This window comes from Vigna umbellata, chromosome 1 (genome assembly GCF_029865625.1).
Source record: "Vigna umbellata cultivar VRB3 chromosome 1, Vumbellata_1.0, whole genome shotgun sequence".
Lineage (NCBI taxonomy): Eukaryota > Viridiplantae > Streptophyta > Magnoliopsida > Fabales > Fabaceae > Vigna > Vigna umbellata.
This window is the reverse complement of record NC_142165.1, coordinates 60,229,407-60,373,585: the sequence shown is the minus strand read 5'-3', so window position 1 is coordinate 60,373,585 and position 144,179 is coordinate 60,229,407. Positions and strand designations below refer to the sequence as shown.

At 35.9% G+C, this 144,179-nt stretch overlaps 9 protein-coding genes and 3 pseudogenes across 11 annotated transcripts in view; 4 read left to right on the top strand and 8 right to left on the bottom strand.

The window, feature by feature from the left end:
* Positions 1-9,502, top strand: part of COS1 (6,7-dimethyl-8-ribityllumazine synthase / DMRL synthase / lumazine synthase / riboflavin synthase) — a 12,997-nt gene extending 3,495 nt beyond the window's left edge. Inside the window, exons 4-8 of one of the 2 annotated variants that reach the window (XM_047322668.2) lie at positions 421-516; positions 642-720; positions 1,150-1,196; positions 1,290-1,349; positions 9,250-9,502. In XM_047322668.2, coding sequence (XP_047178624.1) covers positions 421-516; positions 642-720; positions 1,150-1,196; positions 1,290-1,349; positions 9,250-9,288 — 321 coding nt within the window. In that variant the 3' untranslated portion in view covers positions 9,289-9,502. Of the gene's footprint in view, positions 1-420; positions 517-641; positions 721-1,149; positions 1,197-1,289; positions 1,350-5,965; positions 7,245-9,249 lie in introns of those variants that run through there. The other variant, XM_088103963.1, reaches the window with a different exon arrangement.
* An 8,994-nt stretch (positions 9,503-18,496) lies between these two features.
* Positions 18,497-19,335, top strand: LOC124845556 (uncharacterized). Its single transcript, XM_047322669.1, has 2 exons — positions 18,497-18,669; positions 18,753-19,335. The coding sequence occupies exons 1-2, from the start codon at positions 18,497-18,499 to the stop codon at positions 19,333-19,335; spliced, it is 756 nt and encodes a 251-aa protein (XP_047178625.1).
* A 15,365-nt stretch (positions 19,336-34,700) lies between these two features.
* LOC124845561 (uncharacterized) lies at positions 34,701-35,502 on the bottom strand. The gene has a single exon (XM_047322677.2). It carries the CDS (start codon positions 35,468-35,470, stop codon positions 34,868-34,870), a length of 603 nt encoding a protein of 200 aa, XP_047178633.1. The 5' UTR covers positions 35,471-35,502; the 3' UTR covers positions 34,701-34,867.
* Positions 35,503-39,451: 3,949 nt separating this feature from the next.
* On the bottom strand, positions 39,452-40,537 carry LOC148205948 (uncharacterized). The gene has a single exon (XM_088105757.1). The coding sequence runs from the start codon at positions 40,535-40,537 to the stop codon at positions 39,452-39,454; it is 1,086 nt and encodes a 361-aa protein (XP_087961883.1).
* Positions 40,538-59,100: 18,563 nt separating this feature from the next.
* On the bottom strand, positions 59,101-64,317 carry LOC124842757 (copper-transporting ATPase RAN1-like). Its single transcript, XM_047319313.2, has 9 exons — positions 64,004-64,317; positions 63,271-63,888; positions 62,293-62,722; positions 61,790-62,115; positions 61,278-61,336; positions 60,842-61,184; positions 60,311-60,508; positions 59,929-60,186; positions 59,101-59,752 (listed from the first exon to the last, which is right to left on the bottom strand). Exons 1-9 carry the CDS (start codon positions 64,277-64,279, stop codon positions 59,276-59,278), a joined length of 2,985 nt encoding a protein of 994 aa, XP_047175269.1. The 5' UTR covers positions 64,280-64,317; the 3' UTR covers positions 59,101-59,275.
* Positions 64,318-82,013: 17,696 nt separating this feature from the next.
* LOC148205947 (uncharacterized) lies at positions 82,014-83,224 on the bottom strand (annotated as a pseudogene).
* An 893-nt stretch (positions 83,225-84,117) lies between these two features.
* On the top strand, positions 84,118-84,775 carry LOC124842758 (large ribosomal subunit protein eL27-like). The gene has a single exon (XM_047319314.2). The coding sequence runs from the start codon at positions 84,183-84,185 to the stop codon at positions 84,588-84,590; it is 408 nt and encodes a 135-aa protein (XP_047175270.1). The 5' UTR covers positions 84,118-84,182; the 3' UTR covers positions 84,591-84,775.
* A 6,711-nt stretch (positions 84,776-91,486) lies between these two features.
* LOC148205946 (uncharacterized) lies at positions 91,487-93,092 on the bottom strand (annotated as a pseudogene).
* Positions 93,093-93,269: 177 nt separating this feature from the next.
* Positions 93,270-98,863, bottom strand: LOC124838324 (thioredoxin O1, mitochondrial). Its single transcript, XM_047313893.2, has 6 exons — positions 98,583-98,863; positions 98,271-98,336; positions 98,041-98,091; positions 97,503-97,582; positions 96,612-96,656; positions 93,270-93,632 (listed from the first exon to the last, which is right to left on the bottom strand). Exons 1-6 carry the CDS (start codon positions 98,779-98,781, stop codon positions 93,534-93,536), a joined length of 540 nt encoding a protein of 179 aa, XP_047169849.1. The 5' UTR covers positions 98,782-98,863; the 3' UTR covers positions 93,270-93,533.
* A 6,477-nt stretch (positions 98,864-105,340) lies between these two features.
* On the top strand, positions 105,341-107,001 carry LOC148205945 (uncharacterized; annotated as a pseudogene). The gene is made up of 2 exons (XR_015783403.1): positions 105,341-105,433; positions 106,218-107,001. The product of XR_015783403.1 is annotated as an uncharacterized LOC148205945 (transcript).
* Positions 107,002-109,380: 2,379 nt separating this feature from the next.
* On the bottom strand, positions 109,381-110,466 carry LOC124845563 (uncharacterized). The gene has a single exon (XM_047322680.1). It carries the CDS (start codon positions 110,464-110,466, stop codon positions 109,381-109,383), a length of 1,086 nt encoding a protein of 361 aa, XP_047178636.1.
* Positions 110,467-128,990: 18,524 nt separating this feature from the next.
* LOC148205944 (copper-transporting ATPase RAN1-like) lies at positions 128,991-134,198 on the bottom strand. The gene is made up of 9 exons (XM_088103962.1): positions 133,890-134,198; positions 133,157-133,774; positions 132,182-132,611; positions 131,679-132,004; positions 131,167-131,225; positions 130,731-131,073; positions 130,201-130,398; positions 129,819-130,076; positions 128,991-129,642 (listed from the first exon to the last, which is right to left on the bottom strand). The coding sequence occupies exons 1-9, from the start codon at positions 134,163-134,165 to the stop codon at positions 129,166-129,168; spliced, it is 2,985 nt and encodes a 994-aa protein (XP_087960088.1). The 5' UTR covers positions 134,166-134,198; the 3' UTR covers positions 128,991-129,165.
* Between the last annotated feature and the right edge of the window lie 9,981 nt (positions 134,199-144,179).

Genomic DNA, 144,179 nt, shown 5'->3' with positions numbered 1-144,179 from the left:
ATGTAAAATAAAAATTGTAAACTGCAGCAAGTAGAATTTGAAATGTCTGACTAGAGATGTGTTTGACCCAGGTAGAACATGTCACAACTACTTTTGAAGGGCCCATGCTTCCTTGGCTAAAACTAGAGGCCGATCTTTTCTTTTTTGTCGCTCTCATATTTTTCTCTAATCATGCATTGGAGATTATAAAATATTTACTTCTGTATCTTATTGCAAACTTTTGCATTTATTTCGTTTAGTTTTAGCTTGGAGTGTTAGCTGTATAATTTTTTCACCCTTGGTCATGATTTTGGACAAAAATAGTGCAATTGCTGTATTTGAATACTGCAGGATTTGTACATGCTTTGTTCATAATTTTCGCATCGCCTTCTGCTGGATTTGAATACTGACAGAAATTTGTTACTTTCTATTCTCCCTTAGGTTGTGTGGGTACCTGGTAGTTTTGAAATTGGTGTAGTTGCTGCAAGACTAGGAAAATCAGGCAAATATCATGCAATCTTATGCATAGGAGCTGTGGTATGATAAATCTTGATGTATATTTGAAATCTTTTATAACATTTTTATGATCAATGGGTATCCATTATCTTTATTTATGTCTACTAAATTTGAGTTTCTACTGTGACCAAACTTCTTGTTAACAGATACGGGGAGACACCACCCACTATGATGCAGTTGCTAATTCAGCAGCATCTGGAGTGCTTTCAGCCAGTCTAAACTCAGGTAGTATTCTGTTAAAGTTAATTGTAATCTCTAGATTGGAACAGATCATATTTGAGTATTCAATTGCTATCTGTTTTGTTGAAAATGAAACATTCATGCAACATTTGTATCACAACTTGTTTTTGTAGAATCTAGAATCAAGGTTGAGAAGATACTTGAAATTTGAGAATTATTTTTTAAATGGTTGATTATTTTTTTCTTTTTAAGTCCGTAATACAATTCCTGTGTAAGTTAACTTTGACATTGGTCTTCACTGAATAGATTACTGAAGCTTTATGTTTCCTCTAAGCTTATCAGTTAAGCTAACGCCTATTTTTTTCTTTTGGTCTATGAATGGGACATTTATTACTATTGTCACTTTGTTAGTATTTTTTTTCTTCATTAATTAATCAACAGGGAAAATTAAAGCATTTTGAGATGCTTTTGCAGGTGTTCCGTGCATATTTGGTGTCCTAACATGTGATAACATGGATCAGGTAAGTATTTGCTGTGAAAGTTATGAAATATGTTCTTGCAGATGAGACAAATGATTACTTTGATTTCTATTTGTTCTTCTTGGCTAAGTGCAGGCTCTAAATCGTGCTGGTGGCAAATCTGGAAATAAGGGTGCCGAGGCTGCATTGACTGCAGTAAGTTGATAACTTGATATTATGAAGTAATTATGCAATATTCATTTGAAAATTTACATGAAGCTGTCTAGAGATTTATACTCATTGTCTATTGTAGTTTTCATGTATCTTGTCCTCCTGTCTTTGTATATGTCATGAACTGATTACGGGAAAAGGTCAAATTGTTAGGTGATGGTTAATAAATAATCTGAGTTTAGTACTTCGAACATAAAACTCATTTTTATAGCAGGTCATAACTCAAGCTGTTAGGATATAGGATGATAGGTTTAGGATAGAAGCTGAACGGTAGCTGGGACAACCGAACGGTATCAATAGGAGAGACCGAGAGGTAGCGATAACAGGCCGAGCGGTTGAGGGGTAGAGGTTTCTGTTGAATAGGGGAGCGTGTCAGAGCTGCTTTAAATAGAGCTCCTGTAACTCTGTATGGGATATCAAGTATATTTTGGTGTAAAGACAGGATTCTAGCCTGTAGAGGGAGGTTATGCTCCCAACCAGCGAGGTTATGCTCCCAACCCATTCTTTGTACAATGCCTATTCGTTCTGAAATAAGAGAATTTCTTTCATTCATCTTTGTATTCTGTTGGGTGAGAGTGTGTTTGGTTAGGTTTCAGACATAGAAACCTAACAATTTGGTTTGACCTGCCGGATATAGGATGATAGGATGATAGGTTTAGGATAGAAGCCGAACGGTAGCGGGGACAACCGAACGGTATCAATAGGAGAGACCGAGCGGTAGCGATAACAGGCTGAGCGGTTAAAGGGTAGAGGTTTCTGTTGAATAGGGGAGCGTGTCAGAGCTACTTTAAATAGAGCTCCTGTAACTCTGTATGGGATATCAAGTATATTTTGTTGTAAAGACAGGATTCTAGCCTGTAGAGGGAGGTTATGCTCCCAACCAAGGAGGTTATGCTTCCAATCCATTCTTTGTACAATGCCTATTCGTTCTGAAATAAGAGAATTTCTTTCATTCATCTTTGTATTCTGTTGGGTGAGAGTGTGTTTGGCTAGGTTTCAGACATAGAAACCTAACAATTTGGTTCGACCTGCAATTTCAAGAAACTGCCGTGAAAATAGGAGAAGAGTGCCGGAGGATCAAGAAGGGATCAAGACGTTATCAAGAAACTGCCGGATCAAAATTGGGTGCGAAGCGAAGATGGAGGGAAGCACAAAGGGACAATTGGAGGCTCTGGAGATTACGATGGAAGGGATGAATGCGGAATCTGCTGCAGTGCGCCGAGACTTGTAAGAACTAATGAGGATGATGGGGGCGCGGGCTCACAATAACGAAGGACAATCAGGGGGAAGACAGGCTTCCGTAAACGGGAACCAGCGAGTGCGAGGAAGATATTGGAGGGAGAGTGGGTGGCGATCATGGTGGGACCCGAACCCACGATCACGGCGGCGATCACCAGGAGGTACAGAGTAATTGGAGGAAAGGGTGGACTTACCCACGTTCAAAGGGATGAAACCACTCAATTGGATCAATCGGGCGGAACGATTTTTCGATATTCAGAAAGTGGCGGAGGAAGAAAAGGTGGAACTCGCATACACAAGCATGGAAGGCAGCACTGGGTACTGGTTCAAGTTTTGGAAAGATAAGGCCAAGAATCGTTCTTGGGAGGGCCTTAAAGTAGCCATGATTGGCCGGTTTGGAGGTGGGTTTCGGAGGACGGTGTTTGAACGACTGGCGACGCTGCGACAGGAGGACACCGTGGAAGATTATGTCCAACAGTTTGAGATATTGGTGGAGCAAGCCCGTGGCGTATCGGAGGAGCAGGTGCTGGGATATTTCCTCGCCGGACTGCTCGAGGACATTAAGGGGCAGGTTCTAATTCACGATCCGCAAGAGCTGACAAACGAAATGAGAATCACGTGCGACGTGGAGGACGCAATGCGTGGAGCGAGAGGGGGAGTTGGAATGCGACCAAGAATTCTCAATCTTGGGAACGAGCGATCGGGGCAGTAACAAGAAATGAGATCAGTCGCCCTAATCCGAGTCGACCGAGCGGGGCAAAAAGCGTAGGATCGGTGAGAAGAGAAGAAGTCGAACGAGTGCCAACACTAGACCGAACGGTAACAGGGGACCGAATGGTATGGGCGGGAGCTACAACAGAAGCCGAACGGTGAGGAACCTGCCCTATCCTGAGTTCCTGAAGAGAAAAGAAGAGGGGCGATGTTTTCGATGTGGAGGACCATTCGCGCTCGGTCACCATTGTCCAGAAAGGAGCCTGTTGGTGGTACTCTTAGCAGAGGATGAAGAAGACGATGAAGAAGAGGATTTGCCACTACCTAAGCCTCCTGAGCAAGCTTACCTGTTTCAACCTTGAGGACAAGGTTGTTTCGGCCGAGGTGTAATGTTAGGATATAGGATGATAGGTTTAGAATAGAAGCTGAACGGTAGCGGGGACAATCGAACGATACCAATAGGAGAGACCGAGCGGTTGCGATAACAGGCCGAGCAGTTAAGGGGTAGAGGTTTCTGTTGAATAGGGGAGCGTGTCAGAGCTGCTTTAAATAGAGCTCCTGTAACTCTGTATGCGATATCAAGTATATTTTGTTGTAAAGATAGGATTCTAGCCTGTAGAGGGAGGTTATGCTCCCAACCCATTCTTTGTACAGTGCCTATTCGTTCTGAAATAAGAGAATTTCTTTCATTCATCTTTGTATTCTGTTGGGTGAGAGTGTGTTTGGTTAGCTTTCAAACATAGAAACCTAACACAAGCTAACTACCCCGAAGAACATAAGATGTTAGGCAAAGGCTCATGATTGATTTTATTACATCTCTGTGTATGTATCTCTTCTTTGTTAATTGTTAGGATATTTATCCTATTTTATCATCATTATAGTGTGTCAAGGGTTACCCTATTTATCATGATTATATTGTGTCTAGGATTACCCTATTTATCATGATTATATTGTGTCTAGGGTTACCCTATTTATCATGTATTTGTGTATCAATTTATTCTTATAAATAGAAGATTGTGAGAGGGATCAATCAAGCCCTCAAGAATTATTTCTTTTCAATCTTAAGTTGGTATCAGAGCGGGTCGATCCCGCTCTGGTTTCTGTCTCGTAATATATATCTGTCCGGCGCCATAGTTCTTCGTCGCCCGCCGCTGCCCGCCGCTGCCCGCCGCCGGCCACCGTCAACCGCCGGTCACCGTCGCCGCCGGCGGCCACCGTCCGGCCACCGTCAACCGCCGGTCACCGTCGCCGCCGCCGGCCACCGTCCGGCCACCGTCGCCGCCGGCCACCGTCGTCCGTCGCCGGCCGCCGTTCACCGCCCGCCGTTGCCGGCCACCGTCGTCCATCACTGTCACAGTTTCCTTCGTCTAAACCCTTAGGGTTTTTTTGTTCCTCGCTAGTACTATTTGTCTTCTTCAGAGATGGCGTCTGGCAGTACTCTTTCCTTCTTTGGAAGTCCATCAATTACCTCCGAGAAGCTAAATGGAAAAAATTATCTATCATGGTCTGCTGCTGTTGAAATGTGGTTCCTTGGCCAAGGGCATTATGACCACCTTGAGCGAGATGGAAGCCATGTGCCTACTGAAAAAGCTGATCAGTGGAAACAAGCAGATTTCCAGTTGTGTACCCTGTTATGGCAATCAGTGGAACCCAAACTTCTTGTATCTTTGAGGGCTTTCAAAACTTGTCACTCCTTTTGGAAGAAAGCCCAAAGCATTTATGCCAACGATATTCAACGTCTCTATGACACTACGAACAAGCTTGCATCTCTTAAAATGGCAGACCATGATATGGTGTCCTTCATGGCTGAAGCCCAATCTGCTGTCGAAGAACTTAGGATGTTTTTGGAAGTAGATCCATTAGAGGATATCAAAAAGAAACTAGACAAATTTTACATGGTGTTGATCCTTCGTGCCCTACATCCCGATTTTGATCATCTCAGAGATCAACTTCTAACTAGTCATGAGGTTCCCTCTATGGAAACATTGACCACTCGCCTTCTGCGTGTCCCGGTATCTCAAACTCAAGAAACGCATGAACTAGTGGAACCATCTGTCATGGTTGCCACACGAGGAAGAGGAGGACGTGGCACTAGAGGAGGAGGACGAGGAGGTCGGGGACGTACTCAATGCACATATTGTAAAAGGATGGGTCATACTCAAGAGAATTGCTACTCCTTACATGGTTTCCCTTCCAAAACCGCCAATATTTCGAAGACTGAAACTTCCACTTCGAAAACTGAAACCTCCACTTCTATGTTTTCTGAGGATGAATATCAAGAGTATTTAAGGTTAAAGTCTAACAGCTTGGCACAACCATCTCAATCTCCCAATACATCAACAGCCTGCGTTTCTCAATCTATGGAATGTCAAAATTCATGGGTAATTGACTCAGGTGCTTCTGATCACATTTCTGGTAATACCTCTTTGTTCTCATCTATTTCCTTTCGAGAAAAACCTCATTTCATAACCCTTGCAAATGGATCTAAAACTTCTTCCAAAGGAGTCGGTCATGTTTCTTTGTCTCCCTCCCTCAATCTCAACTCAGTCCTTTTTGTCCCTAATTGTCCTTTTAATTTAATTTCCTTAAGCCAGTTGACTAAAATGTTAAATTGTTCAATAACCTTTGATCATAAATCTTTTGTTATACAGGAGCGTGGTTCGGGGAGACAGATTGGAGAAGGATATGAAGCTGGCGGATTATACCGTTTTGGATCTCGTCCAAGGGTGTCTTGTGTTGCTGCTCCTAATCCTAAAGTGCTACATGATCGACTTGGCCATCCTCATTTGTCCAAATTAAAAAAGATGTGTCCTGAACTTAGTGGTCTCCAAACTTTAGAATGTGAGTCATGTCAATTAGGAAAACATGTTAGATCTTCCTTTCCTAAAAGGTCTCAATCAATATGTAATTCTAGTTTTTCCATCATCCATTCTGATATATGGGGACCTAGTCGTATCTCCTCCTTTGGTTTTAGATATTTTGTTACCTTTATTGATGAATATTCAAGATGTACTTGGGTTTATCTTATGAAAAATCGTTCTGAATTGTTAGTTATCTTTACATCCTTTTTGAATGAAATCAAGAATCAATTTGGTCAAGTAATCAAAATATTAAGAACTGATAATGCAAAAGAGTATTTCTCATCCTCCTTTTCTGCCATCTTGAGTTCCCATGGTATCTTACATCAGTCTACTTGTCCTCATACACCACAACAAAATGGTATAGCAGAACGAAAAAATAGACACTTGGTTGAAACTGCTCGTACCCTTTTGCTTGGTGCCCATATTCCTGTCCATCACTGGGGGGATGCCATCTTAACTTCATGTTATCTTATTAATAGGATGCCCTCCTCCTCTCTTGATAATAAAGTCCCTTTCTCCATTTTGTTTCCTAATGATCCTCTCTTTCATACATCTCCCCGAGTGTTTGGCTGTGTATGTTTTGTTCATGACATGTCTCCAGGTCTAGACAAACTCTCCGCTCGCGCTCTCAAATGTGTCTTCTTAGGCTATTCTCGACTTCAAAAAGGATATCGGTGTTACTCTCCTGAAACTAAGAAGTATTACATGTCTGCCAATGTCACATTCTTTGAACAGACTCCTTACTTCTCTCCATCTGTTCAGGATGTTTCTATCCTCCAGCAAGTCCTTCCTATTCCAATGGCTGAGTCAAATAGCTCCACTGTCTCTGTCATTCCAAGTCTTGATCACAATCCTTCTACACCTGTTTCTCCACATACTGAGATCATCCCACACAGGGCCTCAATGGATAGTCCACCTCCCCAATTCTTTGTTAATGAATTTCTTTTTCTATCAAAAACTCAGCATAATTGCACTTTTGGTTCCTCTATTGTGAATAAGGCACTTTTCTTCTTATTAGTGTTTGCTCAAATTTAATTTATCATTTTTTAGAATTACTAAAATCGAGCCCCATAGTCGGTTTCCTTCTTCCTTAAGTCTTATAATATAAGCCCTTAAATGCTCATTTTCTTTTCAAATAATTTGGGTTGGGTCTTATTTTTATGGAAAAATATTTGAACGCATCCCATTCAAAGGCTTTGGTAAAAGTTTGATAACATTTGAAAGATTTCGTAGGAACCGGTTTTTTGTTTTGACGAGGGAAAAGTATTCTGATATTTCAATTGATGTGTTTTGATCATAAGAGGATTTAAAGTGTCTTAGATTAATCTGTGGAGATTTTAAATAGAAAAAGGGGATTTTGTGTGGATGAAAACTCAAAAGGACTTGATAATAGCAATTCAAAGAAATAGGGAGTTTTAGCAAAATGTTTTACATTAGTCACATTGGAGGTACTAGAGGTGTAATACAGCTAAAAGAGGTTATAGAAAGATACCTCTGAATCGTTTATTCCAAGTTTACATCTTCTATTCAATAATTAGACGTGTTCACAGTTTGGTTGGATTAGTTGAGACAAAAGAGACATTTGATTTGATCATAAAACAAACTTATGATTTGGTGGATCAGTTTGCAATTTGTATCGCATCAGTTAATTCTGTTTTTGTCTTTTTATTTAAGGGGAAACACTTAGTTCTTAATTCGGAAAAAGGGAAAGTTCATTGAGTAGAGGGTGAAAGTAGAGCCTCAAACCAATACATGAATTTTTCTAGTGGATCTTGCAAGGGAAAAACATTTATTGAATTAAAAGTAATATACATAATAGTTATTGGATGAAAACTTGTTCAAAGTATTAAAGCTCATTTCATAAATGTGAGTATGATCTAAATTACAAATCACATGTCAATATAATCTCAAGTTTATTTGAGAGTAGTGTAGGAAAACTTTCTTTATTTTTGTGGTTCGCATGTTTTAGGTTCGTTTTAGACGTGGAACAGAATAAAAAGGTGTGGATTTTGCAATTTTCACTATTTTAAGTTAATTGTTGGGCTTAGAATGGTTTGAATTGATTCTTCGACACTCTTCATTATATCGGAATAAAGTGTGCTTTGAGAAGGGCTGGGTTTAGCATAGAGCTTCATCCAAAGTGGTCAATTATTGGACATTTTAAAGGTTATTTCTACCTGCACTCCCATGGGTTCTTCCTAAACCTCCATGGGGGTGTGTAAAAGACAATAATGCCCTTAGTCTCTGTCATCTTCTACATTGTCTGTTGGTTCTTCTCCGTCCTCTTCTGCCGCTTCCCCTCTGATCTTGTCTTATTATGGTTGCACCTTTTCTACTTTCATCCTTTCTCTACTCAGAAGATGTCAAAATACTACTGCATTCTGATGGAATTCTGATCTCAACAATAATTTCCGGATTGTGTAATTTGGAAGCATTTGTTTTTGTGTAATTTTAGATTGTGCAATTCGGAAGGTTTTTTTATGCAAAAATTGACTTTCAGATTGTCCAAACTCAGTCAAATGCTTTTGGAGTACACAGTCTAGAAGTAAAAAATGACTTTTGAATTATGTAATTCAAAAGTCAATTTTGACTTTCAGATTGTACAATCTAAAGATCTTCCAAATTATCTTGAAGTCATTTTTTGAATAAAAGAAGAGTTTTTAGATTGGACAATTCTGAAGTCAGTTTTTCATAAACCAGAATGACAAAGTGGCATTGTCATATTGGTAGGGGTGCAGAGGAAAAGTAGAGGGTGCAAAAAGAAATTCTCCATTTTTTAAGAATGTGGTAAATGTCGAACGTTAATCTAAGCCCAAGTAGGCAACCATGTCTAAAACTCTTACTCTAAAATGAGATGAATTCACATTACACGACCATTTTCAATGTAATTAGTTATCAAAATTGCTTTGTAAATTGCATGTCAGCAAAAAAATTAATACACAAGGCACTGAATCCTGAATCATTCATAAAATTTCTTGAAAGATTGCAATAGGTATTAGTCGAGCTACTAGGATATTTACCTTATTCTTTGTAGTTGAATAAATATTTTATGTTCTTAAGTTATCTGTGTACAGATTGAGATGGCATCTTTGTTCGAGCACCATCTGAAGTAGTCTGTGTTATAACCAATCTCTGAGAGCGTTTGTCGGAACGGCATGTAATTCCCAATTTTCAAATTTTCATCTCCGGATTGCTTTTGTTGTAGTTTCTATATGTTCTCAAACTATTTAGATTATGTTTGGATATTCAATGGCAAGTGGAATGTAACAGGATGCAATGGAAGAAAAATGAATAAAATAAAATAAAAATATCATTATAATGTTTAAATTTTTTTTTTTGGAACAAATTAAGTTTTCATTGAATTATTTCACTGTATGATATGATAGTATAATTATTACTGTATTACTCTTACCGACAAATGTTTATATCTATAGCTGGAAAATATTAGACCAGTACCAAGGTATGGAAATATATCGGAATATATTTGTTACAAATTGATAAGCCATGTCACTGATCCTTAACATGCTTATGTCTTCCCTTTCTTCCCTACGAGTGTGTGCTTGGTTACATTTTGATGATTCTAACCATGGAGCAACATAATCATCAAGGAGCCTTTGACTCATAAAACTTGTGAAGAAGCTTTTAGTAATTTTGGGTCATATATATATATATATATATATATATATATATATATAATAAATTCTTAAATATGTTAGGTTATTATATTTTATCAGTTAATTATAAAGTGATCTAATTAAGTAAATATGGTTAAGGACATATATGTTATAAAAGATTTATTGTGTAGAGATTCATAATAATTTTAATTTGTTGAAAGAGTCAAATTGAAATTATTGAATTTGAGAAGAAGTAACTAACAAAAATTACAGAAAGGGTTATGGTCTCCATTTGTGAACATATTCATTATTCTTATTCTTTTCTTTATATCTCCATTAGGAGAGAAAAAGGTGGAATATAAGGTGTTTTACAAAGGGAAGATCACATACTAATCTACTATGTTGTTTTATTAATTGTTTTCAATGGTTAATCTTTCATGTATGTTTTCATTTTTTGTTTTAAAGAAAATTGGAAACTATTCTATTTTGTAAGAGTTTATTGCTCATTAATTCATATCAATAATTAAGAGCAATAAACTCTTTTAAAATACAGTAGTTCTCAATTCTCTATAAAACCGAAAATAGAAACAGACATAAAGGATTGTCCATTGAAAAAAATTAATAAAACAATGTATAATGTATATTGGTCTCTCATCCTTTCTCGAAAGAACATTTTACATTCCCTCTTGATTTTCTCTCTTGATGGGGATAGAGAGAAAGAAATAGGAATAATGAGCGGGCTCACACATGGGGAATAAGATCCCCTTTATGTAACCTCTATAGATTACTTTTCTAAGTTTTAATAATTTCAATTTGGTCTCTTCAACAAATTAAAATTATTATTAATCTCTATACAATAAACTTTTCATGACATATAACTCTTAGCCATAATTGACTTAATTAGATCACTTTATAATTGACTAATAAAATACAATGGTCCTAACATATTTAATGATTTCTTATATATATATATATATATATATATATATATATATATATATATATATATATATATATAAATCCTTACAAATGTGTTAGACTTTTTGAGTTCAATATTGTCATTATGTACATTGAGCATATCCAAAGTTTGTCCATTGATTATATCTGCATGTAGAACCAAAACAGTTTTCATTGCAATTAAACCTGACAATGATCATTAATGCATATGGATTCATCATGAAATGTGTAGCATGAAAAATACATGAAGGTGATATGTACACGTCTATTTTCAATTTGTCCTTACTTTATCTCAATGAGCTCAATACAATAACCTCAATATACAAAGTGTAATTTATGAATAATAAACCATAATAAATGCATACATGAAAACCAAACATAGAACACAAACACACAAAAATGACTAACTCTCACTGAACCAAAGATTCTTCAAACTGTAAAACACCCATATGAGAAATATGTTTATGAAAGATTTTGGCTGTAAAAGCCTATTAAGAGGATATACCATCAAGGAGTTTGTCCCTAAGTGTTCTATGAAAATCCATCCACTTTTGTACCTTTTCTTTAACAACCAGGAACTTGGTGTTAATGTGTTTGACTTACTCTAGCTCATTTTGTTGTTAAACTACAATACAATTAATGTGTTGTCACAGTATAACTTAAGTGATTTTTCAAAATCTTTCATAATACGCAACCCTAAATCAAAAATCAACTATATACCTTGATTTGATGTCTTAGAAGATGCTACAAATTTTGCAATCACAATGGATAAATTCATAAGGGTTTGCTTGGTATTGGGTCATGAAACCACACCACCATCTAGTATGAAAATGTAACCTGAAGTGGATATTAAACTATCTTGGCATCTAGCAAAATTGTTAGAATACTTGATGATCTCTAACTGGTCTGGCCCTATATACATAAGCTTATAAACCTTTGTTCTCTTGAAAAACTTCACAACTTTTTTGACTGCTTTCCAATTACCCATTCATGAATTGTTTAAATATATGCCTAAAGCCTCAATTATGTATGTTATATGTAGATGAGTACATACTTGGACATACATCAAATTTCCTACTATTAAATCATAAGGAATTTTTTGCATTTCATGAATTTCTAAATTTTCTTTTAGGCATTGATTGAGTCTGAACTCGTCTCCCTTAGTAACTACAGAATCTTGGTCTTAAATATTTATTTACTACTCATGGGCTTCATACATTCTAGTAACGTGACAAGTTTCCAAACCTTATTGTCTTGCATGAATTTATACTTCTCATGAATCACAAGTTTCTATAGATCTTGAGTTTGTTCTTATAGAGATTTTGAACTTGCTTATCATAAGAAACTTTATGGACCAGATCATTTTCACCGATTCTTCCTCTAACCTTATTCTCCCCCTAAACTCAATATCCTTAAAGAATATAATTATTCTCTTCTTAAAGATATTTTTAGTTTGTGATTATAAAAATTGTAGTTCTTCATTTTGTATTTGTCTCTAAAGTCAATATTATGCTTAATATCATACAATTTTGTAATTATATAACCAATATAAAAGTGCTTAGGATAACATTTAATCAAATAAAGTTTAAAAAAATAAAGGGATTTTAGATGATCTTTCTTAAAAAAGATCTTCAAAATAAAATATCGAATTAAGACACATAAAATAAAGAAGACCGATTTAAAGATTTTCCTAAATATAGGACGTGATTTAAACTAATTTCTTCTCCCATACTCATAATATCTATATCTATAACTATTACACTGGAGATTACTTTATAATTGTTTATAACCTTTATTTTTGTGTACTTAGTGTTAATTTCATTAGTGAAAACACAATTCATTATTTATATATGCATTTACTTTTATTTCATAATAATAAAAAATAAAAATTAATTTTATTATTAAATTTATAATAAAAAAAATTTAATTTCATTATTGAATTTATAATAAAATAAAAGTAAAATGTAAGTATAAAATGAATAATATTTATTTTATTATAAGTAGGTCGTTTTATTATGGTAGTTATTGAGTTTAAAAAATAGTTCCAAAATCAGAAGAATAAAATAATAAAATAGTTTATATTAATAAAGATAAAATTGATACTATTTATATTAATAAAATTTAATTAAGTTTTGAATTATGATAAATTTGAAAATTTTAATTACTTTCTAAATCTTTTTGTTTATTGAGTTCACAGTTTTAAAACTTTTCAATCAAGTCATTACATTTACAATTTTATAACTTTATATTTTTATATTTTATAATTTCGTAATTCATAATTTTTTAATCTTATACTTTTATAATTTGTAGTTGTATAGTATGATAATTTTATTATTTTGTAATTTTATATTTGTTGGAACAACCGGTATCGTAGAGTCGCGCAGCGAATAAAATTCGCGAATAGCGGAAAGCGTGTTCGATCACAACTCAAGTTAATATGGTCCGTTTTTTATAAAATTAGTTTTCTTAGAAAAAATTTATCGAACAGTTGATGTACGAAAGTATAAAGAGTGTAGGGAGTAGAAAAATCACACAAATGATTTTTATCCTGGTTCGAATAAAAAGATTCTACGTCTAGTCGTTAATCACTATGAATAGTGATTGACCTTTTTCACTAAAAACAATTTTATAGTTACAATATACTGAATGCAATAAGAATGATAAAACCTTCCTTTGACGAACGAACCAGAAGGGTGCTTCCTTCGAACAACGATCCGGAAGCGAGCAACCACACTTTCCTTCGACCAACGAATCAGAACAGTGCAGTCAGAATCTTCCTTCAACCAACGAATCAGAAGCGAGCAGCGTTGCCAACTTGAAGAGAACTGCTCCAACCTTTGACACACAAAGCCCGCTTCTCCTATTCACGAGACCAGGCAATGCAATGAACCAACTTTTTAGAACTTCCTCAGTTACACTGTATTCTTAAAAAGCTCGGAGTTATTTTCTAAAGTGTTTGGCGAAGGTATATAAAGCCTACTGGTCCGAAACTGAAAAGACGCATTACAACTGCCAATGATAATCGATTATTGTAAGTGATAATCGATTATATGCGAGATTTCGAACAATTTGGATTTTTAACTCTTCAACCAATCGGCTCGAGTTCTTCATCTTCTGCCACTCGGTTTAATTTGTCACAGCCTCCTGCCGTTCGGTCTTCAACTATGTTTGGCTTGAGCCCTTATCACCTTTACTGTCCGACTTGGTTACTTATATCTTTCCAACGTTTGGTACTAGCTGCTCGGTCTCAGTCATTTCTCGCTACCGCTCGGTCCGAACTACTTGGTCTCAGTCAAGTCTTAAACCGTTCGGTCATGCCTTGAACTGTTACAATCCGTTCGGTCTTTTACTGCTATGCTCCATTCAACCTTTTATCAGTGTTCAGCCTTTAACTATGTTCAACACCGTTCGGTCTTTTACTGCGTTCAACCTTCAATTGTTACACTTCCTTCGGCCTTCAATTATTATGACCGTTCGGTCTCCAATTCTTACGACCATTCGGTCTCAATTATGCCTTTGCTTTGAACTTCAGCGTCCACCCGCTCGGTCTCGTTCATGCCCCACTTGATCTTGGTCATGCCTTCTACCGTTCGGTCTTAAGCTGTGTTCGGTCATGAACAGTGTCCGGCCATAAACAGTATTTAGCCTTTATCTGATTGTAGTCGTTCGGTCTTCGTCTAATAGCGACCGTTCGGTCTGCAACTTACTTTTGTTCTTTTTCTTCGCTGTTCATTGTGGAGATATGCTTTTAAACTTGATGCAGCTAGAGTCTTCATATTCTTTACTTAGTAGCATGATCAAAATTACTAACTTCAAAACACCAATGCTCCTCATCTGTAACAATATTTTTTTCATTTTATAATTTTAATTAATTTAAAAAATAATTTCTTTGTTTAGAGAATTTTTTGTTTCAGCATGGTTATGTAAGAAAATATTATATAATAGCATTTAAACTTGATAGGAATTGTCACATCACAATTAATAAAAAAATATATCTTAAGATTCAATAGATAAATTTTAAAACTGAATAGAGATTCGAATTTATCTTAATTATCAGTAAAAATAAAATTGATTGTGAAAATACGAAAATAATGGGAGAGTTGCTCCCTCCACACCAGCGCTTCTCTCAAAAAAATTTTTAATTACAAAACTCTTCCATTTTACTTTAACTTTTTATTTTTTACCTTTTTATCAAAACCCTAAATCCCAATTTCATTTTCACTTACAGTGGCGCAACTCCACCCTCCTCCACAAACTCTCACTTTCAAACTTTTCTCCTTCTCGTATCCGATTCTTCTCAATTTCTTTTCTCCTCCAGTTTCGTTTTTTCCAATCCTTTTTCTCCATAGCAGTTTTTATTTCATTCGTTCTTTCTTCTTCGTTTCGATCTCCTAGTCGTGCAGTGGTGCTGCGTTGGTGGTACTTTGGTGGTGCTTCGTGTATGCGTCTACTGTGCACATTTTTTCTTTAGTCCACGATAGAGGTTGGTCATGATAGACATTTGATTTTAATTTTCATGTATTGGAATATGTTGTGTGCTAGATGTTTGGTCGCTGCCTGTGCGTTTTCTATGTTTGGTAGCTGAGGGTTTGGCCTTGAACAAATGTTGATATCCATTTACGAATGTTGATATCCGTTTAGGAATGTTGACATCCATTTAAGACTCCAGCGAATACCTACATCCTTCTCCAACGAATACCCACATTCGTTACAGAGATAGGTTTATATATTCAAAAAATATACCACCTTCAACTACAAGAACCTTCTTGCACCACTCCAAAGCTTTTTTGCTACTTCCTCTAATAACTGGAGAACCTTCTTGCATAATCAATGCTATCTCCAACCAAACACACCACAATATTCCACGCTACACCACCACATTTTCAGCAAACAAAAATTAGAGGAAGAAAAAGATCCAAACGAATTTCATTCAACGAAATCAGTGGAATGTTGTGGAGGTGCATTGATACAAAAACATTAACGGAAGTAGATGGTTGTTGGGTAAAAAAATAAAAACATAAATTAAATATTACTGATAGAGCTGTCAAAATGGGTCACAACCCGCGGACCAACCCGGCTCACCACGGGTTCGGGTCGGGTTGGGTTTGAAAAATTGTATTTTTTTATGCGGGTTAGATTTCAACCCGGCTCATTTAAACCTGGCTCATGCGGGTTGAACCTATGGTGGGCCGGGTTGGCCCACCAATCCACCTACCTAATTTTATTTTATTAAAATTTAATTTTAATTTTATAAAAAAATATTTATTATTTTTTTTTCTTGAAAAAATTATTTAAGTTCTTTATTTTCAAAATTAATTAAACACCCATGTTGGGAGTGAAATTTGGGAGTGAAATTTGTTTAGATTTAAATTATAAAAAGTTTGTAATTATTTTTTATTTTAAAAAAATTGTAATTAAGTAAGCCAGTGAGCCAACCCGTTTACCCACCAACCCGTTGTGGGTTGGGCCGAGTTCAGATTTTTCTGACTCGCTAATAAATGAGTCGGATTGGGTTGGCTCACTAAGTGACCAATCCGTGGTAGACCAGACCGGGTAACCCGTTTTGACAACTCTAATTATTGAGGAAAAAAGGGGAATGGAGAGGTGGAGAGAGTAATGCGTAGTGGTGGAGGGAACAACTCCCAAATAATGGTTATAAAAGATTATACAAAATAATTTTCTTTGATAATAATTATTGATAATGATTTTATATATTTTCCTTTTGGAACTGTTGTTTTAAATTTAATATTTACTTCCAAAAAAATCACATTTATAATTAATAAAATAAATATAAATAAGATAAATTTAAAATATATAAATAAATACAGAACACATTTTACCAATTAATTTTATAAGAGTTAAATTAAATTTAAAATTCATTTTTTAACAATAATAAAATATAAAAACTCTTCCGTTTATATATTACTATTATTTTATATTTATTATACTTTTATTATGAAGAGATAAAAGTAAACACAGGTACAACTACTCCATGTATTTTTGCTAGTAATAAGTAACCAACATGCCTTTATCTTAATACCTTTAAATCAACTTAAATTTATAGTTTACATTATGTAATTTTCAACAATTTCATATTAGAATCAAACTATCTCGGGTTCAAATTATACATTATCTAAAATTATATCTCAGATCGCATAATTGAGAATTAGGTAATCGCGTTTTGGATTAGAGAACAAGAAATAGTGTTCCGAAGTAAATTTAAAATAACATTCTAAATTGTGTAATTTTATTTGGCTTAATACCCTATTTTGTCCCCAGTTTCGCTCGACAATGTCAAATTAGTCCATCCTTTAAAACATGCGTCAATTACGTCCCTACTTAATAAAATTTATATCAATGAAATCCCTTCCGTTAAATCCGTACAAACGGTGTTAATAGAAGAGAGAGAAAAATAATTAACGCTGTTTGTACGGATTTAACGGAAGGGATTTCATTGATATAAATTTTATTAAGTAGGGACGTAATTGACGCACGTTTTAAAGGATGGACTAATTTGACATTGTCGAGCGAAACTGGGGACAAAATAGGGTATTAAGCCAATTTTATTTTGGATTACATCATCTAAAGTTATATTTTAGATATATTATATTAAAGGCAAGATGGTTATCTTTTATATTATGAGGTGAGAGAAAAAAATATATGGAGATGGAAAAAAGTAAGTCGTTTTTCCTTTTAGAAATGTGTTATATGATGGAGTTTTGAAGGTTTAGAGGCCTTGATTCCCAATTTGTTTCTTCTATTTAGGTAAATGAATATATAAATAAAATAAATTTTTTATTTTATTATTGTATCATATGCACCGGGCGGTCTGAGAGCAGTATAACGGCTGATGTTTCTTCAATCTTTTTACTCCTCTGATAGCATTACCGGACGGCTGACATCAACACTCACCACACATTGTGCGACCCGACTATTCATCCTCCTGCTCGAATGAGTAATGATGGTATACCGTACGGGCGGCGGTGTAAGGCCGACCGGTCGGTAACCTGGATTATTAAGACTAGGATTAAGGTAAATGGTGATTATAGCCATTGGGCTGAAATTGGGCCGTGATTAACTTTTCACCAATCCCAAGCCCATGGCGAAAACTATAAATACAAGTTAGAGGTGAGTGGTAGACAAGTTGCATTTACTGCACATTCATTACTATTTCATTGAATCGCCAAACGATTTCTGTACTGACTTTGGCATCGGAGAATCTTTGACAGGTTCCCCCCAGACGGAAGAGTGGACAACAGAGCTTGGAGCGAGACCTGACAACTAGAAGACAATTTGTGGAGGAGTTTGGTGACTTAGCCCTAAATAACCGAAATATTTTGGTGTCCACCGTGGGGTCGAGTTACTTGCAAAATCTAATGGTGACCACGAGAAACATGAGTATGGACGACCCAGTGGAGATGATTCGGATGCTACAGCAGAAGATGGAGGAGATGCAGTAGTGTCATGAGGCGGAACTCATAGTCGTCAGGGCCGAGTGTTCGGCACGCGTTGGCCGAGAGGGTTCAAGAGAAAAGGGGGAAGGAGAGCAGGCCAAGGAGCGTGGCAAGGATGCCATGGAGGATCGAACCGAACACAACAGTGAGCCGGACAAAACGTGGAAACCCACGGAATCGGAGGTCGAGGGAAGCAAAGCTAAATCTGTACACGCGAAAAGTGCAGTAGGGACAAGCAGTTACTAGTGAAAATCGAGTCCTCGTCAACACTATTACTCCCCTTCGTCCAGGCGATCATGGACATCCAGATATCGGAGCAGTTCGTCCCGCCTCAGTTTAAAATATACGACGGGACAACGGACCAGGAGGCCAACATCAAAACCTTTTCAAACAAAATGGCGTTCCGGACCGATAACAACGCCATTTGGTGCCGAGCTTTCTCATTATCACTGGAGGAGGAGGCGCTCCAGTGGTTTAACTTACTCCCCCCAATTCCATTGAGAATTTCGTTGGACTACAACGTTTGTTCAATCGTCAATTTACCGGTAGCAGTACTCAGGACTTGACCATCTTTGATTTGGTTACCCTGAAACAAGGGAAGGAAGAAACTTTAAGAGCGTTCATGGATCGCTACCAAAAGACCGTCCGATGGGTGAAGGGATTAAGCCCAAAACTTGCCTTGCAGTACATCCTTCCCGCCCTCAAGCTCGGGCCGTTTAAGGACATCGTCTACCGGCGGGCACCCAAGACTATGGAAGAACTGCGAGAAAGGGCGACTGATGAGATAAGGGTGGAGGAAATGAAGCTGGTCTATAAGAAGGAGAATCAGGAAAACAAAGGAGGAAAAACTAACTGGGGGAAGTCGGGCGGTCAAGTTGGGAAGCCTGGGGGATTCAAGCAAAGAGAACTGCCTCAGGGGCCACGATTCCAGCAATATACCCCCTTGAACGCCTCTCGTGCGAAGATTTTCCAGGAAGCTTTGAGCGCAGAGTTGATCCCAGAACCGAAGAGGCGACCTATGCCGCCGGGGGCGAACAGTAATAAGCACTGTTTGTATCATAAGAACATGGGCCACAGCACAGAGGAATGCGTAACCCTGAGGGATAAGATCGAAGAGTTAATTTGTGCGGGGTAGTTGAAGAAGTATGTGAGGATCGACCGCCCCTACTCGCCCATAGACCGATCGAATCCACGACAGACCAGCCCTAGAAAACCAGAAAGGTAAGGAAGGGCAAGAAAAGACCGGACCGATTGCCCGCAATCGGAGAGACGACGAAGTAGAAGCCGTAGTAGGAGGCACGATCGCCCCCTGCGAGGACACATCAATACGATATCCGGTGGTTTCACTAGAGGAGGATCTTCTTCATCCGCCCAGAAACGTCATGTGCGGGCTTTACAATCCGTTCACTCGGTAGACAAACCTAGGAGGACGATGCCCCCATTACATTTTCAGATGAAGACTTCCATGCCCCTGATCCCAATCAGGATGATCCGATGGTGATAACAGCGGAAAACGCCCGGTACGGTGTGAGCAAAGTGCTGGTGGACCAGGGGAGCTTAATAAACATCCTCTACTGAAAAACCTTCCAGTAGATGGACATATCGGAAGATCTGATCGTCCCATACAACGACCAGATCGTGAGTATCACAGGTGAGAGGGTAGACACCAGAGGATATGTAGATCTACGCACAAGACTAGGGACCGGTTGGAACAGTGAGGAAAATAGGGTTAGATACTTGCTGGTGGAAGTCAACACCTCCTACAACGTACTCTTGGGTCGGCCGTGCCTAAATGCTTTTGGGGCGATTGTGTCAACCCCCCCATCTCACGATGAAGTATCCCTTGGACAAAGGGAAAATCTGCACTGTCTGGGCGGACCAAAAGACGACTAGGGAATGTTACGCCGCAGGCCTGAAACTTCACACCCGCGTGGTCAGAAGGAGGACGGGTGGTTTTGAGGTGGCTGTGGCAGACCTTGACCCGAGGACAAACACGGAAGATCGGTTGGAGCCCCTCGGGGAGACACAACCGGTCTTGATAGGGAAAGACGCTTCCCAGACCATCGCTATGGCTCGAGGGTTAGAGCCTGAGTTGGAGAGAGAGATTCGGTTCGTCTTGTGGGAGAATCGTGACTTATTTGCATGGACAGCCGCTAATATGTTAGGGATCCACCCCTCGATCATGTAACATAATTTGGCATTATTTAAAGAAGCGCGACCGGTGACGCAAAAGAAGCGGCGGATGAGAGAAGAGAAAAGGATAGCTGTGGAGGAGGAGGTCGGGAAGCTGAAGGAGGTCGGATTCATCAAAGAAGGGACGTACACTACTTGGCTTGCTAATGTAGTTAATGTGAAAAAACCAAGTGGAAAATGACGTATGTGCACTTACTATACTGACCTGAACAAGGCTTGCCCTAAGGATTCGCATCCTTTGCCGAGCATAGATGCGTTGGTGGACAGTGCCTCCGGTCACCGGATGCTAAGCTTCCTAGATGCTTACTCAGGTTACAATCAGATACCCCATATATGGACCGGATCGGGAGAAGATGACATTTATCACTATTAAGGCAAACTTTTGTTACGAAGTTATGCCCTTTGGCTTGAAGAATGTCGGGGCCACCTATCAGCGTTTGATGGATAGGATCTTTGCGGAACAGATCGGTCGGTGCATGGACGTGTACGTCGATGATATGGTCATCCGTTCACCGGATGGACGATGCCATGTGAAAGACATGGAAGAGGTGTTCAAGCAGGTTAGAAGGTACGGGATGAGGCTCAATCCGGCCAAGTGCACATTCGGGGTGGCTGCGGGAAAATTCCTCGGTTTCATGCTCACTGCCCGGGGTATTGACGCCAATCCTGATAAATGTGCAGCCGTGTTGGAGATGCAGAGCCCAGTCACTCTTAAGGAGATCCAAAGGTTGATCGATCGACTCATGACTTTATCGCGATTTATTCCCAAGCTGCCCGAGAGGGTCAAACCGGTGTTGCGGAAGATTAGGAAGGGACCCGTCTCGAGTGGGATGTTGAGTGCGAACGAGCATTTCAGGACGTCAAGACAATTTTGATGAACCCGCCGGTGATGAACGGTTCGACACCGGGGGAAGATTTGCAGATCTTTCTGGGTGTCTCAAAGTCACCAATCAACGCGGTGCTAATGCACGAACGACCCGAGCCTAGGCTCGTATATTTCATTAGTCGCACCCTCCAGGAAGCCGAGACGCAATATCAACAGGTGGAAAAGGTTGCCTTAGCCTTGTTGAATGCGTCCAGAAGGCTCCGACCATACTTCCAGGGTCACCAAGTCGTTGTTAGGACCGACTTTCCCATCTCCAAAATTTTGAGGAAACCGGACCTAGCGGGACACATGGTGGCATGGGATGTCGAATTGTCGGAATTTGGCTTACGCTGTGAGCCACGAGGATTGGTTAAAGGCCAACATTTGGCCGGTTTTGTAGCAGAATTACCCCAGGCGATCAATGATGAGTGGAACCTATACGTCGACGGGGCGTCCGGATGATCAGTGAGTGGGGCCGATATAATTCTGGAGGGCCCGAATGGATTCTTGTTGGAGCATTCCTAAGTTCAAGGTTTCCAACAACCAGGCGGAGTACGAGGCCCTAGTGACCGACTTGGAGCTTGCAAGAGACATGGGAGCTTGGGAGGTCATGTGTCGGACGGATTCCTAGCTTGTTGTGGGTGAAATGAATGACGAGTTCCAGGTGAAGGAGGAGCAGCTCCTCCGGTATTTCCACCGAGCGACTGCCCTGGTGAATCTGTTTGATAAGATCGACATCCAGCACATCCCTCACGAGGATAACACCCGGGCGGACATGTTATTGAGGTTAAGTTCGGGGAAAGAAAAGGGGCAATTGACGATGATTATACGCCAAGTTCTACTACAACTGTCGGTCGAATGCTTGACGGTGTCAAATATTGAAGTCGGGGACTAGCGAACGGAGATCCGAGCGCTAATGACCCAGCAAGACGCAAGACAATCGATTAAGCCGGCAGACGCCAAGAAGATCGTCCGTTACCTTATGGTTAGGGACAACCTGTACCGGAGAGGATTCTCCACCCCTCTCCTCAAGTGTCTTGGGAAGGAGGAAGCACAGTATGTTATGGACGAGCTCCATAATGGAGTCTGTGGTTTCCATACCGGTCGTTGGGCCCTGAAGGCTCGGATTTTGAGGGCCGGATACTACTAGCCGACTTTGGAGGAAGACACTAAGGTATTTGCCCAGAGGTGCCTCAACTACCAGGCCCACGCCAACAACACCCACGCACCACCCCACACCTTGCACACCATGACGTCACCCTGACGTTCGCACAATGGGGGATGGATATAGTCGGTCGGTTCCCAACAGGTCGGGCGCATAAGAAGTTCCTCCTCGTGGCGATCGATTATTTCATCAAATGGGTGGAGGCTAAACCCTTGGTGACCATAACGACATCGCAGGTCCCAAAATTCTGCTGGAAATTGGTGTGTCGATTCGGTCTTCCTCGGATGATCGTCACAGACAACGGTCGACAGTTCATCGATAAGAAATTGGCTAAGTTTTATAAGGGTCTGGGATTAAGCACGTCACTAGTTCGGTGGAACACCCCCAGACAAACGGTCAAGTAGAGGCCATGAACAAGACCATAGTGGCCGAGCTAAACACGGGTGAGAAGAAAGGAGCATGGGTTGACGAGCTCCCAGAAGTGTTATGGACTTACCAGTGTACTCCGCATGGGACGACCGGTGAGACCCCTTTCAACTTGACGTATGACACTGATGCCATGTTACCAGTCGAGTTAGGAGAACCCTCTTTGCAACGCCGGATGGAGGACCTTTAGTTAAACGATGAAGAGCTAAGGGTGGAACTTGACTCCTTGGAAGAGCGGAGAGATCGGGCGGCATTAAGAGCCGAAGCATGCAAGCGAATGATGGAAAGGAAGTACAACTCTAAAGTTCGGCCTAGGAACTTCCAAGAGGGCGATCTGGTATGGAGAAAGACGGGGGAAGCCCGACGGACGACCACTCACAGTAAACTTGCGGCCAAATGGGAAGGACCTTTTCGAGTAACAGAAGCATTGGGAAACGGAGCCTACAGGCTGATGCATACAGACGGACGCCAAATCCCAAACACTTGGAACGCTACTCACCTAAAATTTTATTCCAATTGATAGCTACTTTTGATTGTACATTTTATTTTCGGTGATTAATATGATGACAGGGTGTCCCACTCTTTTGTCAAAGATTTCTACGATAAGGACATATTCCTGTAAAGCGTTTAATCAAAAAAGAAATCCAAGTTGATGAACGGAGAAGTTCCAAACGGAACCACTGTCAACTTGGTCGGGTAGTGAACGGAGAGTTCTTCCCGAAGAACCACTGCTGCCCGGAACTTATGAAAATCCAAGTTGATGAACGAGGAGTTCCAGAAGGAACCACTGTCAACTTGGCCAGACGGTGAACGGAGAGTTCTTTCTGAATAACCACTGCCGCCCGGATCCTGTATAAATCGAAGTTGATAAACACGGAGTTCCAAAAGGAACCACTGTCAACAGAGCCGGGCAATGAACGGAGAATTCTGCCTGAAGAACCATTACCGCCCGGATCCGGCGGAAGTCCAAATTGATGAACGAAGTTTCAAATGAAACTGCTGTTTACTTGAATAAACGCTATTGATAAAGCTAGCAAGATAATAAAGTCAAACGACCGGTATGAAAGTAATATTAAAACGAATTGAAGAAAGTAAAATTGTATTGATGTGTAGGGGATATACAAAAAGTCGGCTATGGGACGGCTCGGCCAATAAGTAAACAAATCAAAAATGTTGGCCAACCGGCCACATGAACAAATACATAAAAGTATTTAAAACAAAAAAGTGAAAACCCCTAACTAACTACTTGTAAAATCACTTGGCCCCAGGGCCATCATCAACACCACCGGTAGCATTAGTGTCCTCGGCATCCTCGGCCGGCTCATCGACGCCCTCGACCTCCACCCTCTGGTCACCGACACCGAGGCTTGAAGGGTCCTCCATCTCCTGTGGCTCATCCTCAGCGGCTGGGGCGTCAAGGTGAACCAGGACCCCATCAAAGACATTTTTTCAATGTCGAATCCCAAGGCATAGGGCTCCCGGATCCCTGCCAAAACGGACGCCTGATGGAGAGCTTTATTAAAACCCTCCTCGTGTTCAAACACAATGCCCGCCTCCAGCTCGGATACCTTCTCTTTGGCCTTCACCAAATCATCCGCTAGCGCTTGGTTCTTTTGAAGGGGTCCGCCCTCCGTTTTCTTCTGGCGGGTGACTACCACCTTCAGCTGCCCGCACTCCTCCCGCAGCCGGTCATGGTCAGCTCGAGCGTCACGAAGCTGATCCGTGGCTTCGACCAACTTCTTTTTGACCTCGTCCAACTCAGCTTGGAGCTCGTCGATCTTGTTATCGGAATCATCTTGGGCCAACAACATCTGATCCATGGCCGCCCGCAGATCCTCAAAGACCTTATTCTCGGCAAGTAGCTCTACTTTGACGTTCTCGACCCCCCTACGGTCAGCAAACTCCCTGAGATACCAAGCCAGGGAAGCCGCCCATTGCGTTGGTCAATTCAGCCTCCGAAAGCGGCTCTATCAACGCCCGGTGCGAAGAACTCATGTGGAAGTTGGTCCGGTCGCTCATGTTGAATGCGGGGCTGAGTAGCCCACCCGACAACGGTCGAGAGGATGACCCCTCTTTACGAGCACAATCGGAAGGCTCTAGGGGGCTTGTTTACCACGGCGACAACGACGTTTGCAGTAACGTCAACAACTGGAGCACACTGCATGTCAGCTGGAGTAACCTTCGGCATCCGGCTATCGGGGCAACCCTTTCCTAGTGCACGAAGAACTAGTGCCGGCTCCTTTCCTCGAAGCCATGAAGTTGGATTTGCGGGGGAGGGGGGGGGGAGCAGACATGGTATCTGGCAAAAGCAAAAAAATTCGGTCACGTTAACACCAATGTATTGAATGAAACGAAATGAATACAAAATACCATACCAAACGCCTTTCGTTCACAATCCTGATGACGAAGGCATTCGACTAAGTTGCGGGCAGAGAGGCGACGGGGGAGAGCGTTGATGGTCCGAACGACCTCCAAATCAGCCAGGCTCATCATACCAACTGGATATGCTTTTATTCTCCTAGGGTTCCTTGTCCAATTAAAAGGGAACAATGGATTTCCTGTCGAATCATGAAACTTATGGCGGCCAGTCTCGTCAATGATGACTTTAAAAAACTGGTCCTTGAAATTCTTATATGAATCAGAGAACAGACGGAAGAGGGTCCTATCTCTGACGGACATCAAGGAAACCCAACCACCCTTCGGGAGCGGTCGAACTTCAAAATATTGAAAGAAACTGGGATTTTCGGATTTACGCCAACTGCCAAACACACCGCTAAGAATGCCTGGACGACCGTCCAAGAGCTCGGATGTAGCTGTACAAGGGCGACGTTCATTTCCCGGAGAACGACCATTTGAAACTCAGTAAACAGCACTCGGACGCATAGTTGATCGAAAAGATTGGCATACATAAAGAAAAAGTCATCTGGACTCGATCCCTTTCTATGATAAACTTGCTCATTCCTTAGGCTGACTCCCTCCCAAATTAGTCGGGAGTCATCTACGTCTCGGACGATATATAGCCGACCGATTCTCCATGTCAGCGCCTTTTTAGTATCATACTCCGACGCAAAAAGGCTGGCATCGTGAGGTGCCCAGTCATACCTCGGAATTACAGTCCCGTCACCATCCATGTCTAATGGTGAGCCATCTACGGGAATACCACCCTTGACAAGGTGGATGGGTATCCCATAGATAATCCTTTTATCCGCACTAGTGGGGGGATTAGGCTCCAGCCTCAGAGACCGGACAAACTCTTCCAAGAAGGAAGACGACACTGAGCTTGGAGAAGAACCACGCTCGCCGTCACCGCCCACCGGCCTCCCGCCACTTCTGCCCGACAACTCCGAAGAAGACTCAACATGGACGACCGCCATTTATTACCTTAAGAAAAATGAATGCTCTGAACTTGAAAGAAGAAGGAGCAAGTGAAAATGACAGCGTCCTCATTCTCTATTTATAGGAAAATTTTTTGTAACCATCAAGGCATCCTCACCGTAAAAAATTATCATGATTGACGGTCCAGATGTGGGGCCGCTCCAACTTTCGCCTCTTGGCACATGACACGTGTATTCCCGCTTAAGTCCAGTTTCAAAAATCGGTGAGCAAAAGCCCAACAAATTCGGCCCAATGGCTAAAAGGAGCACCATCCAGCCCAACCATTGACGAAGACGGGTGGTCAACGGCCGGAGCCCGCACACCTGTAGTCAAGATTCCAACCAGTATTAAACCCAACGTTCACTACGTGCACTAGGGCTTGGGGGGCTTGTGTACCATATGCACCGGGCGGTCTGAGAGCAGTATAACGGTCGATGTTTCTTCAATCTTTTTACTCCTCTTATAGCATTAACGGACGGCTGGCATCAGCACTCACCACACATTGTGCGACCCGACCATTCATCCTCCTACTCGAATGAGTAATGACAGTATACCGTATGGGCGGCGGTGTAAGACTGGCCGGTCGGTAACCTGGATCATTAAGACTAGGATTAAGGTAAATGGTGATTAGAGCCATTAGGTTGAAATTGGACCGTGATTAACTTTTCACTAATTCAAGCCCATGGCGAAAACTATAAATACAGGTCAAAGGTGAGTGGTAGACAAGTTGCATTTAGTGCACATTCATTACTATTTCATTGAATCGCCAAACGATTTTTGTACTGACTTTGGCACCAGAGAATCTTTGACAAGTTCTCCCGGACAAAAGAGTGGGCAACAAAGCTTGCTAAAAGACAATTTGTAGAGGAGTTTGGTGACTTAGCCCCAAATAACCGAAACAATTACATTTGACTCTAAAAAATTTGTATATTTATCTTGACACCTTAAAAATATTTGATCTGACACTCGATAATAATATTATAATATTAGGATAAACATAATTTTTTTATTTTTATTTTATTTTTATTTTATAAAATATTATAGAGTTGTCATTTATTTGGTTTTTTATTTAATTTAGATGTTGGTTTTTTATTTAATTTAGATGTTGATTTGGAATTGTAGGGAAAGAATGACTTAAAAATATAAATGTTTATTTTAATTTACCTTTTTGTTTGAACGGTTGTTTTAGGTTATTTTTGGCAATTTTGTTAATATGGTGCAATTTGTATTTAATAAGTGACATGATTTTATTGTGAAGTTGTGTTGATTCTACAACTTGGTGAAATTGAATGGGCCAAACACGATTTTATTTATGTTTAAATGGGTTTTTATTGTTATTTTTTAAAAAAAGTTAATGAAGTAATATGTGGTTTGCATTGATATAAATTGAAGTTATGACATGACTTTAATATAACTTAATTTCAATTGAAGTTGTTTAAAGATGATACAAATTTAGTTGTTTTTATTTTGTAGTGGTATCGTGCATGTGTGACATGACTTTTGCATGAGTTATTTTTTTAGTTTTCGTTTATAAAGTTATATATACATTTATATATATTAATAGTTACTTGATTATTTTTTAAGATTTTGAAAAGAGTTAAAACTATAAATTTGACTACAAAACTAAAAAAAATAAAAATTCATGATGTAAATTATAATTAAGTTATAACATTATTGTCTATATGGACAATTATCTCTAATTTGACCTTCATTCCAATGTTTTTTTTTTTTTTTGCTTATTTAGGAGTGACTTATCCATTTCATTATCATATCACAACATACTAAAGTCATACCAACCATTCAAACCTTCATTAAAGTTTAAAAAAATAATAATAACAAAACGTAATACAGCTTAAATGAAGTTGTGTTTGAGTCACACAACTTGTGTGGGGCCAATATACACGGATATGACTTCTTCTTGTTTCACTTAAGCATAACTTACTCATGTTCCTATTATTTTTTTAAAATGCCTATTTACTTACAAAGTAAAATTGCATCATATCATATTCGTAAAGTTGGCTTTTTTTAATTTGAATGATAGATAATTTAGTTTGATTATGCATTACTAGAATGACTGATTTTGTGTATTTAAATTTGACGAAGAATCGACAAAGAGATTCATTTTATTTTACTATTTATGTCATATATATATATATATATATATTATCATATTTTTGTAAAGAAGAATAAAGTTTGCAATTTATGTTACCATCTCAAAATTTACAATTTTGTAAACCTTTTTGTAAACATATTTAATTAGTGGCGTGCCCATCAAGAATATCAAATACATATCTTCTGCGAAACTTCATTCTCATAAATGACATTAAAAAAATATGGAGTTCAAAGATGATGCCATGTTCTTAAAAGAATACATTTTATTTTGCACGTGCAATTAAATTAATGCAGTTGAATTAGAGTGATTTAAAGAGTGATGCATGTAGTTAGTAGAAAGACAAAGTACACAAGGTTTTTGAAAAACAGCAATATGACTTGAAATTATGTTTGGTTTTACTATGATTTTGACCAAGACTCCATTATTTGTTTACTGTTTTAAATAACTAATATTAAGAGATGTTGTTATTGCTAAGCTTTCTGGGTGTTGACCAATTCTTGATTCACTTGTGAACTTAGTTTTTTTGTTCCATAGTAATTAAGGTATTTTATATTTAAATTTTTAAAATATAAATATATAATATGTATAACATTTTATAAAAAAACATTTTTATTCAATTAAACAAATAACATAATTTTAATAAATGTTAAATTCTCAAGTTAAATTCAGAATTAGTAAAAACAACTATTTTTAGAAAATAAAAAATTAATCCAAAATTATGGAAGAATAAGAAAAGAGAGAAGAACACACACACTTACATTTCTTTCTTTGAAAACACAATAATACACAAATTAGTTCGCTCCTCCCAGTTTCTTCTCTCTCTCTCTCTCTCTCTCTCTCTCTCTCTCTCTCTCTCTCTCTCTCTCTCTCTCTCTCTCTCTCTCTCTCTTTCTATAATTCCGCATTAACTTTTTATCCTTTAAAAAGAGTTTCTTTTTTTAATTCTGAGTTCGTCGGAAAATCTTAGAGTTTCGGTTGGATTTTGGAGAATTTGCACATATATAACGAATAAATCCTTAAGAATAATAAATATATATACTTTAGAAAATCATCTAGTTCGAAGTTTACAATATGAACCTGAGTTGTAATAAACTCACCTTAATTCATTATTTTTAAGTTTTCTTATAAATCTTGACATTTGTTTAGATCAAATATTCGTTTTTGGTGGAATATATTTAATGAGTATTCCAGGAGGTTCTTGTATTTTTGATGTATAGATTCATGTGTGATGTTGATTTTTTCCAAAATGAACTTCGGTTCATTTTGTATTTATGTATCTAATAACAGATTCTTAATAGCCTCCCCTCAAGCTGGATGATGGATATTCATCATTCCAAGCTTGGGAATAATGGATTTGAACCTAGTCCGGTGAGGAAATTTAGTAAATACATCTGCAAGTTGCCCTTCTGATCGAATGGGAAGCAAATGTAAGAGCTTGGCTTGTATTTTCTCACGAACAACGTGACAATCTAACTCTATGTGCTTGGTTCGCTCATGATAGCTTTGATTGTGAGCAATATGCCTTGCTGAGTTGTTATCACAATAGAGGACAGCAGTAGCTGTTGGCTCAATGTGTAAATCTTGAAGAAGATAGTGTAACCACTGCATCTCACACACGGTGGCTGCAAGAGCCCTGTATTCAGCCTCCGTGGAAGACCTTGACACCGTACTCTGTTTCTTTGACCTCCATGAGATAAGAGAGTTGCCTAAGAAAATGCAGTATCCAGTAGTAGACCTTCTTGTATTAGGACATGTGGCCCAATCTGAATCACTGAATCCCTTTATCTGAGGATTAGAATCAGCAGCAAAGAAAAGTCCTTCAGCTGGACTTGATTTTGACATACCTAAGTACGTGTTGTAAGGCTTGATAGTGGTGCTTAGTTGGTTCCTGCATGAACTGACTTAAAAGATTGACAGTGAAGCATAAATCAGGCCTAGTGTTAGTAAGATAGAATAATTTTCCTATTAATTTCCTATAATCACTAGGGTTTTCCATATAATCCTCCTTTTTGTACATACTGCTAGTATTGCTCAAATAAGGTGTAGAACTAGGTTTACTCCCTAGCATTCCTGTTTCTTCTAGGATATCCAAGGCATATTTCCTTTGGCACAAGTGTATCCCTTTCTTCGATCTAGCCACTTCAAATCCAAGGAAATACTTGAGTTCTCCTAAATCTTTAATCTGAAATTGATTATCCAAAAGAGTTTTCATGAGATTGATTTCTTTCATTGAATTCCCTGTCAAGACAATGTCATCAACATATATAAGTAAGGCTGTGAAATCCGAAAGGTTTCTTTTAACAAATAGGGAATGGTCGGATTTAGATTGGGTATATCCTGTAGAAATAAGAAAAGATGAAAGCTTGTCAAACCACTGTCTGCTAGCTTGTTTCAGCCCATATAAGGATTTGGTTAGTTTACAGACCAGCCCTTTATTGTCAACATTTAATCCTGGAGGAAGATCCATATAAACATCTTCATTCAAATCTCCATGAAGGAAGGCATTGTCTACATCAAGTTGATGTAGGAACCAGCCTTTAGAGGCTGCAAGAGCCAACAAAAGTCTAACAGAGGTGAGTTTAGCAACTGGGGAAAAAGTATCCAAAAAATCTATTCCCTCTTGTTGAGTGTAGCCTTTGGCTACCAATCTGGCTTTATATCTCTCAATTGTGCCATCAGCCTTATGCTTCACCTTATAGACCCATCTGCATCCGATAGACCTCTTTCCTGGAGGAAGTTGGGTCAAATACCAGGTTTTATTCATCTGTAGAGCATGTATTTCTTTCCTCATAGCATCAACCCATTCAGGGCTGTTCTTAGCTTCTTCATAGGAATTGGGCTCTTTGTTCACAGTCACAGCAAGAGTGTATCTCAAATGCTTATCTGAAAGAGATTTATAGGACATAAAATTTTTAATGGGATAGGGAGTAATCAAACCATTTTTGGCACACAGTTGAGTGGATGGAGAGTGATCACTTTGCTGTATGTAATCTTTTAAGTATTCTGGAGTCCTTCTCATTCTGCTGGATTTCCTCTGTACATTCTCAAGTTCTTGGTCTATAGGATTGTCATTATCGGTGGCAGCTTCCTCTCTAGTAGATCTCTCATTCTCAGTAGAACTTTGTTCATGGCTGCAAGTAATGTCACCAAGAAAAAATAGGTCTCCTTTATCTTTATCATGATTACTGTTTCCTGCTTGTTTGTTTTTATATGGGAAAATATTTTCATAGAAGATAACATTCCTACTTATGAATATTTCTCTACTATTAATGTCAAGGACTATATATCCTTTTATCCCACTCTTGTATCCTAGAAAAATACCCTTTCTAGCTCTAGGATCAAGCTTACTTCTGTTACCTTCTAAGGTAGATGCAAAACATAGGCAACCAAAAATTTTTAAGTCAAGATAGGTGGGTGATTTACCCTGTAAAAGTTCGTAAGGGGTTTTGTCTTTAATGATAGGAGAGGGAAGTCTATTGATCAGATAAACAGCTTGGGATAGAGCATAGGACCAATATATGTGAGGGATATTAGATTGGAAGATCAAGCTGCGGGTTACATTCAATATATGTTGGTGTTTCCTCTCCACAACAGAATTTTGTTGTGGAGTCTCAACACAACTTCTTTGATGTTCAATTCCATACGAATTATAGACACTAGAGCAATTAAATTCAGGTCCATTATCGGTTCTTATCACCTTAACAGCCTTATTATGTTGTGTCTTAACCTTAGCAATAAAGCTCTGCAGCAGCTCTCTAGTTTGGCCCTTATTATGCATAAGAAAAATCCAAGTATGCCTACTGTAGTCATCAACAACAGTTAAAAAATATCTATGACCATGTACAGAGGGGGTAGATATGGGACCCCAAATGTCACAGTGAATCATGTCAAAACAGTCATCAGATAAAGAAGTGCTTTTAGGAAAGGGCAATTTGTGCTGTTTGGCAAAGTGACAGATATCACAAGCATCATTATCACTAGCAGTTTGAATATAAGGGAAAAATTTACACATCTTATCAAGAGTTTTATGTCCAGGATGACCAAGTCTAAAGTGCCAAATATTTACATTGTCATGTTCATACGAAAAAGCAAAACTAGGAGCTAAATTCCTTCCAAAAGATTGTAAATGGTAGAGTCCCTTGCACACACTAGCATACCCAATCATCTTCAATGTTGAGTTGTCCTGAATTTCACACATCTTAGAAGAGAAAGTTAGTGTACAGTTTATATCCCTAGTAAGACTTTGAACAGATATGAGATTAAAAGTGAATTCTGGTATATATAAAACATTAAAAATCACAAATTCTTTAGAGAAATGTATGGTTCCAGCATAGTGAGCAGTGACAGTAGAACTATTGGGTAGTTTTACTGATATAGGATTGATTTTATAGAAAGTTGTAAACTGGTTTTTATCATGGGTTACATGATCTGTTGCCCCTGTGTCTATGATCCAAGAAAATATACCTGGTGCATTTTCTGTGTTGTCTTTCTGGATTTGACTGATGCTGTGAGATGGGGTGTCAACTTTCTCCAGCATTTGCAGTATCTTTTGCATCTGTTCATGAGTGAAAGAATTTTGAGTGATATTTTGCTGACTTGTCTGCACTCCAGTAGATGTTGAACAGACATTAGCTGCCCCCCATTCACTCTGTCCAGTGTTGTTTTCACCACTGTTGTCATTCTTTTTGTACCAAGGTGGGTATCCATGCTTGGAATAACACTCATCAATGGTGTGGTTCATCTTATGACAGTAGGAACACTGTTTTCCGTAGTTGGGGTTTCTCCCTCTCCCTCTTCCTTGATTTCTGGGAGGATTTCCACGTCCATAATTCTTCCAACCTTGATTGTTCTTCCATTGATTTGCTTTTCAGTGGTACTAGCAAGGACCTTGCTGTCATTCTGATTAGAATCATTTTTCCCTTGTCTTTCTTGCTGTATGATGAGGGAAAACACACGATTAATGTTGGGTAGAGGCTCCATAAGCAATATCTGGGTTTTAACAGTATCATAGCATTCATTTAGGCCCTTTAGGAAACATATGACATGCTCCATGTCCCTGTATTTCTGTGATGCTTTGGACAGATCACATTTGCATGGAATTTTGCAACTGCAAATGGGAATGGGTCTTAGAAATTCAAGTTCTTCCCACAAGATTTTCAAATCTGTAAAATACTGGGTCACACTCCTTTCACCTTGCTTGATGGAGTGAATTTCTTGGAGTAAATCTGAGAATTTGAAGTGATCTCCTTTAGAAAATCTTTCCTTCAATTCTTCCCACAATTCTTGTGCATTCTCTACGTATATCACACTCTCAGCTATTTGGGGTGATAGGGTTTTAATGATCCAAGACAGCACCATCATGTTGTTTCTTTCCCAAGAATCAAACAAACTGTCACTTCTTTCGGGTCTTGTGATGCCTCCATCTATGAATTTTAGTTTGTTCTTGGATAAGAGAGCCCTTCTCATGTTTCTACTCCAAGAAGTATAGTTGGTTTCATTCAAGACCTGAGATATGAGGGAGGTGCCTGGGTTCTCCCCTGGGTGTAAGTAGTAGGGGCTGACTGGGTTATTGGTCTGGTCCAGTTTTTCCATAGTTAGCAAGAAAATTTCAAAGAACCAAAGAAAGATCAAGAAAAAGAAGAAAATGCAGCGGAATCAGTGGCAGAACAGGTCCAAGACCTGCTCTGGTACCATATTAAACTGAGGCCCAAAGTGATGTGCACTGTGATGAAGCCCAATATTGGGCGGCCCATGGAAAGATTAAAGCCATCAGATGAATGGCTAATGTAGACGTGGCCAGCGCTTCTTCACAAGTCAGGAGAGAGAACGGAGAGCTTCCAGAGGGTTCCGTCTCAGAGAGTGGCGATCTCACGGTGGTCCGGCAGCCTTAGAGGCTTCAGATGGCAGTGGTGAAAGAGGAGAAAATGATCAGGACAAAGAGACAAGTAAGCATTTCTTGGTTCCCATTTCTTTCTGTGTATTAAAGTGTTATTGCTTTTCATTGATTGTAAAACAGAACACATACAAAACATAAAACAGAAAACAGAGCTCTATATATAGTGCTCTGATGAACAGAAAACAATAAAGACCTAAAACAGAAAACATTAAAACAAAGCCCCAAAATGAACTTCGGTTCATTTTGTATTTATGTATCTAATAACAGATTCTTAATATACACCTTCTGGTTTGCTAATCATAATGTTTCTTTTATATGCATATTTTCTTAAGTTAAATTCATTAGTTTATCTTTGTTTGCATATGTTATTTTTCATTGTGACATGAGATTATTTAACTTTATTATCTTCTGAAAATCTTGATATAGAAAGTTTGTGAAAGAAAATGCAATCAAGGATCTGAAGAAGATTGAAGGATACAAAGAAAAGAATAAAGAAAGTGAACGGATAGAATAAACTAAAGCTTATTATTACAGGCTACGAAACATGAAGTATTGCTTAATTTTATGATATATAACATGTGCATAGAGGTGTTGACTGAAGATGAATTTCCTAAGATATAATAATCCTTTATTTTCATGACACAAACAAACCTTGGATGTCATTGGAGATGGCATTCACGGTTAGTTCATGCAAACTAAAATCATCATCAAAGCCAAATCCATTATCCATCCAGCTATCCCAAGATGGAACACAAAGCTCACTACTGCTTTTGACATGCTCTAACCAGTATTCACTTTGTTGCTCTCTCATGATCAAGGGCTGTTGTGGCTGAGAAACATGGGGCATTGGTGTAGTTACTTTTGTTATCTCTTGTTTGCTACCTTGTTGGAAATTTAGGGTAATGGGACCCTTATGGATTGCAAGGGACATGGTTGTTGTTGTGGAACAGCCAGTGAACTGTTGTACCAATGCCCTGAAATTGGAGGTGTTGGCTTTCAGAAGGGTAACGGGAGTGGTCTTAGAAGCCCTAGATCTCCTTCGAACTGCTTTGAACGCACAACCCTTTGGAGTTAAATTGTGGCCACCACTTGTTCTGTTGTTATTGTGTGATGAGTTGCTCTTTGATGATGACATGCATATGCTTGAATCCATGAATCCTTCTATGAATGGATCAAGATCATCCACCACAAATTGCTCGTCAAACTGCATGCCCTGATCATCATCAGTGGCACTCATGTTCGTGATTTTGTTGAGTGTTAGACTTTGTTTTCTGAGATTGAGAAAGAGTGCAAAGGTTTGGTTTGGTATATATAGCAAGTGATAGGGTGAGAGAAGAATATAAAGTCTGAATAAAACCAATTTTGTTCACACCAGTATCTCTGTTCACGATCACCTCTTCTTATTTGTCTTTCCATCTACACAACAATTAATATTTTTAAGTATTCTATTCTTTCATGTATATCTATTTCTTTTATAAAATTTAATTTTGGGAGGATAACTTAAAAACTACATTGCTTTAATAATTCTCCATATGTCTAACCAAATATATTGTTTCACTTTTTTGGGAATATATTTACTGAAAAATGATTCAATTTACATAAGTAAAATTCACATGAAATATGAAAGAAACTAAAGCTTTCTTGCAAATTCTTAAACCAAATTGAGTAGTACTAAGTAATAGTAGAATGGTTTTAGGTGATTAATGAATTATATTTAAAAAAACAAACATGTTGTATTAATTTATGTATATGCATATATTAAGCATATGTACCAAGTAATTTTGAAATAACTTAAAGAAGTTGTAATATAATGAAGAAGAAGAGAGAAAGAGTGTGTGTAGGTGTGTTTGGTGAAAGCAAAGATTTTCAATTTTGACCATTCTTTGATGGAGATAGGGGGGAAACTTATTGGCCAAGGATAGGTTGTTTCCAAGAAGTGGCATGCATTATTTAATATATAGTATCACTCATATTTACCAAAACAATACTTTATTAAAATAAAAACAATCCTACTACTAACAATGTAGTTCTCTTATTTATGTATTCCTATTATCAATGTCAGATTTCTAAGACATAATATTTTATTTAATTTGTTTGGAATGCGATCATGAAAAATAACAAATGAAAAGATTTCTTTTGTTTACAAGGAGTAACAAAGTTTGAATTTAAGAATCTCGTTCTCAATTATTTTGTCTTAATTGAATAAAAAAGTATATTTATAAAGCAATTTTCTTGAAAGAAATTTAAAAAAGAATATATTTACAAAGCAATTTTGTTAAAAGAATTTAAAACTTTTATTTCTGAATTTGGATTTTCTTTTATTTTTTTACTGTTTTTTTTGTTGGATCTTCAGAACACACTTATATATTAATTCTGATATTTTAAAATACAATAAAAATATTTTTTTAGTATATTAAAATCAGCGTGTTTTTTAAGTTATACCAAAACAAAAGTCTAAATTGATTATCACTAAATGAGCAATTGATTAACATATAATATTATCTTCTTTAAATAATTAAGAAATGACGTAATTCATTATAAACTATTCTTCCTAAGACTTCTTCTTACTCAATCAATCCTATTGAATTTAAATAAACTTTATGTATCTCTCGACAAATTATTCAAAAATCTATTATTTTCCTGGTTTCGATATTGTATCTGTGGTTTCCTTCTAATTATTACGAGTTACTAGTTATGAAGAGCAAAAAAGACACAATATATGTTCAAAAGCTAAGTTTTAAGGGTTTTTCATTTTTTTATTAATTTTTAGATAAGTTAAATAAATTAGCCAAATTTTCCAATGAAATCGAATTGGACTCATTTTTCATCTTCATCTTCATTTGTTTTGGTTTCCAACAAATTTTCACATTAATTGGTTGGTCTTCAACTGATTATTTCCATATTCAAGTATTGTTCGTCAAAACCATTCAAGTTCTGTTTGTCAAAGTCGTTTGGATGATACTTTGAAGAAAAAGTATTTTAATATTAAAGTTAATAGATAACAAAACATAAATGCTTTAGCTCTAATAGTGAATTTGTTATGCATACAAATGAAAGTCATATTTTAGACATTTTTATTTATACTAGTTGTTATGATATTTTAAGTTTTTTGTTGGTCTAATCACGACTCATTTATTCTTTAATCAATATTGATAGATTGATTTGTGATTGACATTCGTGTTAATCTTACTTTTATTTTTTATTTTGTATTGCCGTTCGGTTATGGTACATAAATTATCTATCTAAAAGTCGATCAAAGGATGATCAAACAAAAATAATCATTCAGAATAATCAATTCAAAATAATCATTCAAAAATAATTACCTAAAATAATCTATTAAAAGTTGATACGTGCATGATCGATATACATAAAGTACATTATTCTTACTAGATTTAAACTTACACTAAATTTCTTAAATGAGATTTGAGATTTCAATTTTTTAGTTGCAGTTGTTTCCCCGAAACTTTTGTCCTTGTTCATACGTGGTCAACCTTGAATTTTATAACACAGTATAGACTTAAACGTGGTTTGAGGAAGTAGAAGAAAAGTTTGACTTGTCTTTGTTTCTTCTTTTTTTTTGTTTGAGAAAATCAAGTGAGTTTCTTCCATGTTTGTCTCACTCTTTTACGATTTGAAAATGGAGTTGATGTTGTTTTTGCCTTATCTTTGGGGGCAGACACTTTCCCCTCCAATAATAATAATTGCCATTTCAAAGACCTCGTAAATTACGTAATGTCATTGAATTCTTCAACTCATTAAACAAACACTAAACTACTAAAATAACTTCTTACTCAAACATTTGGATTTCGCGTAAACTTATTCACACATTTATTGTTTCGATTTTAATCATCAATAAAATTTTAATTTTATTTTGCTCATTTCTATTTATTGATATATGTTAAGTGATACACGAGTGACATATGTATTTATTTTATTTTAGATAAATAACTTTTTTATAATAATTATTTATATGTTTTTGTTTTGTTTTTAGTATAATAAAAAGTAATCTTAGTATAATAATTTTTTTAATTATGTTTGTTTTGTTTGAACTATTTAATATTTGAGGTAATTAATTGAGTATGTGTTTGATCTTTATAAATTATCTTGTGTTTATTAAGAGAAAAATTAAGGTCGATATGGAAGAAGCTTTTTGCTCTTTATTTTTTTTCCTTTTAAAATTAAGGTTGGATGTCAGCAAATTGAATTAACACGTTATGAAAGTACAAATGCAAAAATGTGCAAAATAGGAATGTTGACATATAAGTAAGGCAATCAGGTATCTACACAACAAAAAAAAGCGTTGAAAACAATCTCACGTTACACATAATTTTGTTAAAATTGAGTTTGCTATTGATAATTGAAGACTTTAAATAGCCGTGATACTTACAATATTACAGAAATAAAAGTGGATTAAATATGTTTTTAGTTTTTAAACTATAAAGTGAATTTGTTTTTAGTCTCTTCTTCAAACTAAGCTACATTTTGATATTTCTCTTTAAGGAAACTATAATTTTTCGTCCTCCAAAACCAATAGTGTTAAAAATAAGCTGAGGTGGCTAATGGTGGTGTGTCACGTCATTTTTTTTTTTGACATTAGTTAATCTTTCCCAGCTCCTTTCCCTTGGACTCTACACAAGTTTAAAAACATATTTAACCCAATAAAAATAAACACTAAAAATAAAATAACAACTATCTTAAAAATAAAATCTGCTTAATCTATCATAAAATAATATTATATCTAGATAAACAAAAAATCATAACTGCATATCCCTATTTTATCTCTATCAAATCAAACTAAATATTACTATACCCAAAACTAATAAAATAAAATTTTAACAAAATTATTAATAAAACCCTAAAATTTAAGTTTATCCCAACAAACTCTCCTATAAACTTCAATTCTTCCTCCCTTATTCGGTTTTCCATGTCCATCATCCCATACCGGGTTTGCTTCTTTCAATCATATTTGAGTTGGTGTTATCCAAGCTCTTGCTAGTCATATCTTGTTTCAAACATTTTCTCTCCAAGATTTTTAGCTCCAGTTCATACAACAGGTTCTTTTTTTCTTTTACCTGGGTTATTAGACAACCACACTTATCCATTAAATACAATACCTGATTTTTCATAAAAACTAAATTACCTTTTTCAATTATCGACCCATGCTTAAAATATTGCTCTTCAGCTCTGGAACATAGTAAACATCCCTAATATCTCCAACTCATCCATTCTTCTGCATATGTCGGATTTTTCCACACCATTTCACGACCACCTTGGAGTCATCTACGAAAGACATAAATTTGGCCTCCACCTTGGTGAGTTTATAAAAAAAGTTCTCGTTTGCACACATATGATTGCTTGCCCTAGTATCTAGATACCATGCCGAGTTAGTAGAAATCTCATCAGCCTTCATTTGTTCTTCATCTTCTTCTTCCCTATTTTTATCTGGTTCAAGAATGTTATATGCTTTTTCTTCCTTTTGAAGAGTCGTCTTCTTCAGCTTCTCAAGCTCAACCCTCTGTTTATTCATAATTTCATTAGCTTCATCCAGAAGTCTCCCTATCCGCTGAATCTCTTCATCTTTTTGTTTGAGTTTCTTTTCCACGTTTGTCGCACCTTTTACCAAGATCACTTCATCCATTATTGAGACCGAATTTTCCATGTCCACTGTATCCGAGCTCTTTGCCAGCAACAGTTCTTCTACATCTTCAGTAAGGAGATTCGTCTCCCCCTTTGTCTCTGCCTTGCAATACTTTGCAATATGGCCTGCCTTACCAAAATTGTAGCACTTGCTTGATCTACACTCGTTTGCATAGTAGCCATACTTGCCACACTTAAAACACTCAACTCTTGACCGATCTCCTCGATCTTTTTCTTGTCCTTGGTCACGCCAATTCTGCTGATCGGTTTGCTCTTCATTCTTATTCTCAAAATTACCTCGGCCATGTCCACTTCGTCCTCGGCTTCCTCGCCCTCTACCGCCAGGACCTCGGCTTTGAGTAATCTGAGTTTTATTAGAGTCAAATTGTACCTGTAGTGCTTGATTGTCGAGTTCAACCTGATCATCCCAACTTCTTCTCTTTTGTTCGTGGGCTTCTAATGACCCAGCAAGTTCATCCACTGTGAGAACCAACAAGTCCTTCGTTTCTTCGATGACACACATGATACTTTCAAAATCTTTTGTAAGGGATCTCAAAATTTTTTCCACAACCCGGCTAGATGGCATTTGTTCTCCATTCCTGCCGAGTTGGTTGTCCACCTTCTCCACCCAAGTTATGTACTCGGTTATACGTTCTTTGGACTCCATCTTCAATTGTTCAAATCCTTTTAACGTGAATTTTTTAATGTTGTCATTTGTGCCACCGTGTGATCTTCGTCCTCATCAAGTTCAACATACCCATCTTCCACCATATCCCAAATGTCTTGGGATCTCAACAACGCCTTCATTTGTAGGCACCAATTATCATAACTGGTTTTTCTCGTGAATTGTGGCACATTCATACCATTGACAACCTTTGTCATCTCTCTCAAAAAATCAAGCACTCACTTTTTCTCTCACGGTGTTTGACTCTCTCCTCTCTCTCTTTGTACTCAAAGCATAAAGCTCTGATACCACTGTTAAGAAAATCTCATGCTACACACACTCTGATATTTTCCTAAAATTGAGTCTCCTATTCATTGATAATTGAAGGGCTTTAAATAGTCGTGATACTTACAATATAGCGGAAATAAAAATAGACACTGAAAATAAAATATCAACTATCTTAAAAATAAAATTTTCTTAATTGATCATAAAATAATATTGTGTCTAGTTAAACAGAAAATCATAACTACCTATCCCTATTTTATCTCTATGAAATCAAACTAAATATTACTACACCCCAAACTAATAAAATAAGATTTGAACAATATTATTAATAAACCTAAAATTTAAGTTTATCCCAACAAAAAGAAAATATAAATTATTAAAACAAAAATGAAGAGTTATGCTATTATTAGATTTTGAAATCCATCTATTAAAAATGTTACCGAATTAGTTAGATTTCAAATTCACGTTAACATCAAATTTACTAGTCACCTTGTGAATACCTCTTATGAAGAATATGTTAACTTGTTAACAACAGAGGAAAAACTAATGTTAAATGTAGAATAAATTTTAAAGGAACAAAAATGAGATGAAAACGAAGAAAGAATATGAATATTATCATAAGGAGCTTTGGTGCCACCATTTCACTTAAATGGATCTAGAAAAAAATTGATGCTGGAGTCCAAAATTGGTGTTATGGTACAACTTGATGCTTTCACAATTTGTCATTTAAAAAGAGATTGAGCTGCTGAAAAAAAAATGATAAAAAACACAAATATAATCACAAGTACACAATATTCTAGGATTAAGCAACAAAATACAATTTGAATGTTTTAATAACATCTGTGCTACAATCAAAAACATTAATGCTACAACTCAATAAACTAATCTTTAACAAAAACATAATTGTTAATGCGACAAAACAAACAACACCATAATTTTTTCAACTTTTATCTATTTATGTAATTTTCTCTTCAATTTCTCGTTCTTCTTTGTTAGGTCTAGAAGAACTTTGTCTCTTTCAAAAAAAACTTCATTTCCTTTCAATTTGTTTTTGTAAAATTACTTAAATTTTAGATTCTCCTTCATCAACCCATTCAAAGTAGTTACACTTGTGTAGAAAGGGCTTTAGACGTCCGTTCTTTTGGCCTTTTGACGTCCGACGTACGCCCGGCGTTTATGTGGGTGACGTTACTCAAACGCCCGCTGTGTCAGGACAGACGTCTATATAGACATTCGTTGTGCAAGACCGGACGTCTATATAGACGTCCGCTATGTTAGGACGGACGTCTATATAGACGTCCGCCTCCTCCCTCCCCGGACGTCTACCAGGCTGAATTGTTTGTGGTAGGGTCTGGGGGTGGACGTCCGTGTGTGCACTGCAAGACGTTTATAGACGTCCGACTGTACACTAACGAACGTCTACTGGGCATTTTTTTTTTTTTAAATTAATTTATTTTTTCAATAAAACCACACCTGAAAAGTAGAAAAATGTCCCAGAACAATTTTGCAATAATATAAATATGCGTTTTATATAAACAAAGTTCTACTTAATGTGGAGTTCAATCCACTACCAAAACTATCAACATAAAACTTAAACTAAACTAAACAATGTTCAACAAGAAATATAACTATTCCTAACTCCATCTTTGCAGAAGATAAGTGGTCCACTCCTGCCTTATCTGTTTAATTGTGTCCTCTGGAATAGGCGATGTACTCTTGAAGCGCTGCAAAATTCAAGAAAGATTCATTATTGTTTCATATATGTTGAAGATGAATTTGATTTGTAATGTATTGAAGGTATACATCATTACCTCATTCCAGTCATCTGTAATGACAGCTCGAATGATGGTTTTAATCCAACACATCACATAGAAGCCACGTTCCCATGAATCTAGCTGCTGGTTACACTAAAATCACAAACTAAATAGTTAAGAATTTATATCATTCAATAACATAGAAAATGAATTAGAAACTATAAATGACTTACAACCTTTGGATACAAAATTTGAACCAGTTGACCACGAGATTTACCAATAACTCTATACAGATTGAAAACACAAAGTATAATTAATATGACTATTTTATCATAAAAGTTGAAGGTGAACATCAAATTCAAAGTCATTTTTGGAGAAACACTTACCCTTGAAGCATGGTTCTCAACTCATTTTTCATCCTCCTGTGGAACGAACAAAACCATATAATTTTACATTGTTTGGGAATGATGACCATCAGCTGCCAGTGCGACCTATCACGAAGGACAAATAGTTATTCAACTAATTAAGGAAACTATAATAATGAGCTGACCACATATAACAACACCTACCCCTCAATGTATGGCACAAGGTATACGTCTCTTTTTGACTCATCCATCCATGTTTGCAAATAATGTTGTCTGTTTTGAAGTGTGTTACCATACGGTTGAATGGTCTGAGGTTCAACAAATCCATACATGGAAGACCGACCTTGGTCTACAACGATTGTGTCCATGTACCTAAAACAACAAAGTTAAGTTGTTAGAAACTATAACAATGTAAATAAAAGTAATATGAAAGACCAAATTGACTATCTTACATGCACCACAGCTGAATGATGGAAATATTCAACATCCTGTCTCCCCCAATCACCTCCAATGCATCAGAGAATGTGATATAAACTGGCACATGTGGGGGAAGACCAAATACCCTCAAATCCCAATATAGTTCTAATGATGCTTTCTTCAATCTGGGTAATTTTGTCATTAACTTTGATAGAGGATCATCCTCCGCTTCAGCCATCTCATCATCTTCATGTATGACTGTATCATGAATTGGCTGCTTCTGAGGACGTGTGAACTGAAGATAAGAATTTACGCCAAAGCTTTATCAACAATTATATGAAGAATAAACATAGAAATACTAAGGAAAAAGACATTATACCTGTGGAGTAGCGATGTGGGACATGATCAATGCTCTAGGCCAGGTAATAAATGATCCTATGGCCTCCCCCACAAAGTTAATTTCTGGAGTGGGTACAGGCACCTGAGCCTGGGGATCCCGAACCTCGTCAATGGTCACACGCACGTGCTGGGGTAATATGGCAACACCATGAATGGTCTGCCCTCCCTCAAGCACTCGTCCGACAGCGACAATGCGTGGGGGATCCCCATCAACCAACAGCTCATATTGACCGCTATACTGAGTGGGGTCTACAGCAGAGCATGATCCTCTAGTGCTGACACGAGGTGGTGTGGGAGTTTCATCGGCCCCCATGTTGCCTTGCGTCATGGAATGCAGCTTTTCTTCAAGCGCTCTTTGTATTTGTTTTTGTTCTTGTAGCTGCTCCATGAATCGTTGCTCCATTGATCTCATGCTTTGGTTGAGTCTTTCCTCCCACTGAAGATCCATCTGCCTCAATGTCTCCTGACTCATTGATTGGGGGGTTTTCTGTGTAGGGCCAAAGTAGTCACGAAGACCAATCGCCCCAAGAACTTCACGTACACGTCCTGGGTGCTCAGGCCTTCCAATGGCCGTTGTCAGAATGTCGTCCCTACCTTGGCCAGCAAATGTGCCCTGAGTCTGCTGCTCAACCAACTCATCCTGCACATAAAAAAACCAAGTTACTTAGAAGACATGCTGTGATAGATACACAATCAAATAACTGCTTATAATTTGAACTTACAATTCTCTGTGAGATCAAGGCAGCTGAGGAAGATGTCATGTTCCCATCAGATTTAGTCTAAGCAGCCTTCCACAGCTCGTACCTAGCAGGTGCAGGTGCTAGGTCCGGCGACTCAAGTCCCAAGGCATCTGCTCTAGACTTTCTCAGTTTCTTCTCCAGTTTTGCATATCCACCTCGTGATAACAAGTGGGGTGCGTCGTTTAGCCTTTGTCTTTCTTGGGCGGCTAACCTTTTACCCTGTGAAACCATGTATATAAGTAAGTGTAAAATCATAAAAACTCAATGAAAGACGATCTTAAGAAACATACCTTCCATTCCTCAGACTCTTTAAATGCACGAAACTACATCCAATCCTCCTCTGTGAAGGTATAATGCTGACATGGATTTTCATGTTGTCTATCTCCAAAGACATATAGTCGTGTCAGCCTTGTCTTGAAATCCCTCCATCTTATCGCTATATGCGATAACACTTTCTTTCTGATTTGCATTGTGTTTGGAATATCAAAATGTTGCTGTTTAAAACAAAAAACTTGTTATTCCAAAAGAAAACATAAAAGATAAATATATCACAAATTGCATGAAGTCTAAACATACCTGAACATCTTGCCATAAGAGGTTCTTGTCGACCTCTGGGACGTCATCCCAACATGCATGAAGGATAGAGACATGACTTTTTGCTAACTTACCCAGATAACTCCTAAACCTATCAGCATTTGGCCCTGATGGATGACCTGATCTGGGGTCGATGTCAACATGCCTCCTCTGACCATCCACGCGTCCGGATGTCACATCTGCTACTCGGGTGACGCCTCGTCCACGTCTGCTCTTTCTCGATCCTGAGTCTGAGGCCGACATACCTGAAAAATTGTACAACGTTAGTAATAATTCAATTATGATGAACATACATATGAAGTCAATAAAAGTGAAAATATTAACCTATTAATTAATTGTTTTTTCCCAAATGCCTTCGTTGTGATCACTACGAATTGCCTGCAATACATCGGCAACGTCATCAACTGGGTCTTCAATGGGTCTACATGCAACAGATGTTGTCTCAAGTATATCAAGAGAATCGTCATCATCATGTCCATGCATGTTTTTTCCTTCTAAAACCACTGACCATTTGTTATTCGATGGATCATTTACGTAGAATATTTGTCTTGCTTGACTAGCCATGATAAATGGTTCATCAGTGTAATTCATCTTGTTCAAGTCTACCAATGTGAAACCAAGGTCATCCATCATGACACCAGAATTTATATCAACCCATTTACACTTGAAAACTAGGACTCTAAAAGTGACGTAATCAACTTCCCATATTTCTTGTATTATTCCAAAATAACTGATGGATGCTGTGATTGGATTTTTGTCTTTAGAACTAGCAAAGTGCACAGCCTCAGCTTGTAGTGTGACACCACTATTTTGGACTCTGCTTTTGTCATCTTCTACCTTTGTCTGAAAAGAAATATTGTTTATATAGTACCCACCATATGTAATGACATCTGTGTTCGGCCCACGAGATAACCTCAATAAAGTTTCAGAAACATGTGGAGTCTCATAAATCTTTTTCTTAAACCATTGCAAGAAGGTTTTCACATGTTCATTAAGATGCCATTTTTCACTCATTTTTGGGTTTGCTGCCTTTATTTCATTAACGTGGTCAGAAATGTAAGGAATCACATCAACAGTGTTGTTTAAGACGTACAAATGAGCTTGGTCAATTTCTTTTATGCTAACACTTTGAATTCTCACACCTCGAACACCCTTACCTTCACATTTTCCTTCATTTTTGCTCTTGGGAAGACCGACGGGTTCACAAGATGGCATATAAATTGAACAAAATTCAATGGTTTCTTCTGCAACGTATCGCTCTATGATTGAAGCTTCTGGTCTATACTGATTCTTGACATATCCCTTTAAGATCTTCATGTATCTTTCAACTGGGTACATCCACCTTAAGAAGACCGGCCCACATATTCGAATTTCTCTGACTAGATGAACAATCAAATGTACCATGATGTCAAAAAAGGAAGGTGGAAAATACATCTCCAATTGACATAGTAGTCTTATTCCCTCATTTTCCAATTCATCTAAACCTCGAGGGTCAACAACTTTCTTGCAAATGGCATTAAAGAAAAAACTCAGACGTGTCAGAATACCCCTAACAAAAGGAGGTAATATGCCTCGAATAACAACAGGTAACAATTGTTGCATCAATACATGACAATCGTGAGACTTTAAACCAACTAGCTTTAAGTCTTGCATAGACACAAGGTTACTGATATTGGAAGAATAACCTTGCGGAACTTTCACACTTCTTAAACAGTTACAAAAACTTTGTTTTTCTTTTTTGGAAAGTGTGTGACAGGCTGGGGGCAGATAGGTGCGTCTTCCTATTATCTGTGGATGTAACTCAGATCAGATTCCCATGTCAGCCAAATCTTGTCTTGCTTTAATTCCGTCTTTGCTCTTCCCTTTAACGTTTAATAAAGTTCCGATGACACTGTCACAAACATTTTTTTTCAACGTGCATCACATCAATACAATGTTTAACATCAAGTTCACACCAATATGGAAGCTTAAAAAATATCGATCGTTTCTTCCAAATGTTCTTTGCAGAGGTACTTTTATGATGTTTTCCAAACACAATGTCAATGTTTTTGACTTTGTTGTACACCTCTTCACCATTATGGGGTCTACACACAATCTCATCCTCAGCACTTCCATTAAATGCTTTTTTCAATCTACGATAAGGATGATTACGAGAAAGAAATTTTCAATGTCTTGTATATACCGTCTTCTGACCATGCTTCAACTGAAGGTAACTAGTGTTTTCTTCACTTATGGGACATGCAAAATGACCTTTAGCACTATAACCGCTCAAGTTTCCATACGCTGGGAAATCATTTATAGTGCAAAACAACATTGCACGCAAACGAAATTGTTCCTGAACATGTGAATCAAACACGTCGATGCCTTCTTCCCACAACAATTTCAAATCATCAATTAAAGGTGCTAAGTAAACATCAATGTCATTTCCAGGTTGTCTAGGACCCGATATCATCATGGACAACATCACATATTTTCTCTTCATGCACAACGAAGGAGAAAGATTGTAAATCATCAACATAACTGGCCACGAACTGAGTTTGCTACTTAAGTTTCCATAAGGATTCATACCATCAGTTGCAAGTGCAAGCCTTAAGTTTCTTGGATTTGCACCAAATTCAGGGAATTTGTCATCAATCTTTTTCCATTGTGGAGAATCAGTAGGGTGTCGAAGAAAATTATTGCACTTTCTTTCGTCAGAGTGCCATTTAAGGTTCTTTGCATCTTCTTTAACAGAGAACATACGTTTGAACCTAGGTATTATAGGCAAATACCACATCACCTTAGCAGGTGCACCATCATTACCTTCATTACCATTGACTCGGTCAGATTTCTTTTTAAAACGGGATAAACCACATGTTGGACAATACTTTAATGAAGCAAACTCCTTTGTGTACAAAACACAATCATTAGGACAAACATGTATCTTTTGATATTCAAGACCCATTGGACATAAAAAAATTTTGGCCTCGTAATTACGAATAGGTAGAGTATTATTTTCTGGAAGCATCTCCTTCAACAACTCCAACAACTCGGTGAAACTTTTATCGGTCCATCCATTCCTTGCTTTTAAACTAAACAACTTTAAAGTTGAAGACAGACGTGTAAAGTTCGAGCATCCTGGGAACAACGGTTGCTCTGAATCATTAATAAGAGAATCATACAAATTAGCCCTTCCAAAATTATCTTCACCGACATCACGTATCATGTCCTCTAAATGGTCACTCATCCATTCTTCCACATAATCCGTTCCTCGTGACGTGGTAGGCTGCTCTAGTACTTCTCCATGCCAAATCCAAACGGTATAAGTCCTCATTATGCCGTACATGAATAGATGGTCACGCACATTGCCTAAGTCTTGCCGTATTTGATTAAGACAACGGACACAAGGACAAAAATATGTCCCGTTGACAGACTTAGCATTTTGTTCAACGTATTGCAAGAACTTCGAAACACCCTTATCATATTCTTCACTGATGCGATGTTCGTTCATCCAGCTTCGATCCATACTATGTTCGTAAAATCATCAGTTCAAGTTTTTTAACTCTCACAAGGTTAGGCCCTACCCATTCAAAAAAATTAATTTTCATAATTTGCTCAGACACGTGCATTGAAGTCTACATCATAAAATTGATAAGATTTCGGCAGCATTTCGCATTGGTCTCCGAAATACACGAAATGAGAGTAGTGAACGATGACCACAATCAAATATGCATCTGGAGAACAACACAAGTACTAAACCGAAATTTTATCAATCTTATCCGTAAACTCCAATTGACATCTTGTAAATTATGAAAATTAATTTTCTCAAATTGTCCAATCGGACAATTCAAAATTTAACACAAACGATTAAAAGATTAATCGTTTGTGTTAAATTTCAAACGGGAACTAAGTGTCGCTCAATGATTTCATACTTATAATAACACAACTAATACATGCATATTCAAAATCCAATAACACATGCACACTTTAGAGTAAAAAACATGCATACACAAAACCCAATTACATGCATACAAAAGTTTATCAATAACAACAAGCTAACCTGAAAAGTAGATTCGAAATGAAAGGGAGGGAAATCGAGGAGGGAACGACCTAACACCTTGTCCAAAAACAGTCAAAGAAGCCGTCAAAGAACACGCAAGAGACTGCACAAAAACGGACAGAAAACGATTTTTAATCGGTTCAAATCAAAGATATTCATCACAGAGCAATGTAATCAGATTGAAAGTCAATTTAAACGGTCCAAAAGAGAGAAAACCCATCTGGAAAATCAATGGCAGACAGCGTTCGCGGGGGGACGACGATGAACAGTGAGCGTACTACTCGCGGGTTCGCGTTTCGCATATTAATACTGTGAGACGTCCGACACTCTGGGGCCCGGACGTCTATAATAGTATAGATGTCCGGCCCATCACTAATATTACGTCTACGGTAATTTAAAATTGATATTAACGGGGGGTTTTAGACGTCCGTGGTAGGGGGCACGGACGTCTATAATATTATACACGTCCGTGGGAGGAGGGCGGACGTTTAAGGGGCTGAACAACTGAACGTTTCAACTCCCCATGTCAGCCCCTTAAACGTCCGTCCTGGGAGGGGGCGGACGTCTATAATATTATAGACGTCCGCCCCTTCCCAAGACGGACGTTTAACGGACTGACAGGGTGGTTGGAGCATTAATTCTCCACCACCTGTCAGCACCCTAAACGTCTGTTTGGGAGGGGCGGACGTCTATAATATTATAGAGGTCCGCCCCCTCCCAAGACGGACGTTTAAGGGGCTGAAGACAATTAATGCTCCAACCACCCTGTCAGCACCCTAAACGTCCGTTTGGGGGGGGGGGGGGACGGACGTCTATAATATTATAGACGTCCGCTCCCTCCTAGGACGGACGTTTTAGGGCAGACATGGGGAGTTGAAGCGTTGATTTTGTTCAGCCCCTTAAACGTCCGCCCCCCTCCCACGGACGTCTATAATATTATAGACGTCCGTCCCCCCTCACAACGGACGTCTAGAGTTTCACTTATTTACGAATATGCCACCGGTCAATTATTTACATTGGGCCTTTTGTGAACGGACGTCTATGGGGGGACGGTAAAAGCCAATTTTGCACTAGTGTTACAATGTGAATTACTCTCCAATAAAAATTACAAACCATTAATAAAAACTTTATCAGTATAAGTAAAGTATTTTCTCACTTACTGTCCAATTTCTACATATAAAAAATAATCTTCCTTTGTTCTTCAAAGTAGTTGCCTTCAACAACAACAATCTTTCCCCATAACCACATAATTTTGATGCTAACTATGAAGAGGATCCACATGTTTGCGACATTCTCGAATCAATGCTCCTATGAGTGCAACCAAATCCTTTATTGTCATATTTCATTTCACTACAACAATGATTTCAAAAGTAAATTACGTACATGGTCAAACCCTCTATCCCCAATCCCTCAATTCCCATGAAAACAAAAAAATCATCTTCCTTATGTATCATCCAAAAGAAGATCAATTCCAACTTGAACCTTTTCCTCTTCGGGTTTCTTCCAAGGTAAAATGCGGATCTTTTGTTTCACGAACTGCACACCAAGCACACCTCTAATCACACAGCTTAGGTGATATGTTTCGGTTAAAGTAAAGAACCTAAAGAACCCTAAGAGCTTAAGTTAAAACAAGCTAACTTTCAATCTTAGAAAAAACATCCAAAAATTGTACACATGTCATCACATGTGGCACACTATTAGCCAGGTCATACAAAAATTAACGTCGTTGGTGTTCGGGGACTAAATCCGATAGTTTCATTAAGGAGAGAGATGAAAATGAAGCAAAGTTTGGAATAAGAACTAAACAAAAAATGCATGATAATTCAGAGACCAAAAACATATTTAACCCAATAAAAAATAATAATTTAATAAATAAAAATCATATGAATTTATGATAATAATATTTATTTGTTTATTTTAAAATTAATAATCCTAAGAAAATAATTTTCGAACTTTTCACTTAATTATATATAAAATTTATTTAAGGGTTAAATATGTTTTTAGTCCCTCAACTATTAAGCGATTCTAGTTTTAGTCTCTCTTTCAGACTTTGGTAAACTTTGATCATTGTCCTTAAGGAAACTATAATTTTTCGTCCTTCAAAACTAATGGTGTTAAAAATAGGCTGAACTGGCTAACGTTTGGCCACATGTGATGAAATCTTTCCTTGGTAACATTTTCCACGTTGGTATTTTTCAATGCAAAGTCATAACATTGCTTTATTAGCTTGATTGGTAAAGTTTGCTTAAAAGTGTGGTATGAAGGGTGAAGATCTAAGACGAGATCATCATTTAAGTTGGAAAGAAGGATGAAGAACAAAAGGTTGAATTTTGTCTTCTTGAGCATTGGTCTACTTGGTCATGTAAGTTCATTTTTGTCTTTCGTGTGAATAGAGGGATGAATTTGGGATATAGGGTTTTGTTGGGACTAAAGGGAACCAACTTCCTTTACTTTTGAAATCACTGTTGAAGGCAATGAAATCTAATAGTGGAAGGTTGCACGCGAAGGAGCATTAGTTCAGGAATGTCCCAAACATGTGGATCCTCCTCTCACTTAGCTTCAAAAATTTGTGGTTTTGGGGAAAGATTGTTGTTGAAGGAAACTACATTGAAGAACAAAGGGATATTGTTTTATAGATGTAGAAATGGGGCAGTAAGTGAGAAAATGCTTTACTTATTGTGATGATGTTTTTATTAATGATTTGTAATTTGTTTGCAGAGTAATTCAAACTGTAACTACTTTGAATGGGTTGATGAAGGAGATTCTGAAATTCAAGGAAGCTTAAAAAGGAAGAGTGAAGAAGTTGAAGTCTGTATTGAAAAGGATAAGGTTGTATTGGATCTAAGGAAGAAGAACGAGAACTTGAAGAGGAAATTAGAGCAAGAGAGAAAAAAATTGAAAACGATGTTTGTCTTCTTTGTATTGTCATGGGCATTAACAATGATGTTTTGTATTATGTTTTTGTTGAAGATAAACTGTAATTAAATTGGTAATGTTGTATTGTAGCAGAACTTTGAAGTGTTTAATTCAATAAAATATTGCAAGTTGAGTTCAATTATGCCCTTAGAAGGAAGTATGTGCATTTGTAGTGGTTGTAAGTTTATCTGATACCAAATACGATACCAGAAAGCACCACCTGGACTTGGTTGATCAACCTGGAATTTTAACAAACAATAGGGGTTCTTACAAGTCATATTCACAATTTATGAGATATGAACTCCCCTAAGACGTTCAAAATAACAACTCCAACAACCAATTTAAGGCACAATGACTGAAATAGACTGTGAACAATTAAAATAACTCCACGATAAAAAGTCATTGAACAATAAAAAGTCATTGAACAATAAAGAGTGGTTCCTTAGCAGTTTAATTAACATTGCATGTGGTACTACAAGACAAAAAAGTGGTCCAATATTCTTGTGCCCACTACTAATGGTATCCCTAAGTGGGTCACATTCAGTACATTAAAGCATTACAAAAATCACATGCCCTACACTAGAAATTCAATTGCTACTAGCTTGAGACCCTAGAATTTGTGCAACCAGTAGTCTTGTGGATGTTCTTCTTCCCCCTTCACGCATAGTTGTAGCCCCTCCAGGTTGTGATGCTGATGCAGCCCCTACATCTGTGGCAGCTCCCGTTCCTGATGTTCTTGGACCTTGTGAGATGGTCCAGTAGTTGAAGTTTGTCTTGTTGATGTTCTTCCAGATGCTCCCTTTGTGGTCTGTTAAAGGAGTAAGGTAGTTAGAATTCACATACTTGTAAATAACTCAACTTGTAAATGACATCACCAAGAAGAATTACCTTATTTTTCTGCCCCTTTTTACAACTTCTTACATTGTGTCCATATTCATTACAGCTACTACACTTCATACCAATATTTTTCTTGGACAACTTTGAATGGCTTACATATTCATCACATTCTCTTCTTCTTAATTTTTTTGGCCTCCCAAGAGGTGTTTTATAAGTGGGTGGTAGTAGTGGTGCAGAGTCGAATGTAGGCCAAAGTTGTTGTCCATTGATTGGAATTATTTAAGGTGCATAACAAGTTTGATAAGCATGTTTCTTGTAATATGGATGAACATAATCTTCTGGGTTTTGTAATTTATAATATATGCAACAACATGTCTGCAAGGTATTCCTACCAAATCCCAAAAGTAACAACTACAACTATGATTACTTAGATCAACTACAAACTTGTCCATTGTAAAGCAATGAGTGACTTCAAATTTTGCACCCCTGCCCAAACTGGAAGCCAATTCCCACTCTTTTTAACTTCCCTATCCGGCCTTTTTTTTGGTTTAGGCATAACATAACCAGGATATGTGTTTACTTTTTCTCTAAGTGTTGCAAACCTACTCATAATGTATGACCTAATCCATTCCATCATAGTAATTATAGGTTTGTCTCTTTCTAGTAAAATTGTACTATTAAATAACTCAGACAAATTATTGATCAACACATCACATCTAGGATAAGAAATAAATGCATGTTTAGACCAACATTTAGTTGGAATTGTCATTAACCAATTATAAGCATCAGTATTCACATTCTTCAACTCACCCATTTTTTTTTCCTACTCCTGAAAGTATGTTGCCTTGGCAGCCCCCATCATAAGGTCTTTAATGAGAAGGCCTCCACCGAATTTCTTCTTATAGTTGTTGTACAAATGCCTTAAACACAGCCTGTGTTCCACCCCATTCAAAATCTCCTCAAATACTGTCATTAATCCTTGCAAACAAATCACATAATCTTTTAATACATAATCAAATTATACGTAATGTGATAGGGGTTGAAAAGTGTATGAGAGGAGAAGAAAGGCAGGGGGAAGTGAGACCGAACGGTATTAACCGTTTAAGCATTCCCCTCTTCCTCTTGGTCATCCATTAGGACGTCTTCTACTTCCACATTCCCCTCCACCCCACCAACATAAGCATCTTCTTCATCCACTACGTCATCTTGTTCACCAACACATGCATCTTCTTCATCCACATAACCATCTTCTTCCCCAACATAAACATCTTCTTCATCCACATTAGCATCTTGTTCACCAACATTAGCGTCTTGTTCATCCACAATAACCTCTTCTTCGTCACCCATATTCACCTCTTCCTCCATCTCCTGTATGTCCACTTCATCTGCCTCTTCACCAAAACTAAGAAACTTAACTTCAACTGCCTCACTAGGAACGTGTTGGACATAGATTTCAACCACGTCATTATTTTCCTCTGCGTAGTTAGCCAACAACATTGCTTCGCTGTCATTACTGAGTATTCTCAGATTGCTCATCAGCTTTTGTTTCAACCCCTTCCACCATAGCTTGAACTCTATATCATATTTGAATTCTTTAACAAATCTCACTGCTTCAAAGTAAGACCACCTGTTGGGATCAATTCCTTTTATAACATGTATTTCTCCTCTCACATATTGTAGTCTGTTATTCTTCATGAACTTCCCCATGTGATGCAGAGAAACGTCAAAAACCATTGTTAATCCTATATTGTAACATGAAAATTTTACACCCAAAACAAAGCAACAGTAAACCAAACCAAAAGTTAAAAATTACCTTCTTTGAATCGCGTTTCTTTGACACCGAATGTAAAAACCACTAGACCCACAACATGGACCCACAACAAGCACTCAAGCAAATTGATGGAACACAAACTTACTCACGAACCGTAATCGCGATTTACCTTGAACCAAAAAGACAATTACCAACCCTAGTTTTGATTCGCGTCAAAAAATCCCAATTTAACTAAGAACCCTAATTTCCTTCATCTGATTTAATCATTAACCACATGTCATCAAACATGTAATCACATGTGGCAAACGTAGCAAGGAAACATGTCATCACACGTGGCCAGACGTTAGCCAGCTCGGCCTAATTTTAACGCCGTTGGTTTTGGAGGACAAAACATTATAGTTTCCTTAAGGACAAGGTTCAAAGTGTACCAAAATTTGAAAGATGGACTAAAATTAAAATCACTTAATAGTTGAGGAACTAAAAGCATATTTAACCCTTATTTAAATATATCTTTTATTATTTCTTTTCTATTCATATGCTTTGTTTCTTTATTACCTTTTCTACCAAACATATGATAAGAACTATTATATAAGACTAAGTTAAAAATAAACCATCATTATATTAACAGAATGTTAATATATTCTTTATGGACTCACAAGATTTATAAATATATCTTTTTATTATAGGAATTATTACTCAATATGCAATATTATTTTATAATTTTACATTATTTATCTATTTATATTGATTTAAGTGTTAAAGAGCTTTTATAAGTAGAATTGTTCTTTGTTTCTATCAGTGAGTCCAAGCTACCATCGCTCTACCTCATAGGTTCATATGTTGGATATCTTTATTTTCTATTAAAGTACATGTATTGACTTGAAGCCAGATGTAAACCTCAATATTTTCACACCCAAAGATGCTAAATCCATTCGCCATTACAACCTCCATCAAAAAGCACATGGAGACTCTCTTAAATAAATCTGAGGAGAGCATCCAACAAGTGGTAACATGGTATAATAATAAGTTGACAATTTTAAAGTAATAAGTTTACGAGTCTTATTTATTTGATGATGTTTAACTTTTTCACATTTGAATTTCTAACAATCTTCTTTTCAAATTTAAGTCCTTTTACATTGTTACTTTTCCTTGAGTGAAAATATTTTAAACCACAAGTACTCTTTTATTGTTGTCAACACCTAATTTCGTCCGGGTAAATAAATAAATAATAATGGAATTTATTTTATCTTATTTATTTTAGTTTATTTTATCTTTATTCTGAATTTATTTTATGTCATTTTGTTATTTTGAGTTATTGTATTTTATTCTATTTTTGTTCTATTTTATTTTATTTTATTTCTTGGTTTTTCTAATTTTTCATTTAGAGTTATTTTATTTTAGGCTGTTTTATTTTATTTTATTTTTATTTTTATGTTCTTTTACTCTAATTCATTTGTCAAATGTTAAAAAAAAGAGAGGAAAGAAACAAAACATAAAGGTAGAACACGATCCTGGCAAGAGTCAAAACTGATTCACTATCAGTTTTCCAGTTTTCCTTTTCCTTTTACGTTATCTCCCATATTTGGATGAGAATCTTTTGGTAAGCCATGCACAACCCAACACTATCTTGGCCTGATTACTAGAGGTGGAAATGTCTTGGCTGACCATGAGGAGCAGAAAAAAGGAAATAGAGTGGCTTGTCTGGCCTAACCATGGAGAGCAGAAAAAAGGAGATAGAGTGGCTGAATGGCAGCGTGGCAGTGGCTGAACCTGGTGCAAAGGAAAAGAGAACAAAGAGGACTCAGGGGGGAGAGCCATTTTTGAACACGATCATCATTAACTCTGGGGGACTCTCACACGACGCTAGGAACGGAAGTATCCACCAAGCAGGAGGGAAAGCCCAGAAACATTTTCACAGAAAAAAAAAAAAAGAAAAATTGATCCCTCCCCATTCACACAACATGACCCTCACCACCAACCAGAATCGACTCTCGTTAGCACTTTCATTGTCGTAGCTCGCAGGCACTTACGAAGCAAGGAAAAGGAGTGAAGTTTAATCAGAAGAAAAGTGCTACAAGGGCTTCCGAGAAGAAAAAAAACGTAGAAGCTAAGAGTAAGTCTTCACTCTTAAATTACTCATATGCTATGAATGTTTGGGTCATGGTCGTTGTCTGTCTATATGGGGTTGATATTGGTTTCCATTTGTTTTGATAATACTTAGCATGGTTTGTTTGCTCATGTTTGGACTAAATATGTAATTATAGTGGGATATATATTTCTGTTATTTCTGGCTTGCTTTCGTACCCTCCTTCATCCGTTCCCAACAACCCAAAACCACGCCTCACGGTCTTCAACAATTAGAGACCAGTACTCTCTCTGTAGAACCCAAACCTACAAATTGATATCTCTCATGCACAACCCCATTATCATCTTCATCCCTTTCTTCTTCATTTTCATCTCCAACACCACATGACCACGGCCTAACCTCAAACTCCTTCACTCCCCAAAAATCCAAAATCATTTCCAAACAAATTTTCAAACAATTTCCAAACAAACTTCTCAGTTTCGAAAGAACTACGTAACCCTGATTTCTCGTTCTGAATGAGAATACGTAGGAGCAAGGTCAATCCTTGTCGGGCCCAAAAAATTAAAAAATATATTTGTTTCTTTAGAGTTTTATTTTAGGGGATAGTTAAACATTCTGAAAACCACATCATATTCGCGTATTTAGTTAAAGGTACTGCCTTAGGGCAGACGTTGTAGGATGATAATACCTTCCCTACACGTAACCGACTCCCGAACCCAGATCTGGTTCTTGTAGACCATGCCTTATCCTTTTATGGTTTTTCCGTAGTTTTTCAGAATAAACTATGGTGGCGACTCCAAATCTCTTTTCAAAACCCGTTCTTTTTTTGGATCGTCGTCCAGTCGCGATTCCGGTTGCGACAATTGTATATGGTTTATCATAACCAGACACACTTGTTGAACCTCCATCAGGAGTATGGACTCGTGTGAGTTGGTCATCAAGACAAACATTCGTCTTTGATACCAAATGTTGGAAAGATAAAAAAAAATAACAAGCGGAAGCAACCCAAATAAATCTTCTCTACATAAATAATATGCAAAATAATGAGATGTACAAAAAAGAAAAGAGAAATCAATAGACACCAAACTTTGTAACATGAAAAAACTTTAATATGAAAGAAAACTTCCACTAATAATAATTAATGAATACAATAGAAGTTCTCTTGTAAATTTTAAAGATCAACAAAAAATATTCTCTTCACCAATAAGGTGGATAACAACACAATAAAATCTTGATAGCTTTTTTACTAAACCAACCCAATTACTTTAAGCCTAACTCAACCCCACAAAACCGACTTGTAAGATAAGGTTTTCACCCACTTATATATTTTAAATTGGCCTTATCTCTAGTCAATCTGAGACTTCCAACACACCCCGTCACGTCGAGGTTATACATCTCAAGCGTGAAACTAGACAATAATAGATGGTTCGATAGCGAGTGAAACAATATGCCCAACAAACAACAAATCTCGCTACGATAAACTCTAACTTGACTCTAATACCATATTAAGAAGCGGACTTAAGCCTAACTCAACCCCACAAACTGGCTCGTAAGATAAGGTTTGCACTCACTTATATATTTTAAATTATCTTATCTCTAGTCGATGTTGGTCTTTCAACATCTATATCTTACATTAGTAGTCATGGATCAGGTACGAGGTTCAACACTACATGATTATCAACAACTTGGTTTCTTATATACATTTAACTACCAAACTCAACAGTGAGTCCTAAACGTCAAGGAGGTCTAGTAGGAGATATACTAAGTCACGTTGATATTCAATTAAGTAATTGATTCATTTTAGTTCTCTCATGGAAACTATAATATCATGATCATGTGAATTGAGTACAAATTAACATATATAAAACAACTTTTTCTTCACCTCCTTCGTAGTATTATAAGTGTATTTTATACTTAATTAGATATAAGTGTATTTTATACTTAATTAGAAAAATATGAGAAGTTAGCTGATCCGTTAATTAATCTATGAAAAAATAGATCAGATTTAGTTGTTGAATATGTAAAACTAATAATAGGTCGTAATTGCACACCTTTTTTACACCTTCAAAAGTTAAAATCAACATTTTATCTTTTACAAGACTAAATTGATAATTTGTCTTAAATTAGTCATTTTTCCCAATTTATTAGCATTGTTTGATTCCAAATTGCGGCCTAGATTTTAATACAAATTATGAAATGTCAAGGCAATATGTTGAAGGTCAAGCAATGAACTGAAAAGTTAATGAAAGGTTAATGCTACTTAAAGATTATGAATCACAGCAATGCTTCTACTTTTTCATTAAACACAGATTTGACCTTTTCCATAGAAAATTGATCAATTTATACAAGACATGACCAACAGCTAATATATAAAAACCCGTAAATGACTAAGAATCTATACAGAAACATGTGAAATTGAGTGTGTGGACAGGAAGAGCTATGCAATTTCAAAAACCTTTACAACGAATTGGCAGCTACAATTACAATGGGTCATCAAATTGATTTGTACCCATAGAAGATTCTCTGTTTGAATAATGGTTAATTTACAAGAATTTCAAGTATTGTGGTGAGTTTGGGCCTTGTATATCTTCTCAAAAGCAGAGAAGAGCATACCACACTAACAGATGACATAGCCATGCATGCACCAGCAAGCCATGGTGGCAACTGGATCCTCAAAGAAGGAAAGAAAACTCCTGCAGCAATAGGTATAGCAACAACATTGTATGCCATCGCGAATACATAATTCAATCGAATGCGAAAGAAGGTCTTTTTGGAAAGATCAATGGCTGTGATCACATCTTCCAAGTTATCTCTCATCAGTACGTAGTTAGCAGCTTCTATTGCCACATCTGTCCCTGCCCCAATTGCCATACCTACATCTGCAGCAGCTAATGCTGGCGAGTCATTGATTCCATCACCAACCATTGCAACTATACTTCCATCCTTTTGGAATGAACGAACAACATCAGCCTTTCCTGCAGGCATAACCTCTGCCCTAACATCTTCAATCCCAACCTGTCACACAACCAATCAACTTAATTCTCATACTTATTATAATCCCTTTCAAATATATTGGTTTTCTTTTTAAGTACAAGTCCAAATTTCAAATGCATCAACTAAGAAATCAAACTCCAAAATTATCACAATGCCATACTTTTCTGAGAAAGAGGGAATACTATATATATGCTAACCTCCTTGGCAACAGCTCGAGCTGTTCTCCAGTTATCTCCTGTAACCATAACTGGTATGACTCCCATTTTCCGGAGGCCCTCTATAACAACCGAAGCTTCTCTCTTGAGTGGGTCTGCAATCCCTAAGACTCCAGTTAATACATCATCATATGCTACCAGTATCCCTGTCTTTGCACTTTCTTCAAGCTCTACAACAAAATTTTCCACTTCTGTAGAAATATCTATGCCATTTTCTTCCAGCAGCTTCCGGTTACCAACCTGTTCAAATAACGAAAATAGCTCTTAAACCCAATAAACAATATACTGCCTCAAACAAGCAACTCTCTGGAAAATAGCTTTTACACATAATAAAAGACTTAGCACAATTGCGAAAAGACTTTACCAAAATACGCTTCCCATCTATAAAACACTGGACACCCCGTCCTGGTAGAGCAGAGAACTCTGAGACATCATAGAGCCACCCTGACTTGAACACCGCAGCATCATTCTTAGTACCACTGGCAAGCGAAGACTCATCAAAGAAAAGAAAATGGCGGGCATATTGCAATATTGCTTTTCCCAGAGGGTGTTCACTGCTAGCCTGAAATTGAAAAAAAAAAAAAAAAGATATTCAACAAATACAGTTGATTCCTCTAATAGGCATCACAAAAAATGGAAGTGTGAAATTTTCTGACAAACAAATAGGATAAGATGATACAGCGTTAACAATATTTTTCTTAATCTAGTTTCAGAATGCCAGTACTCGTGGGGAAGTTGAGCAGTCTATGTCGAGTAGGGAGAAAGAAAATTAGAAAAATATGGCAATCTTATAAATCCTCTATGATTAAATCAAGGCTTAAATAGTGTATTTCCGACAGTACACTATGTAGAATGAGAATCAAAGAAATAACATCATCAAGAAATTGAAAGTCACCTCAGCAGAAGCCACCAATGTAAGAAATTCTCCGCGGTCCATTCCTGTGAATACCCTTGCAGCAGTAACAGTGGATTTCCCCTGAGTTAGAGTGCCTGTTTTGTCAAATATGACATATTTCACCTTCTGAGCCCTTTCCAAGGAGTCTCCTCCTTTAATTAACACGCCATTGTTGGCCCCAACCCCTGTTGCCACCATGACAGCAGTTGGTGTTGCCAAACCAAGTGCACATGGACATGCAATCACCACAACAGATATTGAAAACATAAGCGCAAAAACAAAGTGATTTCCATTTTCTGGCAGCCATTTTTCTGGATATGCTCCAAGAACCCCAGCTATATACCTACAATTTTAGACAGAAGTAGTGATAAGAATTCCAATTACACATTAGAAACAAGCCTTTTTAAGTATGCAAAACTAGTCAAGCTAATCTCACCAGCACAGTAGTGTCAATAATGACAAAATCACAACCGTAGGAACAAATATGCTTGCTACCTGCAAGCCAAAAGAATTGCACCTGAGTTTATATCTAATATTAGTCATTTGGGCGCCAATCAATCACAAGATTATAAAGTCACGGTGTAGAAAGGACAAAACAAAGCTGCTGGAATTATGAGTAAAGACTAAGACCAAAATAAATGAATTCATTAACTATCCCAATTTATGAAAAATTTCACAGAAGGAACTTCAGTGATCAGAGGTGAGGCATCAAAATATTAGTCCAACTCTGCAAGCTTAATCGGGTTTGCCAATTAACAGGAACACATCCTTACTCCTTAGTAATATCTTTTACAATTCAAATCAGTTGACCATCAGTTAAAAATCTGAAATTATGCAGTTGTCATTTGCTTGGTCATCGAGAGACATGAAACATTTTACTTAACTTCAGAACTGAATCATTACCTAATATGTAAAAATGCTTAAACAGAGCATGACAAGAATACTTACATAATCAGCAAACTTTTGAATTGGAGCTTTGGACATCTGAGCTGTCTCCACCAAACTAATTATCTGACTCAAAACTGTATCTGATCCTACTTTGGTGGCTTGAATGTGAAGGGCACCATGCATATTAATTGTACCTCCAATAACAGATGCATTCACCTCCTTCGAAACGGGTGTTGATTCACCTGTCACCATACTCTCATTTACATAACTTGAGCCCCAAGTAACAATACCATCAGCAGGAATCTTTGTACCAGGAAGAACTTTTAATGTGTCACCAGGTTGAACGAGTAAGGAATCTATTTCCCTTTCTTCAATAGTTCTACCACCTAGAAAACAAAACATTTGTTGGCAAGTTTTCTAATCTGATGCATTGCAATATTAGATTATATATAAAATCCCCTTTAACAGATTTTCCCTCTAAAAATAAAAATTCAAAACCCAAGCTGTTTCCCCTTTGTTCTCTTCGTAAGAAAACAAAACACATCAAAAAAAGTGGCATGCACCTTTATCTTTGACAACCAATAAAGCTGTTGCTGGAGTAAGTTCCACTAGCTTCTTAATAGCATCAGATGTCTTTCCCTTGGCAAGGCACTCCAAATACTTGCCGAGCAATACAAATGTTATAAGCATAGCACTTGTTTCAAAGTATGTTGGAGACCAAAATCCTGTAAGGGCACCGTATAGAAGAGCACAAACGGAATAAACATAAGAGGCTGTAGTTCCCAAAGCTACCAGAACATCCATGTTTGTTGAACCATTTCTTAGAGCTCTTCCAGCCGCTATATAGAAGCGTTTCCCAATCACAAATTGAATGACACTAACCAACGCCCACTTCAACCAATCACCCATGAGAAAAGGCCCACATCTCCAAAGTAACAAGGAGTAAACAAACGGAATATGAGGACAGATTACCCCAATGAAGAATAGAGGAACCTGTGCATGAAGAGATAATCAGTACAAATGAATGGATGTTTAAATCAAGATCCTAAACAAAAATATGGACTTTTAACACAGACTCAGACGCTAAACAGAGTTTCGTTTTCATATCTACATAATGTGAGAGAACTCGTAGAGATGTGAGCACTTGCAAAAGAATTCCCTTCCGCAGCAATCTCACTTTGCTTTACTTATATGTTTCTACGAAGAAAAAGAATCATATCGTTTTTAGGTGTCTGGGATATCTCTTGCCAAGAGTTAGAAACTAATACCTCAAAGCAAAAAATCCATTTAAAAGACTAACCTTTGTCAACAAACATTTTTCCATATACACAAGACCTAGGGGTCTAAGCCCAGATAACATGAAGACTAAAAATACAACCCCTAAAAATCATGAACTCATGGGATTTTAACATTTATTCCAAATACCCATTAAGAAAGCTCGCCGTAAAGTGAAAAGGAGGACAAACAACAAAAGAAAACCAGACCAAAAATACACAAACATCACTGAAGAATAAACAAAGTGACATCAAAGAGATACTCACACTGAGAACCAGGCTGGAAATGAAAAGCCGAAACATATTTGAGGTTTCCGAACCATCTTTGGAAGCCATTCTAGCGTATGGATTCCTAACATGCAATCTAAACTTACCATTACTTCCCAATTGGATCCCATCAACCAATGACCTCGAACTAATAACTTCAGGGTCATAAGCCACATCAAGCTCATTCAACACCGGGTCAAACCGAAACTGCCTTACCCCTTTAGTGCCACTGAGCATCCCTTCCAAAACCTGAGCATCACCCAGAGAGTACACACCACCAACCCCCAACATAACCTGATCCTGCCCATTACTCTGCACAAACGAACCCTCGAAACCAGCGTCTTCAATGGCCGCCACAATATCATCTTTGCTAATCACATTGGGATCATACTCAACCTCCCCCAATGAAGTAGCCAAAGCCACCACCACTCTTTTCACTCCATTAAGCCTCCTCAAAATGCCCTCAACGGAATTCACACAAGCCGCACACGTCATCCCGCCGATCATAAACTGCCCCACCACCATGGCGGCTCCGCCGCCGCGGTCAGCCGGACCAGACTCCGGCAAGATCTCCGCCTCAAAACCTGCGTCTTCAATCGCATTCTTAATGTCGTCATCCTACGCTTAATTAAAAAAACACATAATCAAACCATCACCGAACGTAACACCTTCCCGCAAATCAAACTGCAAAAACGAACCAGGAAGAAATCACAATGGCGAACATTATACCAACCTTGATGAGGCTCGGATTGAAAATGACGTCAGCTTTGTTTTGAAGAAGAGCAACGGAAGCCTCTGTTACGCCTTTAACGGACCTGAGAGCGGTTTCGACGGAGTTGGAACACGCGGCGCAGGTCATGCCGGTGATTCTGACCTGAATCCGCTTCGTTTCATCGTGTTCGATGTAGTGTTTTTCGTAGGAATCGAGGAGGCGAACATCTTCGAGTTCGTCGGAATCTTTGCCGGCGCCGGGGGAAGTTAGTTGGAGGTCTCCGGTGCTCGGCGCCATGAGGAGAGAAAGAATGTATCAGGAAAATCAGAAGGAAAAGAAATATATATATATATATATATATATATATATATATATATATATATATATATATATATATATATATATATATATATATATATATATATATATATATATATACAAAAGAGGGAAAAAAAGGCAACGAAAAAAGGGTTATTCGGAAAATGAAAAAATATGTTTCGGTTTCATGGTTTTTGGTGGCGAAAGCAATAGTTTAACTAAGTGGAAGGTGGAGGTGGGGTTGGAGGGAGATTTCTGAGCTGGTTTTCCCGTTTTGCCCTTGTACTTCTGGTGTTGGTTTTTTTGTACTGCGTTTCGAAGCCTAGGACCGTGTTTGGTTCGCCAACGCACGCCTTGCTTCTGTTTTCGTCAAAAGTCTAGTTTTACGGTTGCGAATCACGTCTTGGAAATTTATGCTTCTGGCTGGCTGGCCTGCCGGTGGGCTGGTCAAACAACGTCAAAAGTGCGTTTGGAAAGGGTTGTCAAAGTCGTTTGATGTGGCATCGCTGATGCCATAAAATCTTAAATAATTGAATTGGTGCCTTCTTTTGTTAAATATAGAAAGGGAATATTTGACATTGGAAATCTTTAAAGCAAGATGAGTTCAATAAATGAACGTGGGCAATTATGCAATACAACAGCATGGCATGGCAATGCTTCATTTCTTATATGAGATTCAGATTTAGATTTGCTTAACTTGTTTTATTTTTACCCTCCCAATAAAGAATAAAAAAAAAGGACTTCCCATGGTTGAATTTTCTTTGTATAATCATATATGAGCTTGTTTTAATTGTTTAGACTTTGTTCCTGTGTGCGGGTTTGGTGCATTCAATACAAACTCACTTCAACTTTGGCATATATTAAGGATTAATTATTTAATAATGGGTTCTGTTTTCATGCACTCTTTTTTGTTCTGTATTACACCATTTGTTTATTTATGAGCTTTTATAAAATAATAATTTGATATTTATTACACATTTGAATGAATACTTTAAATTATGTCATCACTCATACGAGAATAATCATGTTTTCAATAAGTTTTTTTTAAGTGTACTCTTGTTTGATATTTTTTATCATTAAATATTGACACATCAGGTGCTGATTATAACTTTGTTTGTGTTGTTGGTGCATGCACTAGTGCAGAAAAGGTATACGGCACCGGTTCATTTTAGTCATAGGCTTCGGTTTTTGAACCGAGGCATATTCAGACGAGACAAAAAGTGGTAGTCCTTTTGCCTCGGTTCTTAATCGGGACATTTTGTAATTCTCTACGGCCTCGGTTAGAACCTAAACCGAGGTAGTAGGATACTTTTTTTTCTTTACCCTCTTTCGTATCTGATTTCAATTTCAGATTTCAATTTCAAATTTTAACTTCAAATCCCAGTATCTGATTTCAATTTCAGATTTCAATTTCAGATTTCAATTTCAAATTTTAATTTCAAATCCCAGACTGAAAAACGAACTGAAAAATGAACTGAGAAACGAACTGAGAAACGAACTGAAACGGACTGAAAATCAGCACACTGTTTCACAAAATCAGCAAACGTTTCACAAAATGAGCAAATTCAGATAACACAAGAACCCCAAAATTAGATGAATAACTCAAACCCTAAATTGCAAAAACAAGAACAAAATCCCAAATCTGAAAATGAAATTTCAGAAACCCTAAAATGCAAAATCGATTCACTCCGCTGCCGCTGCCGCCTTCCTCGCAACACGCCACCGCCTTCCTCGCCGCGCCTCGCATCGCCGTGCCTCGCCTCGCCTCACCTCGCATCGCCGCGCCTCGCATCATCGCGCCTCACCTGGTCGCGCCTCGTAGTGCCTCGCCTCGCATCGCCGCGCCTCGCCGCGCATCACCGCGCATCACCGCGCATCGCAGTGCCTCGCCTCGCATCGCCGCTCCTCGCTGCGCCTCACCTGGCCGCGCCTCGCTGCGCCTCACCTGGCCGCGCCTCGCAGTGCCTCACCTCACCTCGCATCGCCGCGCCTCAAGGGAAGAAGAGAAAGGGAAGAAGCGTGGCTGCTGGGGCGCGTTGAAGATGAGGATCTGAGGGATCTGGTGCGAGGGAAAGAAAGAGATCTGCTGCTGTGCGGTGTGCGGTGTGCGGTGTGCGAGGGAAAGAAAGAGGGAAAGAAGTTGTGCGGTGTGCGGTGTGCGGTGTGCGGTGTGCGAGGGAAAGAAAGAGGGAAAGAAGTTTCACCCTAATTAGGTCGTGGGCCACGAGGATCTGGGCCTATACGGCCTCGGTTCTTTAATTTAACCGGTGCCTATTCTTCACTGATTTGACGTGTTGCAGATCTTTATGCTTCGGTTCTGCGTGCAACCGAAGCAGTATTATTTTTCTGACCATGTTTAGGCACCGGTTGCCTTTAAAACCGAAATAGTATAGCTGTTTTGCACCGGTTTTTTTTTAACCGAGGCCTATAAGGTTTCTTTATTTACCAAACTGCCACCGCGTCTGAATAGGCAGCGGTTTGATGTAAACAGAGGTATAATGTGCGAGTTTAAAAGACCATTTTGTACTAGTGATGCATGCATAAAATCATTTTTTGTGCTGAACATTATAATTTATGTTGTGTATGAAGTCATTCCAACATCTTATATTCATCTTTATATAATAAATTCTTTGGCAAGGAAATCATATCAAATAAAAGACTTGAGAGATAGATTCTAGTTGATTTTAGTTGGGGAAGGGTTCTTGATAACTACTTAATAATAGTGTAATGTTAGAAAAAAAAAGAATATTGTAAAATTTTGAAAAAATAAATGGGTGGGAGATATACTTTGAGGGATAGGTTTTCAAGATTACTAAATCTCAACCACTAAGGAAAAATAAATAGAATAAGTTGGGTAATGGAGATATGGATCTTGGAAGTAGAAACTACTTTGGAGGAGGGAAAGATTTATATAGGAAAAATATAAAGAACAATAGATTTATCAACTAATTTCTATTGAACATCTTATGAGAGGAAAAAAAAAAGGACATATGGGTTTGAAAATTTGATGAGGTTGGATTATTTTTTGTCAGCTATGCATATAACACTCTGAATATGGGTTTGAAAATTTTTGGACATTCATGATATTTCTCTTGAACTTAGCAAAATACATAACCATAAGTGTTTTTAGAATCATCCTCATCTCCTACGTAATTAGAATTTATGAAAGCAAGCATATTTTCTTCTCATTCCTTCTTGTAGAATATCCCAAAACTAGTAGCCCATTTTTCAATATCTCAAGATTCTTATAGCAACTTGTAAGTGCATCTTTGTTGGCTTAGACATATACTTGCTAATTAAGCTTTCACAGGTTTACTCTCTAACATTGAAAACTTCTTCAACACATCATTGCCCTATTTTTATTTACACACAAAAATTCCATTTGGTTTTTTGTAAGACCTTAATGCCATGGAAGAATCTCATCTTCCGTAAATCAGTCATATCAAAGGCCTACATCATATACTTCTTGAATTTAAGCATCATACCCAAGTCATTGCGAGTATAAATCAAATCATCAACGTATATACTAACGATCAATATGTTTTCTTCAGTGTTTCTTTTGATGAATAAGGTATACTCACTTGGACATTTTTGAAAGCCCTCTTGCATGAAATGTGCTTATATACAACTAAACCAAGCCTTTAATGCTTAACTTAGATTGTACCAGGCTTTACATAACTTTTAAACCTTGTGCTCCTTTCCATTTTTGACATAGTCCTTTAGTTGTTCTATATACACATTTTCACTTAACTCTCTAGGTAAGAATGTAGATTTTACATCTAGTTGAAATATGTCTCATCATTTTCATTTGTAAGTTTCGTGTATCTGTGCATGCAACGGGGGCAAACAACATACTATATTCATAACAGTTCTGCTTTTGCATCTTACAACTTTATTTTGATGCGGTGTATATGTTATGGTAAGCTGCCTTTTTATTCCATGTTCTTCACACACAAAATTTAACTGGAGAGAGTTAAACTCTCATCCTTTATCCATTCGTAAGCATTTGATGGATGCTTCAACTTCTTTTTCCACCATTTTCTAGTAGGATTTGAAACACTTCAAAGTTTTAGATGATTCAAAGAGAAAATAAACTCAACCTTTACGACTATAATCATCAAGGACACTTAAGAAATACCTTTCCCCACTATTTAAAATGGGTTATATTAGACCACAAAGATTTTCATGTATGAGTTCCAAGACTTTGTTAGTGTGCCATTTACTTGCCTTAGGAATTGGATTATGATATTGTTTGGTAGTGAAACAGTCAACACACATGATACCATAGTGTTGAGTTCATGCAGTACATGAACCATTTGTTGTGTTTGTAGTGTCTTCAAGCCTTTGAAGTTTAAGTGGTCAAACCTTTGATGCCAAAGGTAAATGAGGTCAGAAGAGGTGCGTAGACATTCTTGAATAGGATGGGTGATAGATCTTTCATTGAAGAGAATAAACATACAATTTACACTAATAATATCACTTATCAACTTTGAAATAACACGTAAAAAAATAATTAAAAAGAATTACAAATTGAAAGACAATTAAAAAGAATTACAAATTCACAAATACATTGTCTTTAATAACTTTTATATACTACTATAAGAAATGACATAAAAACTAAAACTAAAAACTTTGAATGATGACCTTAATGTTTTGAAATCAAAAGAATAATTAAACGTACCTTTTATTATAATTTTATGGGGAATATCTTGAACACCTCCTTTTTCACAACATGAATAATATTTAATAATCCAAACTTTTTAAAAGTGAACAAATCCACATTGTTTTCAAACAAAGTTGTTAACCTTCTTCTCGGTTCGGTTAACTAACTACTTATGCTTTCAACCAACATAGAAAAAAGCTTAAGCATATTTATTTTTAAAGCAACATTTATAATATGATGCAGACACTATACCTAACTGTTCCATATTTTCTAGAAATAAATAAAACTGTATGTTCATCTTCGTCTTCATATTAGCTCAACAAACAAAGCAAATTATAACATAAAGTAATTTTCTAATGTATTCCTTACACCTAAACCTGAGATCAAATTACTCTCTCACCCTCCAACTATTTGAGAATTTGTGTAGTACAATTGTACATTGCAATGTTGAAAACCTATCACAAATTTGACTTGTTGAAGCAATCTATTCCGTGGTTTCACATCTTCATACTCTATTCTTTCTCATATTTACATTGATCTTTTTTTTTTCAGTCATAATATTTTTGTGATAATTATTTATAAAGATATATTAATTGTTCCAAATTTATCATTATTTAATGTGCTTGAAAGTTTCAACGAAGAAGTATGAAAAAAATGTGAAGCAATTCTATTGACATTACGACACATTAATTGGCTGGTTTTGTGCCATCTGTTTAAGTTGCGCATTTTCTATGAGAAATCAAAATTTCAGAAATGCAAATATCTCAATTTTACTATTTGATGAATAAATGAACGCCGTATCATTTTTTTATTGGAACAGGAAACCCATCCCTTCTATTGTTTGCCGTTAAAATTAGCGTAATTAAATGTTTTGAAAATCTTTATTTATTTAAAAATTCATTTTGTTAATCATATTTTAATATATGTGTATATATATATATCAAAATTATATTTGATCTTATAAATATGTTTAAAAATTTTAATTGATTAATTAATATTTAATAAAATAAGTTAAAAAATTATTACTTTTGTATGTCAATTTTTTTCTATTATAAATAATAATGAAAACTTAATTTATAAGTATTGCTTAATTAAAATTAAAATAATATTACGTATTCACATTTTTAAATAAGATAACACCAAAATTTAATATATTAACATATTTTAATTTTAATTTTTGATAGATTACCAAGTCAATCTATTTGTATGTCTTTGATACACTGAATTAACATATATAATTAGTTCAAAATACCAACTCAATCCATCAAATTATAACGAACTGGTAAATTAGACGTAACCTATTTTATTATCGTTACATTTTTTATATAATAATTTTGATTAGAAATAGACTTTATAGCATTTAACTTCCTATTAAAAGAATTGGTGGACATATTACATTAATATATAATTTGGATTCCAGTTATAAAATAAAATTAAGTTAAATGTAATTAAAGTAGAAAAAGATGGGTAGTGTTTAGTCATTCACATATTTCTATTCAATGTGAATTTGACTTCCAATTAAATCTAAAAGAGTATCAAACATACCAAAAAAATGAGATGATAATTTAAAATCATTTAAATCCTGCAAGTGGAATTCAAACACATTTATATTTACCAGAACTGTTATTGTGTACTTTATATGGGAGACTTTTTTCTCCTTATCAATTTCTCCATGTTTGACTAAAGACTATTCTTGCTCATACGAACTTCATTAATTCCAGAAGCTTTTTTCGTTCACCGATTTTTCAGTATTTGAATCATTCCTACGACATGGTAATCGATAAGTAAATGTTAATTATACTACTAAATGTCAACACGATGTCAGTTATCTAGATTTATATTATTTTGGATTAACTATTTAAATATTATTTAATCACTATATTATTCGAATTACTCCATACTTATTTAGATAACTAATGAAAATGTTATAAATATGCATTGACATTGTTTGACAAATAATACTTGGTTATTAGCCATGAGTGAATGCTACTCAAAGAAAACTTATATTTAAGTAAGGAGTAATTTGTTAAAAGAATACTTATTTAAGTCAAAAGTGACTTGTGAAATAATACTTACTTAATAATTATTTTGTTTAATTATATTTTCAAATATTATCTTTTATCATGAACAAAATAATGGAAAGAGTTGATTATGGTATGATCATGTTGATGCCCTTTCATAGACAAAATAATGGAAACTACATTTTCTTTGAATGGGAAGGTTGATTGCCTCCGTCCAAAAAGAAAACCTTTACCGATGCAAACTTGAAAGTTATTGACTCATCACAAGACGGTATGGTCTTCACACAATCATAGATAAGAAGGAAGGAGAGGAAGTTTATTTGGTTTACATAAAAGTAAAATACCTTTATTTACATCCTATTTTATTATATATTTGAAATATTTATATGATTTTGTAACTTTATATGAGTGTTTGTCCTCATTTATGAAATAGCAAAAAAAAGAGAAATCATTTCAAACTCTTATTCATTTTCTTTTCTAAAGGAAGAATACGTTATGTGGATGCAAATGAACATTAATGGTTGAAGCATTAATCTCTCTGATATTGGAAGTGTTTGGCCATTCTAAACATAAAAAGGAAAAAAGAAAAGAAAAGAATGGATTAGGTTATGGCATGGAAATAAGAGAGTAAGAAAAAGTTGGTTTTGTGGAAAGCACTTATAGCACACTGTTTTGGGTGGAAGATAAGGTATTGCAGAGTTTCCCTTTAGTAGTTTTGATTTTGGTTTAGGTTAGTGGAACGTGTATCTTCATACTACTATTTTTGTGATAAGAGCTAGTGGAGAAAAATGTCATCATTCCAACAAAATTTGTCACGTACAATGAGAAAAAAGTGCTTTTTTTTTCTCTTCGTTTTTCACACTCAACCTTTTCGCGGGACCAATGTTTGGATGTTTATTTACCCATTTCGTCATTCTTTACTTTCGAGAGCACTCACAAAAAATGAGACGATGACCATTCACAAAAGATTGAGACAAACTTAGGTATGTTCTTATCTTTTTTTTTTTAAATATTATTATTGTATAGGTTTTTGAGATTGAGTCTTACTAATGTAATTGTATTTTTTATACTTTAGACATTATATTTTTATAATTATATCACAATGATTTCTTTCTTAAATAATGAATTCAATTCCTAAGTTACATAATATATTATATTTTTATATACAAATTAAAATATTAATCATCGATTAAACTAATGGCGTGTTTTATTATTGACTACATTACTTTTTGCATTTTTTTTATGTCCATTAAGGATGGTTGGTTGATTCCAATAATAAAATTCAAAATTCTTTCATATCATATATAATATTTTATTCAATGTTTTTCAAGCATAGATAAACTAGCAATCAATATAAGAAAATAAGTTAACTTTTTTTGAACAAAATGAAAATAAAAATAAAAATCACGAGTAAAAAGATGTAAAAATATATATTTACGTGTGGAAAATTTTAATTTGTATTATATAAACATTAATTTTAAATTCATAAAAAAATAAAATTGATCCAAATTAGACTAATTAAAAGACAGATATAAAACTTTTAAAAAATGATACTAAAAAATAAATATTAGAAATAAGGTTAAAAGACCCAAATTATAATTTGACGCTTTGTTATATTACGTTGTCTTCTATTTAAGAACTAAAATATATAATACATTTTTTTTAAACGAATATATAAGAAAATTTAACCATTTGAAAATTAAATTAATATTGTTACAACCTACTTTAGTGTACAATTTATTTTAATAATTGAATTGACGTTGCTTATTTTGCACAAATTAAATTGATTGTAATATAATACTTAAGTTAATTAGGGTGGTAATGTGTGACAGGTCAGGAAGGTTGCCCAGTAATGAAAAATACGAAGTGGGTTGCAGTTCTATATTTGTAACTTGTATAAGTCTTTGGTTTGTATAAGTATGTTCTGAACTTATTTTTTAATTTGCGTTTTTCATTCCTCTTTTACTTTCTTTTTTCTCTCTCATGAATATCACAGAGCGCTTCGTTTATATCTCTTTTAATCTCGCAGCTACACACTCACATTGCGATTCCAGACACTTTAACCATGACTAGTAAGTTTATAATTTCAATCATTTCATTTTGCTAAAACTGTTCAACCATTACATACAGTGAAAAAAAATAAATTTCATAAAATATGAAATTTGTCATTAGTTGAGAAAAAAAATATTCAAGTCAAGTATGTGGGCCAGCCTATGAACCCACTAGCTAATTCCAATGCATGGCAAGCTAGTATTTTCAGCCCGCATATTTTATGCAGAGCAAGCCAACCTCACCCGTATATTGTGAGCCAAGTGCGGGCTGGGCCTAAACAGGCTGGGTTGACTCCCATTGTCACCCATAAAGTTAACACTTCTCTATTGTCTTCTCATCGAAGCCAACACCATTCATCCACATAGTATATAAATTATGAAAAATGAGTTTTAGTGACAAAAATATAATAGATCCAACATCAAACTTTAGACATTATTTAAAATTTAAGAAATTAAATTATGTGGTGCATGAGAGTATAATATGCTGGTCTCAAACCCATTTTAATACGTAGCCTCGTTATGACACTAATTGCAGTACACATATCTTTTTATTCCTTTAAAACTGATATCAGAGCCCCCATTAGGCTTGCTACATACGCCATTAACTTACTTGTGAGGAAAGAACCTTATGAAGATAAACAATGACAAACTCTCTACAAAAATCCATTTCTTTGACGATCATCATTATGACCATTTGAGTGAATTGATGGAGAATCTTCTATTTGCCAAGGGTCTATGGAATTTGATAAAAAGAAATGATGTTAAGGAGCCTATGGAAGGTACTGTTCTGACTCGTACACAATTGGAGCAGTTGGAGAAATCTAGAACTACAGATCACAAAGTCAAGAATAACCTTTTCATGGCCATCGATAAATCATTTTTCGTACACATTTTGGATAGGAACACATCCCAAATTGTTTGGGATTCCCTGAAAAGAAAACTTGGAGGAAATGATCCTGTGAAGAAATTATGTTTAATGCATTAAGAATGGAGTTACAGGTTCTTGAAATGATAGAAACCGAAACCATCATAAAGTATTTTCCTTGAGTCATGGCAGTGACAAAAAAAACGAGAAGCAATGGAGAACTTATGCTTAACTCAAGTGGTTGAAAAAAATACTTCGAATGTTGACAACACAATTCACCTATGTTGTGGTTTCGCTCAAAGAGTCAAAGACATAAAGGCAATTCCATTGTCAAATTTCAAAGATCTTTAGTGGTCCATGAGCAAAAGTTTAAAAAGGTCTCCCGAGATAATGAACAAGTACTCACATCGATTAGTAGTCTAGCTAGAGGTAGAGGAAAAGGAAAAGGAAAATATTGAGGCCGTGGATGGGGAAGAGGAAGACAATTTTCTTCAAAAGCCATTGTGGAATGATTCAAGTGCCACAACTTGGGACATTTCTAGTATCAATGTACTCAATGGAAGAAAGAAGAATCAAATTATGCGGAGTTAGATGAAACGAAAGAACGTCTTCTAATGGCTAATTTAGAAAAGGAATCTAAAAGGAATGACTCATGGTTTTTGGATTTAGGATGTTCTAATCATATGTGTGGAAATAAAGGTATGTTTGTAGAAATGATATCTAGAGATCAACACTTTATCATATGTGGAAACAATCACTAGTGCAGAAAAGGCTTTAGACGTCTATTCGGGTGACGTTGATGGGATGTCGGACCCAAGTCAGACGTCTATATAGACATCTAACCTATACTGATCGGACGTCTATATAAACGTCTGACTTGAACAGATCAGACATCTAAAACGTCGTCGTATTTGATTGGATCTTTCTCCGCTTGAGGCCTCTCAGGTTGCTCCTGGCTCATGGTGATTCGACTTTACAACTTTATATTTTAGTTGAAGAGAATGGATTGTACGTTCTTTTTTTTGTTTTGAATGGTTTTAGAAACGTAGTGGAGGGAATTGAAGGACTGCAAAATGTAAGAAATCACCGCCCAAGAACGCCGCCCAAGGACACGAGCAAAACTGCACCAAAACCCAACAAAAATTCATTTTAATCGGTTCAAATAAAATATAATTCATCAAAGAGTAATGTAATCGGAGTAAAATTAATTTAAAACAGTGCAAAAGTGAGAAAACGAACTTGAAAAACTTATCCTGTTAGCTCGTGAAGAGAAAACGCGAGGAAGATAATGAGCAACGAGTGCGCGTAACGGCTGCCTCGAGTTCGCGGTGTTTTAATGCAAACATTTAGAAGTCGGTTCCTCCCATAACAGACGTCTAAATGGCTTTAGAAGTCGGAGTGACGGGATTAGACGTCTATATGGAGTCAAAAAATTAACTTTGTAAATTTCTAGGCTAAGTATTTAGAAGTCGGTTCCACCCATAACAAACGTCTAAATGGCTTTAGAAGTCAGAGTGACGGGATCAGACGTCTAAATGGAGTCCAAAAGTGACTTTTTAAATTTTTGGGCTGAATATCTAGAAGTTGGTTCCCCTCATAACAGACGTCTAAATGGCTTTAGAGGTCGGAATGACTGGATCAGACGTCTAAATGGAGTCCAGAAGTGACTTTTTAAACTTTTGGGCTGAGTATTTAGAAGTCGGTTCCCCCATAACAGATGTCTAAATGGCTTTAGAAGTTAGAGTGACAGGATCAGACGTCTAAATGGAGTCAAAAAGTGACTTTTTAAATTTTTTGGGCTGAGTATTTAGAAGTCGGTTCTCTCCATAACATACGTCTAAATGACTTTAGAATTCGGAGCCCTCCATAACAGAAGTCTAAATAGTTATTTTATTTACGGAAAATGTCACCAGTTTTACGTTGGATATTCGAGGATCGGACGTCTAAAGGGTAATGTTAAAGGTCTTTCCTGTAGTAGTGCGTGATATAGTCTTAATTTAATTTTTGTATATTTTTTTAATTTTATTTATTTATTTTTTTGTTAAATTATAGTAATGTTGTTTTTTCTCAAATTGAAACAAAAATTATCTTTTGTATAAATCTTAAGTTTATATTTTATTAAAATTTATATTTTAAATAAATATTTCTATAGTTATATTTAAATCAACTTTAACATTTTACAAATATTTTAATTTATTAAAAAAAATATTTATCTAAACTTGTTTAATTAATAATTATATATGTAAATTTTTATATTTACTTTTTATCTATATTAATAAATTTAATAGTTTTTATATACTTATCTATTTTAACCAAAATTGAATAAAAACGACTAATTTAACCTTAATAAAAATTTGTTTAAATTTAATTTATTTAGAAATAATCCATTAATATAGTTAAAGTTAGTTTAATTTCAGAAATATTTAATAAAAATTACAGTATAAAACTTATACAAAAAAATAAATGTAACCTCAATTTAATGTGTATTCTTAGACTCGTCTAATTAATATATGGACAAACTTATTTAATGTGTATTGTAAGACTCGTCTGATTAATGTATGGACATACTCGTCTAATGTGTATTCTTAGACTCATATAATCAATTTATGGAATGACTCTTTTTGCTATGTTAATGTAATGAGTATATGGAGAGGCTCGTCTAATATGTATTGTTATATTCATCTAATATTTTTCGCTATACTCATCTAATCAATATATGAATAAGCTCGCCTAATGTGCATTGCAAGATTAATTTAATTAGTGAATGAATAAACTTATCTAATGTGCATAATAAACTCGTCTAGTTTTTTTTATGGAAAGATTTGCTTAATGTATATAGAGTCGTCTAGTCAATAATCATCTAATGTGTATTGTATGAATCGTCTAATCAATACATCAATAGACTCGTCTAATGTTTTTTGTTTTACTTATCTAATCCATTTATTATAGACTTGTCTAATAATTTTTGTTATACTCATCTAATGAACGTATGGACTAACTTGTCTAATATTTTTTGTTATACTCATCTATTTACTATATGGACAATTTCGTCTAATGTGTATTGTTAAATTAATGTTATAGTCTTCTAATCAGTGTATGGAGAGACTCTTTTTATGTGTATTGCTAGACGCATCTAATTCATACATCGATAGACTAGTTTAATATGTATTGTTATACTTGTTTAATCAGTATAAGGACACATCCATATAACATGTATTGTTAAACTCGTCTAATTAATGTATGTTCCTACTTTTGTAATGTGTATTGCAAGATTCGTCTAATCAGTGGGTGGACAAACTTGTCTAATGTATATTAATAGATCATTCTAATATATACTGCTAGACTGTATAGACATATTTGTCTAGTGTTTATTGCTATACTCACTTAAATAGTGTATGAACATAGTCATTCACTTAATGCATGTGCACACTCGTTTAATGTGTATTTCAATATACATTTAATCAATAAATGAACAAACTCATATATAATTTTAACCCTTACAACTAAGTATTTATTTTAGGCCATAAAATTAAAGGCGTTAAGAAATAGTTAATTGGACTCGTCGAAATTATATAGAGAAAACACTCGACCATTTTTATTGCAAACTATATTATTTATTATTGCAAACTATATATATATATATATATATATATATATATATATATATATATATAACTCAAAATTGCTAAGCATCTCTCACGGATTATAAATATATATCTTACTATCCTTATAAATATGTTTGACTTTATGAACTCAAAATTTGTCATTAAATGTCTTGAGCATATTCTAAATCTTGTTTGTTGATTACATCCACACATAGAACTAAAATAGTTTTCATTGCATTAATCACAACTAAACCTCTCAATGATCACAAATGCAGATAGAATCAAATGACAGAGATTCATCATGAAATGTGTAGTATGAAAAATACATAAAGGTGACATGTACACGTTTATTTTCAACTAGTCCTACTTTATCTTGATGAGATCATTCATAAACTTAATTCACAAAGTGAAAATAAAACATACATGTATATAACCAAATATGTCCAAAAGTCAATGCATACATATAATCAAACACAAAACACATAAAAGTGACTAACTTTCACTAAACCCAAGATTCCTCAAATTGTAAAATACTCATATGAGCAACATACTCATGAAATATCTTGCATGGAAGTCGCTTAGTTAGAGGATTTGCTATCATGAAGTTTGTCCCTAAGTGTTATATGGAAATCTATCCACTTTGTACCATTTCCTTAATAACTGGGAACTTGATGTCAATGTACATCGACATGGTCGAGCTCTAATTGTTGTTAGAATACACTACAATTGATTTGTTATCACAACATACCTTAAGTGGTATATCAATTCCTTCCATAATTTACAACCATATGATAAAATTTCCCAGTCATATTCCTTTATTTGATGCTTCATAGCATGTTTCAAATTATGTTATCATAGTGGATGAAGCATTAAGGATTTTCTTGGCATTGAGCCAAGAAATCGTACCTTCTAGTAATGGGACAAGTTCCCAAACCTTGATGTCTTGTATGGACTTATACTTTTCATTCATTGTCTCAATCTATTTTTTTAGTTGGAATCATTGCACAGCTTCATGGAAGTTGAATGGTTCATCTTCCATAATACCATTATTTTCCTCATTTTCTTGGAAAAATACCACGTAATCATCTAGCATAACATTTCTATTTTCTCTCATGGATCTTCGCAAAGGTACTGGCTCATGAAGCATAGGTTTTTAAGGATCTTGAATTTATTCTTCATAAATGACTAAATTATCTTGAGTGGGAGATTTGATAATAATATCTTGTAAAGGATCTTGTATGAATTTGGATCTAGAATTATTACAAATTCTTCCTCGAAGACAAAGTCTCTAAAATTTATAGTTCCTAGATCTTTTAGAATAACAAATAAAATAGTTGCTCATAGTTTAGGAGTCCAATTTCTTTTCATTTAGTTTATAAGGTCTTGTTTCAATTAAACACCTCCACACATAAAAATGTTTTAGACTAGACTTTCGCCTAATCCAAACCTCGTAAGGTGCTTTGGCAGTTGCCTTAGTTGACACTCTATATAAAATGTAATTTGCAATCTTTAGTGACTTTTCCAGAGTGACTTTGGTAAGGTAAAATGACAATTCATACTCCTTACCATATCCTTAAGAGTTCGGTTTTTCATTTCGGCCACACCATTCATGTTGGGTGACCCCAACATGATGTACTGTGGCACAATTCACATTTCTTTATATATTTGGCAAAATGTCCTGGATGTTTTTCACCTAAACTATGATATTTACCATAGTATTCACCACCATGATCAAACTTGAGACTCTTAATTATTTTGTTGAGTTGATTCTCAATTTCAACCTTAAATGATTTGAATACGTCTAAAGATTGAGATTTTTCATGTATAAGATATATGTATGCATATATAGAGTAATCATTTATGAATGATATAAAATATTGTTGACCATTACATGAAGGTATGACCCACAAATGTTCGTATGTTTTAATTTTCAGACGTTAGAAACTCTATATGCACCTAATTTCTTTGTTTTGACATGTTTATCTTTAATGCATTCAACACAAACATCAAAGTTTGTGAAGTCAATCAAATCCAAGATCCCATCTAACACAAGTCGTTCAACTCTACTTTTATATATGTAACCCAGATGTTTGTGCCAAAATGCTCCTAAGTTAGTATTGTCAATTTTATGCTTAGTACCACGTGATTTCGTATTTCCAATAACATTTGAATTGATAGACAAAAGAACCATTGTTTCCAAACAAACACAAATAATCCAATTTGTTCAAATAAGAAACTAAAACCAAATTTCATCTAAATAAGGACACAACAAAATTGTCTTTCAAATCAAAATAAAAATTGGGGTATAATAATATCTAAAATACCATATAGCTTTCACCTCTACTGGTTTTTCATCTCTAACACATATCCATCTTTCAAAATCAATTAGGTTCTGGTAGCTTAGATAACCCTTTATTAAAACCCTAATATTAGTAGTGGAACCAGAATCTAACCACCAAGTATTTCTAGGTACTGAAGCTAAATTGACCTCTGAACAAACCAAAACGACTCATGCAATTTGAGTGATCTTACTCCAAGTGTTTCTAGGTACTGAAGCTAAATTGACCTCTGAACAGACCAAAGTAAGATCACACTTGCGACTCATATAATTTGAGAGATCTCATTTCTCCTAATCTTTCCTATCTTTTGAGTTACTAGAGTTCGTAGGAGATGTGGGTTTCTCAATCCTTAATTAGGGTCAAGATTCATGCAGCGAAGAAGAATTTCCATGTTTTTTTTAGTCCTGAAAATTTATCACATTAATAATTGTTTGTTACTTATATGTTTATGTTTTTTTTTATTATTTTACGTTATGATGTGGCGAATTTCACTAATTTCTGAAGTCTAAACTGCTGAATTCTTTTGGTTGTTACACAATTTTTGAAAAGCAAAGTCAAATAATTCTCATAGACACGTGGAATTGTGAATAAGTGTTTTTCATCTTTCTTTTCACATATTCGTTATTGTGTTGAAAAACTAGAGGTTCCTTCCCTCAGAAATCATGCGAAGAATCCTATATAAAATAAAAGTTCCATTTCTCCTTTCATTAATGTAATTAGTTAGTAAGTGAGCAATTCAAAATAAATAAATAGAAACATGGCTAATTATTTCACTGCACAAGTTATAGTGATGGTTAGTATCGGCCAGAAGTGAATTCTCATCACCACTAATTAGAATTTGTTTGCTAACAACATTTTTTTATTTATTAGGTTAGATCCTAATCTAGTATCATGTTGATATTATATTTTGTTTATGCACATTTCGACTAAATAAATAAAATATCTAATATTTTTTATATCATTTTTTAACTAGGGACACTTTCTTTCAAAGATCATGAAGTACTATCACCACCTATTTTTATATTTTCACTAATTAATTTTTTGATTATTTGTAATATAATTTTTTAGCATACACCACAACCACTTATTTCGTTTTTAAATATAAATTTATATATAAGATCCGGATAAAAACAAAATACATTTTATTTTTATTTTTATTTTTATAATTTATAATATTAAATATTTAATTATAATATTTTATTAGATGATAAAAATATTTAGAAATTATATAAAAAATTAATTAATAATTATTTTTATTTTAATTTTTAAAAATTTGAATAAAGGTTTATATTTTAATATAATCTGGTCAATAATTTTCTTTTCTTTCTTTTATTTCGGATTTGATTATTTATTCTTTATTAAAAAAAAATTTAAATTCAGTGTTTTTATTTTAAGATATAAGTTGAGATTTTCGTTTTGAACTTTTAAAAGTTATTATATGCTTTCGTATTATGAAAATTATTACACTTTTCACTCTCAAAGCAAAAGTATTTTTTTTCATACAACAGATATAAAAAATAATAAATATGATTAATAACAAATCAAAGTAAAAAATAAAAAAATAACAATTATGAATAGTTTCGGATTATAGAAAAAAAAACTTATTGAAAACAAGAATGACATATGGTATGATTATAAAAGGCTTAATAGCCTATTTTATCCCTAGTTTTGTTGAATAATGTTAATTTCATCCCTCGTTTTAAAAGTGTTTAAAATTGATCCTCACTTATTAAATTTTGCGTCAACGTCGTCTTTTTCTCTTTCTTCTGTTCCTCTACAACGCAGCAAACTTTTTTCTTCTTTTGACAAGTCTATCTTTCCGTGGAAAGGACATGATAATTACATTGTCCAGTCTTTAACAATTGTAATTATTTACTAAATTTAAGTCATTAATATTTAAAGTAAAATATTATTTTAACAGAGCTTTTATAAATAGTTCATATGATAACGCTAGTTAATATATAATAATAAAGTATTGAATGTTGTAAAAATTTAAAAAAGCTCTGAAATGACAACTCCTCATGCTAAAAATATAATTTTCAAACATAAATATATTTTGTTGCAGAATATATTTTATTCATTTAAAAATATTATAAATTCAATTTTAAAACTAGAATTGAGTTGTGCTAAAAGTCACCCCTAAACTGGTTTTGAAAGTGTATTGTTAAAGAAACAAGAAACAAGAAATGGAAGAATAAAAAATAGCATAAACACCAGAAAAAGAAAAGTAATTTGGAAAAATATTACAGAGAATTAGATGCTACTGAATTATAAGCTCTAATTCCTCTCTCTTCCTCACTCTTCTCTCTCACTAAACGCCCCCTCATGCCTCACCCTTTTTCATTTCTTTTCTTTCATCTGGTTTGGAGTTGGTTTCTTTTTATTTGTTCTTCTTTTCTCCAACTGCGTAAATGGTAATGATGATTCAGGAAAGACCACTTCAACTTAAAGACCAATTACATTGAACTAAGAAATCCTGATAAACTGGGAGCCTTATTATGCATTAGACCAGAAGAACCACTTGATCATGAACTGAAACTTTCCAAAATGAAACATGAAAATAAATATGAAACATGATATCTCCCTGCGATGCCCACGTGATATCTCCCCCTTTGGTTCACCCCATCCATATGAAACATGAAAATCCTTCGAACAATTAGTCATTGGTGAATCTTCAATGTCCCTGCTGTTACTTTCTGGTTTTCCCGAGAGAAACAAAGCAAGCTCATCTTGTTCTCCTTCGTCTAAACGGAACAAAGGTAGGGATGCCTTGCTTACCGATTCACTTATCGAATGCTCAACTTTCATTGTCTAATCCTCAATGACAGTGATAAATTGTTGGTGTCTACTTCTCGCTTCATCACTTGAAATTTTGCCATAACTTGACATCACTGCCCGCTCAAATACCTCTAACTGCCATTTGGTAGTGCCAATTGCAATATGTAGATCTCTACACACTTCATCAGAGTTCCACATGCTAGACACATCTTTTGTTGCGTGTAACACCATATCCTATAAGTAGATTCCATCATGTTTGCGGACTCTTGAACTTCTTCGACGGCATTAAAAAAAGATCCTTTTCCCACCGGTCAAAACTCGACGCCATGAATAAATTTAGTTTACCAAAAATTGAATGATAATTGAAAAAATAATTGGGAAAAAAAATTAACTCAGTGTACAAAACCCTAGGCGATGAAACCTCTGCTACAGTGATCAATTAATAAAATTGGTCTATGCGGGTGAGTCGTAAAATTAAACGCAGTAAAGAAAGGAGAAACGGTTAAATTAAACGCAGTAAAGAAAGGGGAAACGAAGAACGAGGGATCCGTGAGAACGGTTAAAAGGGAAGAGGTGATGAAGAATGTAGTGGAAACTGAAGAGGGAGGGACAACCATGAGGCTGCGAAGTGTGTTGGTTGTTGGTAAAACATAGACAAAGAGGCTGCCTTGAAAAGTAAATTCAAAACTGACAAAGTAATTATTTTCACTGCAGAACACTGACAAAAGTTTGTTTTGCATAGAAAAAGAGAGGAGATAAGAAAAAAGTTAACGACGTTTATACGTATTTAACGGAAGGACGACATTGATGCAAAATTTAATAAATGATGACCAATTTCAAATATTTTTAAAACGAGGGATGAAATTGACATTATTCAGCAAAAATGGAAACAAAATAGGCTATTAAATCATTATAAAAATACACATATAAATCTACCTATGAAAATTAAATTAAAATTGTTTTGATTTGAATTTAATATTAAATTAAAAATTAAATATATTTTTAGTCCTATGTTCTAAAATTGGAAGATGTTTCAGTCCAAAAATTTTAAAACGAATGAAAATAATCTTTTAAAACATATATATTTTTTTAAACGTGTTCAATCAGACCAATATTTATAACATGTCTAGACAATGTAAATAACATAAATATCATCTTAAAACGAATATAACATATTAAAAAATTTAATTAAAAAAATTATATTAACTTATTTTTAAAATTTGAAAACAAAATTATATATTGAAACATAAACGAGTTTTAACTCCGCCTCCAAATCATATCTCTTAAATTAAATAATAAATAATATTTGCGTTATATTATTTAGTTTCACTAACCTTTTAATAAAAATAAAATCTGAACTAAACCCAGTAAGAAACATCTTTAGATAAAAGGCCCATTATCCGGGAAGTACGCAAATTGGCCCAACTATAACAGGCCTAAACCCAGAAGACGGAAAAGGGTTTTGGCATTTGGATATAAAAATTGAACTTAGGGTTTGGAAGTGCACTTGTGCAGAGGAATCGCGGCAGAGACGAAAGAGGAACCCTAAAGCAGAGGAAGATGGTGAAGTTCCTGAGGCCAAACAAGGCAGTGATCGTCCTGCAGGGCCGTTATGCGGGGCGGAAGGCTGTGATCGTTAGGTCCTTCGACGACGGAACCAGGGAGCGCCCCTATGGCCACTGTCTGGTTGCCGGAATCAAGAAGTACCCTAGCAAGGTCATCAAGAAGGACTCCGCCAAGAAGACGGCGAAGAAATCAAGGGTGAAGGCCTTTGTGAAGCTGGTGAACTATCAGCATCTAATGCCCACGCGCTACACGCTCGACGTAGATCTCAAGGACGCCGTCAACCCCGACGTCCTCTCCTCCAAAGACAAAAAGGTCACCGCTCTCAAGGAGACCAAGAAGCGCTTCGAGGAAAGGTTCAAGACCGGCAAGAACAGGTGGTTCTTTACCAAACTCAGATTCTGATCACCTCCACATTTTTCTTAAGCCTTTCCTGATCTTACTTTTTCCAATGTAATCGAAGATCTTATGAGATAGTTTTGTTATCTTCTTTTACATCCGTTGCACCTTTTTATATTAATATTTTGGGTTTTTTTAATCAATTTCTGATCAACATTTTGGTTTTTTTTATAGTAAAGAATTTTGATAGACGTCTCCGTTTAATTGGAAATTTTATGTTTTTGTTTTATAAGTGCTGCGTTGTGGTTGTGATTGTGGTCTTATGGTTGTAGTTTACATGATTCAGCACATTTTTTCACGGAATTAACGACCGTGTTATAGGCGTGATTGTAGGATAAAGTGAAATTACATATTGGATTTATTATGTTCGAATATGAAAGCCGATTTATCAATGGTGGAAGTTTTACGTTTCTGTGGGCATTATTGATGTAGAATTCGGGAATAAAGATGAATCGTGTAGTTTGGCCCTATTGGGGCATCGTGGTCACAAGTTCCCCACTCTTTGGCCAAATTGCCAACTCAGAACAAAGCATGGTTAATGTTCCATTCTATGTACGTGTCTTGGAAAGTACAGAATCCAATCCCCAATTAGAATGATATTTGTGAACTTGGTGACGCTTTTGGTTAATGTCTCCAACTGATCAACTGCCTTTCTGACACTCAAAGATAAAATGATCAAGTGCAACCCCCAGTTCTATCATGTTAAAAGAGAAAAATACCTTTTAATCTCATAAAGTTATAAAAAAAAGGTTAGTATAATCATTTTGTTATTAAAGTTTATATAACTAATTTATATAATTCAAGTATATATATATATATATCAATTAAATTCTTACTTTTATCCAGTGTAAATGTCAAGTTATTTTTAGACTAAAACGAAGTTATCTCTGTTTATTCTTTTACTCTGTTTATTTATCTCGCTAATATAGTTATCTCTGTTTATTCTTTTACTCTGTTTATTTATTCTCCATTGGAATCATTCTTTTACTCTGTTTATTTATCTCGCTAATATCAATTTCATATACCCATTATGCAGTTGAGAAATTATCTATATAAGTATCATTGTTCATATAAAAATCTTCCATACAATTTGAAGTTTTTGTTTAATTGAATGAACCCTTGAGGTGTGCAAGCATAAAGAAACTTGGATAGTAAAGTGTACGTAAGCTTTCAACACAAATAGGCCTTGGACGGAATAGTTAGAACGTTAGAATATTTGGAAGAGACAAGACATTTAGGCTTGATGACTTTGACAATCTAAAGCAGCCTGAGGTGAAACTCATTGTACTTCACAAAAGGCCTACTACGTTGCTCGGAAAGAACAAAGCATGATCTAAAATTATCACTTCTGAAAAAGGGAGCTCAGAAACCATGAAACAACATTCAAACTACGACTCTTACGATACAACAATTAAGTATAATATAGAATGACAAATTTTAAGAATCTCCAACTTCTCAATATTCTCTCTTTTCTGAGATGGAAATTTTAAAAATACAATCAAATGATGAAGGTAGGTTCCACTTCCAATACTATGCCAACCAGACAATAAGGAGGGGGTGACTTGGTCTTCTAAGCAGCTACAATTAATCATTCTGTACTTCATCGTCCATTAAGCAACATTCTCACCTCAATCAAAGTCAGTTCTTCCTGTGACGAAACAGAAACATCTCAATTTATTCAACCAGAATGTTTCTCTTTAGGGTGGTAGGGGAATATCCCAGGTGTTAGATATATATTATATCTTTTAGTTAGTTAGTTATTATTTCTCATTTGTATTTTGGGTTTAGCCCATATTTCTTCTATTATAAATAGATAACCTTATGTGTGTATTTAACACAAGGGGATATTCTCTCCCAATCTTCTCTATTTCTCATATGGTATCTAGAGCACAGGAATAGTTCCAGTCAACTCCACGGTCTCCGGCACCCATCACTGCCGCTGCCGTCGCCGCCGCCGTCGCCGGAGTTCCAGAATCGACCGGCGACCACACCATCGGAATCGTCTCGGCCGGGCGACCACCATCGTACGAAGATCGCGGCGAACGGACCTCCCACGCGCCTCCACGCGCCGCCGCAAGAGTCGCTGCTGCCGCCGCGCGTGCCGGCGCGTCGCTGGAGCTTTCTGCCGCCGATCAGCACCGCCGTGATTGCCTCCTCGCCCTCTTTCTGGATCTGTGGTCGTTGCGTCAATCGGAGGGAGCACTTTGAATTTTTAGGGTTTCTCCTTCTCTATGGCGTCTTCCTCGTCTACAAACACCTCTATTGGTGGCTCATCTTCTGATCCTTCAATATATACCAATTATGTGAATGTACACTTGTCCATTGACAAGTTAGATGGCACAAATTATGCAACATGGCCGTCCGACATCAAACTTTGGTTGAAGAGTCAAGGGTACTTAGATCATCTTACTCAAAATGTGACTACTGCTCCCATAGATGACACTTCCCGCTGGATGAAAATTGATGCTCAGTTATGCATTGTTATAAAGTCCACCATTCACTCCTCACTGAAACAAATGTTTCGATCCTATGAAACATGTTCAGAAGTATGGGCACAAGCGAAGTTGTTATACACAAATGACACTCAGCGTCTTTATGGTGTTTGTCAGGACCTATTAATTGTTATTGGTTCGCGCAATCCTGGTCCTATGGCAGAATATTTGGGTAAAATTCATGCCCTTCTTCATGACTTTAATGATATATTACCTCCTGCTTCCACTCCTGCTGAAGAATTGGAACAACGATCAAAGTTCTTCATGTTGTTGGCATTATACGGACTCTCTGATGATGTTTCTCATGTCCGTGATCAGATTTTGGGTTCTCCTGTCATACCCAACTTTACTTCTACTTGTTCTGCTCTTTTGCGTATACCGAGCAAACCCGTCACTGAGACATCCCCTCATACTGATGATTCCTCTGTTATGGCTGCTCAACGTGATGATCGAAGTCGGTCTCGCAAGCCAAGTAAAGGACGTCCAAAATGTGACCATTGTGGCAAGTTAGGCCACAAAATTGATAGATGTTATGCTCTCCATGGACGTCCTCCTCGACCTGTAGCAATGGCAAATTCTGATCCACCTCCCCGATCACCGTCTGCAGACCATCCTACTTCATCTAATATCGTAGACAAACCTGCAATCTTCAACGAATTTCTCAAATGGTATGAGGATCATCAGCACTCTGGTTCCACTACATCTGCATCTGTTGCACGTACAGGTACACCTTTTGTTGGTCTAACTCACTCCCTCGGACTTTGGGTCTTTGACTCAGGCGCCACCGATCATATCACTGGTAACAAGTCCTTGTTTTCTTCCTTGTCATGTCCGAATAATTTACCTTCAGTAACAATGGTTGATGGGTCTAGAGTCTCATCTCATGGTATTGGTACTGTTAATATTTTTCCATCCATATCCATTGATCATGTACTTTATGTCCCTGGGTCTCCCTTCAACTTATTGTCCATTAGTCGTTTAACTCGTACTCTTAATTGTGTTATTTCATTTACTAAAGATTCTGTTTGGTTGCAGGACCGGAGTTCGAAACACATGATTGGCACATGATGTGAGTCTCATGGCCTTTATCATCTCCGCCCTTCTCCACATGTTGGCGTTGTCATGGAGTCACCATCCCTTCTTCATGCTCAGTTCGGTCATCCTAGTCTTGCCAAACTACAACAACTTGTCCCGAGGTTGTCCACATTATCAAGTTAGTTATTATTTCTCATTTGTATTTTGGGCTTAGCCCATATTTCTTCTATTATAAATAGATAACCCTATGTGTGTATTTAACACAAGGGGATATTCTCTCCCAATCTTCTCTATTTCTCATAAGAAGAAATATGGGCTAAGCCCAAAATACAAATGAGAAATAATAACTAACTAACTAAAAGATATAATATATCTAACACTCCCCCTCAAGCTGGAGCATATAAATCATATGTTCCAAGCTTGTTACAAAGATAATCAATTTTAGGTCCTCGTAAGGACTTAGTGAATATGTCTGCCAACTGGTTGCTTGAGTTAACAAATTCAGTCTTGATATCTCCGGATATGATTTTTTCTCGAATGAAATGACAATCAACTTCAATGTGTTTGGTTCTCTCATGGAAGACAGGGTTAGAGCTAATATGGAGAGCAGCTTGATTATCACATATAAGTATCATGTGAGTGACATCTCCAAATTTCAATTCACTAAGCAATTGTTTAAGCCACACAAGCTCGCAAGTAGTTGATGCCATAGCTCTATATTCTGCTTCTGCACTGGACCTTGCCACAACACTTTGCTTCTTACTTTTCCAAGATATCAGGTTGCTACCAATAGAGACACAATATCCAGAAGTAGACCTCCTATCAGAAGGGGAACCAGCCCAATCAGCATCTGAATAACAAACAATTTTTGTATCGTTGTTAGGGCCATATAGCAAACCTTTTCCAGGTGATCTTTTAATATACTTCAGTATGCGAACAACTGCATCCCAATGGTCTTCACATGGGGAGTTTAGAAATTGACTCACCACACTAACTGCGAAGGAAATGTCAGGACGCGTAACAGTAAGATAGTTTAATTTACCAACTAGTCTTCTGTACCGTTCAGGATCTGAGAAAGGCTCCCACTGATTTGGTAGGAGTTTGATGTTAGGGTCCATAGGTGTCTCAACAGATTTACAATTCATTAACCCTGTTTCCTCCAAGATGTCTAACGCATACTTCCTCTGAGATATGACAATACCATCATTGGATTGTGCTACTTCAATACCCAAAAAATACCTGAGTTTGCCAAGATCTTTGGTTTGAAAATGATGACAAAGGTGTTGTTTCATCTGAGAGATGCCAAGATAGTCGCTTCCTGTGAGAACCATATCATCGACATACACTATTAAGTAGATACATCCAGCACTCGAGTGGCGATAGAACACTGAATGATCCGCTTCACTGCGAGACATACCAAATTGTTGAACAACACCACTGAATTTACCAAACCAGGCCCGAGGAGACTGTTTTAGGCCATATAAGGATTTGCGAAGACGACATACCAATCCAGATGACTCCCCCTGAGCAACAAAGCCAGGCGGTTGCTCCATATAAATTTCTTCATGCAAATCACCGTTGAGGAAAGCATTTTTGACATCAAGTTGGTAAAGAGGCCATTGTCGAAGAGCGGCCATGGCAATGAAGAGGCGAACAGAGGTCATTTTTGCCACTGGAGAAAAAGTATCACCATAATCCAAACCAAAAATCTGTGTGTAGCCTTTGGCAACCAGTCGAGCTTTCAGACGATCAATCGTGCCATCAGGACCAACCTTGATAGCATACACCCACCTGCAACCAACAACAGACTTTCCAGATGGTAATTGGACCAGCTCCCAAGTTCCATTTTCCTGTAAAGCACTTAATTCATCCAGCATAGCTTGACGCCAACCAGGATGAGTTAAGGCATCACTCACAGATTTGGGAATTGACACAGAAGAAATGGATGAGAGACAAGTATAAAAAGATGGAGATAATCTGTGGTAATTAAGAACAGTATAATGGGGGGAAGGGTTACGGGTAGAGCGTATACCTTTACGGAGGGCAATAGGCAAGTCAGACTCAGTTGCTGGAGCCGGAGGAGACACATGAGGCGGCACTGGAAGTGAGTCATGAGGGAGACGATTACGGCGACTATAAACCTGAAGGGGTGGAGGTGAAGGATGATCCTGTGGTGAATGAGAGTCTAAAGAAGGAGAAGACAAAATGGGTGGAGCATCACCAGGAGGATCACATATAAGAGGAATATCAACAGTAACAGGGAGAGGTACAGAACTAGAAGATAGATGTGAAAAGTAAAAAGAAGACTCATTAAAAGTGACATCAGCAGAGATAAAATGACGATTGAGGGAAGGGGAAAAACACTTATAGCCCTTTTGTGACCGTGGAAATCCTAAGAAGACACATTTGTGAGACCTAGGAGATAACTTATCAAGACCAGGACTAAAATCATGAACAAAACATGTAGACCCAAAAACTCGAAGAGGTAATGGATGCAGAGGATCTTGAGGAAATAAGATAGAATGAGGGATTTTGTTATCTAGGACGGAAGATGGCATGCGGTTGATAAGATAACATGCTGTGAGAACTGCATCACCCCAAAAACGTGAGGGTACTTGACCATGAATAAGAAGTGTACGAGTTGTTTCAATAAGGTGTCTATTCTTGCGCTCAGCCACCCCATTTTGTTGAGGGGTATAAGCACATGAGGTTTGGTGAAGAATGCCATGAGAAGCCATAAACTGTTTAAACGGTTGAGAAAGGTATTCACGGCCATTATCACTACGTAAATTTCGAATAGAAACCCCAAACTGTGTTTTTATTTCATTGAAAAAAGATTGAAAAATAGAAAACAACTCAGAACGATTCTTCATTAAAAACAACCAAGTACATCTGGAATAGTCATCAATAAAGGTAACAAAATACTGAAAACCTAAAATGGACTTAACACGACTAGGTCCCCAAATGTCAGAATGAACCAATGAAAAAGGAGACGACGCCCGTTGTGAGACACTACGAGGAAAGGAACTACGAGTATGCTTCCCTAACTGACAAGACTCACACGCCAAACTTGATAATGTGGACAACCTCAGGACAAGTTGTTGTAGTTTGGCAAGACTAGGATGACCGAACTGAGCATGAAGAAGGGATGGTGACTCCATGACAACGCCAACATGTGGAGAAGGGCTGAGATGATAAAGGCCATGAGACTCACATCATGTGCCAATCATGTATTTCGAACTCCGGTCCTGCAACCAAACAGAATCTTTAGTAAATGAAATAACACAATTAAGAGTACGAGTTAAACGACTAATGGACAATAAGTTGAAGGGAGACCCAGGGACATAAAGTACATGATCAATGGATATGGATGGAAAAATATTAACAGTACCAATACCATGAGATGAGACTCTAGACCCATCAGCCATTGTTACTGAAGGTAAATTATTCGGACATGACAAGGAAGAAAACAAGGACTTGTTACCAGTGATATGATCGGTGGCGCCTGAGTCAAGGACCCAAGGTCCGAGGGAGTGAGTTAGACCAACAAAAGGTGTACCTGTACGTGCAACAGATGCAGATGTAGTGGAACCAGAGTGCTGATGATCCTCATACCATTTGAGAAATTCGTTGAAGATTGCAGGTTTGTCTACGATATTAGATGAAGAAGGATGGTCTGCAGACGGTGATCGGAGAGGTGGATCAGAATTTGCCATTGCTACAGGTCGAGGAGGACGTCCATGGAGAGCATAACATCTATCAATTTTGTGGCCTAACTTGCCACAATGGTCACATTTTGGACGTCCTTTACTTGGCTTGCGAGACCGACTTCGATCATCACGTTGAGCAGCCATAACAGAGGAATCATCAGTATGAGGGGATGTCTCAGTGACGGGTTTGCTCGGTATACGCAAAAGAGCAGAACAAGTAGAAGTAAAGTTGGGTATGACAGGAGAACCCAAAATCTGATCACGGACATGAGAAACATCATCAGAGAGTCCGTATAATGCCAACAACATGAAGAACTTTGATCGTTGTTCCAATTCTTCAGCAGGAGTGGAAGCAGGAGGTAATATATCATTAAAGTCATGAAGAAGGGCATGAATTTTACCCAAATATTCTGCCATAGGACCAGGATTGCGCGGACCAATAACAGTTAATAGGTCCTGACAAACACCATAAAGACGCTGAGTGTCATTTGTGTATAACAACTTCGCTTGTGCCCATACTTCTGAACATGTTTCATAGGATCGAAACATTTGTTTCAGTGAGGAGTGAATGGTGGACTTTATAACAATGCATAACTGAGCATCAATTTTCATCCAGCGGGAAGTGTCATCTATGGGAGCAGTAGTCACATTTTGAGTAAGATGATCTAAGTACCCTTGACTCTTCAACCAAAGTTTGATGTCGGACGCCCATGTTGCATAATTTGTGCCATCTAACTTGTCAATGGACAAGTGTACATTCACATAATTGATATATATTGAAGGATCAGAAGATGAGCCACCAATAGAGGTGTTTGTAGACGAGGAAGACGCCATAGAGAAAGAGAACCCCTAAAAATTCAAAGTGCTCCGATTGACGCAACGACCACAGATCCAGAAAGAGGGCGAGGAGGCGATCACGGCGGTGCTGATCGGCGGCAGAAAGCTCCGGCGACGCGCCGGCAGCGGCGACTCTTGCGGCGGCGCGTGGAGGCGCGTGGGAGGTCCGTTCGCCGCGATCTTCGTACGACGGTGGTCGCCCGGCCTAGACGATTCCGATTGTGTGGTCGCCGGTCGATTCTGGAACTCCGGCGACGGCGGCGGCGGCGGCGACGGCAGCGGCAGCGGCAGCGATGGGTGCCGGAGACCGTGGAGTTGACTGGAACTATTCCTGTGCTCTGATACCATATGAGAAATAGAGAAGATTGGGAGAGAATATCCCCTTGTGTTAAATACACACATAGGGTTATCTATTTATAATAGAAGAAATATGGGCTAAGCCCAAAATACAAATGAGAAATAATAACTAACTAACTAAAAGATATAATATATCTAACACTTCTATTATAAATAGATAACCCTATGTGTGTATTTAACACAAGGGGATATTCTCTCCCAATCTTCTCTATTTCTCATACCAGGAAACGAGTCATCAAGTGGGAGAAAATACATAAACAAGAATGTTTTTTTCATGCATATATGTATGTAAAAGAGTAGGTTCGAATGTGTTATCTCTCCACACCTAAATGCATAACTACAAAAGGAAAAAAAATACATGTAACATTATACAACAGATCAATAATCACATTCAGAACAGAGCATTACAACTTGAAAAGCCAATGTTACTTAAAAATCCTAGTGGACAGAGGGAGATAACAGCCTCCCAGTGCATGCTCATATTCACAAAGCATAACATAAAGTAAAACTCCGAAGGATTACTTGAAGAGTTTCTCTGTGATATTGGTCAATCGTGCAACATCAGCACCTACAAGAACATCGGCCATTTTTCCATTCTGAAAGAAATGAAGTGTAGGCTGCAGAAGGTAAAAACATTGCTATAAGTTATAACCTTTAGGAGGAGGGATATTACAGTGAAGCGTTTAAGATAAGTTTGCAAGGACAGAGATAAAGCATTTTCTACTGTCTCCACTGAATATTAAAAAAATGAGAAATGGCGTGTTAATTTATGTACATGTAAAATTCTGAAGAATCGCCTTAGTCAGAGAAGAATTAATGCACCACAAAAAGTTCTTAAGCAAGGGAAGAGCTAAATCTTAGAGTACAAGTAAAGAATTTCATGTTAACAAAAGCCACGCAGAGATTTACAGTCTGAAATTGCCACAATCTTCAGTGACTTCACAATTATATATTGATATTAAAAACAACGCTACTGTAGCACACTTGTTCAATGACAGATAAATCAGTGGAAATTTAAATTGATAAGGTATATTTAAGTCAATTGACAATGATAGCATAGCTTACCTAACTGAGCATGTATACAAATTACAGCTAGGTCTTAGAAAAGAGATATATATAAGTGGCCTAAGTTTTCATTGAATTTAATCTAATTTTCAACCTAACTCAATCCATCCCAACCATAATTGGTTTGGGTATAGATGGGCTATCAGATTAAGTAATTAGAAAACATTCTCACCCCTTAAAGAAAAATACCTCAATAAATAATTTTAATATTTCTTAATTCTTAAAATCTAAGGATGATAATTATAAGATATACATAACCAGTAATTCTAAAAATACTGGAAAGTCAAAATAGCAATCATAAAATAATATTCATAGATATGTTTTGCAACTCAGTGAATGGGGTCCCAAGACAAGAAATTATAGATAATATTCTACAATGACATTGATATTTATTTGTTATAGCATATGCGAGATGAAATATTTATCCCTAGTATTCGTACAACAATATTCATATAATAAATCATAAAACTGGTTTTACACAGTAGATTAATTAGAAAATTAGTATTTTTATTAAAAAGTTGTGGTAGGTCGGATTCATTCGGTTTAAAACTCCCTAACCCAATGTTAATTGGAAGCACTAACAAAAAACTAACCCAACTAAAACTGTAAAAATGTAATTCGGTTGAACGGATTTGGAAGCACACAACTCACTTACACTGCTGAACTAGAATAAGCATGATATATTTTTTATAATAAAGCTTGAATTTTAAAGATTTGGTGATTACAAGCTTGAAAATTTGATCCTTCTAACCACAATATGCTATGTTGATGATCACATTAGCTTTGAAGATGTTGATCTTGTGTTTGATCTGGGTTTAGGTTGTAATTTGTGGATTTGATCTCATAAGTGCTTCCTTTAACTTAATCATTTGTTAAGCTGGAAAGCCTTTGAAAGTGTTTTGGTGCCCTTTGTGGTTTTTAGTTTTATTTTAATAGATTAAAGTGTGTTTTAATCCGTTAAAATGTTCTTAGATTTGTTGGAAAAGAAAGAAAGAACATTTGAATCGCTTCATATAACGATTTAATCAATTATAATCACTTAAAATCCAAAGCTGTCAATTTGGCTGTTTTAATCTATTAAAACGAGCTTTACATAGATTAAAATCACTTATATCTTTTGCTTTTACTGTTCTGCTTTAATCAATTCAACCCAGTTAAAACTGATTTTAACATATTAAAATATTGTTTTAACCAATTAAAACCTCGAGAGCTTAGTAAGCTCTATTTTAATCGATTAAAACTATCAACTACCATAATCTTTATATCTCTCTAACTTCAAAACCATATATGATATGCAATTAAAACCATTATTTTTGAAACCAAAACACGTTGCCTACAAAGAGAGACTCTAACCTGAGATTAAAAACACTTCTTGGAGCCTTCTTGCTTTAATCTTTGGTTCAAATCCTTGGTTTAAGAAGTTCACATTGTAATAACCTTTATATTTTTTCTTCTGATAAGACTTTTAAGGTGTATGTTAGGAAAAAGGTTCAAATTAGAAGTTACAAAACAGTTAACAGTGGTTGGACAGTTTATGGGTGGTTAGAAGAAGTTATTTAATCTAGTAAGTGTTATCTTTTAAGGAGGAAACGGTTCCTCCTGGTGGTGGTGTGCATTTTGTTTCAAAACAGGGCTTGTCCTGTGTAGAAGGGAATTTCTTCCCTTGGAAGCTGTTGGATGTTTTCTTGTATTATGTTTTTCATAATTAGAGTGTTATTTACGTTGTGCAGGAAGATTTGTGTGTTAATTTCTTAAACTGAATTATAAATCTGGTTTCTTCTCTATTGTGTTATATCTTTGTCCAAGTGATCTTGTTCCTTTTCTGTAATTTCTATGGTGTATTCATCTTAACTAGGGCTGTCAAGTGTGTTGTTCGTGATAGGGTTTCATAAGTGCCGCTAGAGATCTTGCATAGTTCAAGATCTAGTTGTGTGTGTATTGTATTTTCTAGTTTTCTTAAGAGGTTCTTGTGAAACTTGAAAATACAGTAGATTGGTCTAATCAGGGTGATTAGGTAACTAGATGTAGCTCTTGTGATAGAATAAACCACCACAAATCTTGAGTCTCTCTCCTCTCTCTTTTCTTTACTTGTTATACAGCATATTATACTTCTCCTATATCTTGTATCTTCAATCTTGCTTTAAATTGATATGCTGTGATCTTGATCAATCAATTCAATAATAATTTGTTATCCTATTTTGAAAATTGGTGATAGTTCATTTCACTCGTCCCATTAAGGTTTCACCACTTCGTTAATGAAATAATAATCCACTGACAAAGATGTTTACCACCAAATACACTAAAAATTATCAAAGCAATAATAAAAAGAGAGAAACGAACAAAAAGAGGCATGCATTAATAAAAACAGATGAATAAACTGAGGGAGAAGTTTCAAATTGTTGATGAATGCCTGATATGATTCACAATCTACAACCAGATTTTATTGTATACATGTGTGCAAAAGAAAAAGGTTTTATCACCACAAGCAGTATTTGAAAATAAATTTCTAACACCAATGTCAAATAAATTACCACAGATGTAATCTGCAATTTGCCCAATGTGCCTTGAATTGCTTCCTGGGAAAAGTGAAAGTGAATGTTTAAGCTCCTTGATACATGGAAACTTCTTGATGCCATAATTATTAAAATTATGCAAAACATACTTTTAAGTTTAACACGCAAAAAAGTAATGAAAAAGGTAGAAACCACCAAATGCCCAAACCCAAGTCTCATACTGACTATAAATAGTGCCAAAATACAATATATAAATGAGAGTAATCCTCAACTTGCAAGCCAATTTTATAGGATTGAGTTAAACCTAAACCATGTTATAGGATGGTATCATAGTCTACTCTAGATCCACAAAAAGGGTCACTTACCATGCTATCCACGTTCCAAGCCCCTTAATGTTGGATATGAGGTGTATTGGGAAAAAACCAAGTCTATATAAATGAAGGCAATCCTCACTTTACAAGTTGATTTTGTAAAGTTGTGTTACACCTAAACTACTTTGTAAAAGTAACAACAAAATGAAAAGTACAAAGCATGTAAATCTGATCATGTGATTCCTTGTAAGCATTTACGTCTGTATGTTATCATATCACTTTTCAAGATCCTATTAAGCATGTCTTAACTTGTGACTTATATTTTTTATATATATTAACAACAAATGGATAACGAGTCAGTGACTACAAGACATGCATACTTATGTGTCCTACATTCATATTTATAACGCTAAAAATATAATTAGACTCATGCAGAATATGAATTTTAAGCTATTTTCAACTGTGCGGTACATCTTATTGAAAATTCAATCTAAGATAAGAAAAAAAAAAAAAAAGTGGCATTCTGAAATCTATTAAATAAATTGTAGTTTTGCTCATGATTCGAAACCACAGATCACACAATTAATATACTCCATACCTGATCGATGTCAATCTTATATGTTGTCACATGAGGATACTTCTTACTGAGCTCCCCAACTATAGGAGAAATAAACCTGCCTAAACAGAAGTATACACCACGAAAACAGTGAGAATTTTTCTATTGAATACAGACATCAAGAAAAACATATACAAACAACAAAATCATATACACCACCTCTTTGTGGAAAACCAATAATTTATGGCATGCACCATCCACATAATTTTTTCTATCCGCCAAAAGATGAATTACTCAACTCAAACAAGAGCAAAAAACTGGTTTGTAAGTTTAGAGTACATCACAAAACATATTATCTTTAGCGTTTCTGAAAGAGTTGGCGATCTCACATTCACTGGGAGCATAATTTATCGTTTGGTATCATAGATACACCAAATACTCTCAAATTATGTGATCGCATCCTCATTGTTCTTTTGCAATGGTCACACACATGCATCACCAAGAATAAACAGCACAGTAAAACAATTACAATTCATTGGAAATATCTAAGTCAACATAAGAAAGGGTCACCGCAACTTACAAGGTCCACACCAAACCGCAGTGAAATAGAAGACGGCGTGCAACGAGTTATCTATTGAACAGAATTTCACCAGGTAGAAAAATTCAGCTCTTTATAGATTCATCCACATATAAAAGAATAACAAAACAGAAGAAGAATAAAGTATATTTACAGACCTGTACAAAAACCTATTTGCAAATTCATGGAATAACAAACTTCTATAAGAAAATAGTAACAAAACATAGACATACCTTTGACTTTGGTAAGGATGTTGTTGAACTCTTCCTCTGAATTAACAAGAACAACATCAGACGAACCTGAAAATAATTCACCAATAGACTTAGTTATTCCGACGCAGTAAAATAAAATTAAAACAATTAAATATATAAAGTCGTTTTCATCTAGTGGAAATAGTATCAGTAGGAAGCGAATTCAGATATAGAGGTTAATGCAAAGGTGAACAATGCACACAGCGCAGCAAGTAAAATAACGCGATTCCTTTCGTTTGCATATAAAAATCAAGCAATGCAGAACGTGTGTGTGTGTCAGAGAGAGAGAGAGACCTGCGGCGGAGGAGAGGGAGCGGGAGTGGTGGAAGGATGGGAGGAGAGAGAGTTGAGAGGAGGCAATTGCGGTGGCAAAGAGAGATGGTTTGGATGGGAGTGAGAGAAAGCGGTGGTGAGCGTTGAAGAAGATCGGCCGAACACTATTCTTTATCGCATGTCGAAGAGCCAAAGATCGAAACAACCAGTTTCTCGTCATCGCTGATTCTGCTTCTCTTCCTTCACGCTTCCTGTGCTTTTCTTTCTCACTTCACAACTTCCCCCACAATAAACGATATACACTCTGGGTTTAGGTTTAACATAATTTTCGATATATTTTTTATTATTTAGTTAAATTTTATTAGAAGTAATAAATATTAAAAAAAATGTACTGCAGTAACAACATAAAGTGCTTTAACAAACCACTTTGACAATTTTAATAAGCATACCCAGTTTTATTTAGATAATAAATAATTGAAAAAAAAAAAACTCATGAAACTTGTACTTTTACTTAAAAAATCAATTTTAAGATACATGTTTTATATGTTTTTTTATTTACTTATTCTCTAAATAAATTTTATTTAGCTTTATTTTGAGAATTCATATTTTACTTTAAATCAATCCTTTTATATACAATTTTTTTTAAATTAAAGAAATTTCATATAAGACATTTTCAGTAATTGATTTTATAGAAATCTTTTCCAAAATTTGACAATTCTTTCTATGGTCCTGCAACATTTTTTTATGGTTTGTATAATATCATATCAATTTTATAAAATGCCTATGCTCCAATAATAATAAAAAAATTAATATTATGAAAACTTCGTATTTTTATTTTTTAATTAATTTTGTTTTTAAAAAAAAAGGTGCACTTAATAATTTGTTTAAGTCCATTGGAGAATGTGTTTTTATTGTGGAGGAATAGCGTTTTTCTTCAGTTGAAGATGAATTTCTCTAACAATAAATCTCTTCCAAAATTGATTTTTTTTTTTCAAATCAAGGAACGCATTCATAAAGTAAATATAAGTTTTAAGTATATTTTAAAAAATAGTTGAATCACATGTAAAAGTTTGAAGCGCGAAAATAATTTAAAATTATGATTCAAGAAATTCACTTGTACTTTTCACCAAATTAAATTAATACAATATAAGCATGGGAAGAGAAGTGTACTTTGAAATAGTATTTTTAAAAATGATTAAATTAATTTTTATCCATTTGTTATTGTTCATCTTTTAAAAATACATTTTTCTGTTCCATTCTCATATTTCTGTCATCACATGACAAAATCATTGTTAAATAAGTGAGAATAAATTTATTTATTTCAAATTCGAAATAAAAAAAAGTGTTATTAAAATTTCTCCTTCAACTTATTCATTCCTTTGAAATCATCGATTTAAATCTTAAGTTTGGTCACTAGTTGAAACAAGGTATCTTCTTTTTCTTAATAATACTTTTAAACCTGGAATAGTATCTAGTAAAAGAACTTTTTAATATAAGGTTTTAAAAGTTAAATAGAAGTAAAAATAATATTAAAAGTATTATATAATTAGTATATAAAATAAGGTTTAATTGCTTCCTTTGTCCCCAGTTTGGTTGAATTGTGTCAAATTCATCCTCATTTTTAAAAAAGTTTCATTGTCGTCCTCACATGGTGTAAAAGTGTCAATTGAATCCAAACATAGAAAAAATTTGTGTCAATGTAGTCATCTCCGTTAAATACACACTAACGGTGTTAAGTGGCTGATTATTTGGCACTAGAGAATTAAAACGTGGCAAATAAGTCACAGTAGTGGTAATGACGTGTCAATGACGTGTCAATGAAATAGGTTATTGAATTGGGGAAATTAAAAGTATTTGTGAACGAAAACTAATTACGGCATTTGAGATATTTGAGATAGAGTGTTTCTGAGTTGAGGAAGGGTGAAAAATCGCAATTGCGGCTTTTGAAAGCAGAACGCGTTTGGTGAAAAACCTTTTTCTATCTAACAAGATCTCCCTCAACCTGAGTAACAATTTCGGCCGCAGCTATGCAAGATCATCATTCACCTGTATCAAACCGAATAAACAGACCAAATCACAGATTCCATGCCAATACACTCAAAGCTTGTCCTTTGGAATAAGCCATTTTATCCTCTGCTATATCCAACACATTAAAACAAGGGTGACAAATTGACATTTCAAACTGCATCATTAGTTCAACATCCTCATGTTCATTGACTTCAACACCAAGCACCAAAAATTTTGTCATCCTCAGCCTGTAACACAACCTATCAGATTAGCCCATTCCCTCAACGTTTCTATGATACAACATTCATCAGATTAATTCAAAAAAAAAAGGGGCCACCACTGTTTCGGACACAACACACATCTATCGTTCTTAATCTCAGAAGTCGAAACACCAAACTAATCAATAAATGAAAAAAGGGAATGAGAAAAGGAGAGTGACAGCGCCGGTGAGGAAGCGGGCTCCGGCGAGGGCAGCGGGTTCCATCGCCGGCACGACCCTGGTTCGTGGTCCGAAAGGTGGCGACTGGGCGCGGAGGCTATGGCAGAAGAGGAGATCGGACAGAGCGGCCCTTGGCGGTTTCTCTTGGCCGGCGGCCTCGGAGGCTCGCGGCGGCCGACTTCGGTGGAGGTAGTGGCGGTTGTAGGGTGCAAGGCGAGTTCTTCCCGCGCGAAGAGGAAGGGGGAATGAGTTGGCGACGACTTGGACGGCGACACGCAGCGGCCGGTCTGGCGGAGGCGGCAGTGTGCGCGGAGATGACGCGGTGGCCGGTCTCGGTTGGGAAAGGGAGATTTGAGTTTTGTGCGTGGTTGTCGAGTGAGTAAGAAGAATAAGAGAAAGTGGGGGTTTCTGTTTTGTGTTGGAGAAGAGGAGATGAATTTGGGGAGGAAAGGGGAAACTGTGACTCATTTGCCACGTTTTGCCACGTTTTAATTCTCTAGTGCCAAATAATCAGCCACTTAACACCGTTAGTGTGTATTTAACGGAGATGACTATATTGACACAAATTTTTTCTATGTTTGGATTCAATTGACACTTTTACACCATGTGAGGACGACAATGAAACTTTTTTAAAAATGAGGATGAATTTGACACAATTCAACCAAACTGGGGACAAAGGAAGCAATTAAACCATAAAATAATATTGAAAATGTGTCAGAACCATTAAAAACGCACTCAAAACCCCTCTGAACGGACGCCAGGTGTCAAGCAACGAGGATCTGAAAATCAGATAGTGGAATGCAAGTGTCAGCAGAAGAGCGGACGTTCGTTTTAAACAAAACTGATTTTTCTGAAATTCGCGTCACACTCTCTGCATGCACTCTTCTTCTCCAAAACTCTGATCTTTCATTTCTCCTCCTTCTCTCTAAAAAGCTCTCCCTTCTCTCTACCAAAACTCACCATTTCTCTACTTCGATCTCCATTCAGGCACCGTAGAAGCACTCCCGGCGTCCAGAGCTTCAGTTTGAACCGAACAGTTTCGAGTTCTGAACTGGTAAGTTTTTCTTTTCCTTAGTCGTTCGTTCTCTGGTACATGCAAACCAAGTATCGGTTGCATGCTGTTATCTTGTCTGAACCATTATTGGTTTTTGGCTGTTTGGTTAGTTTGAAGATTTGTGGAACGTAAGGGTAGAAGGATCTGTAGTCAGACGAACCGTATTCTGTCACTAGAACAATCGTTCACGCTCAGAGGTAAGGGAAGCTTATTAATTTAATTCGTATGATTATGTGTTGCATGAACGTTCGTTGATTTGATTGGATATGAAAAATGATTGTGCTATGTTATGATGCATGAAATATATGAAATTTCTATGTTTGGATGGTATGAAATATGAAAATTGATTATGATATGAATGTATAAAGTTATGAAACTATATGTTAAGAAATGAGTTGAAATATAAATAATTCTAGTATGAAATTTCCCCTATGAAAAAGTGTGTTCGTCACTGAACGGTCATTGACCGTTCGGTATTTTTAGTAATCTTGGTTAGAATTGGATTCTTTCATTTGGGAAGAATCCTAGTTGAGGACGAGCGTCTTCGTGTGATAATACTATGCTTGAGCGTTCGGTCAAGCGTAGTTGCATCTGAGTATTTGATGATAAACTTAAATTTTGTAAATATATGCATTTGTATATTTTAGTCATTCTTAAAAACAATTCCAATAGTATCTTATTATATTTATTAAGCTTTCTATTATAAGTTTAGTAGCGCTCGGTCTCACACCAAGCTCTCGAAATGAGTAGTGTTTGGTCTTATACCAAGCGCTTGTACTTGTTTATGGTAGGATCTATCTTGATGAAAATAGCGTTTGTCCAACTTCAGTAGAATTTCCCTCTACTATGTTCGGTCATTGACTAGCATTAGGTTTCTATATGTGAATTATTCTAAGTATGGTTCTTTAAACGTCTTGATGTGTCTACATTCATTGGTTCTGGTCTAGAGCTTTAGTACTTGACATGTTCTTTGAAGTGTTGGTTTGAGCTCACGAGAGTCAGTTCATTTAACTTACTCATGGTATAAGTAACGTTCGTTCTTGTGACATATAGAGGTGCTCGGTTTCTTCCTCAACCTGACAGTAACCCTCTCGGTCTTATTCTATTCTGGAACGGGAGACTTCTCTGACTCGTTCCAAGTGTCGTCCTCGTTCTGAGTGAGGGTGGAACGTACGGTATTTGATGTCCTTGATAATCCTTGAACAAAAATGAAATTTAAACGATTGATAATGAAAGATGAAGAAAATATGAGATGGATGAAATGTTGTGGATTATGATCGAGCGTTCCAGGGAGGAACGACTCATGAATGAATATTGAAATTGTAAAGTATGAATGTGGTTATGCTAAGTTGGCGGTTCATCCTGATGTTCCGTGAGTACTCGTCCTCACGTAGAGGGGAGTAGGTCATGTGTGGGAACGGCAGGAGGTCCTAGTCCTTAGGTTACTTTGGACAGATAGGACTAACCTCGGGTGGCAGCTGATGAGGGTATTCCAGTTACTACATCACCCGGGTGCACGAACGTCGTAGCTACACAGATTTCATACAGTCCGGACAGTCAGTCTAGTATTAGGCCTTGCTTGAAACGTATGATGAAATATATCTTATGTGTTTGAATGTGAGAATTGTATGTTTATATTTGAATTAAATTATATAAGCTTACCCTGTGTTTTGCTGTCCTGTCTGGTTTGGTACGTCCGTCTTTGTCATTGCAATGATCACCCGTGTGGATGTGAGCAGAAGGAGACGAGCTGCTGGAAGAGGCGCTGGAAGAAGAAAATTTGGTCGAGGTAGAAGTGAAGACTGAAGAGTAGGACGTTCGGTCATTAGAGTAGTCTATTGTAAGGTGGTCGTTCGATCACTTTTCCCCTTTTGAGTTATTTTGACCATTCTGTATAGATTTTGTAAACCGTTCAGTCATGTTTGCTTATCTTATATAATTTACAATCACTCTTTGTAAGGTCGTTCGGCCGTAAACGTACGTTCGGTTTTATTTTAGTGTAAAGACTGATCTGAATTATTAATTAATGTGATTATTCTATTATATAGTTTTGAATTGTATTTTTGGGATGTTACAAAAATGTAATATCATAATTATAATTTTGTAACTCTAAAAAATAAAATACAATATGTTTATGTAACATCCAAATTTTCACAATATTCTCATTGAATTTGTCACATCTTCAATAATATAAAACAGTTAACTTAAGAAATGATATAAAATGCTATTACAAATATTCATATAATATTTATAATACTACCAACAATTGGTACCTTTTCTCTAATCAAAACATCCATTAATACTAGTTTACTTCAATATTGACACTAAGCTCACTTGATCTTCTTTATCTCTTGAAAAACTTATAATTTATGATGTAATTTATTTGAATTTACTTTTTTTAAAAAAAAAATCAAATTTATTTAAACTAATATTTATTATAAAATTTTATTCAAATTATACTCTAAAATTAACTTTTCCATATTCATAATTACTCACTCTATATGAAATAAGAATTACTTTTTTAATCTACATTTTAATAATTATAAGATCATTATTTAATCATAATCAGTAATACACATATTTGTATTCCCTAAATTGAATTTAAACTCTTCATAAATATAAATATATTTTCTAGAACTAGAAAATAAATATTATATATAAATATAAATACATTTTTTTTAGTTGTGTCCTTAAAAACAAAATCAAAATTAATATGTGCTAGAAAGGAGTGAGACCCACAAATTCATAATTAGGTCTAGGCTATTGGTTCCTGCACCCCACACTTACTATTTTTACCTCCACAAGGTGAAAACAATCCGATATTATTTATTACTTTACCACGGCACTAGGGCTATTGTGACAGTTATTGTCACCTCCACCGTCATTGCAGCTGTTGTAGAAGAAGGGTAGAAAAAGAGAGAAAATTAAAAATAAATCATTTAAAAAATTTCTTACGTGTTATAAATTTCAAAAAGTTTTTTTGAAAATTTTATTTCAAAATACATTTTATACATTTTTGAAAATTATCATTTATAAATTTTATTTTAAAAGTTTTATTTCATAAATTTTGTTTCAGAAATACCATTTCAAAGTATTTAGAAAGTTTGTTCTAGAAATTTTTCTAAATATTAAATCTGAAAATCACCTCATTTTGAAAATTTGAGGGGATGTGGTAAGAAATTGTTGGGTGCAGGAAATAAAAGCCTTATGTTTATCCCAAACATATTGGGCCTATGAAAAGTGGGCTTGGTTACCATTCAAAGCCCGGCTGTAGAATGTCTTCGAGATATTTTCTTATGAAAACCTTAAACATTGAATTCTGAGAATTCTAGGGTTAGGCCGCAGCATCTGTGTGGTACTGTTGTGTTTCAGGTATTCTTTCTTTCAATCTTTCGCTCTATCTTTAACACTCACTCTCATCGTTTTACTGAAACTCCATTCATACTTTTGCTTACAATTTTTTTTCCTTATTCCTTTGAAACGAATCCATTTACTTTTAAAAAAAAATAAAAAATTGGGCGTACCTGTTTTCCTTCATTATCTACACTGGTGAGTTAGAGTTTGTGTCTAGGGTAAATTAGTTGGAAAATTGGGGATGGGGTGGTGGTTAAAGAAATTTTTTTTGGTACATTTTGGATACACAACATCACTTTGTTGATGAGATGGATCTTTGGGTGTATAAAGGCGGTGCACCATGGATCACCTATTAATGTGCTGCACAATTTGTCTTCTGGTTCACTATTAATTTAACTTAGAAGTGTTTTATTTTTTTCATTTCGTTCACAAATCAACCTCAAATACTCTTTATTTCCTTCAATGAAAAATTAACAAATGTATAGTAATAAAGAAACAAAGCATGTGTTATTTGCTGTTGACATATGTGGCGAAGACTGCTGAAGTGGTTTAATTTCTACATTTTTTTGTTGTGTGTATTTCAAAACCAACTTATTTTGGTTTCCTTTGGAAAAGTTGTTGCATGATGGAGTCAAATCAGCCACACTTAACAATCGTATATTTAAGATACTTTTAAGAATTTTTGTACATTTTTCATGGAATCAGCATAGTGTGGTGTAGACTGCAGAAGTGGTTTAATATGTATTTTCTTTTTTGTTGTGTATATTTCAAAACTAACTTATTTTGAATTCCTTTGGAAAAGGTGTTGCATAATGGAGTCAAATGAGGCACACTCATCCATGGAAGTTGAAAAAGTCCCATCAGAAGGCAAAGTTTTGCCACCAAAGCCAAAGTTTGAGGCTTTGAAACCTCATGAGATGTCTGATGGTCAGGTTCAGTTCCGCAAGGTGAATGTTCCACCTCATCGATATACCCCTCTCAAGAAAGCTTGGATGGATATCTATAATCCCATATATGAACAAATGAAAATTGATGTGCGTATGAATCTGAAGGCTCGTAGAGTTGAGCTTAAGACAAGGGCTGATACACCTGATATCAGCAACCTGCAAAAATGTGCTGATTTTGTCCATGCTTTCATGCTGGGTTTTGATGTCATAGATGCCATTGCTCTTCTGCGTCTGGATGAGCTCTACGTTGAGTCCTTTGAGATCAAGGATGTTAAAACACTTCGAGGGGATCACTTGTCTCGAGCAATTGGGAGGTTGTCTGGTAAAGGTGGTAAAACAAAGTTTGCAATTGAGAACGCTTCAAAGACTAGAATCGTGATTGCTGACACCAAAATTCACATATTGGGATCTTTTGCCAACATAAAGATTGCCAGGGATTCTCTTTGTAGCCTGATTCTTGGATCACCAGCAGGAAAAGTGTATTCCAAACTAAGAGCAGTTACTGCTAGATTGGCTGAAAGGTTTTGATCTTTTTCTACTTATGCCATTGATGATTTATTGTGTGTGAAATTCAAATCATTGTTGTGAATGTAGAGCATTATTAATGTGAAAGGGAAGTTTTGATCGAGACAATGAATACATAGANTTGGTTTCCAACAAATTTTCACATTAATTGGTTGGTCTTCAACTGATTATTTCCATATTCAAGTATTGTTCGTCAAAACCATTCAAGTTCTGTTTGTCAAAGTCGTTTGGATGATACTTTGAAGAAAAAGTATTTTAATATTAAAGTTAATAGATAACAAAACATAAATGCTTTAGCTCTAATAGTGAATTTGTTATGCATACAAATGAAAGTCATATTTTAGACATTTTTATTTATACTAGTTGTTATGATATTTTAAGTTTTTTGTTGGTCTAATCACGACTCATTTATTCTTTAATCAATATTGATAGATTGATTTGTGATTGACATTCGTGTTAATCTTACTTTTATTTTTTATTTTGTATTGCCGTTCGGTTATGGTACATAAATTATCTATCTAAAAGTCGATCAAAGGATGATCAAACAAAAATAATCATTCAGAATAATCAATTCAAAATAATCATTCAAAAATAATTACCTAAAATAATCTATTAAAAGTTGATACGTGCATGATCGATATACATAAAGTACATTATTCTTACTAGATTTAAACTTACACTAAATTTCTTAAATGAGATTTGAGATTTCAATTTTTTAGTTGCAGTTGTTTCCCCGAAACTTTTGTCCTTGTTCATACGTGGTCAACCTTGAATTTTATAACACAGTATAGACTTAAACGTGGTTTGAGGAAGTAGAAGAAAAGTTTGACTTGTCTTTGTTTCTTCTTTTTTTTGTTTGAGAAAATCAAGTGAGTTTCTTCCATGTTTGTCTCACTCTTTTACGATTTGAAAATGGAGTTGATGTTGTTTTTGCCTTATCTTTGGGGGCAGACACTTTCCCCTCCAATAATAATAATTGCCATTTCAAAGACCTCGTAAATTACGTAATGTCATTGAATTCTTCAACTCATTAAACAAACACTAAACTACTAAAATAACTTCTTACTCAAACATTTGGATTTCGCGTAAACTTATTCACACATTTATTGTTTCGATTTTAATCATCAATAAAATTTTAATTTTATTTTGCTCATTTCTATTTATTGATATATGTTAAGTGATACACGAGTGACATATGTATTTATTTTATTTTAGATAAATAACTTTTTTATAATAATTATTTATATGTTTTTGTTTTGTTTTTAGTATAATAAAAAGTAATCTTAGTATAATAATTTTTTTAATTATGTTTGTTTTGTTTGAACTATTTAATATTTGAGGTAATTAATTGAGTATGTGTTTGATCTTTATAAATTATCTTGTGTTTATTAAGAGAAAAATTAAGGTCGATATGGAAGAAGCTTTTTGCTCTTTATTTTTTTTCCTTTTAAAATTAAGGTTGGATGTCAGCAAATTGAATTAACACGTTATGAAAGTACAAATGCAAAAATGTGCAAAATAGGAATGTTGACATATAAGTAAGGCAATCAGGTATCTACACAACAAAAAAAAGCGTTGAAAACAATCTCACGTTACACATAATTTTGTTAAAATTGAGTTTGCTATTGATAATTGAAGACTTTAAATAGCCGTGATACTTACAATATTACAGAAATAAAAGTGGATTAAATATGTTTTTAGTTTTTAAACTATAAAGTGAATTTGTTTTTAGTCTCTTCTTCAAACTAAGCTACATTTTGATATTTCTCTTTAAGGAAACTATAATTTTTCGTCCTCCAAAACCAATAGTGTTAAAAATAAGCTGAGGTGGCTAATGGTGGTGTGTCACGTCATTTTTTTTTTTGACATTAGTTAATCTTTCCCAGCTCCTTTCCCTTGGACTCTACACAAGTTTAAAAACATATTTAACCCAATAAAAATAAACACTAAAAATAAAATAACAACTATCTTAAAAATAAAATCTGCTTAATCTATCATAAAATAATATTATATCTAGATAAACAAAAAATCATAACTGCATATCCCTATTTTATCTCTATCAAATCAAACTAAATATTACTATACCCAAAACTAATAAAATAAAATTTTAACAAAATTATTAATAAAACCCTAAAATTTAAGTTTATCCCAACAAACTCTCCTATAAACTTCAATTCTTCCTCCCTTATTCGGTTTTCCATGTCCATCATCCCATACCGGGTTTGCTTCTTTCAATCATATTTGAGTTGGTGTTATCCAAGCTCTTGCTAGTCATATCTTGTTTCAAACATTTTCTCTCCAAGATTTTTAGCTCCAGTTCATACAACAGGTTCTTTTTTTCTTTTACCTGGGTTATTAGACAACCACACTTATCCATTAAATACAATACCTGATTTTTCATAAAAACTAAATTACCTTTTTCAATTATCGACCCATGCTTAAAATATTGCTCTTCAGCTCTGGAACATAGTAAACATCCCTAATATCTCCAACTCATCCATTCTTCTGCATATGTCGGATTTTTCCACACCATTTCACGACCACCTTGGAGTCATCTACGAAAGACATAAATTTGGCCTCCACCTTGGTGAGTTTATAAAAAAAGTTCTCGTTTGCACACATATGATTGCTTGCCCTAGTATCTAGATACCATGCCGAGTTAGTAGAAATCTCATCAGCCTTCATTTGTTCTTCATCTTCTTCTTCCCTATTTTTATCTGGTTCAAGAATGTTATATGCTTTTTCTTCCTTTTGAAGAGTCGTCTTCTTCAGCTTCTCAAGCTCAACCCTCTGTTTATTCATAATTTCATTAGCTTCATCCAGAAGTCTCCCTATCCGCTGAATCTCTTCATCTTTTTGTTTGAGTTTCTTTTCCACGTTTGTCGCACCTTTTACCAAGATCACTTCATCCATTATTGAGACCGAATTTTCCATGTCCACTGTATCCGAGCTCTTTGCCAGCAACAGTTCTTCTACATCTTCAGTAAGGAGATTCGTCTCCCCCTTTGTCTCTGCCTTGCAATACTTTGCAATATGGCCTGCCTTACCAAAATTGTAGCACTTGCTTGATCTACACTCGTTTGCATAGTAGCCATACTTGCCACACTTAAAACACTCAACTCTTGACCGATCTCCTCGATCTTTTTCTTGTCCTTGGTCACGCCAATTCTGCTGATCGGTTTGCTCTTCATTCTTATTCTCAAAATTACCTCGGCCATGTCCACTTCGTCCTCGGCTTCCTCGCCCTCTACCGCCAGGACCTCGGCTTTGAGTAATCTGAGTTTTATTAGAGTCAAATTGTACCTGTAGTGCTTGATTGTCGAGTTCAACCTGATCATCCCAACTTCTTCTCTTTTGTTCGTGGGCTTCTAATGACCCAGCAAGTTCATCCACTGTGAGAACCAACAAGTCCTTCGTTTCTTCGATGACACACATGATACTTTCAAAATCTTTTGTAAGGGATCTCAAAATTTTTTCCACAACCCGGCTAGATGGCATTTGTTCTCCATTCCTGCCGAGTTGGTTGTCCACCTTCTCCACCCAAGTTATGTACTCGGTTATACGTTCTTTGGACTCCATCTTCAATTGTTCAAATCCTTTTAACGTGAATTTTTTAATGTTGTCATTTGTGCCACCGTGTGATCTTCGTCCTCATCAAGTTCAACATACCCATCTTCCACCATATCCCAAATGTCTTGGGATCTCAACAACGCCTTCATTTGTAGGCACCAATTATCATAACTGGTTTTTCTCGTGAATTGTGGCACATTCATACCATTGACAACCTTTGTCATCTCTCTCAAAAAATCAAGCACTCACTTTTTCTCTCACGGTGTTTGACTCTCTCCTCTCTCTCTTTGCATACTCATAAGAAAATCTCATGCTACACACACTCTGATATTTTCCTAAAATTGAGTCTCCTATTCATTGATAATTGAAGGGCTTTAAATAGTCGTGATACTTACAATATAGCGGAAATAAAAATAGACACTGAAAATAAAATATCAACTATCTTAAAAATAAAATTTTCTTAATTGATCATAAAATAATATTGTGTCTAGTTAAACAGAAAATCATAACTACCTATCCCTATTTTATCTCTATGAAATCAAACTAAATATTACTACACCCCAAACTAATAAAATAAGATTTGAACAATATTATTAATAAACCTAAAATTTAAGTTTATCCCAACAAAAAGAAAATATAAATTATTAAAACAAAAATGAAGAGTTATGCTATTATTAGATTTTGAAATCCATCTATTAAAAATGTTACCGAATTAGTTAGATTTCAAATTCACGTTAACATCAAATTTACTAGTCACCTTGTGAATACCTCTTATGAAGAATATGTTAACTTGTTAACAACAGAGGAAAAACTAATGTTAAATGTAGAATAAATTTTAAAGGAACAAAAATGAGATGAAAACGAAGAAAGAATATGAATATTATCATAAGGAGCTTTGGTGCCACCATTTCACTTAAATGGATCTAGAAAAAAATTGATGCTGGAGTCCAAAATTGGTGTTATGGTACAACTTGATGCTTTCACAATTTGTCATTTAAAAAGAGATTGAGCTGCTGAAAAAAAAATGATAAAAAACACAAATATAATCACAAGTACACAATATTCTAGGATTAAGCAACAAAATACAATTTGAATGTTTTAATAACATCTGTGCTACAATCAAAAACATTAATGCTACAACTCAATAAACTAATCTTTAACAAAAACATAATTGTTAATGCGACAAAACAAACAACACCATAATTTTTTCAACTTTTATCTATTTATGTAATTTTCTCTTCAATTTCTCGTTCTTCTTTGTTAGGTCTAGAAGAACTTTGTCTCTTTCAAAAAAAACTTCATTTCCTTTCAATTTGTTTTTGTAAAATTACTTAAATTTTAGATTCTCCTTCATCAACCCATTCAAAGTAGTTACACTTGTGTAGAAAGGGCTTTAGACGTCCGTTCTTTTGGCCTTTTGACGTCCGACGTACGCCCGGCGTTTATGTGGGTGACGTTACTCAAACGCCCGCTGTGTCAGGACAGACGTCTATATAGACATTCGTTGTGCAAGACCGGACGTCTATATAGACGTCCGCTATGTTAGGACGGACGTCTATATAGACGTCCGCCTCCTCCCTCCCCGGACGTCTACCAGGCTGAATTGTTTGTGGTAGGGTCTGGGGGTGGACGTCCGTGTGTGCACTGCAAGACGTTTATAGACGTCCGACTGTACACTAACGAACGTCTACTGGGCATTTTTTTTTTTTAAATTAATTTATTTTTTCAATAAAACCACACCTGAAAAGTAGAAAAATGTCCCAGAACAATTTTGCAATAATATAAATATGCGTTTTATATAAACAAAGTTCTACTTAATGTGGAGTTCAATCCACTACCAAAACTATCAACATAAAACTTAAACTAAACTAAACAATGTTCAACAAGAAATATAACTATTCCTAACTCCATCTTTGCAGAAGATAAGTGGTCCACTCCTGCCTTATCTGTTTAATTGTGTCCTCTGGAATAGGCGATGTACTCTTGAAGCGCTGCAAAATTCAAGAAAGATTCATTATTGTTTCATATATGTTGAAGATGAATTTGATTTGTAATGTATTGAAGGTATACATCATTACCTCATTCCAGTCATCTGTAATGACAGCTCGAATGATGGTTTTAATCCAACACATCACATAGAAGCCACGTTCCCATGAATCTAGCTGCTGGTTACACTAAAATCACAAACTAAATAGTTAAGAATTTATATCATTCAATAACATAGAAAATGAATTAGAAACTATAAATGACTTACAACCTTTGGATACAAAATTTGAACCAGTTGACCACGAGATTTACCAATAACTCTATACAGATTGAAAACACAAAGTATAATTAATATGACTATTTTATCATAAAAGTTGAAGGTGAACATCAAATTCAAAGTCATTTTTGGAGAAACACTTACCCTTGAAGCATGGTTCTCAACTCATTTTTCATCCTCCTGTGGAACGAACAAAACCATATAATTTTACATTGTTTGGGAATGATGACCATCAGCTGCCAGTGCGACCTATCACGAAGGACAAATAGTTATTCAACTAATTAAGGAAACTATAATAATGAGCTGACCACATATAACAACACCTACCCTCAATGTATGGCACAAGGTATACGTCTCTTTTTGACTCATCCATCCATGTTTGCAAATAATGTTGTCTGTTTTGAAGTGTGTTACCATACGGTTGAATGGTCTGAGGTTCAACAAATCCATACATGGAAGACCGACCTTGGTCTACAACGATTGTGTCCATGTACCTAAAACAACAAAGTTAAGTTGTTAGAAACTATAACAATGTAAATAAAAGTAATATGAAAGACCAAATTGACTATCTTACATGCACCACAGCTGAATGATGGAAATATTCAACATCCTGTCTCCCCCAATCACCTCCAATGCATCAGAGAATGTGATATAAACTGGCACATGTGGGGGAAGACCAAATACCCTCAAATCCCAATATAGTTCTAATGATGCTTTCTTCAATCTGGGTAATTTTGTCATTAACTTTGATAGAGGATCATCCTCCGCTTCAGCCATCTCATCATCTTCATGTATGACTGTATCATGAATTGGCTGCTTCTGAGGACGTGTGAACTGAAGATAAGAATTTACGCCAAAGCTTTATCAACAATTATATGAAGAATAAACATAGAAATACTAAGGAAAAAGACATTATACCTGTGGAGTAGCGATGTGGGACATGATCAATGCTCTAGGCCAGGTAATAAATGATCCTATGGCCTCCCCCACAAAGTTAATTTCTGGAGTGGGTACAGGCACCTGAGCCTGGGGATCCCGAACCTCGTCAATGGTCACACGCACGTGCTGGGGTAATATGGCAACACCATGAATGGTCTGCCCTCCCTCAAGCACTCGTCCGACAGCACAATGCGTGGGGGATCCCCATCAACCAACAGCTCATATTGACCGCTATACTGAGTGGGGTCTACAGCAGAGCATGATCCTCTAGTGCTGACACGAGGTGGTGTGGGAGTTTCATCGGCCCCCATGTTGCCTTGCGTCATGGAATGCAGCTTTTCTTCAAGCGCTCTTTGTATTTGTTTTTGTTCTTGTAGCTGCTCCATGAATCGTTGCTCCATTGATCTCATGCTTTGGTTGAGTCTTTCCTCCCACTGAAGATCCATCTGCCTCAATGTCTCCTGACTCATTGATTGGGGGGTTTTCTGTGTAGGGCCAAAGTAGTCACGAAGACCAATCGCCCCAAGAACTTCACGTACACGTCCTGGGTGCTCAGGCCTTCCAATGGCCGTTGTCAGAATGTCGTCCCTACCTTGGCCAGCAAATGTGCCCTGAGTCTGCTGCTCAACCAACTCATCCTGCACATAAAAAAACCAAGTTACTTAGAAGACATGCTGTGATAGATACACAATCAAATAACTGCTTATAATTTGAACTTACAATTCTCTGTGAGATCAAGGCAGCTGAGGAAGATGTCATGTTCCCATCAGATTTAGTCTAAGCAGCCTTCCACAGCTCGTACCTAGCAGGTGCAGGTGCTAGGTCCGGCGACTCAAGTCCCAAGGCATCTGCTCTAGACTTTCTCAGTTTCTTCTCCAGTTTTGCATATCCACCTCGTGATAACAAGTGGGGTGCGTCGTTTAGCCTTTGTCTTTCTTGGGCGGCTAACCTTTTACCCTGTGAAACCATGTATATAAGTAAGTGTAAAATCATAAAAACTCAATGAAAGACGATCTTAAGAAACATACCTTCCATTCCTCAGACTCTTTAATGCACGAAACTACATCCAATCCTCCTCTGTGAAGGTATAATGCTGACATGGATTTTCATGTTGTCTATCTCCAAAGACATATAGTCGTGTCAGCCTTGTCTTGAAATCCCTCCATCTTATCGCTATATGCGATAACACTTTCTTTCTGATTTGCATTGTGTTTGGAATATCAAAATGTTGCTGTTTAAAACAAAAAACTTGTTATTCCAAAAGAAAACATAAAAAATAAATATATCACAAATTGCATGAAGTCTAAACATACCTGAACATCTTGCCATAAGAGGTTCTTGTCGACCTCTGGGACGTCATCCCAACATGCATGAAGGATAGAGACATGACTTTTTGCTAACTTACCCAGATAACTCCTAAACCTATCAGCATTTGGCCCTGATGGATGACCTGATCTGGGGTCGATGTCAACATGCCTCCTCTGACCATCCACGCGTCCGGATGTCACATCTGCTACTCGGGTGACGCCTCGTCCACGTCTGCTCTTTCTCGATCCTGAGTCTGAGGCCGACATACCTGAAAAATTGTACAACGTTAGTAATAATTCAATTATGATGAACATACATATGAAGTCAATAAAAGTGAAAATATTAACCTATTAATTAATTGTTTTTTCCCAAATGCCTTCGTTGTGATCACTACGAATTGCCTGCAATACATCGGCAACGTCATCAACTGGGTCTTCAATGGGTCTACATGCAACAGATGTTGTCTCAAGTATATCAAGAGAATCGTCATCATCATGTCCATGCATGTTTTTTCCTTCTAAAACCACTGACCATTTGTTATTCGATGGATCATTTACGTAGAATATTTGTCTTGCTTGACTAGCCATGATAAATGGTTCATCAGTGTAATTCATCTTGTTCAAGTCTACCAATGTGAAACCAAGGTCATCCATCATGACACCAGAATTTATATCAACCCATTTACACTTGAAAACTAGGACTCTAAAAGTGACGTAATCAACTTCCCATATTTCTTGTATTATTCCAAAATAACTGATGGATGCTGTGATTGGATTTTTGTCTTTAGAACTAGCAAAGTGCACAGCCTCAGCTTGTAGTGTGACACCACTATTTTGGACTCTGCTTTTGTCATCTTCTACCTTTGTCTGAAAAGAAATATTGTTTATATAGTACCCACCATATGTAATGACATCTGTGTTCGGCCCACGAGATAACCTCAATAAAGTTTCAGAAACATGTGGAGTCTCAAATCTTTTTCTTAAACCATTGCAAGAAGGTTTTCACATGTTCATTAAGATGCCATTTTTCACTCATTTTTGGGTTTGCTGCCTTTATTTCATTAACGTGGTCAGAAATGTAAGGAATCACATCAACAGTGTTGTTTAAGACGTACAAATGAGCTTGGTCAATTTCTTTTATGCTAACACTTTGAATTCTCACACCTCGAACACCCTTACCTTCACATTTTCCTTCATTTTTGCTCTTGGGAAGACCGACGGGTTCACAAGATGGCATATAAATTGAACAAAATTCAATGGTTTCTTCTGCAACGTATCGCTCTATGATTGAAGCTTCTGGTCTATACTGATTCTTGACATATCCCTTTAAGATCTTCATGTATCTTTCAACTGGGTACATCCACCTTAAGAAGACCGGCCCACATATTCGAATTTCTCTGACTAGATGAACAATCAAATGTACCATGATGTCAAAAAAGGAAGGTGGAAAATACATCTCCAATTGACATAGTAGTCTTATTCCCTCATTTTCCAATTCATCTAAACCTCGAGGGTCAACAACTTTCTTGCAAATGGCATTAAAGAAAAAACTCAGACGTGTCAGAATACCCCTAACAAAGGAGGTAATATGCCTCGAATAACAACAGGTAACAATTGTTGCATCAATACATGACAATCGTGAGACTTTAAACCAACTAGCTTTAAGTCTTGCATAGACACAAGGTTACTGATATTGGAAGAATAACCTTGCGGAACTTTCACACTTCTTAAACAGTTACAAAAACTTTGTTTTTCTTTTTTGGAAAGTGTGTGACAGGCTGGGGGCAGATAGGTGCGTCTTCCTATTATCTGTGGATGTAACTCAGATCAGATTCCCATGTCAGCCAAATCTTGTCTTGCTTTAATTCCGTCTTTGCTCTTCCCTTTAACGTTTAATAAAGTTCCGATGACACTGTCACAAACATTTTTTTTCAACGTGCATCACATCAATACAATGTTAACATCAAGTTCACACCAATATGGAAGCTTAAAAAATATCGATCGTTTCTTCCAAATGTTCTTTGCAGAGGTACTTTTATGATGTTTTCCAAACACAATGTCAATGTTTTTGACTTGTTGTACACCTCTTCACCATTATGGGGTCTACACACAATCTCATCCTCAGCACTTCCATTAAATGCTTTTTTCAATCTACGATAAGGATGATTACGAGAAGAAATTTTCAATGTCTTGTATATACCGTCTTCTGACCATGCTTCAACTGAAGGTAACTAGTGTTTTCTTCACTTATGGGACATGCAAAATGACCTTTAGCACTATAACCGCTCAAGTTTCCATACGCTGGGAAATCATTTATAGTGCAAAACAACATTGCACGCAAACGAAATTGTTCCTGAACATGTGAATCAAACACGTCGATGCCTTCTTCCCACAACAATTTCAAATCATCAATTAAAGGTGCTAAGTAAACATCAATGTCATTTCCAGGTTGTCTAGGACCCGATATCATCATGGACAACATCACATATTTTCTCTTCATGCACAACGAAGGAGAAAGATTGTAAATCATCAACATAACTGGCCACGAACTGAGTTTGCTACTTAAGTTTCCATAAGGATTCATACCATCAGTTGCAAGTGCAAGCCTTAAGTTTCTTGGATTTGCACCAAATTCAGGGAATTTGTCATCAATCTTTTTCCATTGTGGAGAATCAGTAGGGTGTCGAAGAAATTATTGCACTTTCTTTCGTCAGAGTGCCATTTAAGGTTCTTTGCATCTTCTTTAACAGAGAACATACGTTTGAACCTAGGTATTATAGGCAAATACCACATCACCTTAGCAGGTGCACCATCATTACCTTCATTACCATTGACTCGGTCAGATTTCTTTTTAAAACGGGATAAACCACATGTTGGACAATACTTTAATGAAGCAAACTCCTTTGTGTACAAAACACAATCATTAGGACAAACATGTATCTTTTGATATTCAAGACCCATTGGACATAAAAAAATTTTGGCCTCGTAATTACGAATAGGTAGAGTATTATTTTCTGGAAGCATCTCCTTCAACAACTCCAACAACTCGGTGAAACTTTTATCGGTCCATCCATTCCTTGCTTTTAAACTAAACAACTTTAAAGTTGAAGACAGACGTGTAAAGTTCGAGCATCCTGGGAACAACGGTTGCTCTGAATCATTAATAAGAGAATCATACAAATTAGCCCTTCCAAAATTATCTTCACCGACATCACGTATCATGTCCTCTAAATGGTCACTCATCCATTCTTCCACATAATCCGTTCCTCGTGACGTGGTAGGCTGCTCTAGTACTTCTCCATGCCAAATCCAAACGGTATAAGTCCTCATTATGCCGTACATGAATAGATGGTCACGCACATTGCCTAAGTCTTGCCGTATTTGATTAAGACAACGGACACAAGGACAAAAATATGTCCCGTTGACAGACTTAGCATTTTGTTCAACGTATTGCAAGAACTTCGAAACACCCTTATCATATTCTTCACTGATGCGATGTTCGTTCATCCAGCTTCGATCCATACTATGTTCGTAAAATCATCAGTTCAAGTTTTTTAACTCTCACAAGGTTAGGCCCTACCCATTCAAAAAAATTAATTTTCATAATTTGCTCAGACACGTGCATTGAAGTCTACATCATAAAATTGATAAGATTTCGGCAGCATTTCGCATTGGTCTCCGAAATACACGAAATGAGAGTAGTGAACGATGACCACAATCAAATATGCATCTGGAGAACAACACAAGTACTAAACCGAAATTTTATCAATCTTATCCGTAAACTCCAATTGACATCTTGTAAATTATGAAAATTAATTTTCTCAAATTGTCCAATCGGACAATTCAAAATTTAACACAAACGATTAAAAGATTAATCGTTTGTGTTAAATTTCAAACGGGAACTAAGTGTCGCTCAATGATTTCATACTTATAATAACACAACTAATACATGCATATTCAAAATCCAATAACACATGCACACTTTAGAGTAAAAAACATGCATACACAAAACCCAATTACATGCATACAAAAGTTTATCAATAACAACAAGCTAACCTGAAAAGTAGATTCGAAATGAAAGGGAGGGAAATCGAGGAGGGAACGACCTAACACCTTGTCCAAAAACAGTCAAAGAAGCCGTCAAAGAACACGCAAGAGACTGCACAAAAACGGACAGAAAACGATTTTTAATCGGTTCAAATCAAAGATATTCATCACAGAGCAATGTAATCAGATTGAAAGTCAATTTAAACGGTCCAAAAGAGAGAAAACCCATCTGGAAAATCAATGGCAGACAGCGTTCGCGGGGGGACGACGATGAACAGTGAGCGTACTACTCGCGGGTTCGCGTTTCGCATATTAATACTGTGAGACGTCCGACACTCTGGGGCCCGGACGTCTATAATAGTATAGATGTCCGGCCCATCACTAATATTACGTCTACGGTAATTTAAAATTGATATTAACGGGGGGTTTTAGACGTCCGTGGTAGGGGGCACGGACGTCTATAATATTATACACGTCCGTGGGAGGAGGGCGGACGTTTAAGGGGCTGAACAACTGAACGTTTCAACTCCCCATGTCAGCCCCTTAAACGTCCGTCCTGGGAGGGGGCGGACGTCTATAATATTATAGACGTCCGCCCCTTCCCAAGACGGACGTTTAACGGACTGACAGGGTGGTTGGAGCATTAATTCTCCACCACCTGTCAGCACCCTAAACGTCTGTTTGGGAGGGGCGGACGTCTATAATATTATAGAGGTCCGCCCCCTCCCAAGACGGACGTTTAAGGGGCTGAAGACAATTAATGCTCCAACCACCCTGTCAGCACCCTAAACGTCCGTTTGGGGGGGGGGGGGGACGGACGTCTATAATATTATAGACGTCCGCTCCCTCCTAGGACGGACGTTTTAGGGCAGACATGGGGAGTTGAAGCGTTGATTTTGTTCAGCCCCTTAAACGTCCGCCCCCCTCCCACGGACGTCTATAATATTATAGACGTCCGTCCCCCCTCACAACGGACGTCTAGAGTTTCACTTATTTACGAATATGCCACCGGTCAATTATTTACATTGGGCCTTTTGTGAACGGACGTCTATGGGGGGACGGTAAAAGCCAATTTTGCACTAGTGTTACAATGTGAATTACTCTCCAATAAAAATTACAAACCATTAATAAAAACTTTATCAGTATAAGTAAAGTATTTTCTCACTTACTGTCCAATTTCTACATATAAAAAATAATCTTCCTTTGTTCTTCAAAGTAGTTGCCTTCAACAACAACAATCTTTCCCCATAACCACATAATTTTGATGCTAACTATGAAGAGGATCCACATGTTTGCGACATTCTCGAATCAATGCTCCTATGAGTGCAACCAAATCCTTTATTGTCATATTTCATTTCACTACAACAATGATTTCAAAAGTAAATTACGTACATGGTCAAACCCTCTATCCCCAATCCCTCAATTCCCATGAAAACAAAAAAATCATCTTCCTTATGTATCATCCAAAAGAAGATCAATTCCAACTTGAACCTTTTCCTCTTCGGGTTTCTTCCAAGGTAAAATGCGGATCTTTTGTTTCACGAACTGCACACCAAGCACACCTCTAATCACACAGCTTAGGTGATATGTTTCGGTTAAAGTAAAGAACCTAAAGAACCCTAAGAGCTTAAGTTAAAACAAGCTAACTTTCAATCTTAGAAAAAACATCCAAAAATTGTACACATGTCATCACATGTGGCACACTATTAGCCAGGTCATACAAAAATTAACGTCGTTGGTGTTCGGGGACTAAATCCGATAGTTTCATTAAGGAGAGAGATGAAAATGAAGCAAAGTTTGGAATAAGAACTAAAAAAAAATGCATGATAATTCAGAGACCAAAAACATATTTAACCCAATAAAAAATAATAATTTAATAAATAAAAATCATATGAATTTATGATAATATTTATTTGTTTATTTTAAAATTAATAATCCTAAGAAAATAATTTTCGAACTTTTCACTTAATTATATATAAAATTTATTTAAGGGTTAAATATGTTTTTAGTCCCTCAACTATTAAGCGATTCTAGTTTTAGTCTCTCTTTCAGACTTTGGTAAACTTTGATCATTGTCCTTAAGGAAACTATAATTTTTCGTCCTTCAAAACTAATGGTGTTAAAAATAGGCTGAACTGGCTAACGTTTGGCCACATGTGATGAAATCTTTCCTTGGTAACATTTTCCACGTTGGTATTTTTCAATGCAAAGTCATAACATTGCTTTATTAGCTTGATTGGTAAAGTTTGCTTAAAAGTGTGGTATGAAGGGTGAAGATCTAAGACGAGATCATCATTTAAGTTGGAAAGAAGGATGAAGAACAAAAGGTTGAATTTTGTCTTCTTGAGCATTGGTCTACTTGGTCATGTAAGTTCATTTTTGTCTTTCGTGTGAATAGAGGGATGAATTTGGGATATAGGGTTTTGTTGGGACTAAAGGGAACCAACTTCCTTTACTTTTGAAATCACTGTTGAAGGCAATGAAATCTAATAGTGGAAGGTTGCACGCGAAGGAGCATTAGTTCAGGAATGTCCCAAACATGTGGATCCTCCTCTCACTTAGCTTCAAAAATTTGTGGTTTTGGGGAAAGATTGTTGTTGAAGGAAACTACATTGAAGAACAAAGGGATATTGTTTTATAGATGTAGAAATGGGGCAGTAAGTGAGAAAATGCTTTACTTATTGTGATGATGTTTTTATTAATGATTTGTAATTTGTTTGCAGAGTAATTCAAACTGTAACTACTTTGAATGGGTTGATGAAGGAGATTCTGAAATTCAAGGAAGCTTAAAAAGGAAGAGTGAAGAAGTTGAAGTCTGTATTGAAAAGGATAAGGTTGTATTGGATCTAAGGAAGAAGAACGAGAACTTGAAGAGGAAATTAGAGCAAGAGAGAAAAAAATTGAAAACGATGTTTGTCTTCTTTGTATTGTCATGGGCATTAACAATGATGTTTTGTATTATGTTTTTGTTGAAGATAAACTGTAATTAAATTGGTAATGTTGTATTGTAGCAGAACTTTGAAGTGTTTAATTCAATAAAATATTGCAAGTTGAGTTCAATTATGCCCTTAGAAGGAAGTATGTGCATTTGTAGTGGTTGTAAGTTTATCTGATACCAAATACGATACCAGAAAGCACCACCTGGACTTGGTTGATCAACCTGGAATTTTAACAAACAATAGGGGTTCTTACAAGTCATATTCACAATTTATGAGATATGAACTCCCCTAAGACGTTCAAAATAACAACTCCAACAACCAATTTAAGGCACAATGACTGAAATAGACTGTGAACAATTAAAATAACTCCACGATAAAAAGTCATTGAACAATAAAAAGTCATTGAACAATAAAGAGTGGTTCCTTAGCAGTTTAATTAACATTGCATGTGGTACTACAAGACAAAAAAGTGGTCCAATATTCTTGTGCCCACTACTAATGGTATCCCTAAGTGGGTCACATTCAGTACATTAAAGCATTACAAAAATCACATGCCCTACACTAGAAATTCAATTGCTACTAGCTTGAGACCCTAGAATTTGTGCAACCAGTAGTCTTGTGGATGTTCTTCTTCCCCCTTCACGCATAGTTGTAGCCCCTCCAGGTTGTGATGCTGATGCAGCCCCTACATCTGTGGCAGCTCCCGTTCCTGATGTTCTTGGACCTTGTGAGATGGTCCAGTAGTTGAAGTTTGTCTTGTTGATGTTCTTCCAGATGCTCCCTTTGTGGTCTGTTAAAGGAGTAAGGTAGTTAGAATTCACATACTTGTAAATAACTCAACTTGTAAATGACATCACCAAGAAGAATTACCTTATTTTTCTGCCCCTTTTTACAACTTCTTACATTGTGTCCATATTCATTACAGCTACTACACTTCATACCAATATTTTTCTTGGACAACTTTGAATGGCTTACATATTCATCACATTCTCTTCTTCTTAATTTTTTTGGCCTCCCAAGAGGTGTTTTATAAGTGGGTGGTAGTAGTGGTGCAGAGTCGAATGTAGGCCAAAGTTGTTGTCCATTGATTGGAATTATTTAAGGTGCATAACAAGTTTGATAAGCATGTTTCTTGTAATATGGATGAACATAATCTTCTGGGTTTTGTAATTTATAATATATGCAACAACATGTCTGCAAGGTATTCCTACCAAATCCCAAAAGTAACAACTACAACTATGATTACTTAGATCAACTACAAACTTGTCCATTGTAAAGCAATGAGTGACTTCAAATTTTGCACCCCTGCCCAAACTGGAAGCCAATTCCCACTCTTTTTAACTTCCCTATCCGGCCTTTTTTTTGGTTTAGGCATAACATAACCAGGATATGTGTTTACTTTTTCTCTAAGTGTTGCAAACCTACTCATAATGTATGACCTAATCCATTCCATCATAGTAATTATAGGTTTGTCTCTTTCTAGTAAAATTGTACTATTAAATAACTCAGACAAATTATTGATCAACACATCACATCTAGGATAAGAAATAAATGCATGTTTAGACCAACATTTAGTTGGAATTGTCATTAACCAATTATAAGCATCAGTATTCACATTCTTCAACTCACCCATTTTTTTTTCCTACTCCTGAAAGTATGTTGCCTTGGCAGCCCCCATCATAAGGTCTTTAATGAGAAGGCCTCCACCGAATTTCTTCTTATAGTTGTTGTACAAATGCCTTAAACACAGCCTGTGTTCCACCCCATTCAAAATCTCCTCAAATACTGTCATTAATCCTTGCAAACAAATCACATAATCTTTTAATACATAATCAAATTATACGTAATGTGATAGGGGTTGAAAAGTGTATGAGAGGAGAAGAAAGGCAGGGGGAAGTGAGACCGAACGGTATTAACCGTTTAAGCATTCCCCTCTTCCTCTTGGTCATCCATTAGGACGTCTTCTACTTCCACATTCCCCTCCACCCCACCAACATAAGCATCTTCTTCATCCACTACGTCATCTTGTTCACCAACACATGCATCTTCTTCATCCACATAACCATCTTCTTCCCCAACATAAACATCTTCTTCATCCACATTAGCATCTTGTTCACCAACATTAGCGTCTTGTTCATCCACAATAACCTCTTCTTCGTCACCCATATTCACCTCTTCCTCCATCTCCTGTATGTCCACTTCATCTGCCTCTTCACCAAAACTAAGAAACTTAACTTCAACTGCCTCACTAGGAACGTGTTGGACATAGATTTCAACCACGTCATTATTTTCCTCTGCGTAGTTAGCCAACAACATTGCTTCGCTGTCATTACTGAGTATTCTCAGATTGCTCATCAGCTTTTGTTTCAACCCCTTCCACCATAGCTTGAACTCTATATCATATTTGAATTCTTTAACAAATCTCACTGCTTCAAAGTAAGACCACCTGTTGGGATCAATTCCTTTTATAACATGTATTTCTCCTCTCACATATTGTAGTCTGTTATTCTTCATGAACTTCCCCATGTGATGCAGAGAAACGTCAAAAACCATTGTTAATCCTATATTGTAACATGAAAATTTTACACCCAAAACAAAGCAACAGTAAACCAAACCAAAAGTTAAAAATTACCTTCTTTGAATCGCGTTTCTTTGACACCGAATGTAAAAACCACTAGACCCACAACATGGACCCACAACAAGCACTCAAGCAAATTGATGGAACACAAACTTACTCACGAACCGTAATCGCGATTTACCTTGAACCAAAAAGACAATTACCAACCCTAGTTTTGATTCGCGTCAAAAAATCCCAATTTAACTAAGAACCCTAATTTCCTTCATCTGATTTAATCATTAACCACATGTCATCAAACATGTAATCACATGTGGCAAACGTAGCAAGGAAACATGTCATCACACGTGGCCAGACGTTAGCCAGCTCGGCCTAATTTTAACGCCGTTGGTTTTGGAGGACAAAACATTATAGTTTCCTTAAGGACAAGGTTCAAAGTGTACCAAAATTTGAAAGATGGACTAAAATTAAAATCACTTAATAGTTGAGGAACTAAAAGCATATTTAACCCTTATTTAAATATATCTTTTATTATTTCTTTTCTATTCATATGCTTTGTTTCTTTATTACCTTTTCTACCAAACATATGATAAGAACTATTATATAAGACTAAGTTAAAAATAAACCATCATTATATTAACAGAATGTTAATATATTCTTTATGGACTCACAAGATTTATAAATATATCTTTTTATTATAGGAATTATTACTCAATATGCAATATTATTTTATAATTTTACATTATTTATCTATTTATATTGATTTAAGTGTTAAAGAGCTTTTATAAGTAGAATTGTTCTTTGTTTCTATCAGTGAGTCCAAGCTACCATCGCTCTACCTCATAGGTTCATATGTTGGATATCTTTATTTTCTATTAAAGTACATGTATTGACTTGAAGCCAGATGTAAACCTCAATATTTTCACACCCAAAGATGCTAAATCCATTCGCCATTACAACCTCCATCAAAAAGCACATGGAGACTCTCTTAAATAAATCTGAGGAGAGCATCCAACAAGTGGTAACATGGTATAATAATAAGTTGACAATTTTAAAGTAATAAGTTTACGAGTCTTATTTATTTGATGATGTTTAACTTTTTCACATTTGAATTTCTAACAATCTTCTTTTCAAATTTAAGTCCTTTTACATTGTTACTTTTCCTTGAGTGAAAATATTTTAAACCACAAGTACTCTTTTATTGTTGTCAACACCTAATTTCGTCCGGGTAAATAAATAAATAATAATGGAATTTATTTTATCTTATTTATTTTAGTTTATTTTATCTTTATTCTGAATTTATTTTATGTCATTTTGTTATTTTGAGTTATTGTATTTTATTCTATTTTTGTTCTATTTTATTTTATTTTATTTCTTGGTTTTTCTAATTTTTCATTTAGAGTTATTTTATTTTAGGCTGTTTTATTTTATTTTATTTTTATTTTTATGTTCTTTTACTCTAATTCATTTGTCAAATGTTAAAAAAAAGAGAGGAAAGAAACAAAACATAAAGGTAGAACACGATCCTGGCAAGAGTCAAAACTGATTCACTATCAGTTTTCCAGTTTTCCTTTTCCTTTTACGTTATCTCCCATATTTGGATGAGAATCTTTTGGTAAGCCATGCACAACCCAACACTATCTTGGCCTGATTACTAGAGGTGGAAATGTCTTGGCTGACCATGAGGAGCAGAAAAAAGGAAATAGAGTGGCTTGTCTGGCCTAACCATGGAGAGCAGAAAAAAGGAGATAGAGTGGCTGAATGGCAGCGTGGCAGTGGCTGAACCTGGTGCAAAGGAAAAGAGAACAAAGAGGACTCAGGGGGGAGAGCCATTTTTGAACACGATCATCATTAACTCTGGGGGACTCTCACACGACGCTAGGAACGGAAGTATCCACCAAGCAGGAGGGAAAGCCCAGAAACATTTTCACAGAAAAAAAAAAAAGAAAAATTGATCCCTCCCCATTCACACAACATGACCCTCACCACCAACCAGAATCGACTCTCGTTAGCACTTTCATTGTCGTAGCTCGCAGGCACTTACGAAGCAAGGAAAAGGAGTGAAGTTTAATCAGAAGAAAAGTGCTACAAGGGCTTCCGAGAAGAAAAAAAACGTAGAAGCTAAGAGTAAGTCTTCACTCTTAAATTACTCATATGCTATGAATGTTTGGGTCATGGTCGTTGTCTGTCTATATGGGGTTGATATTGGTTTCCATTTGTTTTGATAATACTTAGCATGGTTTGTTTGCTCATGTTTGGACTAAATATGTAATTATAGTGGGATATATATTTCTGTTATTTCTGGCTTGCTTTCGTACCCTCCTTCATCCGTTCCCAACAACCCAAAACCACGCCTCACGGTCTTCAACAATTAGAGACCAGTACTCTCTCTGTAGAACCCAAACCTACAAATTGATATCTCTCATGCACAACCCCATTATCATCTTCATCCCTTTCTTCTTCATTTTCATCTCCAACACCACATGACCACGGCCTAACCTCAAACTCCTTCACTCCCCAAAAATCCAAAATCATTTCCAAACAAATTTTCAAACAATTTCCAAACAAACTTCTCAGTTTCGAAAGAACTACGTAACCCTGATTTCTCGTTCTGAATGAGAATACGTAGGAGCAAGGTCAATCCTTGTCGGGCCCAAAAAATTAAAAAATATATTTGTTTCTTTAGAGTTTTATTTTAGGGGATAGTTAAACATTCTGAAAACCACATCATATTCGCGTATTTAGTTAAAGGTACTGCCTTAGGGCAGACGTTGTAGGATGATAATACCTTCCCTACACGTAACCGACTCCCGAACCCAGATCTGGTTCTTGTAGACCATGCCTTATCCTTTTATGGTTTTTCCGTAGTTTTTCAGAATAAACTATGGTGGCGACTCCAAATCTCTTTTCAAAACCCGTTCTTTTTTTGGATCGTCGTCCAGTCGCGATTCCGGTTGCGACAATTGTATATGGTTTATCATAACCAGACACACTTGTTGAACCTCCATCAGGAGTATGGACTCGTGTGAGTTGGTCATCAAGACAAACATTCGTCTTTGATACCAAATGTTGGAAAGATAAAAAAAAATAACAAGCGGAAGCAACCCAAATAAATCTTCTCTACATAAATAATATGCAAAATAATGAGATGTACAAAAAAGAAAAGAGAAATCAATAGACACCAAACTTTGTAACATGAAAAAACTTTAATATGAAAGAAAACTTCCACTAATAATAATTAATGAATACAATAGAAGTTCTCTTGTAAATTTTAAAGATCAACAAAAAATATTCTCTTCACCAATAAGGTGGATAACAACACAATAAAATCTTGATAGCTTTTTTACTAAACCAACCCAATTACTTTAAGCCTAACTCAACCCCACAAAACCGACTTGTAAGATAAGGTTTTCACCCACTTATATATTTTAAATTGGCCTTATCTCTAGTCAATCTGAGACTTCCAACACACCCCGTCACGTCGAGGTTATACATCTCAAGCGTGAAACTAGACAATAATAGATGGTTCGATAGCGAGTGAAACAATATGCCCAACAAACAACAAATCTCGCTACGATAAACTCTAACTTGACTCTAATACCATATTAAGAAGCGGACTTAAGCCTAACTCAACCCCACAAACTGGCTCGTAAGATAAGGTTTGCACTCACTTATATATTTTAAATTATCTTATCTCTAGTCGATGTTGGTCTTTCAACATCTATATCTTACATTAGTAGTCATGGATCAGGTACGAGGTTCAACACTACATGATTATCAACAACTTGGTTTCTTATATACATTTAACTACCAAACTCAACAGTGAGTCCTAAACGTCAAGGAGGTCTAGTAGGAGATATACTAAGTCACGTTGATATTCAATTAAGTAATTGATTCATTTTAGTTCTCTCATGGAAACTATAATATCATGATCATGTGAATTGAGTACAAATTAACATATATAAAACAACTTTTTCTTCACCTCCTTCGTAGTATTATAAGTGTATTTTATACTTAATTAGATATAAGTGTATTTTATACTTAATTAGAAAAATATGAGAAGTTAGCTGATCCGTTAATTAATCTATGAAAAAATAGATCAGATTTAGTTGTTGAATATGTAAAACTAATAATAGGTCGTAATTGCACACCTTTTTTACACCTTCAAAAGTTAAAATCAACATTTTATCTTTTACAAGACTAAATTGATAATTTGTCTTAAATTAGTCATTTTTCCCAATTTATTAGCATTGTTTGATTCCAAATTGCGGCCTAGATTTTAATACAAATTATGAAATGTCAAGGCAATATGTTGAAGGTCAAGCAATGAACTGAAAAGTTAATGAAAGGTTAATGCTACTTAAAGATTATGAATCACAGCAATGCTTCTACTTTTTCATTAAACACAGATTTGACCTTTTCCATAGAAAATTGATCAATTTATACAAGACATGACCAACAGCTAATATATAAAAACCCGTAAATGACTAAGAATCTATACAGAAACATGTGAAATTGAGTGTGTGGACAGGAAGAGCTATGCAATTTCAAAAACCTTTACAACGAATTGGCAGCTACAATTACAATGGGTCATCAAATTGATTTGTACCCATAGAAGATTCTCTGTTTGAATAATGGTTAATTTACAAGAATTTCAAGTATTGTGGTGAGTTTGGGCCTTGTATATCTTCTCAAAAGCAGAGAAGAGCATACCACACTAACAGATGACATAGCCATGCATGCACCAGCAAGCCATGGTGGCAACTGGATCCTCAAAGAAGGAAAGAAAACTCCTGCAGCAATAGGTATAGCAACAACATTGTATGCCATCGCGAATACATAATTCAATCGAATGCGAAAGAAGGTCTTTTTGGAAAGATCAATGGCTGTGATCACATCTTCCAAGTTATCTCTCATCAGTACGTAGTTAGCAGCTTCTATTGCCACATCTGTCCCTGCCCCAATTGCCATACCTACATCTGCAGCAGCTAATGCTGGCGAGTCATTGATTCCATCACCAACCATTGCAACTATACTTCCATCCTTTTGGAATGAACGAACAACATCAGCCTTTCCTGCAGGCATAACCTCTGCCCTAACATCTTCAATCCCAACCTGTCACACAACCAATCAACTTAATTCTCATACTTATTATAATCCCTTTCAAATATATTGGTTTTCTTTTTAAGTACAAGTCCAAATTTCAAATGCATCAACTAAGAAATCAAACTCCAAAATTATCACAATGCCATACTTTTCTGAGAAAGAGGGAATACTATATATATGCTAACCTCCTTGGCAACAGCTCGAGCTGTTCTCCAGTTATCTCCTGTAACCATAACTGGTATGACTCCCATTTTCCGGAGGCCCTCTATAACAACCGAAGCTTCTCTCTTGAGTGGGTCTGCAATCCCTAAGACTCCAGTTAATACATCATCATATGCTACCAGTATCCCTGTCTTTGCACTTTCTTCAAGCTCTACAACAAAATTTTCCACTTCTGTAGAAATATCTATGCCATTTTCTTCCAGCAGCTTCCGGTTACCAACCTGTTCAAATAACGAAAATAGCTCTTAAACCCAATAAACAATATACTGCCTCAAACAAGCAACTCTCTGGAAAATAGCTTTTACACATAATAAAAGACTTAGCACAATTGCGAAAAGACTTTACCAAAATACGCTTCCCATCTATAAAACACTGGACACCCCGTCCTGGTAGAGCAGAGAACTCTGAGACATCATAGAGCCACCCTGACTTGAACACCGCAGCATCATTCTTAGTACCACTGGCAAGCGAAGACTCATCAAAGAAAAGAAAATGGCGGGCATATTGCAATATTGCTTTTCCCAGAGGGTGTTCACTGCTAGCCTGAAATTGAAAAAAAAAAAAAAAGATATTCAACAAATACAGTTGATTCCTCTAATAGGCATCACAAAAAATGGAAGTGTGAAATTTTCTGACAAACAAATAGGATAAGATGATACAGCGTTAACAATATTTTTCTTAATCTAGTTTCAGAATGCCAGTACTCGTGGGGAAGTTGAGCAGTCTATGTCGAGTAGGGAGAAAGAAAATTAGAAAAATATGGCAATCTTATAAATCCTCTATGATTAAATCAAGGCTTAAATAGTGTATTTCCGACAGTACACTATGTAGAATGAGAATCAAAGAAATAACATCATCAAGAAATTGAAAGTCACCTCAGCAGAAGCCACCAATGTAAGAAATTCTCCGCGGTCCATTCCTGTGAATACCCTTGCAGCAGTAACAGTGGATTTCCCCTGAGTTAGAGTGCCTGTTTTGTCAAATATGACATATTTCACCTTCTGAGCCCTTTCCAAGGAGTCTCCTCCTTTAATTAACACGCCATTGTTGGCCCCAACCCCTGTTGCCACCATGACAGCAGTTGGTGTTGCCAAACCAAGTGCACATGGACATGCAATCACCACAACAGATATTGAAAACATAAGCGCAAAAACAAAGTGATTTCCATTTTCTGGCAGCCATTTTTCTGGATATGCTCCAAGAACCCCAGCTATATACCTACAATTTTAGACAGAAGTAGTGATAAGAATTCCAATTACACATTAGAAACAAGCCTTTTTAAGTATGCAAAACTAGTCAAGCTAATCTCACCAGCACAGTAGTGTCAATAATGACAAAATCACAACCGTAGGAACAAATATGCTTGCTACCTGCAAGCCAAAAGAATTGCACCTGAGTTTATATCTAATATTAGTCATTTGGGCGCCAATCAATCACAAGATTATAAAGTCACGGTGTAGAAAGGACAAAACAAAGCTGCTGGAATTATGAGTAAAGACTAAGACCAAAATAAATGAATTCATTAACTATCCCAATTTATGAAAAATTTCACAGAAGGAACTTCAGTGATCAGAGGTGAGGCATCAAAATATTAGTCCAACTCTGCAAGCTTAATCGGGTTTGCCAATTAACAGGAACACATCCTTACTCCTTAGTAATATCTTTTACAATTCAAATCAGTTGACCATCAGTTAAAAATCTGAAATTATGCAGTTGTCATTTGCTTGGTCATCGAGAGACATGAAACATTTTACTTAACTTCAGAACTGAATCATTACCTAATATGTAAAAATGCTTAAACAGAGCATGACAAGAATACTTACATAATCAGCAAACTTTTGAATTGGAGCTTTGGACATCTGAGCTGTCTCCACCAAACTAATTATCTGACTCAAAACTGTATCTGATCCTACTTTGGTGGCTTGAATGTGAAGGGCACCATGCATATTAATTGTACCTCCAATAACAGATGCATTCACCTCCTTCGAAACGGGTGTTGATTCACCTGTCACCATACTCTCATTTACATAACTTGAGCCCCAAGTAACAATACCATCAGCAGGAATCTTTGTACCAGGAAGAACTTTTAATGTGTCACCAGGTTGAACGAGTAAGGAATCTATTTCCCTTTCTTCAATAGTTCTACCACCTAGAAAACAAAACATTTGTTGGCAAGTTTTCTAATCTGATGCATTGCAATATTAGATTATATATAAAATCCCCTTTAACAGATTTTCCCTCTAAAAATAAAAATTCAAAACCCAAGCTGTTTCCCCTTTGTTCTCTTCGTAAGAAAACAAAACACATCAAAAAAAGTGGCATGCACCTTTATCTTTGACAACCAATAAAGCTGTTGCTGGAGTAAGTTCCACTAGCTTCTTAATAGCATCAGATGTCTTTCCCTTGGCAAGGCACTCCAAATACTTGCCGAGCAATACAAATGTTATAAGCATAGCACTTGTTTCAAAGTATGTTGGAGACCAAAATCCTGTAAGGGCACCGTATAGAAGAGCACAAACGGAATAAACATAAGAGGCTGTAGTTCCCAAAGCTACCAGAACATCCATGTTTGTTGAACCATTTCTTAGAGCTCTTCCAGCCGCTATATAGAAGCGTTTCCCAATCACAAATTGAATGACACTAACCAACGCCCACTTCAACCAATCACCCATGAGAAAAGGCCCACATCTCCAAAGTAACAAGGAGTAAACAAACGGAATATGAGGACAGATTACCCCAATGAAGAATAGAGGAACCTGTGCATGAAGAGATAATCAGTACAAATGAATGGATGTTTAAATCAAGATCCTAAACAAAAATATGGACTTTTAACACAGACTCAGACGCTAAACAGAGTTTCGTTTTCATATCTACATAATGTGAGAGAACTCGTAGAGATGTGAGCACTTGCAAAAGAATTCCCTTCCGCAGCAATCTCACTTTGCTTTACTTATATGTTTCTACGAAGAAAAAGAATCATATCGTTTTTAGGTGTCTGGGATATCTCTTGCCAAGAGTTAGAAACTAATACCTCAAAGCAAAAAATCCATTTAAAAGACTAACCTTTGTCAACAAACATTTTTCCATATACACAAGACCTAGGGGTCTAAGCCCAGATAACATGAAGACTAAAAATACCCCTAAAAATCATGAACTCATGGGATTTTAACATTTATTCCAAATACCCATTAAGAAAGCTCGCCGTAAAGTGAAAAGGAGGACAAACAACAAAAGAAAACCAGACCAAAAATACACAAACATCACTGAAGAATAAACAAAGTGACATCAAAGAGATACTCACACTGAGAACCAGGCTGGAAATGAAAAGCCGAAACATATTTGAGGTTTCCGAACCATCTTTGGAAGCCATTCTAGCGTATGGATTCCTAACATGCAATCTAAACTTACCATTACTTCCCAATTGGATCCCATCAACCAATGACCTCGAACTAATAACTTCAGGGTCATAAGCCACATCAAGCTCATTCAACACCGGGTCAAACCGAAACTGCCTTACCCCTTTAGTGCCACTGAGCATCCCTTCCAAAACCTGAGCATCACCCAGAGAGTACACACCACCAACCCCCAACATAACCTGATCCTGCCCATTACTCTGCACAAACGAACCCTCGAAACCAGCGTCTTCAATGGCCGCCACAATATCATCTTTGCTAATCACATTGGGATCATACTCAACCTCCCCCAATGAAGTAGCCAAAGCCACCACCACTCTTTTCACTCCATTAAGCCTCCTCAAAATGCCCTCAACGGAATTCACACAAGCCGCACACGTCATCCCGCCGATCATAAACTGCCCCACCACCATGGCGGCTCCGCCGCCGCGGTCAGCCGGACCAGACTCCGGCAAGATCTCCGCCTCAAAACCTGCGTCTTCAATCGCATTCTTAATGTCGTCATCCTACGCTTAATTAAAAAAACACATAATCAAACCATCACCGAACGTAACACCTTCCCGCAAATCAAACTGCAAAAACGAACCAGGAAGAAATCACAATGGCGAACATTATACCAACCTTGATGAGGCTCGGATTGAAAATGACGTCAGCTTTGTTTTGAAGAAGAGCAACGGAAGCCTCTGTTACGCCTTTAACGGACCTGAGAGCGGTTTCGACGGAGTTGGAACACGCGGCGCAGGTCATGCCGGTGATTCTGACCTGAATCCGCTTCGTTTCATCGTGTTCGATGTAGTGTTTTTCGTAGGAATCGAGGAGGCGAACATCTTCGAGTTCGTCGGAATCTTTGCCGGCGCCGGGGGAAGTTAGTTGGAGGTCTCCGGTGCTCGGCGCCATGAGGAGAGAAAGAATGTATCAGGAAAATCAGAAGGAAAAGAAATATATATATATATATATATATATATATATATATATATATATATATATATATACAAAAGAGGGAAAAAAAGGCAACGAAAAAAGGGTTATTCGGAAAATGAAAAAATATGTTTCGGTTTCATGGTTTTTGGTGGCGAAAGCAATAGTTTAACTAAGTGGAAGGTGGAGGTGGGGTTGGAGGGAGATTTCTGAGCTGGTTTTCCCGTTTTGCCCTTGTACTTCTGGTGTTGGTTTTTTTGTACTGCGTTTCGAAGCCTAGGACCGTGTTTGGTTCGCCAACGCACGCCTTGCTTCTGTTTTCGTCAAAAGTCTAGTTTTACGGTTGCGAATCACGTCTTGGAAATTTATGCTTCTGGCTGGCTGGCCTGCCGGTGGGCTGGTCAAACAACGTCAAAAGTGCGTTTGGAAAGGGTTGTCAAAGTCGTTTGATGTGGCATCGCTGATGCCATAAAATCTTAAATAATTGAATTGGTGCCTTCTTTTGTTAAATATAGAAAGGGAATATTTGACATTGGAAATCTTTAAAGCAAGATGAGTTCAATAAATGAACGTGGGCAATTATGCAATACAACAGCATGGCATGGCAATGCTTCATTTCTTATATGAGATTCAGATTTAGATTTGCTTAACTTGTTTTATTTTTACCCTCCCAATAAAGAATAAAAAAAAAGGACTTCCCATGGTTGAATTTTCTTTGTATAATCATATATGAGCTTGTTTTAATTGTTTAGACTTTGTTCCTGTGTGCGGGTTTGGTGCATTCAATACAAACTCACTTCAACTTTGGCATATATTAAGGATTAATTATTTAATAATGGGTTCTGTTTTCATGCACTCTTTTTTGTTCTGTATTACACCATTTGTTTATTTATGAGCTTTTATAAAATAATAATTTGATATTTATTACACATTTGAATGAATACTTTAAATTATGTCATCACTCATACGAGAATAATCATGTTTTCAATAAGTTTTTTTTAAGTGTACTCTTGTTTGATATTTTTTATCATTAAATATTGACACATCAGGTGCTGATTATAACTTTGTTTGTGTTGTTGGTGCATGCACTAGTGCAGAAAAGGTATACGGCACCGGTTCATTTTAGTCATAGGCTTCGGTTTTTGAACCGAGGCATATTCAGACGAGACAAAAAGTGGTAGTCCTTTTGCCTCGGTTCTTAATCGGGACATTTTGTAATTCTCTACGGCCTCGGTTAGAACCTAAACCGAGGTAGTAGGATACTTTTTTTTCTTTACCCTCTTTCGTATCTGATTTCAATTTCAGATTTCAATTTCAAATTTTAACTTCAAATCCCAGTATCTGATTTCAATTTCAGATTTCAATTTCAGATTTCAATTTCAAATTTTAATTTCAAATCCCAGACTGAAAAACGAACTGAAAAATGAACTGAGAAACGAACTGAGAAACGAACTGAAACGGACTGAAAATCAGCACACTGTTTCACAAAATCAGCAAACGTTTCACAAAATGAGCAAATTCAGATAACACAAGAACCCCAAAATTAGATGAATAACTCAAACCCTAAATTGCAAAAACAAGAACAAAATCCCAAATCTGAAAATGAAATTTCAGAAACCCTAAAATGCAAAATCGATTCACTCCGCTGCCGCTGCCGCCTTCCTCGCAACACGCCACCGCCTTCCTCGCCGCGCCTCGCATCGCCGTGCCTCGCCTCGCCTCACCTCGCATCGCCGCGCCTCGCATCATCGCGCCTCACCTGGTCGCGCCTCGTAGTGCCTCGCCTCGCATCGCCGCGCCTCGCCGCGCATCACCGCGCATCACCGCGCATCGCAGTGCCTCGCCTCGCATCGCCGCTCCTCGCTGCGCCTCACCTGGCCGCGCCTCGCTGCGCCTCACCTGGCCGCGCCTCGCAGTGCCTCACCTCACCTCGCATCGCCGCGCCTCAAGGGAAGAAGAGAAAGGGAAGAAGCGTGGCTGCTGGGGCGCGTTGAAGATGAGGATCTGAGGGATCTGGTGCGAGGGAAAGAAAGAGATCTGCTGCTGTGCGGTGTGCGGTGTGCGGTGTGCGAGGGAAAGAAAGAGGGAAAGAAGTTGTGCGGTGTGCGGTGTGCGGTGTGCGGTGTGCGAGGGAAAGAAAGAGGGAAAGAAGTTTCACCCTAATTAGGTCGTGGGCCACGAGGATCTGGGCCTATACGGCCTCGGTTCTTTAATTTAACCGGTGCCTATTCTTCACTGATTTGACGTGTTGCAGATCTTTATGCTTCGGTTCTGCGTGCAACCGAAGCAGTATTATTTTTCTGACCATGTTTAGGCACCGGTTGCCTTTAAAACCGAAATAGTATAGCTGTTTTGCACCGGTTTTTTTTTAACCGAGGCCTATAAGGTTTCTTTATTTACCAAACTGCCACCGCGTCTGAATAGGCAGCGGTTTGATGTAAACAGAGGTATAATGTGCGAGTTTAAAAGACCATTTTGTACTAGTGATGCATGCATAAAATCATTTTTTGTGCTGAACATTATAATTTATGTTGTGTATGAAGTCATTCCAACATCTTATATTCATCTTTATATAATAAATTCTTTGGCAAGGAAATCATATCAAATAAAAGACTTGAGAGATAGATTCTAGTTGATTTTAGTTGGGGAAGGGTTCTTGATAACTACTTAATAATAGTGTAATGTTAGAAAAAAAAAGAATATTGTAAAATTTTGAAAAAATAAATGGGTGGGAGATATACTTTGAGGGATAGGTTTTCAAGATTACTAAATCTCAACCACTAAGGAAAAATAAATAGAATAAGTTGGGTAATGGAGATATGGATCTTGGAAGTAGAAACTACTTTGGAGGAGGGAAAGATTTATATAGGAAAAATATAAAGAACAATAGATTTATCAACTAATTTCTATTGAACATCTTATGAGAGGAAAAAAAAAAGGACATATGGGTTTGAAAATTTGATGAGGTTGGATTATTTTTTGTCAGCTATGCATATAACACTCTGAATATGGGTTTGAAAATTTTTGGACATTCATGATATTTCTCTTGAACTTAGCAAAATACATAACCATAAGTGTTTTTAGAATCATCCTCATCTCCTACGTAATTAGAATTTATGAAAGCAAGCATATTTTCTTCTCATTCCTTCTTGTAGAATATCCCAAAACTAGTAGCCCATTTTTCAATATCTCAAGATTCTTATAGCAACTTGTAAGTGCATCTTTGTTGGCTTAGACATATACTTGCTAATTAAGCTTTCACAGGTTTACTCTCTAACATTGAAAACTTCTTCAACACATCATTGCCCTATTTTTATTTACACACAAAAATTCCATTTGGTTTTTTGTAAGACCTTAATGCCATGGAAGAATCTCATCTTCCGTAAATCAGTCATATCAAAGGCCTACATCATATACTTCTTGAATTTAAGCATCATACCCAAGTCATTGCGAGTATAAATCAAATCATCAACGTATATACTAACGATCAATATGTTTTCTTCAGTGTTTCTTTTGATGAATAAGGTATACTCACTTGGACATTTTTGAAAGCCCTCTTGCATGAAATGTGCTTATATACAACTAAACCAAGCCTTTAATGCTTAACTTAGATTGTACCAGGCTTTACATAACTTTTAAACCTTGTGCTCCTTTCCATTTTTGACATAGTCCTTTAGTTGTTCTATATACACATTTTCACTTAACTCTCTAGGTAAGAATGTAGATTTTACATCTAGTTGAAATATGTCTCATCATTTTCATTTGTAAGTTTCGTGTATCTGTGCATGCAACGGGGGCAAACAACATACTATATTCATAACAGTTCTGCTTTTGCATCTTACAACTTTATTTTGATGCGGTGTATATGTTATGGTAAGCTGCCTTTTTATTCCATGTTCTTCACACACAAAATTTAACTGGAGAGAGTTAAACTCTCATCCTTTATCCATTCGTAAGCATTTGATGGATGCTTCAACTTCTTTTTCCACCATTTTCTAGTAGGATTTGAAACACTTCAAAGTTTTAGATGATTCAAAGAGAAAATAAACTCAACCTTTACGACTATAATCATCAAGGACACTTAAGAAATACCTTTCCCCACTATTTAAAATGGGTTATATTAGACCACAAAGATTTTCATGTATGAGTTCCAAGACTTTGTTAGTGTGCCATTTACTTGCCTTAGGAATTGGATTATGATATTGTTTGGTAGTGAAACAGTCAACACACATGATACCATAGTGTTGAGTTCATGCAGTACATGAACCATTTGTTGTGTTTGTAGTGTCTTCAAGCCTTTGAAGTTTAAGTGGTCAAACCTTTGATGCCAAAGGTAAATGAGGTCAGAAGAGGTGCGTAGACATTCTTGAATAGGATGGGTGATAGATCTTTCATTGAAGAGAATAAACATACAATTTACACTAATAATATCACTTATCAACTTTGAAATAACACGTAAAAAAATAATTAAAAAGAATTACAAATTGAAAGACAATTAAAAAGAATTACAAATTCACAAATACATTGTCTTTAATAACTTTTATATACTACTATAAGAAATGACATAAAAACTAAAACTAAAAACTTTGAATGATGACCTTAATGTTTTGAAATCAAAAGAATAATTAAACGTACCTTTTATTATAATTTTATGGGGAATATCTTGAACACCTCCTTTTTCACAACATGAATAATATTTAATAATCCAAACTTTTTAAAAGTGAACAAATCCACATTGTTTTCAAACAAAGTTGTTAACCTTCTTCTCGGTTCGGTTAACTAACTACTTATGCTTTCAACCAACATAGAAAAAAGCTTAAGCATATTTATTTTTAAAGCAACATTTATAATATGATGCAGACACTATACCTAACTGTTCCATATTTTCTAGAAATAAATAAAACTGTATGTTCATCTTCGTCTTCATATTAGCTCAACAAACAAAGCAAATTATAACATAAAGTAATTTTCTAATGTATTCCTTACACCTAAACCTGAGATCAAATTACTCTCTCACCCTCCAACTATTTGAGAATTTGTGTAGTACAATTGTACATTGCAATGTTGAAAACCTATCACAAATTTGACTTGTTGAAGCAATCTATTCCGTGGTTTCACATCTTCATACTCTATTCTTTCTCATATTTACATTGATCTTTTTTTTTTCAGTCATAATATTTTTGTGATAATTATTTATAAAGATATATTAATTGTTCCAAATTTATCATTATTTAATGTGCTTGAAAGTTTCAACGAAGAAGTATGAAAAAAATGTGAAGCAATTCTATTGACATTACGACACATTAATTGGCTGGTTTTGTGCCATCTGTTTAAGTTGCGCATTTTCTATGAGAAATCAAAATTTCAGAAATGCAAATATCTCAATTTTACTATTTGATGAATAAATGAACGCCGTATCATTTTTTTATTGGAACAGGAAACCCATCCCTTCTATTGTTTGCCGTTAAAATTAGCGTAATTAAATGTTTTGAAAATCTTTATTTATTTAAAAATTCATTTTGTTAATCATATTTTAATATATGTGTATATATATATCAAAATTATATTTGATCTTATAAATATGTTTAAAAATTTTAATTGATTAATTAATATTTAATAAAATAAGTTAAAAAATTATTACTTTTGTATGTCAATTTTTTTCTATTATAAATAATAATGAAAACTTAATTTATAAGTATTGCTTAATTAAAATTAAAATAATATTACGTATTCACATTTTTAAATAAGATAACACCAAAATTTAATATATTAACATATTTTAATTTTAATTTTTGATAGATTACCAAGTCAATCTATTTGTATGTCTTTGATACACTGAATTAACATATATAATTAGTTCAAAATACCAACTCAATCCATCAAATTATAACGAACTGGTAAATTAGACGTAACCTATTTTATTATCGTTACATTTTTTATATAATAATTTTGATTAGAAATAGACTTTATAGCATTTAACTTCCTATTAAAAGAATTGGTGGACATATTACATTAATATATAATTTGGATTCCAGTTATAAAATAAAATTAAGTTAAATGTAATTAAAGTAGAAAAAGATGGGTAGTGTTTAGTCATTCACATATTTCTATTCAATGTGAATTTGACTTCCAATTAAATCTAAAAGAGTATCAAACATACCAAAAAAATGAGATGATAATTTAAAATCATTTAAATCCTGCAAGTGGAATTCAAACACATTTATATTTACCAGAACTGTTATTGTGTACTTTATATGGGAGACTTTTTTCTCCTTATCAATTTCTCCATGTTTGACTAAAGACTATTCTTGCTCATACGAACTTCATTAATTCCAGAAGCTTTTTTCGTTCACCGATTTTTCAGTATTTGAATCATTCCTACGACATGGTAATCGATAAGTAAATGTTAATTATACTACTAAATGTCAACACGATGTCAGTTATCTAGATTTATATTATTTTGGATTAACTATTTAAATATTATTTAATCACTATATTATTCGAATTACTCCATACTTATTTAGATAACTAATGAAAATGTTATAAATATGCATTGACATTGTTTGACAAATAATACTTGGTTATTAGCCATGAGTGAATGCTACTCAAAGAAAACTTATATTTAAGTAAGGAGTAATTTGTTAAAAGAATACTTATTTAAGTCAAAAGTGACTTGTGAAATAATACTTACTTAATAATTATTTTGTTTAATTATATTTTCAAATATTATCTTTTATCATGAACAAAATAATGGAAAGAGTTGATTATGGTATGATCATGTTGATGCCCTTTCATAGACAAAATAATGGAAACTACATTTTCTTTGAATGGGAAGGTTGATTGCCTCCGTCCAAAAAGAAAACCTTTACCGATGCAAACTTGAAAGTTATTGACTCATCACAAGACGGTATGGTCTTCACACAATCATAGATAAGAAGGAAGGAGAGGAAGTTTATTTGGTTTACATAAAAGTAAAATACCTTTATTTACATCCTATTTTATTATATATTTGAAATATTTATATGATTTTGTAACTTTATATGAGTGTTTGTCCTCATTTATGAAATAGCAAAAAAAAGAGAAATCATTTCAAACTCTTATTCATTTTCTTTTCTAAAGGAAGAATACGTTATGTGGATGCAAATGAACATTAATGGTTGAAGCATTAATCTCTCTGATATTGGAAGTGTTTGGCCATTCTAAACATAAAAAGGAAAAAAGAAAAGAAAAGAATGGATTAGGTTATGGCATGGAAATAAGAGAGTAAGAAAAAGTTGGTTTTGTGGAAAGCACTTATAGCACACTGTTTTGGGTGGAAGATAAGGTATTGCAGAGTTTCCCTTTAGTAGTTTTGATTTTGGTTTAGGTTAGTGGAACGTGTATCTTCATACTACTATTTTTGTGATAAGAGCTAGTGGAGAAAAATGTCATCATTCCAACAAAATTTGTCACGTACAATGAGAAAAAAGTGCTTTTTTTTTCTCTTCGTTTTTCACACTCAACCTTTTCGCGGGACCAATGTTTGGATGTTTATTTACCCATTTCGTCATTCTTTACTTTCGAGAGCACTCACAAAAAATGAGACGATGACCATTCACAAAAGATTGAGACAAACTTAGGTATGTTCTTATCTTTTTTTTTTTAAATATTATTATTGTATAGGTTTTTGAGATTGAGTCTTACTAATGTAATTGTATTTTTTATACTTTAGACATTATATTTTTATAATTATATCACAATGATTTCTTTCTTAAATAATGAATTCAATTCCTAAGTTACATAATATATTATATTTTTATATACAAATTAAAATATTAATCATCGATTAAACTAATGGCGTGTTTTATTATTGACTACATTACTTTTTGCATTTTTTTTATGTCCATTAAGGATGGTTGGTTGATTCCAATAATAAAATTCAAAATTCTTTCATATCATATATAATATTTTATTCAATGTTTTTCAAGCATAGATAAACTAGCAATCAATATAAGAAAATAAGTTAACTTTTTTTGAACAAAATGAAAATAAAAATAAAAATCACGAGTAAAAAGATGTAAAAATATATATTTACGTGTGGAAAATTTTAATTTGTATTATATAAACATTAATTTTAAATTCATAAAAAAATAAAATTGATCCAAATTAGACTAATTAAAAGACAGATATAAAACTTTTAAAAAATGATACTAAAAAATAAATATTAGAAATAAGGTTAAAAGACCCAAATTATAATTTGACGCTTTGTTATATTACGTTGTCTTCTATTTAAGAACTAAAATATATAATACATTTTTTTTAAACGAATATATAAGAAAATTTAACCATTTGAAAATTAAATTAATATTGTTACAACCTACTTTAGTGTACAATTTATTTTAATAATTGAATTGACGTTGCTTATTTTGCACAAATTAAATTGATTGTAATATAATACTTAAGTTAATTAGGGTGGTAATGTGTGACAGGTCAGGAAGGTTGCCCAGTAATGAAAAATACGAAGTGGGTTGCAGTTCTATATTTGTAACTTGTATAAGTCTTTGGTTTGTATAAGTATGTTCTGAACTTATTTTTTAATTTGCGTTTTTCATTCCTCTTTTACTTTCTTTTTTCTCTCTCATGAATATCACAGAGCGCTTCGTTTATATCTCTTTTAATCTCGCAGCTACACACTCACATTGCGATTCCAGACACTTTAACCATGACTAGTAAGTTTATAATTTCAATCATTTCATTTTGCTAAAACTGTTCAACCATTACATACAGTGAAAAAAAATAAATTTCATAAAATATGAAATTTGTCATTAGTTGAGAAAAAAAATATTCAAGTCAAGTATGTGGGCCAGCCTATGAACCCACTAGCTAATTCCAATGCATGGCAAGCTAGTATTTTCAGCCCGCATATTTTATGCAGAGCAAGCCAACCTCACCCGTATATTGTGAGCCAAGTGCGGGCTGGGCCTAAACAGGCTGGGTTGACTCCCATTGTCACCCATAAAGTTAACACTTCTCTATTGTCTTCTCATCGAAGCCAACACCATTCATCCACATAGTATATAAATTATGAAAAATGAGTTTTAGTGACAAAAATATAATAGATCCAACATCAAACTTTAGACATTATTTAAAATTTAAGAAATTAAATTATGTGGTGCATGAGAGTATAATATGCTGGTCTCAAACCCATTTTAATACGTAGCCTCGTTATGACACTAATTGCAGTACACATATCTTTTTATTCCTTTAAAACTGATATCAGAGCCCCCATTAGGCTTGCTACATACGCCATTAACTTACTTGTGAGGAAAGAACCTTATGAAGATAAACAATGACAAACTCTCTACAAAAATCCATTTCTTTGACGATCATCATTATGACCATTTGAGTGAATTGATGGAGAATCTTCTATTTGCCAAGGGTCTATGGAATTTGATAAAAAGAAATGATGTTAAGGAGCCTATGGAAGGTACTGTTCTGACTCGTACACAATTGGAGCAGTTGGAGAAATCTAGAACTACAGATCACAAAGTCAAGAATAACCTTTTCATGGCCATCGATAAATCATTTTTCGTACACATTTTGGATAGGAACACATCCCAAATTGTTTGGGATTCCCTGAAAAGAAAACTTGGAGGAAATGATCCTGTGAAGAAATTATGTTTAATGCATTAAGAATGGAGTTACAGGTTCTTGAAATGATAGAAACCGAAACCATCATAAAGTATTTTCCTTGAGTCATGGCAGTGACAAAAAAAACGAGAAGCAATGGAGAACTTATGCTTAACTCAAGTGGTTGAAAAAAATACTTCGAATGTTGACAACACAATTCACCTATGTTGTGGTTTCGCTCAAAGAGTCAAAGACATAAAGGCAATTCCATTGTCAAATTTCAAAGATCTTTAGTGGTCCATGAGCAAAAGTTTAAAAAGGTCTCCCGAGATAATGAACAAGTACTCACATCGATTAGTAGTCTAGCTAGAGGTAGAGGAAAAG

What these genes read in the sequence shown, in the direction of transcription:
- LOC124845556 (XM_047322669.1), top strand. Translation starts at nt 18,497, where the DNA reads ATGGACATCCAGATATCGGAGCAGTTCGTCCCGCCTCAGTTTAAAATA. An exon ending in CTGGAGGAGGAGGCGCTCCA is followed by an intron (nt 18,670 to 18,752) that starts GTGGTTTAACTT and finishes TACCGGTAGCAG; the next exon opens with TACTCAGGACTTGACCATCT.
- LOC124838324 (XM_047313893.2), bottom strand. Translation starts at nt 98,781, where the DNA reads ATGACGAGAAACTGGTTGTTTCGATCTTTGGCTCTTCGACATGCGATA. An exon ending in CTCCCTCTCCTCCGCCGCAG is followed by an intron (nt 98,337 to 98,582) that starts GTCTCTCTCTCT and finishes AATTATTTTCAG; the next exon opens with GTTCGTCTGATGTTGTTCTT. An exon ending in TGCGGTTTGGTGTGGACCTT is followed by an intron (nt 97,583 to 98,040) that starts GTAAGTTGCGGT and finishes ACTTCTGTTTAG; the next exon opens with GCAGGTTTATTTCTCCTATA.
- LOC148205944 (XM_088103962.1), bottom strand. Translation starts at nt 134,165, where the DNA reads ATGGCGCCGAGCACCGGAGACCTCCAACTAACTTCCCCCGGCGCCGGC. An exon ending in TTTCCAGCCTGGTTCTCAGT is followed by an intron (nt 132,612 to 133,156) that starts GTGAGTATCTCT and finishes CTTCATGCACAG; the next exon opens with GTTCCTCTATTCTTCATTGG. An exon ending in TTCAAAAGTTTGCTGATTAT is followed by an intron (nt 131,226 to 131,678) that starts GTAAGTATTCTT and finishes TTTGGCTTGCAG; the next exon opens with GTAGCAAGCATATTTGTTCC.
- LOC148205948 (XM_088105757.1), bottom strand. Translation starts at nt 40,537, where the DNA reads ATGGAGTCCAAAGAACGTATAACCGAGTACATAACTTGGGTGGAGAAG.
- LOC124845561 (XM_047322677.2), bottom strand. Translation starts at nt 35,470, where the DNA reads ATGAGTGCCACTGATGATGATCAGGGCATGCAGTTTGACGAGCAATTT.
- LOC124842757 (XM_047319313.2), bottom strand. Translation starts at nt 64,279, where the DNA reads ATGGCGCCGAGCACCGGAGACCTCCAACTAACTTCCCCCGGCGCCGGC. An exon ending in TTCAAAAGTTTGCTGATTAT is followed by an intron (nt 61,337 to 61,789) that starts GTAAGTATTCTT and finishes TTTGGCTTGCAG; the next exon opens with GTAGCAAGCATATTTGTTCC. An exon ending in TTATTGACACTACTGTGCTG is followed by an intron (nt 61,185 to 61,277) that starts GTGAGATTAGCT and finishes CTAAAATTGTAG; the next exon opens with GTATATAGCTGGGGTTCTTG.
- LOC124842758 (XM_047319314.2), top strand. Translation starts at nt 84,183, where the DNA reads ATGGTGAAGTTCCTGAGGCCAAACAAGGCAGTGATCGTCCTGCAGGGC.
- LOC124845563 (XM_047322680.1), bottom strand. Translation starts at nt 110,466, where the DNA reads ATGGAGTCCAAAGAACGTATAACCGAGTACATAACTTGGGTGGAGAAG.